At 47.3% G+C, this 139,552-nt stretch overlaps 1 protein-coding gene across 1 annotated transcript; it reads left to right on the forward strand.

Annotated features, from left to right (window-relative positions):
- Window positions 1-25,027: 25,027 nt before the first annotated feature.
- LOC135398059 (protein APCDD1-like) lies at window positions 25,028-105,595 on the forward strand. The gene is made up of 6 exons (XM_064629499.1): window positions 25,028-25,336; window positions 44,545-44,683; window positions 65,963-66,226; window positions 66,288-66,438; window positions 67,540-67,689; window positions 103,724-105,595. The coding sequence occupies exons 1-6, from the start codon at window positions 25,270-25,272 to the stop codon at window positions 104,546-104,548; spliced, it is 1,596 nt and encodes a 531-aa protein (XP_064485569.1). The 5' UTR covers window positions 25,028-25,269; the 3' UTR covers window positions 104,549-105,595.
- Window positions 105,596-139,552: the final 33,957 nt, after the last annotated feature.

Genomic DNA, 139,552 nt, shown 5'->3' on the forward strand with positions numbered 1-139,552 from the left:
CTCATCCACAGCTGCGGAACTCTATGCCATACTTTTCTTTCTGCAACACATCGTTCACTTTACCCCACGGAATTGGGTGGTCTTCACTGACTCAACCTCTGCGCTGCAAGCAATTGAAAATTCTGGCATACGAGGCTCCTCCGCACCGTTGGTTATGGATGTGTTAATGGCTTACAAATTTGTCTACGAAGCAGGGTACAGGCTCGTTCTCCAATGGGTTCCAGCCCATTGCGGTGTCAAGGCAATGAACAGGCTGATAGCGCCGCCGAAGCAGCTCTCTCGTCTCGTAGACGGACGCGTATTGCACTGCTGAGAGGAGATCGTCGGTCCGTACTTCGACGCCTCGTGGCTCCTCTGGCTACCCGCCAACGGACCACTGACATTCTACCCCCCGCCATGCTGAGCAGAGTTGATCCAGCGCTCGCTTTCCGCATGCCTGCACATATCTCTCGTCAAGATGCCGCATTAGTTCATCGAATGCGCCTCGACGTGGCCTTCACAGCACAGTGGCGCTACTGCTTGAGACAAGTTGCCTCTCCCCATTGCAGCCACTGCGGTGCTGTTGAAGATCTAGAGCACATTCTTCTCCATTGCCCACACTACCAACCTTCCCGAACCGTACTCTCCGCATCCCTCAAAGAGCTATAGACTCCCGCCTCCTCTCTCACAAAATTGCTTGATGCCTGGCCACATCCAGCACACCAACGCTCTGCCCTCAAGGCTCTCTCCACCTTTCAGGACACCACAGGACTTCGATCCTTATTGTGAAGGGGCTCATTATTTCATTCCCCGCATCATCACCAGCAATGGGGTAGAGTACCGCCCCCGGCGATGAAACCCCCCAGCCATCATCCCGTAATAAAGTTGTTGTTGTCTACAGATCCAGGTCTACAGGTTCCATGTTAGCTGCAACCATTTACGAGTTCTTGAAATCGCGGAACGTCTAATCGCAATAGCAGACGGATTCTGACTCCACGAATTATGATGTCCACGTAGCGAATGAGAAAGAGGAGGCAATAAGCAGGCCTTCTGTATCTAGGTGGCGTTAGAAAGGTGCGCGCGGAGGTGGTGAAAGGGAAATCGGCGCGAGAGAGGCAGCTGCCTATGGGGCAGGGGCATCAAAGTAACACATTAGGGAGTTTTAGCACATCGGAAACGTTCCAGGGAAACAAACCAAACACAAAAAGGAAGCTTTCAAGCTTAAGCTAATCAACGCGATGCCAGCCATTTCAAAAGAATCAGGTGCTTGGCGTACCATATTCTTGGAACAGTTGTCGTTTTTAGTCCTTCCAATCTGCTAAATCTCTTCTAATCATTCCAATCCTTCTAAGCGTCCCTGCTAAACTGGTGCTGCGATAAGTAAACAAACGAGGGTGAGCAGTGTGACGCCACAGGCACACCGATGCCCCAGAAGTGCGTTTTTCGCATTACCTTGATTTCCTGACGCTTGTACCATTACGGTAATTCAAAGTTGAACGTGATAAGATGGAGAAGTGTCGAAATGAGGGGAAACTACACGCAGTAATGACGGAACACACTAAAGGGACAACAGACTGAGGGAATATTACAGAAGAGTCGTCAACTGCGAGACATAGCGGCAAGCTCTCCGAAATGAGAACACGGAAAACGGGCTCTCTGCCAAAGTCCCTCGAAGTCACCATTCCCGCCGTGACTTCACGCCGGGCGTCACGAAGTGGGAACTAGGTATTAGCTCCTACCCGTCGCCGACCTGACCACGTTTCGCGTTTGCTCGACGTGTGTACGTTCACTCTGCGCCGGCAAGGTTCCGGCACTCGCAACGTGCCAAGGATATGTCAATCCGCCCATGCCGACCGATTTGCCGGAGCTCGACGTGGTGAGTGAACGACTGGTCTCTCCGCGAATGCCGTTTATGCAGATCCGGCGCCTCGATCATGCCCTCATGCACATAACCTTGAAAGAGGGTTAAAATGCGGGTTAGCTGGTTGTACACGATGGAAAGGAACTCCAACAAAAGGAAAAGACATACGAATAGAGGATGCTATCTGTGTATACGTCTCCTCTCCTTCCTTGTCTCTGAGTTCCCTCCGAGCAATTAATAACATTTCTGTGAATATATAACACATTTGACAAAGAAATGTTTTAGTTTCATTCTTGCTACATGTGTGGACAATGGCAAATCTAGTGCGAAATGGCACAGGAAGTCTTTCGCTGCAGTAACGTATCAGAATACTATTTCGGTAGGGGTTCTACGAGAACCTTACATGGAGTGGGAGGATTTCACCCTCGTTTTCACTCTCCCAAATGTACTACCAAAGGTATGATTTCGGGTGGGGGGTTGAACCCCCGAAGCCGCCCCTTCTGGCTACGCCACTATATGCATCTTTGGCCAGACCGGGCACACCAACAGATAAAACGGCCCTTCGTATCAGGTTTGAAGACACTGTTAGCACATGGGGTGTGTTTTCTTATTCAACCCATGGTGACTCACGCTGGGCAAAAAATCGAGGGAAGTGGTAATAGACGATTTCAGAAAATCCCAGTGCTCCTTGCACACATATTGCATCCTGGGCGCCTACTGAGTGGGGGAACGAAGAATAATCCTTCACGTTTCGCTTTCGCTGACCTTGACACGTCGTGGACAATGGACCAGTAGGGGAGAAATCGAAACAGTTTGGAGGCCCCAGTTCTTTGGTATTAATAAGCTCCCACAGGTCAAAGCGGCGCTAAGCACTCTGGGATTTTCTGAAGTCGTCTAATCAGCTCGAAAACTGAGCAGGCGAGGGTCCTCACGTCACGCATATAAACTGTTCGTTGGCTTATTTACTTAGAATTCGTGCGTGCGTTCGTTCGTTCGTTCCTTCCTTCACTCACTCACTCATTCACTCATTCATTCATGTCCCAGCGGGCAGATGTACGTGTAGTACGTGGCCTCACGCTAGGACAGTGCCGGTAGAACTGGCTGGCAGTCGCAGAGGCGCGCGCCAGCAGAGGCACATCTTCATCGTCGTCCACGGGCTGCCATATTCATCCATTCATTCATTTTGTTTCCTCCAAGCTATTGATAGTTTCTTCACGCGCAGGTTCACAGCCGACTTAGTCGTTTACAAAACTGAACCTTCAAAATTCGCGTTTCGCCCCATCCAATTCAACCATTGCATTTATTGCGTTTCGCTCCCTTCTGCACGGACAGGATGACAGCTGTATTTAGTCTTTTTGAAAAAGGAACATTCTATATTCGCGTTTTTCCCCATCCCATTCAACCATTTCATTTATCGCATTTCGCTCTCCCAAGCTACTGGTGGTTTCTTCACGCGCAGGTTCACAGCTGGACTTGGTCCTTTTCAAAACGAATCTTCTGAATTCGCGTTTCGCCCCATCCAATTTGACAATTTCATTTATTGCTTTTAGCTCCTTCAAGCTACGGATGGTTTCTTCACGCGCACGTTCACAGCTGGACTTGGTCTTTTTCAAAACGAATTTTTTTAATTCGCGTTTCGCCGCATCGAATTCGACCATTGTATTTATTGAATTTCGCTCCCACAAGCTACTGATGGTTTCTTCACGCGCAGGTTCACAGCTGGACTTGGTCCTTTTCAAAATGGGACCTTCTGAATTACCGTTTGACCCCATCCAATTCGACCATTGCATTTAGCTCCCTCAAGCTACCGATGGTTTCGTCCCGCGCAGGTTCACAGCTGGACTTGGTCCTTTTCAAAACGGGACCTTCTGAATTACCGTTTGTCCCAATCCAATTCGACCATTGCATTTAGCTCCCTCAAGCTACCGATGGTTTCTTCCCGCGCACGTTCACAGCTGGACTTGGTCCTTTTCAAAACGCATCCTTCTGAATTTGCGTTTGTCCCTATCCAATTCGACCATTGCATTTAGCTCCCTCAAGCTACCGATGGTTTCTTCCCGCGCACGTTCACAGCTGGACTTGGTCCTTTTCAAAACGCATCCTTCTGAATTTGCGTTTGTCCCTATCCAATTCGACCATTGCATTTAGCTCCCTCAAGCTACCGATGGTTTCTTCCCGCGCACGTTCACAGCTGGACTTAGTCCTTTTCAAAACGCATTCTTCTGAATTTGCGTTTGTCCCTATCCAATTCGACCATTGCATTTAGCTCCCCCAAGCTACCGATGGTTTCTTCCCGCGCACGTTCACAGCTGGACTTGATCCTTTTCAAAACGCATCCTTCTGAATTTGCGTTTGTCCCAATCCAATTCGACCATTGCATTTAGCTCCCTCAAGCTACCGATGGTTTCTTCGCGCGCACGTTCACAGCTGGACTCAGTCCTTTTCAAAACGCATCCTTCTGAATTTGCGTTTGTCCCAATCCAATTCGACCGTTGCATTTAGCTCCCTCAAGCTACCGATGGTTTCTTCCCGCGCACGTTCACAGCTGGACTTGGTCCTTTTCAAAACGCATCCTTCTGAATTTGCGTTTGTCCCTATCCAATTCGACCATTGCATTTAGCTCCCTCAAGCTACCGATGGTTTCTTCCCGCGCACGTTCACAGCTGGACTTAGTCCTTTTCAAAACGCATTCTTCTGAATTTGCGTTTGTCCCTATCCAATTCGACCATTGCATTTAGCTCCCTCAAGCTACCGATGGTTTCTTCCCGCGCACGTTCACAGCTGGACTTGATCCTTTTCAAAACGCATCCTTCTGAATTTGCGTTTGTCCCAATCCAATTCGACCATTGCATTTAGCTCCCTCAAGCTACTGATGGTTTCTTCGCGCGCACGTTCACAGCTGGACTTGGTCCTTTTCAAAACGCATCCTTCTGAATTTGCGTTTGTCCCAATCCAATTCGACCATTGCATTTAGCTCCCTCAAGCTACCGATGGTTTCTTCCCGCGCACGTTCACAGCTGGACTTGGTCCTTTTCAAAACGCATGCTTCTGTATTTGCGTTTGTCCCAATCCAATTCGACCATTGCATTTAGCTCCCTCAAGCTACCGATGGTTTCTTCCCGCGCACGTTCACAGCTGGACTTGACTCCTTTTCAAAACGCATCCTTCTGAATTTGCGTTTGTCCCAATCCAATTCGACCATTGCATTTAGCTCCCTCAAGCTACCGATGGTTTCTTCGCGCGCACGTTCACAGCTGGACTCAGTCCTTTTCAAAACGCATCCTTCTGAATTTGCGTTTGTCCCAATCCAATTCGACCGTTGCATTTAGCTCCCTCAAGCTACCGATGGTTTCTTCCCGCGCACGTTCACAGCTGGACTTAGTCCTTTTCAAAACGCATTCTTCTGAATTCGCGTTTGTCCCTATCCAATTCGACCATTGCATTTAGCTCCCTCAAGCTACCGATGGTTTCTTCCCGCGCACGTTCACAGCTGGACTTGATCCTTTTCAAAACGCATCCTTCTGAATTTGCGTTTGTCCCAATCCAATTCGACCATTGCATTTAGCTCCCTCAAGCTACTGATGGTTTCTTCGCGCGCACGTTCACAGCTGGACTTGGTCCTTTTCAAAACGCATCCTTCTGAATTTGCGTTTGTCCCAATCCAATTCGACCATTGCATTTAGCTCCCTCAAGCTACCGATGGTTTCTTCCCGCGCACGTTCACAGCTGGACTTGGTCCTTTTCAAAACGCATGCTTCTGTATTTGCGTTTGTCCCAATCCAATTCGACCATTGCATTTAGCTCCCTCAAGCTACCGATGGTTTCTTCCCGCGCACGTTCACAGCTGGACTTGACTCCTTTTCAAAACGCATCCTTCTGAATTTGCGTTTGACCCAATCCAATTCGACCATTGCATTTAGCTCCCTCAAGCTACCGATGGTTTCTTCCCGCGCACGTTCACAGCTGGACTTGGTCCTTTTCAAAACGCATCCTTCTGAATTTGCGTTTGTCCCAATCCAATTCGACCATTGCATTTAGCTCCCTCAAGCTATCGATGGTTTCTTCCCGTGCAAGTGCACACATGGACTTGGTCCTTTTCAAAACGCATCCTTCTGAATTTGCGTTTGTCCCTATCCAATTCGACCATTGCATTTAGCTCCCTCAAGCTACCGATGGTTTCTTCCCGCGCACGTTCACAGCTGGACTTGGTCCTTTTCAAAACGCATCCTTCTGAATTTGCGTTTGTCCCAATCCAATTCGACCATTGCATTTAGCTTCCTCAAGCTATCGATGATTTCTTCCCGTGCAAGTGCACAGATGGACTTGGTCCTTTTCAAAACGCATCCTTCTGAATTTGCGTTTGTCCCTATCCCATTCGACCATTGCATTTAGCTCCCTCAAGCTACCGATGGTTTCTTCCCGCGCACGTTCACAGCTGGACTTGGTCCTTTTCAAAACGCATGCTTCTGAATTTGCGTTTGTCCCTATCCAATTCGACCATTGCATTTAGCTCCCTCAAGCTACCGATGGTTTCTTCCCGCGCACGTTCACAGCTGGACTTGGTCTTTTCAAAACGCATGCTTCTGAATTTGCGTTTGTCCCAATCCAATTCGACCATTGCATTTAGCTCCCTCAAGCTACCGATGGTTTCTTCCCGCGCACGTTCACAGCTGGACTTGGTCCTTTTCAGAACGCATCCTTCCGAATTTGCGTTTGTCCCTATCCAATTCGACCATTGCGTTTAGCTCCCTCAAGCTACCGATGGTTTCTTCCCGCGCACGTTCACAGCTGGACTTGGTCCTTTTCAAAACGCATCCTTCTGAATTTGCGTTTGTCCCTATCCAATTCGACCATTGCATTTAGCTCCCTCAAGCTACCGATGGTTTCTTCCCGCGCACGTTCACAGCTGGACTTGGTCCTTTTCAAAACGCATTCTTCTGTATTTGCGTTTGTCCCAATCCAATTCGACCATTGCATTTAGCTCCCTCAAGCTACCGATGGTTTCTTCCCGCGCACGTTCACAACTGGACTTGGTCCTTTTCAAAACGCATCCTTCTGAATTTGCGTTTGTCCCAATCCAATTCGACCATTGCATTTAGCTCCCTCAAGCTACCGATGGTTTCTTCCCGCGCACGTTCACAGCTGGACTTGGTCCTTTTCAAAACGCATCCTTCTGAATTTGCGTTTGTCCCAATCCAATTCGACCATTGCATTTAGCTCCCTCAACCTACCGATGGTTTCTTCCCGCGTACGTTCACAGCTGGACTTGGTCCTTTTCAAAACGCATCCTTCTGAATTTGCGCTTGTCCCTATCCAATTCGACCATTGCATTTAGCTCCCTCAAGCTACCGATGGTTTCTTCCCGCGCACGTTCACAGCTGGACTTGGTCCTTTTCAAAACGCATCCTTCTGAATTTGCGTTTGTCCCAATCCAATTCGACCGTTGCATTTAGCTCCCTCAAGCTACCGATGGTTTCTTCCCGCGCACGTTCACAGCTGGACTTAGTCCTTTTCAAAACGCATTCTTCTGAATTTGCGTTTGTCCCTATCCAATTCGACCATTGCATTTAGCTCCCTCAAGCTACCGATGGTTTCTTCCCGCGCACGTTCACAGCTGGACTTGATCCTTTTCAAAACGCATCCTTCTGAATTTGCGTTTGTCCCAATCCAATTCGACCATTGCATTTAGCTCCCTCAAGCTACTGATGGTTTCTTCGCGCGCACGTTCACAGCTGGACTTGGTCCTTTTCAAAACGCATCCTTCTGAATTTGCGTTTGTCCCAATCCAATTCGACCATTGCATTTAGCTCCCTCAAGCTACCGATGGTTTCTTCCCGCGCACGTTCACAGCTGGACTTGGTCCTTTTCAAAACGCATGCTTCTGTATTTGCGTTTGTCCCAATCCAATTCGACCATTGCATTTAGCTCCCTCAAGCTACCGATGGTTTCTTCCCGCGCACGTTCACAGCTGGACTTGACTCCTTTTCAAAACGCATCCTTCTGAATTTGCGTTTGTCCCAATCCAATTCGACCATTGCATTTAGCTCCCTCAAGCTACCGATGGTTTCTTCCCGCGCACGCTCACAGCTGGACTTGGTCCTTTTCAAAACGCATCCTTCTGAATTTGCGTTTGTCCCAATCCAATTCGACCATTGCATTTAGCTCCCTCAAGCTATCGATGGTTTCTTCCCGTGCAAGTGCACACATGGACTTGGTCCTTTTCAAAACGCATCCTTCTGAATTTGCGTTTGTCCCTATCCAATTCGACCATTGCATTTAGCTCCCTCAAGCTACCGATGGTTTCTTCCCGCGCACGTTCACAGCTGGACTTGGTCCTTTTCAAAACGCATCCTTCTGAATTTGCGTTTGTCCCAATCCAATTCGACCATTGCATTTAGCTTCCTCAAGCTATCGATGATTTCTTCCCGTGCAAGTGCACAGATGGACTTGGTCCTTTTCAAAACGCATCCTTCTGAATTTGCGTTTGTCCCTATCCCATTCGACCATTGCATTTAGCTCCCTCAAGCTACCGATGGTTTCTTCCCGCGCACGTTCACAGCTGGACTTGGTCCTTTTCAAAACGCATCCTTCTGAATTTGCGTTTGTCCCTATCCAATTCGACCATTGCATTCAGCTCCCTCAAGCTACCGATGGTTTCTTCCCGCGCACGTTCACAGCTGGACTTGGTCCTTTTCAAAACGCATCCTTCTGAATTTACGTTTGTCCCTATCCAATTCGACCATTGCATTTAGCTCCCTCAAGCTACCGATGGTTTCTTCCCGCGCACGTTCACAGCTGGACTTGGTCCTTTTCAAAACGCATCCTTCTGAATTTGCGTTTGTCCCTATCCAATTCGACCATTGCATTTAGCTCCCTCAAGCTACCGATGGTTTCTTCCCGCGCACGTTCACAGCTGGACTTGGTCCTTTTCAAAACGCATCATTCTGAATTTGCGTTTGTCCCAATCCAATTCGACCGTTGCATTTAGCTCACTCAAGCTACCGATGGTTTCTTCCCGCGCACGTTCACAGCTGGACTTGGTCCTTTTCAAAACGCATCCTTCTGAATTTGCGTTTGTCCCTATCCAATTCGACCATTGCATTTAGCTCCCTCAAGCTACCGATGGTTTCTTCCCGCGCACGTTCACAGCTGGACTTGGTCCTTTTCAAAACGCATCCTTCTGAATTTGCGTTTGTCCCAATCCAATTCGACCATTGCATTTAGCTCCCTCATGCTATCGATGGTTTCTTCCCGTGCAAGTGCACAGATGGACTTGGTCCTTTTCAAAACGCATCCTTCTGAATTTGCGTTTGTCCCTATCCCATTCGACCATTGCATTTAGCTCCCTCAAGCTACCGATGGTTTCTTCCCGCGCACGTTCACAGCTGGACTTGGTCCTTTTCAAAACGCATGCTTCTGAATTTGCGTTTGTCCCTATCCAATTCGACCATTGCATTTAGCTCCCTCAAGCTACTGATGGTTTCTTCGCGCGCACGTTCACAGCTGGACTTGGTCCTTTTCAAAACGCATCCTTCTGAATTTGCGTTTGTCCCAATCCAATTCGACCATTGCATTTAGCTCCCTCAAGCTACCGATGGTTTCTTCCCGCGCACGTTCACAGCTGGACTTGGTCCTTTTCAAAACGCATGCTTCTGTATTTGCGTTTGTCCCAATCCAATTCGACCATTGCATTTAGCTCCCTCAAGCTACCGATGGTTTCTTCCCGCGCACGTTCACAGCTGGACTTGACTCCTTTTCAAAACGCATCCTTCTGAATTTGCGTTTGTCCCAATCCAATTCGACCATTGCATTTAGCTCCCTCAAGCTACCGATGGTTTCTTCCCGCGCACGTTCACAGCTGGACTTGGTCCTTTTCAAAACGCATCCTTCTGAATTTGCGTTTGTCCCAATCCAATTCGACCATTGCATTTAGCTCCCTCAAGCTATCGATGGTTTCTTCCCGTGCAAGTGCACACATGGACTTGGTCCTTTTCAAAACGCATCCTTCTGAATTTGCGTTTGTCCCTATCCAATTCGACCATTGCATTTAGCTCCCTCAAGCTACCGATGGTTTCTTCCCGCGCACGTTCACAGCTGGACTTGGTCCTTTTCAAAACGCATCCTTCTGAATTTGCGTTTGTCCCAATCCAATTCGACCATTGCATTTAGCTTCCTCAAGCTATCGATGATTTCTTCCCGTGCAAGTGCACAGATGGACTTGGTCCTTTTCAAAACGCATCCTTCTGAATTTGCGTTTGTCCCTATCCCATTCGACCATTGCATTTAGCTCCCTCAAGCTACCGATGGTTTCTTCCCGCGCACGTTCACAGCTGGACTTGGTCCTTTTCAAAACGCATCCTTCTGAATTTGCGTTTGTCCCTATCCAATTCGACCATTGCATTCAGCTCCCTCAAGCTACCGATGGTTTCTTCCCGCGCACGTTCACAGCTGGACTTGGTCCTTTTCAAAACGCATCCTTCTGAATTTACGTTTGTCCCTATCCAATTCGACCATTGCATTTAGCTCCCTCAAGCTACCGATGGTTTCTTCCCGCGCACGTTCACAGCTGGACTTGGTCCTTTTCAAAACGCATCCTTCTGAATTTGCGTTTGTCCCTATCCAATTCGACCATTGCATTTAGCTCCCTCAAGCTACCGATGGTTTCTTCCCGCGCACGTTCACAGCTGGACTTGGTCCTTTTCAAAACGCATCCTTCTGAATTTGCGTTTGTCCCTATCCAATTCGACCATTGCATTTAGCTCCCTCAAGCTACCGATGGTTTCTTCCCGCGCACGTTCACAGCTGGACTTGGTCCTTTTCAAAACGCATCCTTCTGAATTTGCGTTTGTCCCAATCCAATTCGACCATTGCATTTAGCTCCCTCATGCTATCGATGGTTTCTTCCCGTGCAAGTGCACAGATGGACTTGGTCCTTTTCAAAACGCATCCTTCTGAATTTGCGTTTGTCCCTATCCCATTCGACCATTGCATTTAGCTCCCTCAAGCTACCGATGGTTTCTTCCCGCGCACGTTCACAGCTGGACTTGGTCCTTTTCAAAACGCATGCTTCTGAATTTGCGTTTGTCCCTATCCAATTCGACCATTGCATTTAGCTCCCTCAAGCTACTGATGGTTTCTTCGCGCGCACGTTCACAGCTGGACTTGGTCCTTTTCAAAACGCATCCTTCTGAATTTGCGTTTGTCCCAATCCAATTCGACCATTGCATTTAGCTCCCTCAAGCTACCGATGGTTTCTTCCCGCGCACGTTCACAGCTGGACTTGGTCCTTTTCAAAACGCATCCTTCTGAATTTACGTTTGTCCCTATCCAATTCGACCATTGCATTTAGCTCCCTCAAGCTACCGATGGTTTCTTCCCGCGCACGTTCACAGCTGGACTTGGTCCTTTTCAAAACGCATCCTTCTGAATTTGCGTTTGTCCCTATCCAATTCGACCATTGCATTTAGCTCCCTCAAGCTACCGATGGTTTCTTCCCGCGCACGTTCACAGCTGGACTTGGTCCTTTTCAAAACGCATCATTCTGAATTTGCGTTTGTCCCAATCCAATTCGACCGTTGCATTTAGCTCACTCAAGCTACCGATGGTTTCTTCCCGCGCACGTTCACAGCTGGACTTGGTCCTTTTCAAAACGCATCCTTCTGAATTTGCGTTTGTCCCTATCCAATTCGACCATTGCATTTAGCTCCCTCAAGCTACCGATGGTTTCTTCCCGCGCACGTTCACAGCTGGACTTGGTCCTTTTCAAAACGCATCCTTCTGAATTTGCGTTTGTCCCAATCCAATTCGACCATTGCATTTAGCTCCCTCATGCTATCGATGGTTTCTTCCCGTGCAAGTGCACAGATGGACTTGGTCCTTTTCAAAACGCATCCTTCTGAATTTGCGTTTGTCCCTATCCCATTCGACCATTGCATTTAGCTCCCTCAAGCTACCGATGGTTTCTTCCCGCGCACGTTCACAGCTGGACTTGGTCCTTTTCAAAACGCATGCTTCTGAATTTGCGTTTGTCCCTATCCAATTCGACCATTGCATTTAGCTCCCTCAAGCTACTGATGGTTTCTTCGCGCGCACGTTCACAGCTGGACTTGGTCCTTTTCAAAACGCATCCTTCTGAATTTGCGTTTGTCCCAATCCAATTCGACCATTGCATTTAGCTCCCTCAAGCTACCGATGGTTTCTTCCCGCGCACGTTCACAGCTGGACTTGGTCCTTTTCAAAACGCATGCTTCTGTATTTGCGTTTGTCCCAATCCAATTCGACCATTGCATTTAGCTCCCTCAAGCTACCGATGGTTTCTTCCCGCGCACGTTCACAGCTGGACTTGACTCCTTTTCAAAACGCATCCTTCTGAATTTGCGTTTGTCCCAATCCAATTCGACCATTGCATTTAGCTCCCTCAAGCTACCGATGGTTTCTTCCCGCGCACGTTCACAGCTGGACTTGGTCCTTTTCAAAACGCATCCTTCTGAATTTGCGTTTGTCCCAATCCAATTCGACCATTGCATTTAGCTCCCTCAAGCTATCGATGGTTTCTTCCCGTGCAAGTGCACACATGGACTTGGTCCTTTTCAAAACGCATCCTTCTGAATTTGCGTTTGTCCCTATCCAATTCGACCATTGCATTTAGCTCCCTCAAGCTACCGATGGTTTCTTCCCGCGCACGTTCACAGCTGGACTTGGTCCTTTTCAAAACGCATCCTTCTGAATTTGCGTTTGTCCCAATCCAATTCGACCATTGCATTTAGCTTCCTCAAGCTATCGATGATTTCTTCCCGTGCAAGTGCACAGATGGACTTGGTCCTTTTCAAAACGCATCCTTCTGAATTTGCGTTTGTCCCTATCCCATTCGACCATTGCATTTAGCTCCCTCAAGCTACCGATGGTTTCTTCCCGCGCACGTTCACAGCTGGACTTGGTCCTTTTCAAAACGCATCCTTCTGAATTTGCGTTTGTCCCTATCCAATTCGACCATTGCATTCAGCTCCCTCAAGCTACCGATGGTTTCTTCCCGCGCACGTTCACAGCTGGACTTGGTCCTTTTCAAAACGCATCCTTCTGAATTTACGTTTGTCCCTATCCAATTCGACCATTGCATTTAGCTCCCTCAAGCTACCGATGGTTTCTTCCCGCGCACGTTCACAGCTGGACTTGGTCCTTTTCAAAACGCATCCTTCTGAATTTGCGTTTGTCCCTATCCAATTCGACCATTGCATTTAGCTCCCTCAAGCTACCGATGGTTTCTTCCCGCGCACGTTCACAGCTGGACTTGGTCCTTTTCAAAACGCATCATTCTGAATTTGCGTTTGTCCCAATCCAATTCGACCGTTGCATTTAGCTCCCTCAAGCTACCGATGGTTTCTTCCCGCGCACGTTCACAGCTGGACTTGGTCCTTTTCAAAACGCATCCTTCTGAATTTGCGTTTGTCCCTATCCAATTCGACCATTGCATTTAGCTCCCTCAAGCTACCGATGGTTTCTTCCCGCGCACGTTCACAGCTGGACTTGGTCCTTTTCAAAACGCATCCTTCTGAATTTGCGTTTGTCCCAATCCAATTCGACCATTGCATTTAGCTCCCTCATGCTATCGATGGTTTCTTCCCGTGCAAGTGCACAGATGGACTTGGTCCTTTTCAAAACGCATCCTTCTGAATTTGCGTTTGTCCCTATCCCATTCGACCATTGCATTTAGCTCCCTCAAGCTACCGATGGTTTCTTCCCGCGCACGTTCACAGCTGGACTTGGTCCTTTTCAAAACGCATGCTTCTGAATTTGCGTTTGTCCCTATCCAATTCGACCATTGCATTTAGCTCCCTCAAGCTACCGATGGTTTCTTCCCGCGCACGTTCACAGCTGGACTTGGTCTTTTCAAAACGCATGCTTCTGAATTTGCGTTTGTCCCAATCCAATTCGACCATTGCATTTAGCTCCCTCAAGCTACCGATGGTTTCTTCCCGCGCACGTTCACAGCTGGACTTGGTCCTTTTCAAAACGCATCCTTCTGAATTTGCGTTTGTCCCAATCCAATTCGACCATTGCATTTAGCTCCCTCATGCTATCGATGGTTTCTTCCCGTGCAAGTGCACAGATGGACTTGGTCCTTTTCAAAACGCATCCTTCTGAATTTGCGTTTGTCCCTATCCCATTCGACCATTGCATTTAGCTCCCTCAAGCTACCGATGGTTTCTTCCCGCGCACGTTCACAGCTGGACTTGGTCCTTTTCAAAACGCATGCTTCTGAATTTGCGTTTGTCCCTATCCAATTCGACCATTGCATTTAGCTCCCTCAAGCTACCGATGGTTTCTTCCCGCGCACGTTCACAGCTGGACTTGGTCTTTTCAAAACGCATGCTTCTGAATTTGCGTTTGTCCCAATCCAATTCGACCATTGCATTTAGCTCCCTCAAGCTACCGATGGTTTCTTCCCGCGCACGTTCACAGCTGGACTTGGTCCTTTTCAGAACGCATCCTTCCGAATTTGCGTTTGTCCCTATCCAATTCGACCATTGCGTTTAGCTCCCTCAAGCTACCGATGGTTTCTTCCCGCGCACGTTCACAGCTGGACTTGGTCCTTTTCAAAACGCATCCTTCTGAATTTGCGTTTGTCCCTATCCAATTCGACCATTGCATTTAGCTCCCTCAAGCTACCGATGGTTTCTTCCCGCGCACGTTCACAGCTGGACTTGGTCCTTTTCAAAACGCATTCTTCTGTATTTGCGTTTGTCCCAATCCAATTCGACCATTGCATTTAGCTCCCTCAAGCTACCGATGGTTTCTTCCCGCGCACGTTCACAACTGGACTTGGTCCTTTTCAAAACGCATCCTTCTGAATTTGCGTTTGTCCCAATCCAATTCGACCATTGCATTTAGCTCCCTCAAGCTACCGATGGTTTCTTCCCGCGCACGTTCACAGCTGGACTTGGTCCTTTTCAAAACGCATCCTTCTGAATTTGCGTTTGTCCCAATCCAATTCGACCATTGCATTTAGCTCCCTCAACCTACCGATGGTTTCTTCCCGCGTACGTTCACAGCTGGACTTGGTCCTTTTCAAAACGCATCCTTCTGAATTTGCGCTTGTCCCTATCCAATTCGACCATTGCATTTAGCTCCCTCAAGCTACCGATGGTTTCTTCCCGCGCACGTTCACAGCTGGACTTGGTCCTTTTCAAAACGCATCCTTCTGAATTTGTGTTTGTCCCTATCCAATTCGACCATTGCATTTAGCTCCCTCAAGCTACCGATGGTTTCTTCCCGTGCAAGTGCACAGCTGGACTTGGTCCTTTTTAAAACGCATCCTTCTGAATTTGCGTTTGTCCCTATCCAATTCGACCATTGCATTTAGCTCCCTCAAGCTACCGGTGGTTTCTTCCCGCGCACGTTCACAGCTGAACTTGGTCCTTTTCAAAACGTATCCTTCTGAATTTGCGTTTGTCCCTATCCAATTCGACCATTGCATTTAGCTCCCTCAAGCTACCGATAGTTTCTTCCCGCGCACGTTCACAGCTGGACTTTCTCCTTTTCAAAACGCATCCTTCTGAATTTGCGTTTGTCCCAATCCAATTCGACCGTTGCATTTAGCTCCCTCAAGCTACCGATGGTTTCTTCCCGCGCACGTTCACAGCTGGACTTGGTCCTTTTCAAAACGCATCCTTCTGAATTTGCGTTTGTCCCTATCCAATTCGACCATTGCATTTAGCTCCCTCAAGCTACCGATGGTTTCTTCCCGCGCACGTTCACAGCTAGACTTGGTCCTTTTCAAAACGCATCCTTCTGAATTTGCGTTTGTCCCTATCCAATTCGACCATTGCATTTAGCTCCCTCAAGCTACCGATGGTTTCTTCCCGCGCACGTTCACAGCTGGACTTGGTCCTTTTCAAAACGCATCCTTCTGAATTTGCGTTTGTCCCTATCCAATTCGAGCATTGCATTTAGCTCCCTCAAGCTACCGATGGTTTCTTCCCGCGCACGTTCACAGCTGGACTTGGTCCTTTTCAAAACGCATCCTTCTGAATTTGCGTTTGTCCCTATCCAATTTGACCATTGCATTTAGCTCCCTCAAGCTACCGATGGTTTCTTCCCGCGCACGTTCACAGCTCGACTTGGTCTTTTCAAAACGCATGCTTCTGAATTTGCGTTTGTCCCAATCCAATTCGACCATTGCATTTAGCTCCCTCAAGCTACCGATGGTTTCTTCCCGCGCACGTTCACAGCTGGACTTGGTCCTTTTCAAAACGCATCCTTCTGAATTTGCGTTTGTCCCAATCCAATTCGACCATTGCATTTAGCTCCCTCATGCTATCGATGGTTTCTTCCCGTGCAAGTGCACAGATGGACTTGGTCCTTTTCAAAACGCATCCTTCTGAATTTGCGCTTGTCCCTATCCAATTCGACCATTGCATTTAGCTCCCTCAAGCTACCGATAGTTTCTTCCCGCGCACGTTCACAGCTGGACTTTCTCCTTTTCAAAACGCATCCTTCTGAATTTGCGTTTGTCCCAATCCAATTCGAGCGTTGCATTTAGCTCCCTCAAGCTACCGATGGTTTCTTCCCGCGCACGTTCACAGCTGGACTTGGTCCTTTTCAAAACGCATCCTTCTGAATTTGCGTTTGTCCCTATCCAATTCGACCATTGCATTTAGCTCCCTCAAGCTACCGATGGTTTCTTCCCGCGCACGTTCACAGCTAGACTTGGTCCTTTTCAAAACGCATCCTTCTGAATTTGCGTTTGTCCCTATCCAATTCGACCATTGCATTTAGCTCCCTCAAGCTACCGATGGTTTCTTCCCGCGCACGTTCACAGCTGGACTTGGTCCTTTTCAAAACGCATCCTTCTGAATTTGCGTTTGTCCCTATCCAATTCGAGCATTGCATTTAGCTCCCTCAAGCTACCGATGGTTTCTTCCCGCGCACGTTCACAGCTGGACTTGGTCCTTTTCAAAACGCATCCTTCTGAATTTGCGTTTGTCCCTATCCAATTTGACCATTGCATTTAGCTCCCTCAAGCTACCGATGGTTTCTTCCCGCGCACGTTCACAGCTCGACTTGGTCTTTTCAAAACGCATGCTTCTGAATTTGCGTTTGTCCCAATCCAATTCGACCATTGCATTTAGCTCCCTCAAGCTACCGATGGTTTCTTCCCGCGCACGTTCACAGCTGGACTTGGTCCTTTTCAAAACGCATCCTTCTGAATTTGCGTTTGTCCCAATCCAATTCGACCATTGCATTTAGCTCCCTCATGCTATCGATGGTTTCTTCCCGTGCAAGTGCACAGATGGACTTGGTCCTTTTCAAAACGCATCCTTCTGAATTTGCGCTTGTCCCTATCCAATTCGACCATTGCATTTAGCTCCCTCAAGCTACCGATAGTTTCTTCCCGCGCACGTTCACAGCTGGACTTTCTCCTTTTCAAAACGCATCCTTCTGAATTTGCGTTTGTCCCAATCCAATTCGAGCGTTGCATTTAGTTCCCTCAAGCTACCGATGGTTTCTTCCCGCGCACGTTCACAGCTGGACTTGGTCCTTTTCAAAACGCATCCTTCTGAATTTGCGTTTGTCCCTATTCAATTCGACCATTGCATTTAGCTCCCTCAAGCTACCGATGGTTTCTTCCCGCGCACGTTCACAGCTGGACTTTCTCCTTTTCAAAACGCATCCTTCTGAATTTGCGTTTGTCCCAATCCAATTCGACCGTTGCATTTAGCTCCCTCAAGCTACCGATGGTTTCTTCCCGCGCACGTTCACAGCTGGACTTGGTCCTTTTCAAAACGCATCCTTCTGAATTTGCGTTTGTCCCTATCCAATTCGACCATTGCATTTAGCTCCCTCAAGCTACCATGTGGTTTCTTCCCGCGCACGTTCACAGCTGGACTTGGTCCTTTTCAAAACGCATCCTTCTGAATTTGCGTTTGTCCCTATCCAATTCGACCATTGCATTTAGCTCCCTCAAGCTACCGATGGTTTCTTCCCGCGCACGTTCACAGCTGGACTTGGTCCTTTTCAAAACGCATCCTTCTGAATTTGCGTTTGTCCCTATCCAATTCGAGCATTGCATTTAGCTCCCTCAAGCTACCGATGGTTTCTTCCCGCGCACGTTCACAGCTGGACTTGGTCCTTTTCAAAACGCATCCTTCTGAATTTGCGTTTGTCCCTATCCAATTTGACCATTGCATTTAGCTCCCTCAAGCTACCGATGGTTTCTTCCCGCGCACGTTCACAGCTCGACTTGGTCTTTTCAAAACGCATGCTTCTGAATTTGCGTTTGTCCCAATCCAATTCGACCATTGCATTTAGCTCCCTCAAGCTACCGATGGTTTCTTCCCGCGCACGTTCACAGCTGGACTTGGTCCTTTTCAAAACGCATCCTTCTGAATTTGCGTTTGTCCCAATCCAATTCGACCATTGCATTTAGCTCCCTCATGCTATCGATGGTTTCTTCCCGTGCAAGTGCACAGATGGACTTGGTCCTTTTCAAAACGCATCCTTCTGAATTTGCGCTTGTCCCTATCCAATTCGACCATTGCATTTAGCTCCCTCAAGCTACCGATAGTTTCTTCCCGCGCACGTTCACAGCTGGACTTTCTCCTTTTCAAAACGCATCCTTCTGAATTTGCGTTTGTCCCAATCCAATTCGAGCGTTGCATTTAGCTCCCTCAAGCTACCGATGGTTTCTTCCCGCGCACGTTCACAGCTGGACTTGGTCCTTTTCAAAACGCATCCTTCTGAATTTGCGTTTGTCCCTATCCAATTCGACCATTGCATTTAGCTCCCTCAAGCTACCGATGGTTTCTTCCCGCGCACGTTCACAGCTAGACTTGGTCCTTTTCAAAACGCATCCTTCTGAATTTGCGTTTGTCCCTATCCAATTCGACCATTGCATTTAGCTCCCTCAAGCTACCGATGGTTTCTTCCCGCGCACGTTCACAGCTGGACTTGGTCCTTTTCAAAACGCATCATTCTGAATTTGCGTTTGTCCCTATCCAATTCGAGCATTGCATTTAGCTCCCTCAAGCTACCGATGGTTTCTTCCCGCGCACGTTCACAGCTGGACTTGGTCCTTTTCAAAACGCATCCTTCTGAATTTGCGTTTGTCCCTATCCAATTTGACCATTGCATTTAGCTCCCTCAAGCTACCGATGGTTTCTTCCCGCGCACGTTCACAGCTGGACTTGGTCCTTTTTAAAACGCATCCTTCTGAATTTGCGCTTGTCCCTATCCAATTCGACCATTGCATTTAGCTCCCTCAAGCTACCGATGGTTTCTTCCCGCGCACGTTCACAGCTGGACTTGGTCTTTTCAAAACGCATGCTTCTGAATTTGCGTTTGTCCCAATCCAATTCGACCATTGCATTTAGCTCCCCCAAGCTACCGATGGTTTCTTCCCGCGCACGTTCATAGCTGGACTTGGTCCTTTTCAAAACGCATCCTTCTGAATTTGCGTTTGTCCCAATCCAATTCGACCATTGCATTTAGCTCCCTCATGCTATCGATGGTTTCTTCCCGTGCAAGTGCACAGATGGACTTGGTCCTTTTCAAAACGCATGCTTCTGAATTTGCGTTTGTCCCTATCCAATTCGACCATTGCATTTAGCTCCCTCATGCTATCGATGGTTTCTTCCCGTGCAAGTGCACAGATGGACTTGGTCCTTTTCAAAACGCATCCTTCTGAATTTGCGTTTGTCCCTATCCCATTCGACCATTGCATTTAGCTCCCTCAAGCTACCGATGGTTTCTTCCCGCGCACGTTCACAGCTGGACTTGGTCCTTTTCAAAACGCATGCTTCTGAATTTGCGTTTGTCCCTATCCAATTCGACCATTGCATTTAGCTCCCTCAAGCTACCGATGGTTTCTTCCCGCGCACGTTCACAGCTGGACTTGGTCTTTTCAAAACGCATGCTTCTGAATTTGCGTTTGTCCCAATCCAATTCGACCATTGCATTTAGCTCCCTCAAGCTACCGATGGTTTCTTCCCGCGCACGTTCACAGCTGGACTTGGTCCTTTTCAGAACGCATCCTTCTGAATTTGCGTTTGTCCCTATCCAATTCGACCATTGCGTTTAGCTCCCTCAAGCTACCGATGGTTTCTTCCCGCGCACGTTCACAGCTGGACTTGGTCCTTTTCAAAACGCATCCTTCTGAATTTGCGTTTGTCCCTATCCAATTCGACCATTGCATTTAGCTCCCTCAAGCTACCGATGGTTTCTTCCCGCGCACGTTCACAGCTGGACTTGGTCCTTTTCAAAACGCATTCTTCTGTATTTGCGTTTGTCCCAATCCAATTCGACCATTGCATTTAGCTCCCTCAAGCTACCGATGGTTTCTTCCCGCGCACGTTCACAGCTGGACTTGGTCCTTTTCAAAACGCATCCTTCTGAATTTGCGTTTGTCCCAATCCAATTCGACCATTGCATTTAGCTCCCTCAAGCTACCGATGGTTTCTTCCCGCGCACGTTCACAGCTGGACTTGGTCCTTTTCAAAACGCATTCTTCTGAATTTGCGTTTGTCCCTATCCAATTCGACCATTGCATTTAGCTCCCTCAAGCTACCGATGGTTTCTTCCGGCGCACGTTCCCAGCTGGACTCAGTCCTTTTCAAAACGCATCCTTCTGAATTTGCGTTTGTCCCAATCCAATTCGACCGTTGCATTTAGCTCCCTCAAGCTACAAATGGTTTCTTCCCGCGCACGTTCACAGCTGGACTTGGTCCTTTTCAAAACGCATCCTTCTGAATTTGCGTTTGTCCCTATCCAATTCGACCATTGCATTTAGCTCCCTCAAGCTACCGATGGTTTCTTCCCGCGCACGTTCACAGCTGGACTTGGTCCTTTTCAAAACGCATCCTTCTGAATTTGCGTTTGTCCCTATCCAATTCGACCATTGCATTTAGCTCCCTCAAGCCACCGGTGGTTTCTTCCCGCGCACGTTCACAGCTGAACTTGGTCCTTTTCAAAACGTATCCTTCTGAATTTGCGTTTGTCCCTATCCAATTCGACCATTGCATTTAGCTCCCTCAAGCTACCGATAGTTTCTTCCCGCGCACGTTCACAGCTGGACTTTCTCCTTTTCAAAACGCATCCTTCTGAATTTGCGTTTGTCCCAATCCAATTCGACCGTTGCATTTAGCTCCCTCAAGCTACCGATGGTTTCTTCCCGCGCACGTTCACAGCTGGACTTGGTCCTTTTCAAAACGCATCCTTCTGAATTTGCGTTTGTCCCTATCCAATTCGACCATTGCATTTAGCTCCCTCAAGCTACCGATGGTTTCTTCCCGCGCACGTTCACAGCTAGACTTGGTCCTTTTCAAAACGCATCCTTCTGAATTTGCGTTTGTCTCTATCCAATTCGACCATTGCATTTAGCTCCCTCAAGCTACCGATGGTTTCTTCCCGCGCACGTTCACAGCTGGACTTGGTCCTTTTCAAAACGCATCCTTCTGAATTTGCGTTTGTCCCTATCCAATTCGAGCATTGCATTTAGCTCCCTCAAGCTACCGGTGGTTTCTTCCCGCGCACGTTCACAGCTGAACTTGGTCCTTTTCAAAACGTATCCTTCTGAATTTGCGTTTGTCCCTATCCAATTCGACCATTGCATTTAGCTCCCTCAAGCTACCGATGGTTTCTTCCCGTGCAAGTGCACAGCTGGACTCGGTCCTTTTCAAAACGCATCCTTCTGAATTTGCGTTTGTCCCTATCCAATTCGACCATTGCATTTAGCTCCCTCAAGCTACCGGTGGTTTCTTCCCGCGCACGTTCACAGCTGAACTTGGTCCTTTTCAAAACGTATCCTTCTGAATTTGCGTTTGTCCCTATCCAATTCGACCATTGCATTTAGCTCCCTCAAGCTACCGATAGTTTCTTCCCTCGCACGTTCACAGCTGGACTTTGTCCTTTTCAAAACGCATCCTTCTGAATTTGCGTTTGTCCCTATCCAATTCGACCATTGCATTTAGCTCCCTCAAGCTACCGATAGTTTCTTCCCGCGCACGTTCACAGCTGGACTTGGTCCTTTTCAAAACGCATCCTTCTGAATTTGCGTTTGTCCCTATCCCATTCGACCATTGCATTTAGCTCCCTCAAGCTACCGATGGTTTCTTCCCGCGCACGTTCACAGCTGGACTTGGGCCTTTTCAAAACGCATCCTTCTGAATTTGCGTTTGTCCCTATCCAATTCGACCATTGCATTTAGCTCCCTCAAGCTACCGATGGTTTCTTCCCGCGCACGTTCACAGCTAGACTTGGGCCTTTTCAAAACGCATCCTTCTGAATTTGCGTTTGTCCCTATCCAATTCGACCATTGCATTTAGCTCCCTCAAGCTACCGATAGTTTCTTCCCGCGCAGGTTCACAGCTGGACTTGGTCCTTTTCAAAACGAATCCTTCTGAATGTGCGTTTGTCCCAATCCAATTCGACCATTGCATTTAGCTTCCTCAAGCTACTGATGGTTTCTTCCTGCGCAGGTTCACAGCTGGACTTGGTCCTTTTCAAAACGCATCCTTCTGAATTTGCGTTTGTCCCTATCCAATTCGACCATTGCATTTAGCTCCCTCAAGCTACCGATGGTTTCTTCCCGCGCACGTTCACAGCTAGACTTGGGCCTTTTCAAAACGCATCCTTCTGAATTTGCGTTTGTCCCTATCCAATTCGACCATTGCATTTAGCTCCCTCAAGCTACCGATAGTTTCTTCCCGCGCAGGTTCACAGCTGGACTTGGTCCTTTTCAAAACGAATCCTTCTGAATGTGCGTTTGTCCCAATCCAATTCGACCATTGCATTTAGCTTCCTCAAGCTACTGATGGTTTCTTCCTGCGCAGGTTCACAGCTGGACTTGGTCCTTTTCAAAACGCATCCTTCTGAATTTGCGTTTGTCCCTATCCAATTCGACCATTGCATTTAGCTCCCTCAAGCTACCGATGGTTTCTTCCCGCGCACGTTCACAGCTAGACTTGGGCCTTTTCAAAACGCATCCTTCTGAATTTGCGTTTGTCCCTATCCAATTCGACCATTGCATTTAGCTCCCTCAAGCTACCGATAGTTTCTTCCCGCGCAGGTTCACAGCTGGACTTGGTCCTTTTCAAAACGAATCCTTCTGAATGTGCGTTTGTCCCAATCCAATTCGACCATTGCATTTAGCTTCCTCAAGCTACTGATGGTTTCTTCCTGCGCAGGTTCACAGCTGGACTTGGTCCTTTTCAAAACGCATCCTTCTGAATTTGCGTTTGTCCCTATCCAATTCGACCATTGCATTTAGCTCCCTCAAGCTACCGATAGTTTCTTCCCGCGCAGGTTCACAGCTGGACTTGGTCCTTTTCAAAACGAATCCTTCTGAATGTGCGTTTGTCCCAATCCAATTCGACCATTGCATTTAGCTTCCTCAAGCTACTGATGGTTTCTTCCTGCGCAGGTTCACAGCTGGACTTGGTCCTTTTCAAAACGAATCCTTCTGAATGTGCGTTTGTCCCAATCCAATTCGACCATTGCATTTAGCTTCCTCAAGCTACTGATGGTTTCTTCCTGCGCAGGTTCACAGCTGGACTTGGTGCTTTTCGAAACGAATCCTTACAATACATAGCTATGAAGTGGGCATATGTGGAGAAAAATAGTGCACCAACAGCTTGCACATAAAAATAATTGCGTATCCTTCAGTGTCAAACTTCGACTCTATAAGCTCTGCGGCACTAATGTAAGATCCTGATAATTTGGTAGCGTATACGACTTCTTTGAATAATGTTAAAATTAAAAGTTAACGTGAAACTTAAAATAAAGCTGTTGTTGTTGTTTGAATAATGTTAACCACATACAAAGTGCGTTACAATAAACAAAATCCCTTTATGTGTTGAACTGCTTCAAGCACGATGGAAGTTTTTGGTGGTTAACATTCTCATCTTGCTTGAATGAATGTTTCAATCCGTTTATCGCAATACAGCTACGCTGTCCTTTGTAACCGATTTTTGTGTCCTGAAGTTACACAAAATTCGAACTTTTCACACGCAACTAATTAAAGGTATTTGGTTGATAATAAAATCAGAAGTATTGACTTTTTCTAAATAGTTGATGACTTTGTGCAACTTACACTGCGATACGTGGAACTATCGATTGTTTTGAGGATAGTCAAACGATAGGTCGTCTGAACCCTCGTAAGCAATATGGACAACGTTTTTTATAACTGTCGCATCTTTATCGCACACAGCGGCTTGCGATCAGGGACTGAAACCGAAACGAATATCGGTTCGGTTACGGTTCAGTGCCAGAACTGTGAAAGCGGTTTTGGTTACGGTTACTGGATTCGCCGTTTTAATATTCTCGGTTACCGGTAATCAAACAGTTGAACCGGTAGTGTTTTCGTTTTTTTTTTGTAGGATGTATCTGCAGGCTGCTTGGATGTCGCAAAATGAGCTACAAAGTGCAAACGGGTAAAAATTAACATATTTGTCTGTTGCGCTCCGAAAGGAAGGAACAGTGCGATCTGTTAGGTCGAAGAAAGAGTTCACTGTTTGTTCTACGTACTTTGGCCGTTTGCGACATTCCCCGTAAAATGATTTGTTGCGGTCTCTATTATCTCGTGCACATTCATTTCGCTCATTCGGTAACAAGCTACAATGGAAGAAAAACTGTGTGCGTTCAGCGGTTAAGCAAACGGGTGTGGAAAGAAACAACGTGCAACGCTCGGTATCTTAAATGATCACAATAATACAGTTCATAACTCATAAGAGAGGTACGCAATACATGTCATACGATGCGTATGTCAACCGATTATGAGTCCAAGCACATAAGATGGCATGTCGTCTACACAACTCAAAAACACATGACGAAGAGATCTACCTTAACAGAAGCACGTACTACACCACTAACCAGAGTTGTAAAGCGATGCAAATATCGCATCCAAAGTTGTTCGCATTCACGCTTGAACCGATTCATATGAACCGGTAACCGAAATCACATTTTTCGGTTCAGGTTAGGGTTTCGGTTAATTGCCGATGGTGAATTGTGGTTACGTTCAGGTTATGATTCTTGAAAAAAATTTGGGTTCCAAGCGGTTTTCAGTTTCCTTCCGGTTTCAGTACCTGCTTGCGACTCCTCCAAGTCAGTGCCCTTTCTCCCACGATTCCCTTTCCTCCGAGGGCAGCGAGCGCCCTCTACGGTGTTCCCGTCTTGACCGTCGACGGGTATCGACAACCCGCGGCCCCCGCGGCACTCAGTCGAGTACAGCAGCGGGAAGGAGTCGTCGTGTCGCGTTGTCCTTACTTGTCTGGTACCACGTGGTTCGAATCCGTTCCAGCAGCGCTCCAATTACAGCGGTGCATCTGAAGTTACACGAATGTGGGAAAAGTGTTGGTTCCGACCGTTTCCAAGCGCCGCAATGACTTGACATTCTCGTCTCGCTCGTGATATCGCCTGCAAAGCCATTTGTACTAGAAATGACGCTGTTTCTGCAGATTTTGGTGGTGGAAGCATCTCTGATAACAATCAGTTTATGTACATATGGTGAGTAAGTTGTCCACGTTGTATACCATACCTATTTTCGCTATTCGTCTCCCATTACTGCGGTGTCTTTCCCACAAACTCCCTTTCGTAAGTCCCGGTCACACGTGCTTTACGAATGGGTGTATTCGATTGAATCGTCATATTTGGCACAATATCGACGCATATGACATTTTTCTTGCGCCAGTTACAATGATGACTATGGTGCACCCGTTGTAAAGACATGCCAGAGAGAGCTAGTGCAACGAGTGAATTTCTTGCAGTGTGTAGTCATATGCACGCACAGAGGCACATCGAGACGCGCATCAATCACCATAGCTGACGTGGGGACTTTGACGCGTAACCGGTGCTACTTTCGGACTTGGGGTTATTTTACGCGCATACCACGCGTTTTTTCCGCAAAATGAGCGCGCAAACGCTTGGAATAAACAAACAAATGGAGGCGGTGAAAGTGTACTTTTGTGGAAGGCAACTGCACCGCAGACGGCTGCGGTGAAGTTTTCAAGGGGCAGCACGTTGCTTGGAGCGATCATCCACATCACCACTCCCATAGATTATGGGGGTGAGGTCCAGCTTGCCCCAAAACAGCGCATGGCTTTCTAAATGGTGCAACAAACAGGTAGTGCAAGAAACAAGAAAGTTAACTGATGAAAGGCAAAATAACAATGATTTCTTTTTCCACAGTGTTAGCTAAGATAGGTGTAAAAGTGTTGGGAGAAATGAAAATATTTAGATCTGTATAAGGGGGGGGGGGGGCATCTGATTATATAAACTTTGCATACGCTTCAGCCTGGCGTTCCACAAAACTAGTCTGTGGATTAGATGGCACGCAGTAATCTCCCAGCTCTGCAGATGTAACATACAGTAATGAATAAGTCGACGTTGCGGATGAAGCAGAATGGAAAATGAAGGAGCACAATGGATGATGCGCCCCATTTTTTGCAAAATTTTCAAAACAGAACTTCGGGTACAAGTTGCTTAGGCACGCCGTCTTCCGCGAGGGACGTTAAATACGGGGTGCCGTGTGATGAGCTTTCATCGCACGTTAAAGAACCCTCAGGTGGGCAAAAGCAATCCACAGACCGACCGCTGTGGCGTCGCTCATGATCTCAGTTGTCTCGCGACGTAAACACCCAATTATTATTATTAATATTATCAAAACAGAACTTCACCATACAGCACGCCGAAGGCCAACCGTTATCACTCCTGGTTTGTGGAAAGCGCGGCGCGTAAGCCTTTTTGTGACAATTGACGCAACTGCATAAGTGTCACAAAAGGGCGCACGCCTCACGCTTTCCACAGTGATAACGGTATCACTCTGTGTAATGGTTGACCCTCAGCGTGTTACGTGGTGAAGTTCTGTTTTAAGAGTGCTGGCGGGTCGGGGATAGCACGGCACGTATTGCTGAGTTGCGCAGCTCAAAGTAAGTACGACTAACTTCCATAAATTGCGCAACGAGATTAGTGGCAAAAGATAAAGAAAGCGCAATGGGAGCGGCACGTTCTCAGTGCTGCTGGTATTTCCTGTAGCATGTTTTTGCCGCCGCAATCGCGTGCAGGCTTGCAGTGCAATGGTATTCACTGTGAACCGCAGGAAGATGGTGTGAATCTGCTTATTCGCAGTGCTTTGTATATACGAACATTCTCAGCTCTATGCATTAAAGGAGAAACGTAAGCCCACTTCAGAAATGTCGTTCATGATCGTAGTTCTCATGAAGCCACGAATTATTATCATCCCCTTCATCATTTTTTTGTTTTTGTTTGGGCGGGTTGTACAGCACGCGTCCTTACGGGAGAACATTGAGCGTACGAAGCTCTCTACACGCGCTCCCTTGCACTCCTTTGAAGAACACCATCTGAGAATGAGAGGGATTGACGTCAATCTGTGACGACGAAACGAGCGCTAATCAGGTGGCTCCTGGCATGACATCAACAGGCTCAGCCGGAGCGTATTCGATAATATCACGCACACGCCATACCCCGTGGCAAATAATCTCATCACCTCATCTTGTTATTACGTCACGGAAGCAATTAGCAGCTTATTTTTAACGACTCGTTTCATTGTTTTGAATTGGGCAGTGGTAAGACACCATTCAGCGAAAATACTCTGCCTGGCAGCATTTCGAGAAATCATTTCACTACTCCTTTAAGTCGAGGGATGACAAAAAGTTGCACTAGGGCCTTTAGGTGAGGTAATTGTACATGTGAGACCATGCTCGCTAAGGCAAATGGTCGAATCAGAGAATCTAGGAGTAGGCCCCCAGTTGAGGCCTGTAACCATTCCCTACATCCATCAAATCAGGCGCAATTTAGAAAGGTGTTGCCCGAAGATATGAGGTTTCTCTGCTTATCACAGCCCCGTTCAAACAAGCATCCTTGTGCCGTCGTGTTGATCTTCCTGGCAATCAAGAAAAGAGGTGCCAGAATCAGCACAAGGAAAAGTATACCGAATGCCGTAAAGGAGTTGTTTGCATTTTCCCCCTCAGCTGTGGCCTTTTTTACGTTGGCCAAACGTGCCGGTGCCTCAATATCGGGCTTCGGAAGCACGCCCAATCCATTCGTTCAGCCACCCCGTCTGTACACCTGCCAGTTCGTATCAGGGACTGTGGATATACAGCTAGATTACAATATACTGTAATGAAAGCGTCTTTTCAAGACCAGGCCATCAGGGAAATTTTGGAAGCATTCCTCATTGGCGAATATGGCTCGGACACATGTGTTAGCACCGCTTCTATCGGGTCGATATAATCTGAGATAGAGTATCTACCGGCTAGGTCACCTGTTTATGTACCAGCAGCTAGTCTATGAAAACACTTGTCTGCCCCATTTCCGACATAGCCGGTTTTAAGTATACCGTATTTTGTATACCGGTGTATAACGCGCACTCGTGTATAACACGCACCCTTAAAAACGGGCCGAATTTGGAAAATGTTCGATGTATAACGCGCACCGCAGTGATGCTACAAGCTTCTGTACTGCCACAAATATACACAACAAACCAAAGCGGTGTATCATATATGCATATGCTATAATTGAAACACATTTAGTCAAATCCGTTAAACTCCGATGCAACATCGTCGGTGTCATTGTATACTTTAGTCTCCTCTCTGCTTTCCGTTTCGCGTCCCTTCTCAGTCACGCCATCCTTCTGAAATTAATTCAAGACTAAGAGATATGGGAGAAAGCCACAGCACACTCTGGAAGAGGCTAGAATTTGTACGTCACCGACCTGAAAAGGAACTCTGCAGGAAAGTATTTCCGTGTATAACGCGCACCGTTATAACGCGCAGGACATCTTCAGAACGCCTTTTTACTGTATAACGCGCGCGTTTTACACCGGAAAATACGGTAAGTTATCTAGCTTCAATGAAATTCCTGTTAGTTGTGAGCAGCAGAATGTTGTGCCTCTCTCTCCTTCGTCCGTGTTTGCGTTCTACTACGCTATATGGACAAAAAGTTGGCCCCTCAACGAGGCGAAATTCAACGACAATCGCTAACACCCCAACATGACAACAAAGTCACGGAGTCACGTAGAAAGTCCGTCCGTTCGGTTCGGTGGTTGAAAAAAAAAAAAAAAAAAAGAAATGACAAACAGAAAAACATGGAGCTGCAGGCTACACCAAAATTAATGCCAGCTACTCCATAGCTCTTGGAGCTGCATGCTAAGGGAAAGTACTATACTTTTCTGTTGCTTATTTTTACTGCGGCAGTAAAATAATTGAAGAACGATACATATTACGGGGACTCTGATCAGTCGCGGGCATTGAAAACTAACGAACAAAAAAAAAAAAGAAAGAAAGAAAAGGCTTAAGGAAAAAGAATCGAAACGCAAAGCGTCAAAATGCGTTGTACCCCGATATATGTAAGAAATTACATGAGAGCATCCAGTGCACAGTGCCTAAGGACAGCTCCTCACTTTTCATTCGAAAGCTCGGACTATCAGCCTGTTGATCTCAGTATCGCGATAAGTGATGCGGATTCCTATTCCTAAAGAACGCACTCAGACACACTGATTTAGCTCCGAACACTACGCGCAACGAAGCGATGGGGAATCTGTCGAGAGACTCGACCTGGACACTTCATTCAAACTTCCGCATCATAGTGCCAAATGCGAGGTTGAATGGGTACAGCATTCGCTCGTTGAGTAACAACGCAAGCGAAGGAACCGAAGCCTCAACCAACCCTTGCTCCCGAACCTTACCGTCGATCCCCTCCCTGAGTCACAGGCCAAAGTACACTCCTAAAACACAACTTCCCCGCATAACATGATCCTAGCCCACCGTCATCCCGAATGACATGATTCGCTTCCCCGATTTGTTGAAAACTGGAGGCGTACGCCTTTTTGTGACACTTATGCAGTTATGTTATTGTCAGAAGTGGGTGCTGGTGAAAGAGCTCGCCGTTGTCGGCCTCACAGAGGTGGCCAACGTCACGACTAACGCCCGGGGGGTGCGTCCTGGGCAGACTTCAAAGGAACTGTGCGACATATCTCTGACAGTGTCTGAGGAAAACCCAGGAAAAACCCCAGACAGCACAGCCGGCACCAGGATTCGAACCTGGGTACCTCCCAGTACCAAAAACACACACAAAAGACAAAAAGACACACGACCCGCGCTTTCCACAAATCGGGAGTGATAGCAGTATCATTCTGTACACTGGTTGGCCTTCAGCGTGTTATGTGGTGGAGTTATGTTTTAAGAGTATAGGAGAAGAAAGAGAGAGAGAGAGAGAGAGAAAAGCTGAATGGAGGTTCACGAATCGATGTTGTCGTAAGAAAGCATGAAATATGTTCGAACGGCCCAAAAGAAGAGGAGTCGAAAAAAGTGATCGAGACTCGAAACACAAGCAAACTACGTAGTATCAAACAACAATGTGCATAAGAAAGTCCGTGGCTCGAAAAGTCGAGCTCAGTTAAAGTGTGCACACACACACACGCGAAAAAAGAGAGTCTGCCTGAAAGCGCGCTGTTTCTTTTTTGTGCCTTTGTCGTGTTTCTGGCTTCTTCTCCTTCGGGTCCACTTTGGTGCTGTTCCTTTCCATGTGAGTGCGTTTCTGTCTTTGCGCGCAGGTCGTCCAAGCTACTCGGAATTTTTCGAAAGTCCACTCTCGTTCGTCTCCAGGAACTGCGAGTATCTGACGTGAACGAGGCTGGCACGGATCGCGACTTGACTGACCGATCAATACGCGTGCTCTCGCCTAATGTATTCCTCGAAGACACAAAGCTTCGATCTTTCGCAGCCACTTACCACTTTCGGAGGATTTCTACCAAACGACAGAAAAAGAAAACCTCAGTTGTACTACAGAAGTGAAAGATAGTCGGCTATAACTCGCAAACAGAACTTCACCGAACAACAGGATCATAGCCACACTCTTAAAACAGAACTTCACCGCATAACACGCTCCTGGCCAACCATCATTCCAAATGACATCGTGCTCACCCCTAATTTGTTCAAAACGGGAGGCGGACGCCTTTTTTGTGACACTTATGCTGTTACGTTTATTGTCGCAGAAAGGCGTACGCCCCGCGCTTGCCTCAAATCAGAAGCCATAAATGTACCATTCGGTGCAATGGTTTGAGCTGACCGTGTTATGGCGGTTTTACAGTGTTTGTAGAGTGCAGCCATAATCCCGAATGACACCGTTTTCTCCCCTGATTTGTTGGAAACGGGAGGCGAACGCCCTTTTGTGACGCTTAAGCCGCGGTTACATGAACCCAGCACGGGTCGAGTTGACTTATCGCACTTCCTCACATCAATCCTCCGTAGAAGATTGGTTGACACGGTCTGATGGGAGAGGATTGATGTGAGGAGGTGCGATAAGTCAACTCTACCCGTTTCTGTCGGGTTCATGTAAAGGCGGCTTTATGCAGTTGCGTTAATTGTCACAAAAAGGCGTCTCCACAAATCAGAAGTGATAACGGTATCATTGTGTGCAATGGTTCGCCTTCAGCGTGCTATGTGGTAAGGTTGTGCTTTAGAGGGACTATCGCATTGACTTTATTTCCAATTGACACGGTCGGGGCTGACGAACTGCTGATTTGAACGGGGCTCTCATCGAAGAAACGCCCTTATTTTTTGGGAAGCTACTTTGTCAGAATAGATGGTGATACCGGATGAAATAAAATTAATTGACAGACAGACCAAAAAAATTTACGAAGAAAAATGCTACCTTAGCTTAGCTAATTTTCAGGTTCAATTAACGAGAGTTAGCTTAATAAATGCGTGGCTCGAAGTAAACTTATCATAGGTAGCGGCAACAACATTTACGAGTATCACCAAGGAGGCTTTGAAGTTTTGTGTCATGCAGCATATTTTTAAGAATTAAATGGCATTTTCTGGCCGGACACCCTGTATTTACGAAGAGGTGCTGAAACGTTCTTCGGCCCGACAAGGAACAACGCGACCCGGAGTCATAAATCTTTATTGCAATTCGATATATTCACCTCCAAGTTCAATGCACTTGTCACATCGTTCCTGAAGCTTCTTTAACCCTCGAAAAAAGAAATCCGGCGTCTTCTCTCCGAAATATGGCTTTGGCTTCTATCACCTCCGAGCCCTTCCAGAAGTTCAGGTTTAGAAACAAAAAATAGTCCGATGGGGCAAGATCTGCCGTGTACGGCATTCAAATCGCAGGCCCTTCAGAACCTGCATTGTCTTGCCTGCTTTGTGAGCCGGTGCATTGAACGTCTTTCCGTAGCTTCCCGCGCCATTTTTATTTCAAAGCCTCCTTTAACCGACAGAGCAAACTACAGTAGCATGCTGCATTAACTGTTTCACCCTTCAGGAGATAGTCAGCTATTAAAACACCTGTCGCAGAAAAGCCATGGCCATGACCTTTCACGCTGATCGCTGAGTCTTGAATTCCTGCGACCTCGGAGAACCCGAGCGCCACCGTTCCATGGACTGTTGTTTTGTTTCAGGATTATAGTGAGGCACCCACGTTTCATCAACTGCAACAAGTAGCCCAAGAAAAGTGTCACGGAACGCTCGAAATGCTGCAAAATCATCTTGGAGGCATCTATTCGGCGTTGTTTCTCATCGGCATTCAGACATATCGACACCCACTTGGCTGACAGCTTCCGCATATCAAATTCTTCATGAATTACAAACCCAATGCATTCTCTGGGTAAGCCTAAGGTCTCCGCAGTTGTTCTTCGTCTCGCTCTGTGTGTCTGCGATGACGGGATCGCGTTGGTAGGGCCGATAACTTTACAGCACTCCCTCGTACTTTAGAACGACGGTGCTATTAAACCGATGCATTGGCCTACACAGACAGAGCAACGGATGTTATGCTGCACCCCTTCAAGCGTTTGGAACAAAGTTCTTCTACAGTCAAACTAGGATAGAGAAACAAAGTCTTAGCTCGTGACGTGTAGGTCTGGAGCTCGATGGAGTCGCGTCCCTGTTGTAATTGGCGTCCCGCTGCACTGTAAGGTGATGTGCACGCACACAGTTCCTGTGACACTTGTTGTGTAGTGCGACGACCTCGCTTCCATGACCCCCGTCTGTGTCACTCATGGATACAAACACCAGCCATTAAAGGTCGCTACTAAGCACTTCCACCCCGACCGAAAACCTCCAAAGTATCGGCTTACGCAAGATGCGTCAGACCGGTTCGAGAAGGCGACATGTCCCCACCAAATCTCTTGTAGGACTGCACCGCTCTTGGCATTGTTTCTTAACCCCCAACACACCCTTTGATGTTTGATGTTTTTGGGCGCAATGACATCAGAGGTCCAACACACCCCTTACAACGAACATAGGAGGAGCAGGCAAGCTAGCTGGTGTTGACTTGATGTTAACATTGCCTTGAGCTTGAGGGAAAACACAGGACGAGAACGAACGCATAGACTGACGAACCAGCAATGAGGCTTTAATACACAAAGCACTCTGTGTATTAAAACGTCAGTGCTGGTTCGTGAGTCTATGCGTTTGTTCTCGTCCTGTGTTTTCCCTCAAACTCAAGGCAATGTTAACATCAACATCAACCCTTTACAAGGTTTACATTTCACCTCGGACGAGACCAGACAAAAGGTACACAACCATTCGGCTTATCACAATGTCTTCGAAATCATCAGATTTATTGATACCAGCTGATTTCCTCACATGCATGCGGAGAACAGCCCGAGTTGGGAAACCTTACACAACGGGGGAAACCTTCGACGGGGCTCCGTTTACATCCTGCAGGTGGTTCTCGACCAACCGCAGCAGGGACGGGCTTGCCATTTTCCGGTCATTCCCACCGTTCACGGTAACACGATATCTCGTGTTTGGCCCAGAATCTCGGAATCGTTTCCGGGCCCCTGACATTTAGAGAAGCGAGAGTAAATTTTGCCGGTTATACAGGTTGGGACAAAAGTTTACGGAACACGCGAGCGACGTACTTTTTCTTCGGTGCGACACCCCAGCGGCTGCCGGGAGCGGGTGAGCTCACGGTTTCGGAGGGGTGGAAGGGTGCGCTGTTAGCGACACACAGTGGTAGTTCCGGTGTCGCTTGGGTAACAAATACGGTATCGAGCTAAGATCCCTACTTGGTTGTGGGCAGGGTGGACCGGTCACGAGTTTCGGACTGAACGCCTTCTACACGGAAGACGAAAACCACGCTTTGCTTGGATTCCAAATCTATGTACGTTGAAATCTCCGGTGACCAGAGGTCGATACTTGTGACTCCAGCTCCCACCTGCGCACTCATCTCCCGCGTGAAGATCCAAAACACAGCGCGAGAAGACACGACGGAAGAAGAGAGGACAGGACAGGCGCTGACTCCAACGAACAGTTTAATAACACAAAACCAGTACGCAGGCGCACAGCCGCCAACCCAGTCACCCCACCTTGGTCCAAAAGCGCAGACGCTCAGACAGACACAATCACTACCGCCTCGACAACATCCTCCTCTCCCCCGATAACAAAGACACAGAAGTTTGGCTCACACACCTACCGCCTCTATCCCCGATAAAAAACGCTTCAGATAACTCCCGCGCACCCTTATCTCTGCTCCTAGATAGCAGGACAATCTGACTAAATAGCGGAGTACACTTACATTTGGTAACATGCATAGGCAAATGACGCGTGTCCGCACTAGACAAAGACCTTTCATGCTCTCGGGCCCTGTCGTTAACACACCGGCCAGTCTGGCCAATGTACACCCTATCGCATGTGAGTGGGATCTCATAAACTACCCCCACCGCACAGCTAACGTACTGGTGCTGATGGCTCTTGCCACAAGAGACTTTAGGCTTACTACGATCAACTTTCGAACAAAGGCCCGAGAGCTTGCAAGGTGCCGAAAATACCATAGGTACACCGTACCTATTAGCCACTCTTTTCAAATTGTGCGATACTCTGTGCACGTACGGAACAACCATACATCTAGTAGAACCCCTCGCCACTTCCCCCCTAGGTTTCCGCACCTTTCCTTTAACCTTTTGGAGAAGGCCTTCGGCTACACTCGCCAACAGCCTTGTGGGGAACCCAGCAGCACCCAACCTGTCAACATGGGCCGTGAAACTCTCCAACAAAACGTGCTCACAAGACTTCTTTAAAGCGGATTCCAAGCAGAGCAAAGCAATAGCGCGCTTCACAGTCTTAGATTGGGCTGAGTCAAAAGGCATCAGGTCCTTCTTTGCCCTCGGGTGGAAGGCCCAACACAAGCGCTTCTCCCCAACACGGATATTAAGGTCCAGGAACTGTATACGCCCATTCGCCTGTAGCTCTGACGTGAACGACAACCCTTTCCCTCCACAGTGAAATTGCTGTAACACACCACTAACAATATTCTCATAGCAATCATCAGCGCGCCGCCCCACAACAACCAGGAAATCGTCAACGTACCGACAAATTCTAAGCACAGACCCATCATCCAGAACAGATCTTACCCCTCTATCCACCACGGAAAGAAAAATGTCGCACAAAACCGGCGCAACACACGACCCGATGCAAATACCCCGACGCTGCAAAAACAGCCTATCCTCATGCTGCACTACCGTCGCCCCCAACTAGAACTCCAAAAGAGTCATGAAATTATCCACGGCAAGCCCAGAAGCATTCTGAAAGGCGATCACACCATTCACCTCAATGCAGTCCCTGACAGCACAAAACAGTTCCTGGTGAGGCACAGAATAGAATAAATCCACCACGTCCACGGAGAACAGATATCCCACTGATGTCAATCCCTCCAGCAAGCCGATGACCTCACCAGAACTCCTCACCACGAAGGGGTCCCCCAAGTCGAGCTCCCGCAAATGCTTAAGCAGAAATCGACTCACATGGAGCTGCCAAGTGCCCTTTTCGCTGACAATTGTCCGGAACGGTACCTCAGGCTTGTGCGTCTTGGCTGTGAAAAACATCGCCAACGTCCCTCTTTTGCTGCCCTTCACTGCCTTAGCAAGGCGTTGCAATTCAAAAGACTCACACAACGCTGCCGCCATCTTCCTGGCCCTCGATTCACAGACTTGGACTTGACGGAAGTTCTTCTCCACGGCCCTCCCGGCCTTCTCTGCAAATACACCCCCCGGGAGCACAACAAACCCGCCTTCCTTGTCAGACTGCAGAAGGCGCAACCCATTGCTCCGGCAAAACTCCACCACCTTGCCTACGCGGCATATGCCTCTTTGCGGAGGGCGGCGTACGGTCCTTTCCAACACCTCAACACCCTCTGCGGTGCACCTACCCTTGTCCTCCTGTTGGGCCCTCTCAGCCACACGACGGTTGAGGGCCAGCAACTCATGCGTCGAAATGACGGGTTCAAGGCTATACTTGGGACCTTTCCTGAGCACGGAAGAAACTTCCTCTGGAAGACTGACATCACCCAAAACCACCGGGTCCTTACGCCGTACCGGTGTAGGCATCTGGGCCGTGGTCGCCCTAAGGAGCGCTGCCAGCTGAACGCCCCACAAGGCCTCGGTCGTGCGTGCAACCTGTGCTCTCAGCGCCTCATACCTTCTGACTGCCACCCACGCCGGAAGCTGCTCAAAACAGTTCACCCGCAACCAATCAGCAAAGGTTCTGACTTGCCTCCAAAACTCGGACCTCAACACCTTACAGACGCGCATGGCATGACCATGCGCATGGGTTGGCGGCTGTGCGCCTGCGTACTGGTTTTGTGTTATTAAACTGTTCGTTGGAGTCAGCGCCTGTCCTGTCCTCTCTTCTTCCGTCGTGTCTTCTCGCGCTGTGTTTTGGATCTTCATTTATAGTCACCAACGTGCCCAACAGCGAGTCCTCATCTCCCGCGTTTGCCCACTCATGCTCACTCACTCCCTTTGCTCACTTATGCTCTCTCTCTCTCTCACTCCTTGCTCACCTCTCCATTTTGTCAGTCATGCTCTCTGACTCCCTCTCACCTCTCCATTTTCTCACTCATGCTGTCTCACCCCCTCTTAGCTCTCAATTTTCTCACTCATGCTCTCTCACTCCCTCTCAGTTCTCTATTTTCTCACTCGTGCTCTTTCACTCCCTCTTAGCTCTTCATTTTCTAACTCAAGCATTTTCACTCCCTCTCAGTTCTCCATTTTCTCACTCACGCTCTCTCACTGCCTGCTTAGCTCTCCATTTTTTCACTGATGCTCTCTCACTCCCTGCTCAGCTCTTCATTTTCTCACTCATGGTACCTCACTCCCCGCTCAGCACTACATTTTCTCACTCATGCTCTCTCACTCCCCGCTCAGCTCTCCATTTTCTCAGTCACGCTCTCTCACTCCCCGCTCAGCTCTCCATTTTCTCACTCATGCTCTCTTGCTCCCCGTTCAGCTCTCCATTTTCTCACTCATGCTCTCTCACTCCCCGTTGAGCTCTCCATTTTCTCACTCACACTCTCTCACTCCCCACTCAGCTCTCCATTTACTCACTCATGCTCTCTCACTCCGTGCTCAGCTCCCCATTTTCGCACTCATGCTCTCTCATTCCCCGCTCAGCTCTCCATTTTCTAACTCATGCATTCCCCCTCACTCTCAGTTCTCCATGTTCTCACTCATACTCTCTCACTCCCCGCTCAGCTCTCCATTTTCTCAGTCACGCTCTCTCACTCCCCGCTCAGCTCTCCATTTTCTCAGTCATGCTCTCTTACTCCCCGTTCAGCTCTCCATCTTCTCACTCATGCTCTCTCACTCCCCGTTCAGCTCTCCATTTTCTCACTCACACTCTCTCACTCCCCGCTCAGCTCTCCATTTACTCACTCATGCTGTCTCACTCCGTGCTCAGCTCCCCATTTTCTTACTCATGCTCTCTCACTCCACTCTCAGCTCTCCATTTCCTTACTCATGCTCTCACTCACTGCTCAGCTCTCCATTTTCTTACTCATGCTCTCTCACTCTCTCTCAGCTCTCAATTTTCTCACTCATGCTCTCTCACTCCACGCTCAGATCTCCAATTTCTCACTCGTGCTCTCTCACTCGCCGCTCAGCTCTCCATTTTCTTACTTATGCTCTCTCACACCCTGCTCAGCTCTGCGTTTTCGAAAAAAAAAAAAAAACTTTATCACTCTCTGCTCAACTTTCCGTTTGCTTATTCATGCTCAGCTCATTCGCCACAATGAGCACGGATGAGTTTTGCCGAGGTATGCCAGTGACCAGCTTAGGGATGGTGGAGTATTCACGCTCGTCAAACGACTGCCAACAGGCCAGCAATTTTGGGCGTGTACAGAGGAGGTTACTTAATCCTAAGGAAGTGAACACTCTTAATACAAAGAGAGAGTGTGTGTGTTTCGTGTCCGACGGGGACGGGTTTGACGTCGTATAGCACCGTAGTCAACTATGAGACCCTTCGTTAATAGCTCTGCAGTAACGCGTTTGACATCAACACCAAAGGATTCTGCTTCAATCCATCCTCGTATAACAGATTTTTTTTTCAATTGTATTTAAATCTAAGCGAGTGGAGATGAAGGCGCTATTATTCGCGAGTATCCAACAGTAATTTTGTTAAAATGCCGTTAGAAACTAATATAAGTAAAGAAAAAGAATTATGTGTATGGGGGATATGTTTGTTCAAAAATAAAGTGAGGAAAGGTTAGTTAGGCGTAGGCCGACTTGCTATTGCTCGAAACAAACAAACAAAAAACTGACACACACACAAAAAGGGGGTCTTAGAGGCTGGTCGAGAGGCCGGAGTCATGAAGAAAGCGCAAGAGGGTAGCCGCAACCGCCCCTTGGTTGTGCAGGACTGCGGGCAAAGCAGAGTTGCCAAAGAGACGTTGGGGTAACCAAGTTGTTGCAAGTGGCGTTGGAGGACGAGTCGTTGGGAGAGATACCGGTTGCAGGATAATAGATAATGCTCATTTTCTTACCGAATCAGAAGCGGTGTGCCTGTCGGCTTCCACGCAATAAGTTGTACAATTGAGGGAGTTCGTCTGGTGCATTTTATACAAGCGTGAAGGTGTTCGTGCAACATTCATTCGAAGACGATGGATGAGTGACTTTTCGGGGGGGGGGGGGATATGTTTAATAGAGTGAAAGAAAAAAGGAAGAAAGAAAAAATGAAATGTCAGCCAGGCTATTGCCAGCTTGCTATTCCGAAAAAGCGAAATAAAGAAAAAGAAAGGTAAAGATAGAAACTGAAAATAAACAAAAAGAAGGAAGGAAAAGGCAAAAATGAAAGAAAAACAGGCACGCAGTGCAGTGCAGTACAGGCACGAATGTCCAGTCAGAGGGCAGACGCAATGCCCGGGTCTTTCAAGAAGAGGAGCAGGGCTGTAGTTACGGCCCACTGAGTAGGCCGAGGGACGGGACTAAGGAGGGTGGCCATGGACAATGTGCTGCAGCCCAGCTGTATTAGACGGCGATGGAGGGCTTGCCGTTGGGCAGCCAGCAGCCTGCCAGACTGCCAGCAGCCGTGCTGCTGGCAGTGCAGAAGACAATGAGGAATGTCGGCCACCTCGCCACAGCTGGAACACAAGGGGGAGCTGGATTGGCCCATTTTGTAAAGAAGCAATGAACTTTTCAGTTCTATTGCAACGACAGGCAATAGTAAAGCATTGCAGGGGGTCAATGAGACGTAAGAAATGGTCATATGAGGTAGCGTCCGCTCGGAACTGTCCGGTATAAAGACACAGCGCCAACGGCGAATGTGTAGGGAACAGGCAGAGGTTGTTAGGGGTAGCAGGGAGAGCTCCGGTACACTCTAAGAAAAAAGGGTGTGAAAAGGTGGTAACTTCTATAGTTACCACCTAGGTCAACATAGCGTCTGATAAAGGGTGTAAAAGGGTGGTAAACAATTATTATATATCCAAATTGTTGCAAAAAGGCGTGCGCCCCCCTGACTCACCGAATCAGAAGCGGTAACCCCATCATTCGTAGGTAGCAGGTAGAACTTTGCAACCTCTTAGGCACAACATATGCGACAACTATTATCTCCTAAAAGGTTTAACACTCCACCCTTTTTTTCTAAGAGTGTAGATGTTGCGCGTCTCGCCATTGTGCCTGCGCGGGTGTTATCAAGAAGGCCTACGTGTCCCGGGATCCACTGAAGCGTCACAGAATGGCCAGTGGCCGCGAGTTGGGTGAGAGCTTGAAGTATGAGCGCGTGGAGCTATGGTGCTGGGGCGAAAAAAGAGCAGCAGATCTAAAGAGGCCTTGCTGTCTGTCAGAAAAACCCACTGTGCAGCCCGCAGGTCGAGCAAGTGCTTTAGAGCCGACAAGATGCCGAGGAGTTCTGCTTCCATAGAGGACAGGGTAATGGAGGGCAAAAGCTTGCTGAAGGTCACTGCCAGGGATATAAAATGCAGCGCCCGAGCTGTCTGCCGTGACTGAGCCGTCCGTGCAGACGTGGCAATGGTTCTGATACGTGGAGTGCAGAAAGTCGAGAGCGAGTTGGAGGGCTACAGGTGCGGGAGTGTCACGCTTGCGCTGAAGACCAGGGATGGAGGGGCAGATATCAGGGCGGGCAATGGTCCACATTGCTGGCACATAGGAGGGAGCGTACGATGAGGAAGGAAGATGATCCTTCAGGCGGGCGATGGCCTTGACGAAAGCCGAGTCTGGGCAGTCGTCGTCGGTATGGCACAGAGGTGGGGAAACTACTTTTATTTTGTAATGCATTACCATTACTCATTACTTGTTTTAGAAGTAAAGGATTACGTTAGTCATTACCTTTTTGTGGTTAGTAATGCATTACTAATGCCATTACTTTCATCAAGAAATGTCATTACTCCTGCGTTACATTCTCCCAAAAGTGTCTAATAAGACCCTGCATCATATAGGTAAGGCCCTGCATAATAAGATCCTGCATCATTGGCATCACCTGCATCATCGGTGCAAGTGAATTTGAGTATATATAAGACTTATTGCTGCGCAGACTACCCCTATAATAAAATGTATTGCAGTGCAGAGGTAGTTAGTGCTCAGTACAAGCGAAAAACCGTAAATGACTTGTGAAAAATTTGTTTGTCACTTGTTACATGTATACATTCTATTCTCTTTGTGTTCATTCATTCTCTTTTGACCGAAAAGCGTTAGCTGCTGCTGCTGCTGATGATGATAATGATGATGATGATAATCGGACTTTTAACGGGACACGGGAAACTAAGGTCAGAAAAGCTTTTGATGAGAAAAAAGGGTGATGACACAATCTGGACACCGAAAAATACCACCGGTGTTGGCGTACCGAAAAATACCCTGCGCTTGGTTCTCCTCCTGGTCATTGTTAAAGACGGGTTGGAAAAACCAGGGGTTTTTAGCAGAGTTCGAGGTAACTCGTTACTGTAACTAAGTTCCTTTTTTTGGTAACTTGTAACTTAACTCGGTACTTTTGTGGCGTGGTCACTTTCAGAGGAACTCGTTCCTTTTTCAGGTAACTTTGCGAAAGTAAGTTAAGTTAAGTTCCAAGTTACTTTTAACTCTCTTTTCACTCACGTCCACATATTTTCTTGCTTTCTCTCTTGTTCCTTCATGCTATTTTTTGCCATAAAACGTGATAGTCAATCAATGACAGTATTTTATTGAGGAAGTAAGAACCGCTGTCATTGAAATGAAGCTGAACCATTGTGCGCCCACAGGGAGTAAGATGCAAAGCGTTCGAATAGACCTCTACCAGAGAAACGTCATCATGACATTGGTAGACAGACTGAAACCGAAACAGATCGGAAGGAGAGGGCTGGGTTCCACAAACGGGCACTTGTTCGTACCTCCCATTGAAAGAAAAGTAGGACCGAGTGTCTCGTCCCTTTAAGGGACCATATCGTAATCCCCTCAAGACCGTGGCTTTCGGGCGCGACCTTGTTCACCTCTAGCTTCGAGCGTAGTTCAATTCTACCAAATTGTGGCGCTGTCGAACACTATGACGTCATTTGTTTACAAACAGGGAGAGGTCTATTGTTGGACATAAACGAAAACGATCTAAGCGTGTGGCACTCCTCCGCAGGCAACTCAAGGTCTAACTCAACTGCTCACGCGTGCTGCACCTGCGTAATGCTGTTTTGTGGCCGAAGTAACTTGGAAGTAACTCGTTCTTTTTTTTAAGTAACTCAGTAACTGCGAGTTACATTTCAGGCTGAAGAACTTCGTTAGTTACATTTTGCACACGGTAACTGAACTTGTAACGAGTTCTTTTTGACGAGTAACTTCACAATCTACGGTTTTTAGTGCCTCGACACGGCAGAATTTTTAACTGTTCGGTTCAGACAGTGCCAGAACATTCAATCCAAGTAATGAGTAATGCCATGACGCATTACTTGGTCAAAATGTAATGCATTACCATTACTCATTACTCAAATGTAATGCATTACCGGTGATGCATTACTTTGTAATGCATTACTCCCCACCTCTGATATGGCAGAGATAGTGGTGAGGCTGACGGGGGAGATAGCGAGTATATGTACTCGAAGGGTATCAGCATCCCGCAGAAGGGGAACAGGCGTCTCGCGCGCTTCACAAGCAAGAGTACAATAAGCCTCCGATGTTCGTACTGCCAGACAAATGCGAGGGCTGCGGGCCTGGGTGTTAAGTAGCTCGCGCTCCTGGACTTGGCTGAGGGCTTGCAAGACTGGGTGACTGTAACGCAGTGTCCCCAACACGACGGCCTGCTGGTGGACGCGATGAGGATCAGAGCAGGACGGGCCCCATGATGCACCAGCGATACGTCTGAGGATGTGAACTGAGGCAGTCGCCTTTGGAGTAATCATCTTCACATGACGGATCCACGTCAAGTCGCGATCAAGTATGAGACCTATAGGCATCGGCACGACACAGCAAAAGTCAAGGGGGAGCCGTCAAGGAAGAGCGGATACCTGAGGAAGGATTTACGCGAGAACGCCGTTGTATGGCATCTACGATTCCTCACCACAAACAGACACATACGCGCTCAGCCACTACGCACAATGATCAGGAGGTATTTCGCAAAAAGGTAAAGGGAAGCCCAGAAACCCTTACGTAGTAGGCGCCCCTTGCAGTCAAAATCGAAGGGCCGCGGGAACGTAATACGTAACAACACACCGCAGGTACGTAGTTGAGCCTGGCATTGAACGTCTGTGATAATTAATCCATCACTTCATATCATAGGGGTAGTAGGAAACCCGAGAAATGGTTTGTCGCAGATGATAAAGTGGCTGCAAATGAAGGACGTGTGCGTCCCTGGACCAGAAATTTTCCTAAATGTGTCTCCTCTCTCTCAGAAAGCCGCCCTCGGTGGGTCAGTCGGTAGCGTGTCCACCTGCTGATCTCAAGATCGCGGGTTCAAACTCTGCCGAGGACGGTGGCAACTTGGTGGAAGGGTACAAGTTGCTCAGACACGCAGTCTTCGGCGAGGGGCGTTAAATGTGGTGTGCCGTGTGTCGAGATTTCGGTGCACGTTAAAGAAGCCTCAGGTGGGCAAAATTAATCCATGCACAGATCCGACCACTGTGGCGTCGCTCATGATCTCAGTTGCCTCGCGACGCAAAGCCCTGAATTATTATTATCTCCCTCAGAAAAACAAAGAAAGGAGAGAACTGCCAATTTTCAACCTTTTAGGGCACAAGCAAAATGTCACAGATTTTCGACTCCTCTAGGGCAGAAAGTAAGGGGTAGAAGCCCACTTGAACTCCCCTCCATTTCTATCACCAGTGTTTGAACAGTTCAACTCCATAGTCGGAAGGGCAGTTTGTTGGCAACTGTGACTCAAGTGCTGATACTGCGTGTTGTTCAACACTCTAGTACGCCTGATTTGGTTGAGCTGTTTTTGTCTTTTTATTGCGATACTGTGATAAATACTAGACTCCTGTGTTTGAGCAGGTAGCTTACCTGGTTCTCGCGAAAATAAGTTGTGAAGGTGTTATGGAAGTGCGATGAAACATAGCTTGCATCACAGCGCTCACTCATCATATTCGTCAGAAGCATAGCAGTGCTCTCGTCTCTTTAGGTTTTTTTTTTCTCTACTAGATCTGGAGTACAAGGGTAGAGAGGTGGAGTAGATAGTATACTGACATAACGGAACCAAGGATCAGGGACGGAAAGACCAGACAAACACAGGTACTCCATACTACACTTCATACTATATACCTTGTAGCTGGAGTGAAGACGACGACGACAACTGGTACTAGGTGCTCGCGCTGAATAAATTGTGCAGTAGACCAGTTGTCCATTTACTGCAATGCAACCAGAACGGACACCAGCCTTTCTCTCTCTCTCTCTTCAAAGTGGTGACCCGGACGTCTCAACAATAACGAATGGACGGGACGCCCAGCACCCCCACAGTGGGCCATCCGTCTGCCGCCTTTCATTCGTTCACGGCCAGATATATGGTTCCGGCAGGCGGAATCGCAATTCACTCTGGGCAACATCACTTCCCAGTCCACGAAATATCACCACGTTTTATCCGTCCTTCCCGAGGACACTCTTCTAGAGGTCACGGATATTATCAGCTCGCCACCATCTGAGAATCCATACAATGCCCTTAAGTTCGCCGTTCTCGGAAGAGTTCTACCGACGACTACACCTGGTACTAGGTGCTCGCGCTGAATAAATCGTGCAGTAAGCCAGTTGACCATCTACTGCAACCAGAACGGACACCAGCCTCTCTGCCTCTCTCTCTCTCTCTTCAACCTCATACTATATAGTATGAGGTTGAAGTGCTTGAAGTACTTCAATTGCTAGTAGGCAGTACCCGTGTTCGTCTGGTCTTTCCGTCCCTGGTCCTTGGCTGCTGAATTCCCTTATGTCAGATCTGGAGTAGCTTGTCTCGCGGTAAGCGGGCTCACATCTTCATTTTTTTTCCTACCATCATCATAGCTTGTTTTATGTGTTTCAGGCGCCTGGGCCGTGTCTTTCGTGCAGGCTGAAAGTGGTGAAGCCTTGTGCTATCGCTGGCGCAAGGAGTTCGACAAAGGACGTCACTCGGAAACATCGCCTTCTGAGACCAAACTGCGGGGAACCTGGGTGTCGCACAGGCAAGTGTGGTGTCAATGTCACCCTTTCCTTAGACAGGAATAACTGTGAGACAGGTTGCCTCCTTATTGCTGCGCATGTTAGCGTGAACAGCATTTACGTTGGACTGAAAATTCAAAGGTAGCAGCGAAGCGGAGAAAAAATATGCGGCCTCATCAAAAACATACCTGAAGGTATCCCACGTATTCGGAGGTACCTGAAGTTAATCTTTTTGGACCACGAACATAAAATGGTTAGTTAGTTTGGTGGTTGAAACAAAAAAAGAATATTGTTCCAGAAACAACGTGTTTATTAGTTCTAATATCACCACGCGCGAGATATTGAGCGAAAGAACGGGAGTGTTGCAATTCTAGTACGTACAAGAAAACTATTTACCTCGGAAATACCTGATATTTTAATTTACTTTGTTTATTTATTGTGGACCCCAAAGTGCATAGTCGCGTTGAATGGTGGGTGGTACACTTAAAAAAAGAGAGAAGAGAACACTAATAACATGAACTAACTAACGCATAATAAAATAACATATATATTATAAAAAGAACGCGTACGTGAGTAGGAAACAAACAATCCATACCATAACTGATTAAGAAACACCACATTCGTCAAATCCATCACGTACGTATTTATTTATTTATACATACCCAAAAGGCCCTATGGGCATTACATGGGGGGGGGGGGAGGTGGCACTAGAAACAACAATTGCAACGTAACATAGCATGAGCAAAACGTGATACAATGGGATAAGCAAATACAAAACAAAGAAACCAGAATAACCAACACAAAAATCAATGTACCACCGCACACAATATGCGAACCATAATCACGCGTCATATAACATAATCAACCTAAAAATAAACGTACGACGTTTACTATTCATTACATGAACACGAATGAGAAAAATAACTAATATGTTAGGAGATAATCATAGAGTGCACAGTGAAATTGCTGCGGATTAGAATTCTGAACAACTGAGGAAGGGAGAGTATTCTATACGATGGAAGTGTGGGGAAAAAACAATGCATGAATGCAGAGCAACAGAGTTGCCTTTCAACCTTATTCGCATGATCAGTTCCTGGAAATATTTACATATCGTACGTACAAACGTACGTATCTCAAGCATTTGTGTGGAAAGTCGAAAGTGGGCGTGCGATGAATACAGTTATAGTGACGTGTTTGCGAAATGGTCCAAATTAGAGTCAAATTAGGAGGCGCGCACCTCTTTTGTCGTAGGGCCGTAAGAAGGCCACGCCGAACGCAATTATATCTACGGCCTGCCTGCTCAAGCCGATGTCGTCTCCGTGTCCAAAGTGCTGCGGAGAATCTTTCCTTGATCACCCCACCATTAGGCTTGCAATTAGCGGCAGGACTTCGCTAAATTTGTTCCAGAAAGTTGTCGACAGAGCTGAGTCGAGTTAGACACCTCCAACAATAGTACGGACGAGGCTGAATGTGGACAGGCGGAGAATGAGCAACGGAGAGATTAAGGACAATGAATTCTTATAGCGGTCGACTCGATCGGCTTGTTGGAGTCATGCTAAAGACTGGGAGATAGCATAATCTTATCTTACCACCGACTCTGCTATCTCAGGTTTACCAGCAGACACAGTTTTCCTTGAAGTTGGCTGAACCAGCATCACCTATAACAAAGCTTATGGCTGAAACGACATGATGTAGTCATTAATGGCGAATTCGGGTGGTCATTTCGTGGCAACTTTTTTTTGCCAGATCCCGCATCTTCTCGCCAGTTTTGCCAGATTTCGCGGGTTCCCGTGGCGCATTCCGAGCGTCAGGAATTTGGCAGCTAGCACTTTTTCCGCCGGGCTCGAAGCAACCGGGCAGCAGATTGCCCAACTATATCCGGTGTCGTCACATCCGCATCGCAAGGGTGGCGACGCACTGATTGGCCCGCACGTCGACCTTCACATAAGTTAGCAGACGACGGAACCCGAAGACTAGCGACCGCGCTGATCCAAGCGACTAAAACCGCTAGATTCCTGGCACTCATGTTCGGGTGGCAACGGTCACGTGATCCAACGCGGGCGCCCACCTGGCAGTTACCGAGCGCTAGGCCGTATTGCCACGAAATGACCACCCGATTTCTCCATAAGAGTCCGTCAAACACGACGTGCTTTCGGCGGCCGTAGCTATGGAGACGAGCCACCATCAGCCGCATTGGCAGCCACTGGTAGCCACAAAAAAGCTAGTGTGTGAAATTTTGAAATAGTCTGCGGCGACATCGCGACTCTATTCCTCGACCTTGCCCTAATCGGCAACTCCTATGCAGACGCCCGTCTGTATGATCAGCCAGGGACACACACCAGGGACACACGACAGCAACGCAAGAGCGTACAGCTCCCATCAAAACGAATAGAGTTATGATGATAATCAACTTACAATTTTATCAAGAAGGCATCTCCCGTGGGACATGCAGCGCTCGCACAAAAATCCCAAGGTGAGCTGAAGTACAAGGTATTACAGCGAATGATGAACAATAAAGCCGATGAGTAGCGCCACAGCTGGCTTCCAAATTGCAGCGCTGAGGAGGGGTGCAAATGGCATGGTCGCTATAATCTAGTAGGTCGTGCTCTATCCATGCATTCACACGAACGACATTCCGCAAAACGTCATAGCGTTCTGTTGCCACGTGAGCGCTCAGTGTCACATCTTTCCATGCTCTTCTTACCATGGAGTGTATCTTGCGGCTCAGACACAAAGTATTTCGTAGCAGGTGACAGGGCTAATGGTGTCCGCAATGTTGGCTATGTACGCAGTGCGACACATCTGATATTCCGGCGCCGTGCGAACATGAGATGTGGCGGAATTCCCGCCCCGTGAGCAGTTTTTTGCTGTTTCTTCCACCAGAATATTCCGTGTCGGTCATGTGAATACATAGTATATGTCCCCATGGCGAAGGAGTAAGAGGAGGCATTGCGCAGATATCTAGGTGGCGTTGGCCCATCGCACATACTAAACCCTCTCGGCTCTCTTCTGCATCCATCTGGACATCGCTCATCCCAACAGTTGTTCCGTAGAACAAATACGGAATCAACGCACAACAGAAACTGGAGTGCTAACACTTTGACCGCCCTCTTGAGAAGTCTAAACAACCCTCTTTCCCTGAGGTGTGTCTGTCGTCAAGTCCACAGCTTCGTCAGCCTCCCCCTCGTGTTTGCCCTGCTTTGAAATCGCCGCGTCACCTTCCTTCCAATCGGCAAACGAACGGCGTCGAGTTGATCGCATAATGCATCCCAGGCGAGGCGATGACACCCAGCGGTTTCCTCTGAAGCGCACCGGGGACGCGTCCGAGTGACGCTATTTGCACTGCCACTTACCCTGACTGGTGCGCTTCGCAGGGCGCAAACATAGGAACCCCCCCGATATGCCTGAACAACCGAGATGGGTATTGGATGGCTGAGACCACCCAGAGAGGGTCCATTGTGATTTTTCTGCACCGTATTTGTATTTCACTCTCCGGAAGGTGAGGTATTCCCGCGGGCACAAAAATGCGTTGACTCAACCTCCCCCTGCATATATATTTATAGACCGGGGTTGTCGAAGGATAGAGTTACGTTCTTCCATGCTTCGGGGCAGTCTGTGATTAAACAAACAAAAGCCTCGGATTGTAGCAGCGCTTCGTGACGAAAGATGGAGCCGAAATTAATGGTCAAACAACTATCTGCACTTATTTACAGTCGTGATGACGAGTTGCCAACCAACCACGTACAGATAAACATATTCTTTTCAAGGAACGGCTCCCGAAAGGGTCTCAAAACGGACATCACTGTTGCACGTCAGACGAGCATCACGTGTATACGTCAGTTAACTGTGCCTCTTGGACACGCGGTTGCTTGGCGCTCTGGTGCTCTTGGACACGCGACTTGTTCGTGGCAGTGGTTGGCGCACAGCGTGCTATGCGCTAAAGTTCCGTTTTTAGAGCGTCGAGACTGGGAGGTACCCGGATTCGAATCCCGGTGCCGGCTGTGCTGGGGTTTTTCCTGGGTTTTCCTGTGACGCTTTCGGACATATGTCGGCACAGTTCCCTTAGAAGTCGGCCCAGGACGCACATTCTCCCAGGGCGTTAGTCGTGACGTTGCCCACCTCTGTGAGCCCGACAACGGCGAGACCTTTCACCGCCACCACCACCACCACCACCTCCGTTTTTAGAGTGTAGAACAGAGCACGATCCTAGCCAATCGTCATCCCAAACGGCATCGTTATCTCCCCCGATTTGTTGAAAATGGAATCCGTACGCCTTTTTGTGACACTTATGCAGTTACGTTAAATGTCACATGGCGGCGTACATCCTGCCATTTCCACAAATCAGGAGTGACATCAACATCATTCTCTGCAATGGTGAACTTTCAGCGTGCTGTGTTTGGAAGTTCGGTTTTGATTGATCAACTTGCTGTTTAATGACGCAACAACAACGGAGGCAAGCCCTGTTTTAAGAGTACAGAGATTTCAGCGCACGTTAAGGAAAGCGTGAAACAACAGCTTCTGTCTGGCAGCTCACATCCCGCCTCTTCTAACAAAATATTCCCTCGTAAGCCAACGTCGTAGCGCCATACAGTCTCGTAATAAAGCCTTTGAAGTCGCGCGGGCTTTGTGACGGGTTCGAGCCAATCATAACTCGTGACCCCAAAACACCAGTACCGCAATACCGCAAGCACAGTCAAAGGTAAGCAGCGAACACACATCCATACCCATTCTAAATCTAGTGGCATTCATCAACCCCGAGAAAACTAACCTTCAAACTCAGAAAGGAGTTTACGCACAAGAGAGAGCACTGGACAAAAGACGACCCGACACAACTCCATAATGAGTGTGTCGGGTACAACAACTCCATAAATCCTGGCCGTGACAGGTAAATTAGACATAGTGTACACGTGAATGCAGGGATGGATGGATATGTGAAGAATGACGTCGTTCTCTCCCTTAATTGGTTGAGAACGGGAGGCGTACGCCTTTTTACAGTTACGTTAATTGTCACAAAATGGCGTACGTCTAGCGCTTTCTACAAATCCGGTATTCCCGGATATATATCTGGTATATCCGGCCTTCAGCGTGGTATGTGATGAAGTTCTGCTTCGGATTCGAACCTGGGAGGTACCTGGGTTCGAACCCCGGTGCCGGCTGTGCTGAATGGGGTTTTTCCTGGGTTTTCCTTAGACGCTTTCAGACATATGCCGGCACAGTTCCCTTAGAAGTCGGCCCAGGACGCACATTCAGAGTAATGCAGAGTGTAATGCAGAGTACAATGGGCTCCTAAGCACCATGCCGGCAGGCCTTGCGCACCTAAGCCTGTAGGTGGCGTGATTTTACGTGGTTTTACACATGCACTCCCATATGTGCTCCTACGTAGTCCTTCCTCGTTGAACTGCATATGTGTAGAGTCGTAGATTCCTGTTATGTGTGGATGCTTGGAGATGCACACAGGCTCTTGTATATATTTTGTACATAATTGTCTACGTTGAAATGTAGATGGCTTATATCATGGAGAACAATATCAAGTCGATTGATAACCTCTTCTCCGACCTATAAAGTGATTAATTACAAGTAACACAAGTACTGTAATTACGTTCTCATTCTCAGTCATTAATTACTCCCATGATTACTTTTGGTCTTCTGTAATTGTAACTTCCCGCGGGAAACATTTCGTCCTTTTTCCTTTTTTTTTTTTTGAAGACTTTTTTTCGTACATCACTGATAACAATTTTACTTCGTTCTTTGGTGGTGACATAAATATTGACATGTCTGGTCGCTCAGCCCCACAGGCCACACTGAAACAACTTCTTGAGGCCAATGGCTTTTTTAATTTTATTGAGGCTCCGACCCGTATCACGCCAACTAGCTGCACTTCAATCGATGTTATTATATCAAATTACTCCTCTTCAGACGCGACTAGTGGTACACTTAGCACTGAGCTCAGTGATCATTTGCCAATCTTTTTTAGCTGTCATTCCCGTGGAAGTAGATCTAATTTGACCTTCAAACAACAAGTTATAAATGAAGCCAATCTGCGGAAGTTTGGGGAAAGAGTACTTACCACAGATTGAAACCATGTTTTGCAGTGCCAAAACGCAGATGCAGCCTATGATATTTTCTTTAACACGATACATGACATCTATAGGGAATGTTTCCCTTTTGTACACAAGGTGAGCCCTAGGTCAGCCAGGAAACCATGGATAACGCGGGACATCCTAAAATCTATGCGAAAGCGTGATAGGTTATTTAGGAAATTTCTGAAGCATAGAAATCCTGATTGTTTTAAGGCTTTCAAGGAATTGCGTAATCGTGTCAATGTGATGCTAAAAAGAGCCTGCGTGAACAATTTCTTATCGTGTAAAGGGAATGCGTCAGCTATCTGGCGTACCATAAACAAGCTTGTTAATTACAGAAAACCCAACCAACAACTTAACCATATAATCGCAGACGGTGTTAGCTATCAAGGAACGGACATGGCAAACGCTTTTAATGAATACTTAGTCCATTCATCTGATCAGGATAGCTGTGCACACGACATTCATTTGGCTTGTGAGAATCTAACTGAGGTCAGGGTCAACTCATTGTTCCTCTCCCCAACTGATGTGGTTGAAGTTTACCATAGTTTTATGCGGCTTAAGAACAGTAAAGTGTTGGATGTCTACGACATGCAAATTGGACCCTTTAAAACGATAATGGACGTTATCACACCTTGTCTAGTGCATATCTTCAATTTGTTTGCTAACAGGATCCTTTCCTGAGGGCATGCAGTGCGCCAACCAGTGCATGCAGACCTGCCGTTCTAATTACCGACCAATATCAATATTACCTGTCTTTTCAAAGGGTTTTGAAATATAATACACAAGAGGCTCGTGGCTTACTTTGAAAAATATAGCTTGCTCTCTGAACGCCAATTCGGCTTTCGGAAGAATAGCTCCACTGAACTCACTCTCTTAACGCAGAAAGAAATCATCCTGAAAAACATTGAGAATAAGCTACTAACCTTAGGCGTGTTAATTGACTTTAGCAAGGCCTTTGACTCGATTTCCCACGCTGTACTTCTGCAAAAACTAGCTGGCTACGGTGTTCGTGGTATCGCACTCTCGTTGTTCGCTTCCTATCTGTCTTGTCGTCATCAGAAGGTCGTTGTCAATGGGTATTCCTCCAGCCTTAGCAAAATTAAAAGTGGTGTGCCGCAAGGAAGTCTTCTGGGGCCACTCCTTTTTTCGATTTACATAAATGATATTGTCTCTATAACTAAGGAGGCTGACTTTATCATTTATGCTGATGGCACCAGTCTTTTCTCCGGCTCCCATCCTGACACACTAATTGCAGTCGCTAACCATGTACTTAAAAAAATCAAGTCATGGGCCGATGTAAATCGCTTGAGAATTAATGTCAATAAGACCAAAGCCATTTTCTTTTCTGCTAAAAATAAACCTTGTGACATCCACAATAGACGATTTCAGAAATTGCATGGATGGCCCACCAGAGAGCGCCGTGTTGCGAAAGCCCCGGTGCACCTTGGGATTTAGTTTTCATGAGTCAGAGAGAAGAACAAGAGCGCAAACGGTTTCGGTTTTCTCTCTCCTTCACCTCCCGCACCTTCAAGCAACAGGCAGACGAGCATGAATGCAAACCATTTCCCACAACGCATTGCGCGATGCGCGTGACTTGGGCGACGAAGGGCCCCCGTGCGGTGCACAAGGGCAATATCTGAAATCGCCTATTAATCTATTGCTCAGTAACTCAGTCATCAGCATTGTTGATAGCGTTAGAATTCTTGGAGTGACCTTTACCTCGAACCTTTCTTGGTCGTTGCACATAGGTCATGTACACACCAATGCATCTCGTGCTATTTTACTTTTTATTCAAATATCGCAGTTATATGTCAAGGGCAACTGTCATGATGCTTTACTATGCACTCATATATGCACACTTCAATTATTGCTTTTTGGTATGGGTACCACAACAAGTACGAATCTGGATAGGTTATTTAGTCTGCAAAAAAGATTCATACGAATTCTGGACCGCCTCCCTTATTGCCACACAACAACTGGTCGTTTCGAAAGAAACGGTTTGGTTTCCATACACAACCTGTATAAGTACAGACTTCTCTGTTATTATAAATTGGCTGTAAAGAAATCACTGGTTGGTGTCTTGTCAATGTTCGATCTCACAGAGGTTTCACGTCACTATGCTTCCCGCGCTCATCAGCAGTGGAACATTTCCCGTTGTAGGATGAATTACGGGGAACAGCGGGTCAGTCATCGCTTGCCGCAGTTATTAAATGAATGCCCTTTCAATCCTTTAAATGTGTCCCGTACATGCATTCGTGCTTTCTGTAGTTAATTCTTTTGTCCAGTAGTTATCAATGATCAATAGCAGGGGTAAAGGTGTCAAGAATACAGTTTTTTTTTATGTGTACTTTTGTGTGGTGTAGAACTAACTTTATTTTTGGTTTCTGTAGCTATGTTGATGTTTTATACTGACTTACATTTGTCTTTTTTTTTTTTTGACCGGCTTATATGTTATGCAGTGATGCGCGTTTCCTTCGAATGTTGCAGTGTATCACCATTGCCAATTGTATGTCGCTGGGAGCTGTGAGTCCCTCAAGCCACTATAGTGACTTTTTTTCACAGCTTCCACCACAATTTTTCTTTGTGGAAATAAATTCACATCACATTACATTACATTAAATTACCTTTACAATGTAGCCAGCCATACGTTAACAGAACAGACACATTGTACAGGCATTACACTGCTCATAAAAAGAGCAACTGGCCGACTTTCAATAACACGCCATCATGTTCGAGGTGTGATTCTGAGACACTTTAGATCTCTATTAAACGTCGCAATAGACATCCATATAAATATAACGCCAATATCTAGGCGGTACGGTGTGTGTATGGTCCAAATAGATTTTTTTTTCGTAACAGAATTGGTTACTGCAAAAAGCTGCTCAGCGATGTTGACATAGTGGAGTTGGCAAGCACATAAGTCCACCCATAGTTGGTGTTCTACGATTGGGGGCTGTAGACAGAGCCGTGCACTCTAAGAAGTAAGGGAATTAGTTTTAGTCATTTTGAGGACTATAGTAGAGACTCATTGGTACAACCACTTGTCCCTTTTAGGACTAAATGTACGAAAGTTTATGCGGACTTCAGGGACTATTTACTGCGGTGGGGAGTAAATTTCAAGGTCACCGGAGGAAGTAATAGCAATGTAGGGGACTAGTAGCTGTAACTGCTCTACAGTTTACACTTTTTCCTTTCTTTCCTTAGAGTGTGGCATAATGGTTGTGTTTTTGCCTCTCCCGTTGAACGTATTAAATGCTCTAAGAGTCGTGTCGCGCTCTGTTATTTGCAGATTTATAAATTTCGTCTTTTTGCGGACAACGTGCAAGCAGTGTTCAAAAACTGTAAAGCAAGACAGAGATCACATAACTGTAGTGGTCTTTCTTTGCGTCTCGCTGTAACGCCTCCTCCACCTGCTGAACAATGCGAAGGAATTTTCCTGTTCGTCCAAATTCTATTCCAATGCACCCGACGCACAGTAACTGCATTTTCATTTGACCTAGAGTCCCTGAAACACCGAAAACATAATAAAAATAAAACTACAAAACGCACAAATAATAGTCAACAGACAGACGTTACACTGCAGAAAATTGGGCCCGCCATTACATGAGCGAGCGTTGCTATAACAACCGCTGGCGTTGGGGGCGCAGCTGGGGGGACGTGCTTCGAAGTCAGGATACCAAAGGCACAAGAATGCAAAAGAATAGGAAAGGGTGGTTACTGTAACGCATAATGCATTCTACAAATAGGGAGTGTTGTAAGACAAAGCGTGTTCCGTCCGTCCGTGCCGCTCTCCTGTGAAGCGTGCTTTCACTGCATTGGCAAGGTGTACGCAGGAGAAGCAACCAAACATGTCCCTCCCTGGTTCTCTTGGCGAGCAGAAGTAACGTTTCCGCGCTGTTTGTGACGGAGTTTGGCGATACCGAACCGGGCCCTTCGAATTTGTTTAAACACACACCAGGGGAAGACTGTAGTCGAAGCAGAGCAAGCGAGATGGCAGCGACTAAATGAAAAGGACGAGACTACGAATAATCAGTTCAAGCATCCCCTGAAACGTAGTAACACAGCACAAATCCGGCATCTTTCGAAGGGGGGGGGGGGGGGGGGGGGGGCGTCCGGTCCATAACAGCATGCTCTGCCTAAGGTCAATTGAAACATTAGGTGACGACAGGAACTGAGGGGAGCTTAGTACGTCCGGTCGCCTCCTTAGATTCGTCCCTGTTTCGAAGAAGTGTAAGTGTACTTTGCTATTTCAACAGAGCAGAGAAAAGTTACCATGAGCGTGAACAAAAGAAAAAAGAAAAAAAACTAATTTAGCGTGAAAGTATTACGCAAGCGAGCTGGTGTAAACATGGCAGCCTATCCCAGAGCTTGGGACTAAGACAAGGGGACGAAACAACTAAACGTACCCCTTGTGATAACCCTTAAACGGAGGAATATGCCGCCTTCGTCAAACCAGTTTAGCTGCGTGGATAACCGCCTTTTTAGCACCGTAAAAGTTTTCTTGGCGTTGGCCTGTGGGTGACCAAGTGCCGCCGATGCACGCAGTTGCGCAGTTTTTTAAATCGTGTCACCATGATTCAGGGGCCATTGCTGTATCTGGCTTACGGCCTGTGGAACGATTGTCTCATTAACTGGTTTGACTTTATAGTTGACTAGAAGGTTTTTTTTTTCATCGTCATCCCACTCATATAGTAGCCCACATGCACTGAGGTATGATACCGCAATTGTTGCGGTGAATCACCTCATCCCCATCGTCATTCATGTAGTTGTTGTTGTTTTGTTATGTCATGTCTCATAGCCACCTTGGAGTTGCATTTGTTTCCTACTTCCTCTTCCGTTTACGTGTACGGGAGTAGCAAGTCCTTACTTTGTCGGTCTTACATCTCCATATTTTCCCTTTTTCCAATCAATCGAGCAAACCAATGTAATTTCATGCACATTGGCTCTGTCGTTATGGCCATATCGCGTATGAAGTATACGGTAGAATGCGCTTAGCACTCACAGATTTGGTCAGGATGACCAAGTAGACCAAGGGGCTTCCACGTTATTTTTCTTTTTTCGTAGAATGCAAGTCGTGCAAAGAACGTGCTCGCTTGCTCTTTTTCGTTTTTAGATAAGAGCCTACTTCAAGAAAGACTCGCGTGGATACGATACGTGTGCAGCTGTACAAAATTGTCACGGTTCGTCAAGCACCTCCGGTGGAGCAGCGTATCATGTCGTCATTTCTTTTTCTGTCTTTACAAGCCAAGGAGGGGACGATGCCTTTTCATACGGGAAGCATATAACGGTGCGACAAATTGAACTGCCAGGACGGGAAGGATTTGTGGCAAATCTAGTGCAAGTCGCTTCTTCAATGTGCCCCAGGGTGGACATTTTATCCAAAGCCGCCTCCAAGTCCTGATATTGGCTCCGTATCGATTGAGTCTGTTTCATCCACGCGGCTACACTCACTTTTTGTGGCCACAGATAACAACACGCTTTGGCTCATTTATTAACCTTACGTCACTCTTGCGTGCTGTCCTAGGGGCACCGCTGCCTTTGATGACACGTTACCGTCGCCTCAGGTTTTAACGCCAGCCACCGAGGTTTCAGCTTGTACTTTCGATGGCCTCTTTTCTCGGTGTTACATCGAGATGAACACACGTTGGAACTGGGCTTCGCTTAAACTTTGCATGTGCTGTCCAACCAATTTCAAAGAAGATTGGCCACGACCTTTTATCTTTCATTATAATATCCTAGAACGGGAGGCGTACGCTTTTTTTGTGCCACTTAGATATACAGGGTGTTCATTTTTATTCGTTACAGAATTTTTATTAAAAAAAACTAGCAGAGCAAAATAGATGCCCTTTTTGCAGTTGAGTTCTACGGCCACGCTGACATCCTCTCGAAGAAAGTATGCAACTACAAGATGACTAATTACCTAAAATTCATTAATGAACCTTTTAATTGGGGGATTTTGTGCAAAAGCGGGAGATCAGAATGAGAGACCATCCTACACTCTTAAAAATGAACTTCATCGCACAGCACGCTCCTAGCCAACCATAATCTCGAATGATATCGTTATCTGCCCTGATTTGTTGAAAACGGGAGGCGTACGCCTTTTCTGTGACAATTATGAACAGCATAAGTGTCACAAAAAGGCGCACGCCTCCCGTTTTCAACAAATCAGGGCAGATAACGATATCATTCGAGATGATGGTTGGCTAGGAGCGTGCTATGGGGTGAAGTTCATTTTTAAGAGTGTAGTTGAAAGCCATTCCACGTTTTAAAAAATCCCGAAACACGCACGTGCATAAAGATATCCACCCCACGAATTTTGAAATGCAAATGAGCCGAAACTGAAAAAGTGCGCCTGAGAAGCGCATCACCTTGGCTGACAGAGGCTTATCTGTGCGGGAAAGCGGTTTTTCTGGCGCGCAGGTTGGCACCTACTCCAATCGTCTCCATCGCTCCAAATCATGGCCCTGTGACGTGAAATGAGGGCTGTACCCCCTGCGTTCCAGGTCGCCGCGGTTTCGGTTTCGGTTCATTTGCATATCAAAATTCGGGAGTGGATATCTTCACGCACTTGCGTATTTCAGGATTTTTTAAACGTGGAATGGCTTTCAACTAGGATGGTCTCTCATTCTGTTCTCCCACTTTTGCCCGAAGTACCCTAATTAAAGAGTTCATTAATGAATTCTAGGTAAGTAGTCATCTTGTATAGTTGCATACTTTCTTCGAGAGGATGTCAGCCTGGCCGTAGAACTCAACTGCAAAAGCGGCATCTATTTTGCTCTGCTAGTTTTTTAAATAAAAATTCTGTAACGAATAAAAATAAACACCCTGTATGTTAATGGTGACGGTAATGCGTACGTTCCGCTTTCTCCTCAAATTATGGGTGATGAAAGAAGGAAGTCACTGAAAAGGGTAGCCAGGCTGTAGGACTCGAACCCACTTCAGTGACTTCCTTCTTTCATCATTAATTTGTTAGGCACTTGAGGCTTTGTATGTATTTGTCCTTTCTATGTGTTCCAGCCTCAGAACATCAATTGCTATCATAGGGGTGATAACTTTATGGTACCCTCTTAAAGCAGAAGGCCAGCCATTGCACCGAATGATGCCGTTATCACTCCTAATTTGTTGAAAGCACGAGACGTACGTAACTGCATAAATGTCACGGAATGTCCGGTATTCAACAGACCATCACACACATCAGACCACATAGCAAAGTGAAGGTCAATCATTGCACAGAATGGTACCTTTATCACTCCTGATTTGTGAAAAGCGCGGGGGTACGCCTTTTTGTGACAATTAACTTAACTGCTTACACAGTTAAGGTAATTGTCACCTTGTTACCTTGTCACCTTTTGTTACATTGTCACCCTGGCGTACGCTTCCCGTTTTTAACCAATCAGGGGGCAGAACGTTGGGATGGTGGTTGGCTAAGAGCGTGCTACGTGGTGAAGTTCTGTTTTCGGAGTGCAGAGGAGAGAACGATGCCGTTCTGTATGATGGTTGACTAAAGGAATGTGTTATGCGTTCCTGTTTTAAGAATGTACCTATTATGGGAAAATTTATTCAAGACGCAGGGAACTTATCAAAGAACCAAGAAAATCAACAGTTTTATCCTACACTGTATGCGTACAACATTCTCTCTACAGATTCTTTATGCAAACATAGAGACATACACTCAAGACAAATGCGCGCAAAAAAACCCAGCTATCTATCTATCTATCTATATCTACAACTAGTATGTGCAATACAATATGCATGCAATATTTACATATATTTACAGTCACCTAAGCATTCACATACGGAAATGAGAGGGAGTACATTCACGGAGGCGCACCCTCTAGGGTTATACACCCATCGCGCACAAGGAGGGAAGTGTGAGTGCGGAGGAACTCCTGGTAACCAAGGGCGAGTAGCTCACGTTGTAATACATTCGTGAGCAGAACACGCGTGTATCTTGCTACATAACTATCACCTTTAATGTATCTGGAACACCTCAAAGTGTTTCTAAAACTACGTTGATAAATGCTGTATAGTCAGTCAACAAATTCACAATAATATGTAACGCACACATGCCCAACATAACGCACAGTCAAGTGGCCTCCTACACTCTAAAAACGGACTTTCACCGCATAACACGCTCCTAACCAACCACTATCCCGAATGACGTCTTCTCTCCCCTAATTTGTTGACAACGGGAGGCGTACGCCTTTTTTTGTGACACTTATACAGTTACGTTTATTGTCACAAAATGGCGTACACCCTGCGCTTTCTACAAATGAAGAGTGGTGACGTTCAGTGGAATGGTTGGCCTACAGTGTGTTATGGGATGAAATTGTGGAGTAAAGGCTCCTAAGCACACTGCGGGCAGGCCTTGCTCACCTAAGCCTATACGTGGCGCCAGTGATTTTGTCGATTAGGGGCCCCCGCAGTTTGATCTGAGAGAAACCACGCCTAATGTTGGTAGGTGGACAAAGGCTCTTTGGCGTGACGTCCGCTCATCTTTGTGGTCGACTGAGAATCCGGACGACTGTGGTCACTTATGACGACCCCCATAATGGACGCAATCTGTTTACGCACAGCACGGGTTATAAACGACAACCCCTCGTGAAAGCTACTATTTTGGGCATCGATGGCTTTCTGACTTCGATTAACGTGCAAATGAGAAGCCGCGAGGAACTTTTATGACCCCTATGCTCCAGCGATTGTTTGCCGCACTGCATTTTATCTCGACGCATCCTGGCGCTAACTTGTGCATTTCAGATGAATTCTGAAATGGCCGCGCGGGGTTTTTCACCGTATAGCTTCTTTCGACCCAAATGAGGAAGGTAACAACTTGGGTGCCTGCTCATGCGCCGAATATAAGGCCAGAACAGTCATCTTTCCAAAAATCTCGGAGGCCTCTCGCTCTTCCCTTAACACGCAAGTATGTAGGGAGGCTGATGTAGATACAAAATCACCCCCGTGTCTTATGGACGTGTGTGATTCGTTCAGTAGTTTGTCTTGTCATATGTGAGTAGCGTCCCGTAGAGAAATTCCTTATTCTGGAACTATATCAGGTCGGTAGATTCAGGGGCGATTCCGGTCTGAATCCAAAACTGAGTGGGAATGTCATTGAGGAAATATTCAGGAATATTCACGGGTGCTGAATGTGAAATACTATAAATATGCAGGCTGCTAGTGGAACGACGGGAACATATGCAGTCAAAGCCTGTATACTAGACTGCCGAAATTTGGATTTATCGCTAGAAGCCTATCTCTAACCCACAAGAACGTCGATCACGTCAGGTTTTTGTGAATGAATGGCCGTATAATTAATTGGTGAATACGTTAATTAAATAATGTAATTGCATGTAATGACATTCATCACCGCGAACTTTTTCCTAAATCTTGCCTAGCAAGCGAGCCATACGTTCTGCCCACATGCTTCCAATGCATGCCTGTAGAGCGCTCTGAGTAGGCATCGAAAAGAGTTGATACATCCTGCCGCATTCCCAAAAAATCTACAGAGAGATCCGTTAAGATATAATGCTCGTTGAGCAGTCTTTTTCTGCAGCTTCTGTAATTAAAAAGAAAGGCTCTTCTGAATTCCTTACTTAATGAGACGCGACACCCTTCAGCCCCTATTCCTTGTACATTCTTATAATCGTATAGCGCCGCAAAGAATTGTTCAATTTGCGTGAAATATGTCTTGGCTGGTAGATTTCAGTGATTTCTAGAGCTTAATGAGGCTAGACTTACGGTGTAGCTCTTAGAAACGTTCTTACAACGCTATAAGATGATGAAAAAAAAAAAAAAAATCACGTTTCGTGCTTCCTTCACATTTGTGAACACTGACGACATAAAGATTCCTCAAACGAAGCATCTTTATTCTGGAAATCTATCTTTATTTAATTTAATCTATCTTTATTCTGAAAATTCTGGTTTCATTAAATTGCCACTACGGACGAAGTCTCGTATAGAATCTTACAGAATTTTTGTCATTGGAATCCACGTGTCTCAACACACTCTATTCTCCCAAAGTATTATTTCTCTGTGCGAAGAGGAAGTATCATAAATTTAATTTTCAGTTTGGAGAAGTATGGCGTCAGAGGGAGCACAATCTGCAATGCGTCTGGCAACATTGCTCCCCGAAGCTCTGTTTCAGTCTCCTCGCCACAGCTCCTGGCTTTCAACGTTGAATGGAGAGCGGAGAAGCTGACGCTGTTGCTATAGGAGAGAGATGCAAACTCTCGATGGACGTCGATCACATACTCTTGGAGAATGCAGAGAGTTAATGGTGATGTGACAAAGAAAAAAAAGGGGGGGATGTGAGGATGGGGAGTGGAGAATTATTGGAGGCTTCTTTGGAAAATTCGTGGAATCGCGTAATGTTTACTGACGGTATGCATGTAAAATAACTATTTTTTTAAAGTCCGTAATGAACTGCCGGTACGGCTAGAAGGGCTTTAAGGGCCATTAAGTGAAAAAAGAAAAGATCGATACATCCAACAATATTTTGTCTACATCGTGCCATGTACCTCCTACAAGATTTTTTGCCACCTATGGTTAGCCGAGAAGCATCGCTAATATTTCAGGATCAAGCAACGTGCAAGGTGTAACATAGTCACATAACGGGGGTCGTCTCGTCACAGAATACCCCTTTCGTGTTTGAAGAAACAATGGTGGAAGGTGTACCCCACCACCTTAACTATACCACAGCATAATATACGGTCCTAATTAATTGGTTTCGGTTTACATATTTTGTCGCGGCTGGTCGCGGTGAAGCGCAAAAGGACGTAATTCATTGGTGTAAGGACATAATTCATTGGTGGATAAGGGAGTGGAAGAGCGTCCTTTTGCGCTTCACCGCGACCAGCCGCGACAAAAATATGTAAACCGAAACCAATTAATTACTGCAACAAATGACCTGCTTCGATGGCAGATTTTTCTCCAAAAGGTGTCCGCTGAAGGTCCCAAAAGGGGTAGTACCCATTTTAATGCCGACAGCGCCCTGCTTTAGAAGTTATGTTTTTTACGAAACTCATTTGTATTTTTATTTAAATAATGAGCGCCTCCCGCTCATTCACACGGTGCGCAGCCTGTAGGTGGTATCGGACAGATACTTATAAAAAAGAAAGTTCGTCGATTGGTGCACCCGTTCGCGAATTATTTAGCACGGGGATTTAACTGAAACACCCGGTATAGTCAGCCATCATCCCGAATGCCATCATTATTTCCTCCGATTCGTTGAAAACGGGTGGAATACGCCTTTTTGTAACAATTAGCATAACTGCACAAGCGTCACAAAAAGGCGTACGCTCCGCGCTTAGTTTTAACTAGCGAGCGGATTTTTAGGCACTAACAGAGGGCGCTCTTGACCGCATATCACGTACACTCTGAAAAATGAACTTCACCGCATAGCACGCTCCTAGCCAACCATCATCTCTAATGATATCGTTATCTGCCCTGATTTGTTGAAAACGGGAGGCGTACTCCTTTTTTGTGACACTTATGCTGTTCATGGTTGTCACAAAAAAGGCGTACCCTCCCGTTTTCAACAAATCAGGGTAGATAACAGGTATCATTCGAGATGATGGTTGACTAGGAGCGTGCTATGCGGTGAAGTTCATTTTTTTAAAGAGTGTAGTGCGCCAATCATCATCGCGGATGGCGCTCTGTCTCCCGATAAGCTAAAAAAGGGGGCGCTCGCCTTTTTATGTATCAACTTTCCTTCCAATCGGAAGATAAAACGATACAATCCTGAAAGTTGATTGGCGTGGAACGATTTACGCGACGAAGAGCGCTACCTGCTAGTGCCTAAAAATCTGCTCTCTATATGCGGTGAAGTTCATTTCTAAGAGTATAGGATAGCGGTGTCATTTTATGCAATAGTTGGCCTTCGGCATGTTGCGCGGGGAAGTGTTGTCCTGAATTATATTACTGCCAAATTTTACTAGCTCGCGTTTCGTGTGGCTTCAAAGGACACTCTTAAGACAGAACACCGCCACATGACACGCTGAATGCCAACCATTACATACAATGACACCGTTGCCACTCAGATTTGTGGAAAAGCGCCGTATGACGGTTAGGTAGGAAGGTGTGTGTTATGCGGTGAAATTCTGTTTTAACATTAACATTGCACGTTAACAGAGAAAACAACGACTGTCCAGTCCAGCGCGGTGTGTACTCAGACGGCGGGTAGAGTAAGAAAAAGGAAAGGTGTACTTTGTACGCGAACAACGCACTTTCCAGAAACATTCAGTCTCGGATGATCTTTGCCGCTTTCTTTAGTGTTTCCTTAAATAGCGTTTACGGATCGCGAGACAGGGCCTCGAGATGAGAGTGATCGAAGCAGGAGTGCTAGGACATGAACTACCCGGATGCACTGTCACACAACAATGCTACAGACGAACGAAATAAAGGTATTGGGGATAAAGGCGTCTTCTATAACGAAGGTTCACGAAATAGAATTTGTAAGTGTGAAAATTCACATGAAGCAGTTGCACACTCCGCTGCGCAAATCCAGAGCGCCCAAATAATTCTGTGGCGGAGCTACAGAGGGGCTTGGATGTTTTGATGGCGCAACGCCTTCTATAGAAAAAAGGGCCTTTTACTTTAGCGCTTTAGACGCTGCATGGCTTCGTTGACGCCTCTACGGTTTAGTTTGAAAGGAGAATATTTGCGGTATACGCAGCAATGTCGTTATAGGTACATTCCTTGACAAGCCATCATCCCCTGTCGAAAAATGTCATTATCTCATGTGCCCGTGCGTTCGTGAGCGATCGTAGAGCGGACGACAAAAGTAAACAGACGGGGTCAGACATGCAAATTTACTCTACGACAACGCGTCAGAAAGACTTTTGTGGCATGTTTGTTCCGGACGGAGTGGCGGTTTACTCGTATATTGGTGGACGAGGCTCAAGTATTTTTCATTCCTGCACGAAGCCTCAAAACAAGGAGATATTTCCACTGACAAGATGGCGTATATGCAGGCCACCTGGTGGATGAACTCCAGAATGTAAAAGCCTGAGTCTGAGTCACAGGCTTTTACATTATGGAGATATTTACACGTTCCGTTAGTATGACCCGCTGTATTGAGCTCTGTGAGGGACTCTCGGTTTAAAAGCCTGCTCTATGCACATAGAGGCGCTTTGTGAGGGTTCTTTAGAACATGTCGTCCTTCTGCTCCGCGAGCCTGAATGTGATTCGTACAACCGAATTTAAGGTCCATAATCGTAAGGACCAACAAAAGTAACAAGTGACAGCGCACACGAGAATGATGCACAGCAAGGTGGACAGATACGATCATACGAACGGGCAACGTAGACTTGAGAAAACATAATAGCAGGCACTGGAGGCACAGGAACGCAATGGACGACATGACATAGGGGTATGGGTATAACGGGCGAAAAAGGAAAGTAGCTGGGGACGGGCACGAGGGCCGTTGTAACGGGTAGCCTATAGCTAGAGTATAAGAAAACGAATGTAACGTGTAACCAGGGTCACCCATGAAAAATGAAGGCGAAGCAACCTATAGAGGCATGATCAGGTGCATGCTGTTCTCCATTCCTCGCGTTTGTGAAAGTATAACGATGAAAATTTCACGGTGAGGATTGGAGTCTCGCAGTGTCCAAATAGGTGAGCAGTGCTGTGAGAGGGAGGGCCTTGGTAAGGCTGAACATGACCATATGGCGCAGTCAATTTCGTCTTGCTAAGAGGGCGAGAGTCTGACTGATTTTGAGGGCATTGTGTGAGAATACAACGGCGCGCACTTACTAATTTTGCTGCCATATGCACTATATAGAGCGCAAAACTTGTACTATTCTGCAGTGTCGTTCGTCTGCCGATGGTGGAACGCTCAAGTCAGCATCCGGGGTACGGTCGCTTTCTCAGTATGTCCAGTAACATCGACACATCCCCAATGCAACATGCAGCAAAGTTTTTTTAACAGTTCACAATCCATTAGACTACTCAACTTCTTTCTTTCTTTTTAGTCGGAGAATTTTGAAGGAAATATTACGCGCTACCCAAAGCAACATCCATTAATTTTAGCAAACGACATTACTCGCTTAGGTGAAAAAAAAAAAAAGAAAAGAAAAGAAGCCAAGCTCTGGATTGAATGCGAAGTTGATTTCATTCTAATAGCGTCCCTCCTCGGTCGTGCACGATGGCTTGATAACCTTCTTGATAGCTCTTTGCATATGGAAGAACTCCTTCCCAATTGCACAATGAGGCAATCGAGATGACCCTTTAGTGCACGAGATGTCATCAGCGAAGATTTCTCGAATTTCTCTCAATTGAATCGCGTGGTTATTTATAACTTGATAAAAACCAGCAAATAAGATGCAGCTACGCAGTTTGCTCTTCCATTTTATAGTATACCTCGGGCAGCGCGGTATCTCGAGCAAACTCAATAAGGCAGTTGGTCTTTTTTCCGACGTAAAAGCACGGACGTAAAAAAGTGCAGCATCAAAGAAAGGGAACGTTGGCCAACGCGCACTTTGGATTTGTCGTGTAAAGGTATAGCGAAAAGTGAGGCAGGATAGACAATGAAAAGAACAGCACTGAATGTTTATGCAAATTCCATAAAAGGTGTTCGGAATACAGGAAAGGGCTCTTGCAGCGAAACGTGCATTCCGGGAGCTGTGTTTCACACAAAAAGAAAGGAGGACAAGGGAAAGTAAGTAAGGAGGCGACATTTGTATGCCGTTGTTGACAACGGTCGTTTCAGTCCGGAACGGTGCAGAATGAAGAAACTTTGGAAGCTCTCGATGGCACTGAGCAATGAAATTCTAAGGCCCATTTGTAAAATGTGCATGCGCATACACGACGGACTCGAGTGACTTTGAACTCGTTCAGCTGAACGCATTTGAAGACATTCGTTCGTTCAAGCAAATGTGATTAGAATGATTGTCAATAAGTGATAAAAGTAACAAGGTATGGGTCCACACTCTTAAAAATGACGGTGGTGGTGGTGATGGTGAAAGGGCTCTGGAAAAGTTCTGTTTTTAGAGTGTGGTGGAAGAACTGACGGCTTATACCCCGCGATGGCGTCCTCTTCCCCCAACATGGCACGTGGGAAAGGAACCTCGTGGCATGGCGAGACGCAAAAGCCTTTGCGATTTGAATGGCGCAAAATAGTGAACGTAACTGTATGAAATATTTCCTTTGAAAATTGCCATGTGGGCAGTTTTCTTACTTCTGAGGCATCGTGTGTGTTTACTTTCAACATAACATTCGCAGGTGCGAAGTGCGACCAGGTCCAGAGTTTCTGCTACGCAAGTACCACTTTTACGACGATGGAAGCTTTCGTCTGGAACAGTTTTTGTACCTGGACGATTCCTGCATTGTTCCTACTTACGGACTTGAGGCCTGGGGAAGGTTACGACTCACCCGGCCCTCATGGGTAGTGCCTGGTGGCACTGAAGCGGAGCCGTCGCTTCACAGACTTCACGTAGTGCCATACAGCACCGACGTAGCCCAGCGCATCGCCCACAGAGTCAACAGGTGACGCGATTTATTTAACGAAAAAGCTCCCGTTAAGGACGTTGCTAAATCTCTACTGCAGAACTTGCCCAGGCCAAGTGACGGGTGCCTGGAGGCCTTACCGCAAGTACCGAATTTTCAGCTACGTCGAAGGCAAGGCTAAGGACAATGTGGTCCTGGAAGACATATCCTGCGCATCAAGGCTTCATTTTTCCGTAAATGAACTGCAACTGGTGAGCGTCAGGGAGCCAGTCATTTATTCGGCCGATTAATCGTATAGTTTCTGAGCGCATTGTATGAAACATCTCGTGATAATGCGCATTGCAGGAGTAAGTCAGAAAAACATGTACTATATGTGCAGTTTATGTTTATATTTTGTTTGTCTTTATTCTTGGTGTGTGTGGAAAGGGGGGTCTAATCGGAATGCCTAGCAAGTTCGAAAATTGTCCAAAGAGGTATCTCCGCGTCTGATACCCGGACCGAATTTTTTCTACCATGTTTCTAGAGCACCAGTCTTTGTCTGATACCCGTCTAAGCACATGCTCCAGACATTGAAGGAAAAGGGCTACGGTATGAGGTTTTGTACATGGCGGCGTCGCTAGTAAGGGCAGAAAGGCACGCGATTCTGAATGCTCACACAGCGACGCCACTGATAGCTGATCGCTTTCTAGCTGACCAAGTACGATTGAACCCATGGATGCAATAAGGGGATAAGTCGAAAAATCCCAAACCGAGAAAACTTCAAGTGAATAGTATTTGGTAAAGTAACTGCAGCTGGGTTTCCTCGAATAACGCAAATGCAAAGTGTGTAACATGTATGTATGTGTCTACTCTACATGCATCTCCTGTTAGCATCGTTTTGGGGTGTGTGATTTAGCAGAAACTGAACAAAATCTAGGAACATAACTTATTCCTTTTTCCAGTATAACACCGCATAACATGCACAGGGTTTTGGTGCGATTTTTTTTTTTTTTTTCACGAGTCAGAACTTGGTGGTTGAACAATGATGATGCCAAGTAGGGTGGAATCACCTGTGTGTAGTGGAGCAGCCATGATCGGGATTATTGTGGTGCGATATATACGTGGTGTGGATACGTGTTTGGGATACGTCTGGATAGCAAAGTTTAAGCTACACAATTTGTATGCATGTATAGAAGAGGGGCCTGATCTGACTGTCTATCCCATTGCCACACATTGTGACTTATCCCCTTATTGCATACAGATGTTCAATCAATCAATCAATCAATCAATTATAGCAGGGTAATATTTGCTCCAGCAGTGGAAAGAACATTTCCTAACGCATTCCCTTTGAAACTTTGCTGTTCCTTGTGCAGATCCGTGTAGTGCACCGACGAACTACCCAATTTCATCGTGAGTCTCGCACGCCGACTGTGGAACTCTATTTGGGCGATATTCACACAAATCACCAGCGGAGGCTCACCTACCAGCCCACTTCCTATCAGCTGCCTTTGCTGGAACCTAATGTGAGTATGCGTTGTGGTGTTCCACTTACTGTTTTTGGCACAACTAGTCATTCTTCACTCGTTAAATATTTGTACCGGGTGAGTGACCGAAATGAGTGGAACAGACAACAAATTATCCGCGTGGGTTCATGGTGCACAACTCGTTCGTGCAATATCGCGATTAACCCACCCAGGCAGAAATTTGAGTTGGAATCCAAGTGGATACGCTTAAAAAACAAAATGGTTCCATTTTGTTTCCCAAGTGGGTCCACTTGTTTTTTCAAGTGGATCCACTTAGGATTCCAGATCAGATTTTTGCCTGAGAAGAAAGGTCGGAACCACAGGGGGGCGAAGCTTTCAAAGTTCAGGCGATTTCGTAGGAGGCAACAAACACAGGGAACGGTAGCCTAGAGCGTTGCCTAACTTCCTAAGCGTTCCTAACCAAGGACAATTTTTTGTAATGCAACCTAGGGGGTTCACTATAAGACGTCGTTTATATATATATATATATATATATATTCAAACTCAAACTCCCAAACTCGTCAGTTGCAGCAATATTGCTGGGGTACGGGAGTTCTCTATTAACCAGTAAACAATAGCCTGGCTAATTGCCTTAATTTTTACTTGGAATAATTAACGTGGGAACGAACGACAACCAAAGGGTTAGCGTGAGAACAATGCTTACTCATTCTGGCCATCTCTTTGTTGCCCAAATTGCCGCCATAACAATACAGAAGGGGCGGTGCCGACATAAAGGAGACGGTAACTGATAGAGCCAGGGGGCATCCCTCTACTATATTGAGGAGGTTCTAGCACTGGTGCGAAAGGGAATAAAACGGGCAGGGGGAAACATGCATAGCTAATCGCCATAGGAAATGCTAGCACCATTGACTCGCAGCTCGTTCATCTTTACCACTCCTCACTGATGCCCGCTTTCTCTGGTGTAGCACTCACCTATTGTCATTGTCAGCAGTTCGTTCTGGGCCGGAAAGGTTCACTGAACACGAACTGCCACGTGCCCCCGGGATATCTGAGTGCAGCTATAGGTGCAGCTGTGAAAAGCAACACGCAGCGTCTATGCCTATACACTCTTAAAAATAAACTTCACCGCATAGCACGCTCCTAGCGAACCATCATCTTTAATGATATCGTTATCTTCCCTGATTTGTTGAAAACGGGAGGCGTACGCCTCTTTTGTGATACTTATGCTGTTCATAATTGTCACAGAAAAGGCGTTCGCCTCCCGTTTTCAAGCAACCAGGGGCTTAATCACTTGCACGCGTTAGGAGCTAACGAGAGGCGGGGCACTCGTCGAGAAGGGCACGTGATAAAACACGTGCACAGCGCTCTTCGCGCAATACGTGTAGGGCGTGGGATACGTGACGCGCAATGTATCACGTGCCCATCTTTTTGAATTTCCCGCCACTCGTTAGCTCATAACGACCGTAACGACGATGAAGCGATTAAGCCCCGGCAGATAACGATATCATTAAAGGTGATGGTTCGCTAGGAGCGTGCTATGCGGTGAAGTTCATTTTAAGAGTGTACCTTTCATTCACTTCGGTAGAAAAAAGAAATTTGCTAAATAACGCAGAAGGCTATCGCACAGAGAGCAGTCGACTCCGATACGTTTCTTCGGTGTAGCGCAGCGTCATTTCACCGGTGAAGTGAGATTACAAAGAATGTGGTGTCTGATTCTCGTGCGCCTCATGCTGACAATCGGGAAGTCTCCTGAGACGATCAGTGGAATTGTCCGGAGTAACTGAAGCCAGACATCGAGATATCTGATAAGTACAGGTTGTGCTGTAAACAGAGTGTACTGAAATGACCCAGCTACCTGTAATCTACAGCGCGTATGCCGTAATTAGTTGCAATGGATTACTCGCCTCATGGGTTGCCTCATAATTATCGTACTCGTAAGTTGGACTGTGACGACCGTTCATTTGGGACAGCCGTGTCGACACTCCTGGTGGTGCTGGGGAAACGGGGTTAATTTCGTGCGAACCGTTCCAAAGCTCAGCACTTTTCCTACGGACTCCAGAGGAAAGCGCACGATGAAGGCGCCGCTTAATATTCCTACCTAGTTCGCAAAAAGTCATTACATGCAGATATTGGGTGACGCCACACCCGGCGCTACATACATATTGAACCATTGCGAGCTATAGCAGCATCGCGCTTCAGATCAAAACTACCAATGTTAACGACGTTGGCGAGGAGGGACATATAACATGCTGGGCTTTAAATTCCTTCAAAATTAACCGCTAATGGAACGAGGACAGAGACAGTTGGCAGGACAGATAGAAACGCTAGATCTGTCCTTGATAGAAACAAAAACTCGAGACAGAGGAGCACACGGGGATGACACCAACATATTCTCGGGAATTCTGTTGTGTCGTCCCCGTGTGTTCCGTTTCTGGTTTTCGTTTCTATCAAGGTTCACCAGCCTGCATTTTATGTCCTTTCCACACTCTTCAAAATGAACTTCACCACATAGCACGCTCCTAGCCAGCCATCACCCCGAATGACAACGTTCTCGCCTTAGATTTGTTGAAAACGGGAGGAGGAGCCTATTTTGTGCCGTGCATAATGGCACGCATATGGCACGCATATTGGCACGCACAAATAATGGCGCGCATAATGCCGTGCACAAAATAGGCTCCTCCTCCCGTTCTCAGCAAATCAGGGGCGAGAACGTTGTCATTCGGGATGATGGTTGGCTAGGAGCGTGCAATGTGGTGAAGTTCATTTTTAAGAGTGTAGTTCCTTTAGCGCTCATTTTTTGAGGTATGAACCATTGCCAACTAGCCCAATTTCTTGTTCTTTAAATTACTTTTTCTGGGTGCTATAGATGCTTGACAGTCCAGAAGAAGTTTTCTTCTTAATGAATCTTCTGGACACATCTGAGGAAGAGCAAAGTGAAAATCACATTCGGAGAAACCGTGCAACGTGAGGCACACGTGATGCCGGAGGTGCTCTCCGTCAGCTGGAAGCATTTCTATGGCTTCTGGCGCAGCTGGCTTCTGGCTACATAATTGAATAACGAGAGGAGCTTCCGATTGCTGATAACGACGATACTCTCCTGCAATGCCCAGCTAATCAGAATGGTTCGTCAAAGGGTTCATTTCTCCGCACGTGTGCGGTTTTCCAATTTATGCTGCGGTGAAAAGAGCAACCAGCGATTTTTCGTGCTCTGAGTACGGACAAAAGTGTTTTCTGTTTTCCATTAGCACACAGAGATTCTTTAACGACCAGCAAATAACTTACAATGGCCCGTGATTAAAACCCTCAGGTGGTGCGCAGTTTCCTTGGTTAGAATATCGTAACCACATAATGCCATCACAGCTTCTTCAATGATTGTGGAATTTACTCTTCACGGGAGTTTGTTTGGGCATTCTTGAATATACGCAAGTCTTGTACCTATGTGTTATTTTGTGTGTGTATATAATATGTATATACGTTTGCTCTGTTTTCTCTTTCTTTCTCTCTCTACCTTTTACTCTAGTTTGGCGTCATTAAAACTCTTCCAAGAAGTGGAGCAGCTGACCCCTGATAGAGGTTGTCACCCAGGTCCATTTTTTGTAAATGATCACATATTTCCTCCTTATCTTCCTCCTCTTTAAAATTCATGACTGCAATACGTTATGTTCATGAAAATGTAAAAAATGGCCTTAAGTGCTTACTCTACCGCTCGCAATGCATTCTGCCATCCATATTCAAAAACGCAGTCTGCATTCGCATTCGATTATTCAAAAAGCACCAAAGAAGATAAACGTCAAGTGGCAATGGAGAAAGCAGACTGTGAATATGGACATCTGTTGTGGGTGAAAGCATGGAAGCAAATGGCAGGGACTGTTTTTCTCTGTTTTTCTTCATCAACATCAACATCAACATCTCGTAAGGAACACGCAGGGAACGAAGTATTATGCGGGCCGGATAAAATAGCATGCACGCGGACTAGCTGGTGAATGAGATTCGTGACTGACTGACTAACTGACTTTCGCTTTATTATCTCAGTATGCAGTACAGTTGAGAAGGGACAACAGTATACACAGTACAGAGTGAACAATCGCATAAATGTTCACCATAGGTAACAATAGGAATTATATGGTAAATGACAGCTGTATGTAAATAAGTACAAAAAAGCTGCAAAGCAAATAATAAAGCGGTACTTAACAAATCGACAAAGGTAGAATAAGTTGGGTTACATGGAATTGCAGTAGTGTTAAGGCGAGCGATATTTATATCGAGGCAGCCTTGGAATCCACTTCTTGAGACATAACATAAGATCGATTTTCAGGATGCGGCGAAAGTGAGGGAATGTCCTTGCTGGTTCTATGTGTGAGGGTAAAGTGTTCCACAGGGCTACTGCAATGAAAACGAATGTCTGCTTTCCATAATTAGTATTAACAACAGCTAAAAGGAAGTTTCCAGAGTTCGAAAATCTAGTCGAGGCTGTTAAAGGACGCACGAGAGTTATACCGTGTAAGTTGTTATAGTTATAGAGTAGCAATAATACATGAAACCTATGTAGTTGACTTAATGGCAAGATGTTGAGAGTGGAATATAAATGACGACAGCTACTGGAGGCGCGTGTGAGGGTGGCGACGCGAATAGCCCTTTTCTGTAATCGGGTTAGCAACGAGGAAAGCCTGAAGCCTGGGCATCTTGGTACACAGGACGCAGAAGCGAGCCGTTCAGGTTCTTGCTTTGAGCTCCTCCACCATGAAGTATAGCTGCCGTTATTCTTTAGGACATTCCGGACCACTTAATTATTCAGTTGGCTGTATCCACCGTTTTTCTGCTGCCGTGTTCTCGTAGTCTAGCGTTCACACAATGGGAGGTCAGGGCAACCTGCACTTTACAGCAGCGACATATTCTTTCTGCGTTCGACACCTTTTTTTTTTTTTTTTGGTGTGTGTATGTTTTGCACCCTGCATTTCCCCAAACGTTAAATCTTAATTTTTACGGAAAACGAACCTAAGGGGACGTTCACACGGGCCGATTTTCAGCACCAACTCAGACCAACTCGAAGCAACGTCTTTGGACCAACTTCAAGACGGTACCGTCTCCACGTTCACACGTACCAACTCGTTAGCTCCGCCCACAACCAACCTTACGGCAATCGGGGTGTATGGGTTCAAGTCCCACCGCTGGTGACATTTTTTTAACTGTCATTAATCGAAACGAAGTCATTTTATTTCGCCAGAAGGTCACCAGTATCTCAAAAAATGCCTATTGATATGTTTATATGGCGCTAGCAACAAAAAATAAATAAATAAAAATTATCATGTACCCCTGTAGGATTTGAACCCGTGCCAGGCAGTACGACAGGAACGAAATCGCTTGACGCCCTCGAGGGTCACGTGGCAATTCTCGTCACGTTGATTGGTTAGACCACCACCAACTCTCCGAAGTTATCGCTCGGCGACCGATTCCCACCAACTCGAGTTGGTCATGGTCGGTGATGTCGGCCGACTGCCACCAACTCCAAAGTTGGTCCGAGTTGGTGCAGAAAGTTGGCCCGTGTGAACGCCCGCTAACACTTACGTAAAAAAAACCACTCGACTCGTTAATCGATGAGAAGCAGTATTTACTGTCGTCGTGACTTCTAACCAATCTCGTGTTTCCATGACCTGATTCCGATAAGCGCTCGACTGCCGGGCAACGAGGAAAAGAGTATCGGACTCGCCGAGGGGTGCCGGTAAGGTATTGCGTGTCACATACACGAGCGCGGACGCGAAAAAAAAAAAAAAAAACGAAAGAAAAGAAAAGGGAATGGCAAGGGAGATTAGACTGTTTATCTGTGGCATTTATCCGGCTCGCTTTACGCTCATCCTAGGGCTTTGGGGTTTTACACAGTCACAGTGCTATGCAGGCGCTGTAACCAACCGTTTGTTCCTATTTGTTCTGTCTAGTGTAGCGGCGTGCTCGTATGCGATTGTCGACTGGACCCGAGCGGCACAATGTACTGAGTGTGCGAGTGCATAGGGGTGGACGGGTCGATCAAGGTTGTTTTCTTCGTGGACGTCTCGGCGAAATGAAGCGCCGCACTGATAAGACGCCTGCCAGCCACCCCCATCTATACTTGAACTTTCAGTACATCGGTGCTGGCTGGGGAGGTTGGGCGGAACGTGCTATCAGCAAACGTTACGCACGAAAATATAAACGCACGAAAAATCGCTTCCACGCCTTGTGTTGATCGGGAAGTTTTGCAAGCCAGGCATTTGTAATCACTAACACGTACGAACTGGCGAAGTGCGGGGCACGTATCACGTACGTACCCCCCCCCCCCCGTTTTTATCAAATCAAAGGAGACAACGTTGTCATTCGGGACTACCGTCTAAAAACAGAAATTCACCGCATAGGACGCTCTGCGCCAACCATTGCACAGAATGATAGGGTTATCGCTTCCAATTCAGGGAGAGTGTGTGGGCGTACGCCTGAAAATTGACACAAAAAGGCGTACGCCCTTCTCTCTCTTCGAACCAGAAGCGACAACCTTATCATTCGTGGCAAGGGTTGGTGCACAGTGTGCTATGCGGTGAAGTTCTGTTTTTAGAGTGTATGGTTGGCAAGGAGCGTGCTACGCTGTGAAGCTCTGTTTTTAGAGTGCATGTGGTGAAATCCTGCTTCAAAAGTGTTGGGTTACGGGTCACTGGTCACGATACACTCTTAAAACAGAATTCACCACATAGCACGCTCTTAGTGAACCATCATCCCGAATGACATGATTCTCCCCCTGATTCGTTAAAAACGGGAGGCGTGCGTGCGCTTTTTCCGCTCACGTATGCAGTTACGTTAATTTAACAAAAAGGCGTGCGCCCTGTGCTTTCCACAGTTCAGGAGTGATAACGGTATCATTCTGTGCAATGGCTGGCCTTCACCGTGCTATGTGGCGAAGTTCTGTGTAGCGCTCAACGACCGCTGGGAAATCGCTGACCTATCCACATCATCTGCAGCAGGTCACCAACAGGCATTTCGTGCTACACTCAACAGAACTTCACCGCATAGCACGCTGTGCGCCAATTATTGCCACGAACGATAGGATTATCGTTTGTGATTGGAAGACAGAGGGGGTGTACGCCTTTTTGTGGCAATTTTCCTATATCAAAATTGCCACAAAGAGGCGTACGCCCCCTTCTCCTGGTTGGCGCACAGCGTGCTATGCGGTGAAGTTCTGTATTTAGAGTGCATAATGTCTTAGGAACACTCGCACCATAACGAAGGCATATCGATTATGTTTGGCAAATGCCGAATCGAGATGGGCCGTCTCAGCCTGAAACAGGCTGCATGAATACGTGACGACAATCAGACGGCACACAATCACCCCATCTGCGGCGTTGACTCTTGACAATGAAACGGCATGAACAAACTTCGTTATTGAATGCCGCATATTGTGTGGCACATGCTCCGAAGGATTTTGCATGCACCATGCTTTACAATGACCGCAGAATTACAGCGCCATTACGCCAGCCGTGGTCGGTTTGTTAATGCATCCACGGATATGCCTTTGCATACTATGCTCCAGTTTGATAGTTCATTTTTGTTTCAGTTCATCAGTTAATTTTAGTTCGCTACATTCATCTTTATTTCATAGATTTATCTAAATGATACAGTAAAGGACTGTAATAATTCGGGTACTGGTGTACCCGAATTATTACTGCAAATTGTTTTCGTTTCCGTTTCTGTTGCAGATATTCCGAGTGTGCGATATCCGTTTCTGTTACCTTTCCCTGGTTTTGGAAGCAAAATAGTTAACATTAATACCGAAATTTTTATAAGTTGTAGAGCTTCGCAAGTCAAGCTAAGCAATCCAATCCAATTCAACTGTTGTGCGCATTCCAAAACCGGTATCGGAAATAACGAAAGCAGAAACGAAATACAGTTGACCCGCGTTTATCCGGACGGCTCCGTTTCCTGTGAAAATGTCCGGATAGCGGGGGAACCGGTGAAACACGATAATCCAGAGTGATCCTAAAATTACATCTTTACTGACTATTACACAGAAAACTATCCCTTGTCATCTGTTTCATTTTAATACGCACATTCACTTCTTGCAAAACTTTGCTAATGGTATTAACTTGCGAAATATTGTTGTGTTGTTCGAAAGATACTAGATCTCAGTGCCGCCCGCGCATTTTCTACCGTCACAGCTGGTGCCATCTCCGCTTTCATCATCAGAATCTTCTTGAACACTATCGGAAGCGACGACACTGACGATGTCATCATCAGTGATTGCAGCGCAGGGGTTCTTGTTGCGGACCTTCTCAGTCTGAAATAACCAGACTGCTCAGTGGATTACTTTTGTGTAACGTGCAAAGTCGGAAAGGGAGAAAATTCTTCCTAGCAACACCCTCCTTGTGTCAGTAAAAAGGAGTCCACGAACAGGGTTCTCGACCTCGCTTGACTATAGGTGTAGGGCCTGGGCCAAGTGTCCTTCCTGGACAATGACCGGATAACTGAAGCCGATTGTTGGGTATTAGTCACTTCTGTTCCCTGGAATTCCCGTTCGAGTCCTGAAGCTGAAGTCCGTATAAACGAGGGCGAAATACATGGGGAGAAATCCGTCCTCATGCTTTTTTGTCCGGATAGCGTAGGATCCGGATAAATGAAGTCCGGATAAACGCGTGTTGACTGTACTTCTATTATCTCGGAGAAGGAAACTGTTACTGAAGGTAGCGTGGAAACGAAATCGGGGAGTAGCCGGCTCTCGTAATGAATGCCTATTTCTATTTTTTTTTTTTCTTATCAACTCAACTCAAACGAAATCGGAAACAAGAGTGGAGTTTTTCAGATACCGGAAACAGAAACTGAAACATTATTATTTTCGGTGACAAACACCGCTTTGCCTCAACAAACACCGCTTTTACGTGACGTTGCAGGCAGTTGAACATGAACATTTAGACACGCACAAAAAGTTCTTACGCACACAAACAAAACGAATCTAGTAACTTCTTAATGACACGAAATCAAAGAGAAAATAAGGCTAAAAGCATACCTTGTTGTACCAGGGCTTCCCGCAATTGCCGCCATATCCACTTTTGCCTATAGAGCCTGCATTTCACCATCACTTCTTCATTTATCTCGATTTCACTGCCTCGTGAGGTTAAGAATTAATATTTCATGCGCTAATTATTACGAGAAATACTCACGCCTCTTCGCGAGAAAGAACACCACGTGACTGTGAACCTTCCACCGGCGCCATTTTCTCACTCAGCTGTACACTCTTAAAAATGAACTTCACTGCAAAGCACGCTCCTAGCCAACCATCATCTCGAATGATATCGCTATGTGCCCTGACTTGTTCAAAACGGTAGGCGTACGCCTTTTTTGTGACACTTATGCTGTTCATAATTGTCACAAAAAACGCGTACGCCTCCCGTTTTCAGCAAATCAGGGCACATAGCGATATCATTCGAGATGATGGTTGACTAGGAGCGTGCTATGCGGTGAAGTTCATTTCTAAGAGTGTATACCGAAAGCTGGGTATACACTCTTAAAAATGAACTTCACCGCATAGCACGCTCCTAGCCAACTATCATCTCGAATGATATCGTTTTCTGCCCTGATTTGTTGAAAACGGGAGGCATACGCCTTTTTTGTGACACTTATGCTGTTCATAATTGTCACAAAAAAGGCGTACGCCTCCCGTTTTCAACAGGTCAGGGCAGATAACGATATCATTCGAGATGATGGTTGGTTAGGAGCGTGCTATGCGGTGAAGTTCATTTCTAAGAGTGTACGTGCCGTTCTCACAATTCCGGTTTGGTGCGGTTTCACAGCAAACACGCTCTGCGCCAACCACTGTGCCGATTGATAGTTATCGCTTCTGATATGAGGAGAGAGAGGGTCGTATACGCCTTTTTGTGGCAATTCAAATTGCCACAAAAAGGCGTACGCCACCCGTTTTCAACAAATCAGGAAAGCGAAAGAATTAATTCTGCATGGCAGCTGGCTCCGAGCGTCCTTATAGTCGCGGAAGGACCGGAAGTCTTTGTGGCACCGGAACTTGTGGCGGGGGCTTGTTTATGTTTACCCGAGAATGTCATGTATACCAACAAACACCTTCCTATAATCCTCCACCAAGTGCGCATCCTCTGTTTGCATGCCCTGCATGAATACGCACCCATTATCACGCTCCATACGATGCATACGATGCAGCGAATTGGTGTGTCGGGGGCGTTCGATTCGCACAAGTGGATTTTATTCGATACACTTTTGTCGCATTCATGTAGACCCGACTATTGACACTTCGACATGAGGGACTTTCCCTTACAGCGTTAGAATGGGAGATACGGTGGGGGTGGAACATACGGGGGAAATGAGACGGGTGATTTGAGAGCCGAGGGTGGTTCACGCACAACCTCTAGGGGCATTAAGAAAAGCATAGCAAAAACTCATCACGATGGCTTTACTTCTGAGGGTGTTCACGAACAGAAATATGGCACGCAGTCACCGCTCCGATTCCCGCTCATCGTTCACCGCTCTCGTCCCCTGGAGATTTGTGCAGTTGTTCCTTTCTGATCTCTCGGGTAAGAGCGAGGCTGTATCGCACATTTCTGGCGAATCTTTCGAGGGAGACAACAGATGTGTGGGTGCTTTTGTGGCGAAGACAAAGGCTTTCCGACCCTGCCATTCGGAATCTTTACGTTGAACACAGCATTGGGCTGTTATCGCGACGCATGCAGTGCTGAATTCGATTACTTCAGAGCCAGGATAAAGAAACTTCGATCGAGAGGTATATGTAGAAACACAGTAATGCTATTGCGTTTCGTTTTACTCAGCGGCCCCGATTCACGCAAGCTCTCCATCAAAAGGCGTTCACCGATACTGCATTTCGGCGCCGAGTTCCGTCGCTTTCATACGCTTGTGATGGAGCACTGATGACAGCAGCGATCTCCCGCGTTTCGCTGGTCGTCCTATACACGATGTTAAATTGCGCGATAAACTCGCGTGTGCATACGCAAGATTGGCTCGGCGTTTTCCGTGTGTGGTGAACTGCGCTAAAGACTCCATTGTAGACGCCAATTAAAATCTCCATTACTGGGGCGCGCGTGGAATAACTTCACCGAAGAGTGTATCGGATCTGCTATAGTTTAGCAGCTCTTTCTTACTTAGCCCGGCAGAAATATGATCTAGAAAACCACCGAAATATGCATGCACTTATACTTTCTCGAGGATATAAGTACACAGCAACAACTTTATTTTTAAGATGATAAATGGATAGTATATAGGTATACCGTTCGAGTGTATATGCCTTGTTCGGGGTAGGTAACACGAAAAGGCAAGAAGGACGTGGTGGTAACCCCCGGTGGAAAAAAAAAAGTATTCTGCGTCAAAAACATCGGAGTACATTACCAGATCTCTGCATTTCTGTCGACTGTAGAGTTATAGACGGATATAATGCAGAACTGCGTCAAGTGCTGGTGGAATAATCGCGCATCTTCTAAAACAAGCTGCATAATGGCAAGCACTGGCCCGGGTGGCTCAGTTGATAGCGTGTTCGTCTACTGATTCCAAGGTCGCGGGTTCGAGCCCGGTCGAGGGCGCCAGCAACTTGGTGTCAGGGTAGCTTTAGACGCCGTCTTCCGCGAGGGACGTTAAACACGGTGTGCCGAAAAGAACCCACAGACTGTGGCGTCGCTTATGATCATAGTTGTCTCGCGAAGTAAAGCCACGAATTATCATGATCAATCATTGTGTAGCTGACGTTGTTTTGAATGAGGATTTCCGTTCGGACGTTGAGTAAAAAGAAATAGTGCAGCAGACTTTCTCAGTTACTATGCATTCAACGCTCTACTTACATGAAGGTACTTTCGCATGCAGGATGTACTGTGTTCATTACGCGCCGAAAGGTCGACAGCAGTTAGGGGTAAGTTACTACAAACAAGTAACTACGTTACAGTTACAGTTAGCCTGCAAAAATAATAACTGAGAGACAGTTACTCTTTTTGAAATGTAACTAGCTACAGCTACAGTTGCCACATTAAACTTAGTTACTAGTTACTTTACAGTTACCTTCAAAGGAAAAAAAGTCGAATTAATGTGACCCTCAAAAACTTTGTTTTTGCATTTGTATTGGCTTATATAACATACTTCTACCGTGTTATAAGCGGAGGATTTCCCATGGACCCTAACAGCACGGTGTGAGTTAGTCTAAGGCCATCCTGGATGCGTATGAGGTGACAAAATTCCTGGAATTCCTGGTTGGGAAAAACGGCAGCGTACACTTCAAGCCTCGGCAAAACGACGCCAGGGAACTGACGCGTGGTAAATATTGCCATATCTGAGTAACTTAGTTACAGTTGCATTTTGCAGCTACTTTAACCAAAAGCGGTAACTATAGAAGTTACTTGTAGCTTAGTTACTACCCAAGACTGGTTGACAGGCATCACGTGGTGGATCGCCGAAATATGAACCCCTTTTCATCATCGCGCCCGAATGCAATGAACCTGCAGTCATCTTCAAACATTTTCGGAAGCGATATCTATTCGAGCGACACTGGCGAGTTTATTTTTGCCTTCCGTCTTTTCTCATGCGCGACACCTATCAAAAACAAAGAAGTATATTTTTCGCACCGTCTTCTAGCTCGAAAGAATACCTTCGGATGGCACGAGCTCCATCCTGAGCGACCTCCCGTAAATTTGCTGGAACCCAAAAATCAGTTTCCACTGTCGTTTACTTTTCCGCGTCGTGGGTTTCCTTCTAATTTTGTGCACGTTTCCAGTGTGGAGCTCTATTTACGAATTCCATGTTTCGTCGTTTCCACATGATGAATGTTCATTGTCCTCATCCCCCCTACCTCCCCCGTTAGCCTTTTTTTTCTTTTCTAAAACTGGCGAGGTGCTTGTGTCCGTCCTTATGGTTATATAAGTCGAGAGCGAAAGGCCAGCTATTTATTAATGGCTTCTCAAATGAAGGCCCGACGGCTGCGTGTGTCTCTCATTGCTCGCAATGCGAAGGCACGCTATCTTTCCGCTACACTTGTAACGGTTGAGCGCGGGCAACGCTCCGCTAGTGACTATAGTGTGGCTGGCGCATTTTCCACCGCATTGCCACGCAAAATCGCCAAGTCTTCCGTCTGTGCGAGTGACAAACGTCCTTTTACTTTCGCTCGTCGAAACGTCGCGGCTCGCATGCGAGAACAGTTCTCCGTTTATTCAACCTTGAGTGCATTGCTGTATTGTATTGGGAAAATGGAAAACATGGAGGTGTGCGAAACGACTGTGCATGGTTGTGATTCTTCCGGCTTGCCGTTGCCGGCCTCGCTCACAGAACTTCAACTCATAGCACAGAATGATTTGTGAAAAGCGCGCGCGCGGGGGGGGGGGGGGTACGCCCTTTCGTGGAAATTAACTTCAGTGGACAACTTTCACAAAATAAAATGGCGTACGCTTCCCGTTTTTTTAACCAGGAGCGTGCTATGCGGTGAAGCTCTCTTTTCGGAGTGTCGGCTCTATCAACATGTATGCCAGCTATAGTCCATAACTGTTACAGCTGCGTGCTACTTAAAGGTATTGAAGCAACTGAGGTAATGTATAAAACGTGTTGTCGCCGAAGCCTATAGAAGCCGATTAAACTGCTGTTTCGATCCATTAAACGTCCCAAATTGCGGAGCGCGTGCATTTTGCATATAGCTCTGGCAGCTACGCTTAAATATGCCATAGAAAAGTCCTACAAAACGCTAAACCTTCCATTAAAACGCCAGGCGTAAATTGGGCCAATGAAGCCGAAGAAGGTTTCTTCGAGGCATTTGCTCCCCTGGAATGTGACCATTACAATCGCGTTCTGACAGTGATGGAGGAATTTCTGAAAAAGTCCTTGTCCTTGGAGTGTACATGGTTGAGTTAACATTTTTTGCAAATTCTTACCAGCTCTCATGGCCGAGTGGTTAGAGGGGGGGGGGGATATGTTTATTAAGAAAAAGAAAGGAAAGGTCAGCCAGACGGAGGTCGGCTTGCTATTCCAAACAGTGGTTAGGATGATGACTGCTGGCAAGGGACAGAATTCGAAACTTGGAATCTCGGCACCCGTGCGTTATAGCGCGCGGCTTTCCGCGGATATTTTCAAAAGAAAAAAAAAATGCGGTCACTGTTCGCCATGAGGTCGGTCTAGGAAAAATAACGTCGACGTTGCGTTGGAGGAGATGATGGTGATATAAGACTCCCGTCGGGCGGCCGTCGAGGCTAACCTGTGCCATTGCCTTCTGGAGATCCTAAATTACAGTTCTAAGTGAGTTACTGAGTTACATTTCGGGTGCGACCGCGATCTTCGTGAGCAGCTTCAAAGAACGTAACAGCTGAAATTTATTGAGGCGAGTGGTCAGAGACTGTCTGTAGGCAAGTGAATCTATTCGTCTAACTTAAACGATTTCAGTTGCGTTGCCGTTGTTGGTCTCACCCGGCGTCACGACTGTATAGCCAGGACGAGATTAGGTCCGAAGAAAGAATGAAAGTCGAAAGTCAATGAGTACACCGGTCAGTTATGTGAAGAAGAACGTCTCACCACTCATTTGCCAACCACCAGACAGCTATCTTTCAGCGCGTAACGCCTAATAAATTTTCGAAATTCTGTCGTAACTTGCGCATCTTCGGACACAGTTTGCCATCCGTTACTTTACATTATACTATATTCACGGTTCTCAAGGTTCTTTCATAACATCGTCATCATGTATCTCGCTCTCTTTCTAAGCACCACTGTTTACGAAGCGTCGTGTCGCACTTCCCAGAAATTCTCGCGCACAAGGTCTTCTCCATACCTCGTACGAGTGCGTACAGCCGTAAGCATGAACCAGACCGCAGCAGGAGACGTGCGCATGCATTAGAGATATTCCGAATAAAAGCGTTCCCTTCATTACAGTCCGTAAGGAGGAGCACAACAAAAGGGGCTATTCTGTCCATTCCTCGGCGCAAGACTGTTCGCGGTAAATTGACGTAAGCGGACATCTGTGTTCCCGGTCAATAGCTGCATTCTTGTCGCGTCAAGAGACCCTGCGAGTCGTTGCCATGCATGCATCCACCGGACCATTGTGAACCCTGGGCTCAGGTTCCACATAAAATTAATCAGGGTTGCATGGAGTGCACGCTTGTGGAGGTAGGTGGAAACTTGCTCTTAAGGGGGTCTCTGTGTTGCTCGACGAAGCGCACGCAGTTCTCCCGCATTCTTCTCGTACATCTATATTTAACGTAATGTTGCGGGATATTCAACCCGCCTCCTTGTGAATACGGCGGGATCTGCATCCGAAACGCTCCACTGCTTCCCTTGTGGCATTCTTCAAAAGGAGCGTGTGCCATCCGTAACCACCCACGAATATGATGCCGGATGATTTATTGTTTCCACTTATTTCTTGTTTATAACTTTTAGTAGAGGTGTGCGAGTATTGAAATTCTCGAATGCGAATCGAATACAAATATCTGAAAAATAGTCCTTCGAATATCGAATGGAATATCGAATGTCACGTCATAGTATAAAGGCCTCTAAGAGTTCATTAATGGTTAATTAAGCGAAGAGTTGATTAAGTTAATTAAGCCCCGAAAACGAGCATCGTCGCAGTTGTGTTCTGCCGATCCTGAGAAAAATGTCCCAAGGGCTAATAAGGAATATGTATTATGTGTGTTATGTATTATGTGTGGAATATGTAATGTGTTAGCATGGCGGAATGCTTATGGGCACATGTACAGTAAAATGATTTTTACAATGAAACAATGTGCTGTTCTCATGAGGCAAAATGAAAACCGTAAAAAAAATAAAAGCACTCCAAATTATTTCATGAACTGTGAACACCTGTGTTAGCATTGTAAGTGCTTGTGAAACAGACAGAGTAAAGGGAAATGGCATGTTTAGAATGCGGGATGGTTTAGTCATAAGCACATCTCAGAAAGAAAATGAAGGCCGCAAGTACTCTCTTCTTGCACTGACAATGCCTTCCGCATATGTCGTGTAGGCGTGAAATATTGCACGGTTTCACTGTGCTCACTGCACTGGTTTCACTGGCTTCACGCGTGACGTCACGTGTGAGACCATCGTTCCTGACGGTAATGCATGGTTTGGAACAGCCTCATTAATTAGAGCAGTAAAAGCGCGATCCTCGACGCTATTGTATGGCTGTGCTCATCACGCGTGATTGCTCGAAACTTTGTCACGCCGACGCCGGCCAGTCGCGTGCAAGATCGCTCCGTGCAGGTCGCTTTTTGGCGACTTGCTATCATCTGTAATAACAGTTAGTGCAGTTTCAAATGAATTTGCAGCGTTATTGTCATCTTAGTTGTCATTTTTTATCATTCGCGGTCTCACAGCTTTGTGCGACCGCGAATATAAAATAATATTATATAAGCGATATTATAAATAATAATAATAATAAATGAATATTCGAACTTTTACGAATATTCGAAAACTTCGAATATCAAATTTTTGAATACGAATACGAGTCGAATATCGCAAATATTCGATTCATATTCGAAATTTCGAATATTCGCACACCTCTAGTTTTTAGCGAAGGTTGAAAACATAGTGTCACGCACAGATAAGCGAGATACATCCAGGCCGTCGAGATTATTACCGAAACATTGTACCAGTTATTGGAGGAAATGTTCATGAACGTAAAGACAGAAAGGCGTATGCGAGGCTTTTCTACAAATTGAACTCCCCGTACCATCGGCATCGCACATTTGTTGTTGTTCTCTATAAATGGAACAGCATCATACAGGAAACAACCAGTATGTTCTTTTCGATGGAAGCTAAAGCTGTCGTGAGTGGCGCGCAGTAACTTCCCTGTCGCCGATTGTATACTGCGTTTCACTCTTTTGTACGATGTTCATGTGCGACGATGGTAGGTTTCAAGCACGCCAGTCCTTATCATATCGCAATCCTCTATCCCTGATGCTTCTCTCTCCCTTTTGTATTCTTTGAAGACCGTTAAAAATATCGTATAGAGCGTATTCGGTAGAGACTCGGCCAGGATGAGCTATATTTCTCCTCTTTTGTGCCCCTTGGCGTCGTGTTGGGTTCACCAGACTTTCGTAATAGATGCGTTTCGATACTCGCTGCTTTCGGGCTCCTGAAAAATGAACGGATACCTTTCTTCTCAGTTGCTCGCGGAAATAGGACCCAGAATTTGATATATAACACTACCGTCGGCTGCCTCGTCTATCACGATAGTCGACTGGCCGCTTTCTCTGCATGGCGGGAGCGACGTGCTTCAATCATTGTCTCTCTGTCGGGAGGTGCCGTTTGTCCTGGAGAACGAAATCTTCTATTTCTTTGTGATTTCGGAGCGATACAATCTGCGCGCATTGTTCTTGCGCAGACTCCAGCACATGCATAACGATAACGGAGGATTCCTCTCCTTTACGGCTGTGTCGCCAAACACATCAGAGAGGTTTACCCACCCAGCCATTAGTTCACCCACTTACACACGCAGAACAAAGCTCGGTATCGTCTAATATCGCTGCCCATCATGCCTGCGGTAAACAAACCGCGTTCCTTGGCATACAACCAGTGAGGTAAGTGCAAGATGTGTAGAGTTCTAACGTCTCCTTAGTAAAATAGGCATTTATGCGCAACTCCGTCTGGTGTCACCACAAGGATGGCAATGGAGTTCTTGAATGAGCAAGCTTGGATATAATAGGACTCTAGAGATGCGGAGCCCCGGAAAAAAACCGGAAATTTTGGTAGTTTCGGTTTTCTTTTTCGGTTTTTTCCTCGTCTCCGGAAAAATTGCCCAAAATTTCCAGGAGAAAAAATTCAAAAATAAAGTCTCGTGCCTTTGATGCGTTGCAACCCGCCAACAGTGCCTTAGATGCCTCTAGTCCGCCAATAACCACCAACTTAGAGGCTCCGTCTGGCCGCTCCAAGAGGTCGCCATCGCGTTCACATAATGTCGGAGTTCTGGTTGGAGTGGACGGGTTGTTCTAATTACCTATCGCTGAGTAGACAGCAGTCTCATGGGATGCTCTGCTTTGCATTTACGCCTAGAGGATGGACACTACTAAAGCTTCTAGCTCATTATATGCTGTTGTTTTGCGGGCAATGCTACGACTCCACTTTAAATGGAAAAGAGACACTGTAACCACGTTTGTTTCCATTTTTTCCAATTTTTTGAAAAAAAAAACTGTTTTTCTTGAGCGATTCAGAATTTCCGGATATTTTGCATCTCTAGGACTGCCTACGTCCTCGACAGCTCCCTCATTAGCTAGTTAGTGGAATATCATGTGGCAGTATACCATCCGGCCTGAGCTCTGCGAACGAGGCATATTATTAAGAGGACACTTACTAAAAAAAATGAGTCTGGGTGCCCGTAGAGCTACTTCAAACACAGTTGTACTGACTAAGCTTAAAGAGCATCCTCTAAGTGTTCTGAGCGCACTGTGCGCCACTATGTGCTAGCGGTCACCGCCACGCATTGCTATGCCCACAAAACATGGTGTCTCCGGCAACTTCCACCGTGTGGCCGTCCTCCTCCCCCCCTCAACCCACGGCGCTCTGGCTCGTTGTGCACGCTAACCTGGGCTTTAAAACAATCCGAGCCTCGTGTCAAACTGCCAGGACTTCCCGTCCAGACGGACGCATCCGCACTGCTAGAGAGATCCGTAAGCGTACGACAAATCGGCTACGGAACAAGTGCCGTAACAGACGATTTGTTCCAACTCCACCGGTACGACTGGCAGTGGCGACAGTTTGTGCAATGTGCCCGTTTTCGCGCTTATTTAGATAAGATACTGCATTGCTTTGTACTACACCGGAATGGAACACTTTTACGCATAACTGTTAAAACAGTAGAACTGCCGTTCGTTCTGGGCAGCAACTCATTCCAGGAAGAATTGTTCCGGAAGCAATATCTAACGGATGAAAAGTGTCGATAACAGTTTCTCTACCGACCTTCGATTCTATAAGAAAGTAAACTTCTTATGCATAAGCAAATAACGTCAGGATTTACGCCATAGATGGTCTCAGTGTCCAACCGCGCAAGGAAGGGAAGAAAAATCTCTCTACTATGTACGTTAACAAACCATATATAAAGCTCCCATCGATCCTGTCGTCGAGCCGTATCCATTTATTAGGTGAACCTAACACGGGAGATTATTTTGAGAAGCTTTTGTCGTCCGTAATTGATTGTCGTCACACCCTAATGTGATTACTTGGTAGGAAGAAATTTCACCTAGCGTGCTTCCAGGCAGTTGTTACTCTCACGGCGACAGGAAAGTAGTAACATAAAACCTCAAGAAAACTCGTTTCTATTGACTCTGCTGTCCAGCGCTGAGAAGGGAAAAAACGCTTCCGGTAATGCACCGGGACGGTCGGGAATTCCAGTAAAGTGACATTCTGCCCGGAATGCAATGCATAATACAGGAAGTGTTTTCCGCCTGTATATTTCCTCCGGCATCTTTATCGCATTCTTAATCGCGGGGGATACGAGGAGCTTCTGTAGCTGGCAGGACGAGATGTCGGACACGCAGCAATAGAAAAGGGATTGAGTCCAATTTTACAAATTCTTCTTACACTTTGTTGCGTATGCTAGAATACAATTTCGTTTCAGGTACCTCCACGAAACTGGAAAAGCCCAATGTTTGCACTTTCGCGGAGTTGGGTGGTATACGCCATTGTTGCCCGACGAACACTTACTGACAACATCACGTCGAGACACACTGTACTTCCTATGGCGAGAACGAGTAAAATAAAGCGACGCATTTTGCCTAACACAACAACAACAACAACAACAATTATATTACACAGCTATATATGTTCATCTTCAATATTAGCTCAAATTGTTGAGCGTTACTTATACAGTTCAGAGCCTTTAATTTCGACGTAGTTAAACGAGACGCACGCGATTTTGCTAAAGTGAGTGCAGAATTGAGTAAAGTGTCTTTATTCATCGAATTTCATCAGCCACGGTTTTGTGATGTATGCGCATATTCTTTTTTTTTTTTCTTTTTCCTCTCATCTCCTCCTTTAGGCAAAGGACAGCGAGAACAGCGTCTCGAACCCTGCCTGCGTAATCTGTGCGGTTGAATGATGATCTTTTATTAGTGTCGCGGCGGTCCCAGATAATTTAAGTCGGCAGGAAGACGGCATTGCCCTTCACGAAAGTGGTAATTAAAAGTGATGGAACGAGTGGCTGCCATTCTGGTGCCTTGGAGAAGCTCTGTCCTGCCGTGCTCTTTCACGGAAATTATCCACGACATGGAACAATTCCGCCGCATGTGGGCAATTGTTGTATATATAGCCCGCGTTCCCCATCCAATCGTGCTTTCTTTGAGACTCATTGTCGCGGTCCTTTAATTTGCTCCTCGTTCAACACCGTGACTCTTGTGCTATGGTGAGAGTTGTTCTTTCCGCACGTTACGCATGTGTGGTGGGGTGAGTAGTATCTTAGATCTAAATGGTTGTTGGGTATACGCTGATGGTGATGGCTATACGTGTAGGTAGTATGTGGAGAATGGGTTTTAAATATATATTATAGCGTTACAGTATAGCGATATATTATAGCGTATATTATAGCGTTATTTTTTTCTGGTAATATGTTCGTGGGACTTGTCTCCGGCTGCAACTTACCTTTGCCCGAAGGCAGATGATGTTGGCGTGGAATCCCCCCTTTTTTTGTTGTTGATTGAATGAACAAGGGTTCATACGACGTACCGCATACATTATTGGCTGTGGTTCTCAGGATTAAGGGAAATATGAATATGTATAGTAAAGAATCGATTGTGTGGCGTGTTTTCCAGGGCGTTATTTCATTCTTTGTGAAATAGAAGTATGGGTAACGAGAGTGCTGTCCGCGGCCATTCCAGGAATGTAACATAGCAGTTCAGAAGGTAGCGAGATACTCGTATCCTCCTCACTACCGCACTCTCCACTCAAAAGAGTGGAAGGTAGCATTTCAAGCACGATATGTCATCATTTCTGTGTATTGCAATGAAGGTTGTTCTGCAGTCAGGGTGGAATGTCTTAATTCATTTCGATTTAAATCGCCGATTTTAATCGTGTTTAAAATCATCGATATTCGGAGTGATTTAAATCAACATCGAAATAATTTCATCTTGTGGGCGCCTATTCCCACCCTCGGGGGCAAAGCCCGTCCATTCCGTTCCCGCGGAAGGCGAAACACAGACACAACGTCAATATATGAAAGGAACCTAGTTATTTAATTACTCTCATGTTGTGAACAGACAACCTGTCTCTTCCGAGGCTACACACACAAGGTTCCACAAGCTCCACAGCGCGCGCCCCACCTCACGGGCGTCCTGCACGAGAGGTAGTTGGCGCTCCACCGCTATCTTACACTAAATTCAGTGGAATCCCTACACTTCCCCCATCCCAAAACGTGACACACAGTTTCGAAACCCAAAACAAGCGGAAGTCCTCTAGAGGTCGTCGTCGTCGAGCTCCACGACTACGTCGTCTCCCGGGTTCGGTGGAGAGGAGGGCCTCAAGAAGTCGGGCCTATGCCTTCTCAATGTGTCCAGGGCTGCAGGTACGTCGCCGCTGGTGGAATGTTGTTTGGCCCGGTGAAGTTGCCCTTGTCGATGCGTTCGACAGTGTATTTCAGGGACATGACATAAAGGACATAGAAGTCGCCTTTCGTCCTCAGTAAGCGGAATAGGGGGGTCGTTAAGGTGTCTGTCCGTCAGCAACTGTCCTCTGAAGGCTGAGGCACGCTCGTCGGGTCGTCGGTGCGGAGCGGGCGGGGTTGGGAGGCCCAACGAGAGCGGAAGGCCCACGATACAGGTCTGCTGTCTCCCGCTACGACGGTCCAGGTAGCCACTGACCGGTGGGTTGGTAGCGCGGGTCGGCTCGGAACCTGAGGCCGGGCGGTGGACGAACTAGCCCCTGAAGAGCGTCCAGGGGCGCGAGTACACCTATGCTTTCCTTGGGGAGGCATCTCTGCAAAAGAAATGAGCAAACAAGGAATGCGGTGAGAAGAGTACTCCAAACCGTGAGTGCCTGAAACGGCTCTCCCCCAACAATTATAGCGGAAGACTGCGAAACAGAAATCACACTGTGGCCAACTAAGCCGCGACCACTAGGTCTTAGTAAGACCGAAATAGTGGCTGCTACGTGCGCCTCCTGCGATGACGCAAGTTGTAGCGTCTGGAAGTTGGTCCGAAAGCGGAATCCTGGTCCAGGTCTTGGGGAGAAGAAGGCTGATGATCGGTCTCCTCTCCGTCGGGGTCTCGAAGGTTGTAAGCTTTCAGACCCGAGACGTGTAGTGGCCGGGTTTCTTCGCCCGTGTCACACCGGCGAAGCCTGTAAGTGAGGCCGGAGGAGCACGTACTTACCTCGAAGGGGCCGTCCAAGCTATCTGCGAGCGAAGCTGCAAAGCCACGTGACGCATCACTAAGCGGGTGAGTTCGTCGAAAGACAAGGTCAACAACGATGTAGGTGAGGTTCCGTCGTCCAAGGTTGTACTGGCGAGCCTGGTCCAACCTTGCGACGTCCAAGTTCTCCCGAGCCGTCCGAGCTGCAACGTCCAGTCGACTCCGGAGGTCCTCAGCAAACCTTGAGTAAGGAAGCCGGGTGCTGCCATTCCGAAGGCCCAGGGCATTCTCTACTGGAAAAGGAGCTTCTCGTCCCAAGTTCAGGAACGCCGGGGTGAAGCCTGTAGTTCTGTTGACCGCCGTCCGTGTAGCCAACGCCAGCGCAGTCACACGAAGATCCCAATCACAGTGGTGCTGGCTAGTGAAAGCAACCAATATCATTTTCAGGTTCCGATCACACGTTCGGTAATGTTAGCCTGAGGGTGATATGGGGAAGTCTTCTTGTGCTGAATGCCTAAGACAGCGCAAGAATCTGAGAACCCCTTACTTGTAAAGTAGGTTGCATTATCGGTGATGAGCTGCGCGGGAAATTCGAACCGGCGAAAGGTGTCGAGTAATCTTTCCCCCCTCTCTGGTAAGTCAGCGTCCTGAGAGGAAATAGCTCAACCCATTTTGTGAAATGATCAGTAACCACAAACAAGTACTGGTTACCTCTAGGACTACGGGGAAAAGGTCCCATCACATCACAAGCAACTACAGTCAACCCTCGTTAATATGACCAAGGCCGTTCCCCCAGATTTTGGTCATAAAGCGAATTGTCATATTAACGAGCAACATGGATGATGATTCACGTAAGTCTTTCATAAAAGAATTCTGTTTGGCTCTGTCTAGTTTATTGAAGACGCAGACATTGCAGGCACGGTATTTCATTTCTTTTATTTTACCGGTACAGTTTATTAAGTATTTACAAACTTGCACTTCATTTACAAGTTATTGACGAAAGAAATCCGTCAAAAGCGTCTGCTTAGAAAAACTGTCAATGTGCAGCTTTTCCGCCGACTCAATTGCACGGGCAATGACAAATACAGTCTGGGCGTCCTTGTGTTGCTCGAAGAACCGAAGAGCCACTCTGAGCGCTTCACCTGCGTCGTTCGCATTAACGGGTAGCGGCTCAGATACCTCTTCGGAGCCCGACTGTGAGCTCCGTACGCTTATGCTTTACTCCCGACATCCGAACGTCCTTTCCATACTGATACGAGTCACAGTACTGGCCAAGTGACCGAGGCTGACCGTCTTTTAACTCTCCTTGCTTGCACTAAAGATAGCAGTGAGTCACCTCAGAACTTGGGTCGTGACTTCGGCATTCACCGCGCGTGCGTTTTCCCGGGACCATTGAACTTTTGGGTCAGCCGGATGACCCAGTCAGTGGTGGACGGTCACAATAACGAGAGAAGAATACACGTGTTCTCCCCAGTTTGTCCCCGGAATGTTGGTTACTGTCGGATTATCGAGTTGTCATAATAACGAGGGGCCTTTACACAGGACCTCCATTGAGAGCAAACCGTCCCCCAGAAAAATGGTCACAAAGTGAGGATGTCATACTAACGAGTGTCATATTAACGAGGGTTGACTGTATTTGCCAGGGCCCATTGCTCTGAGCTGGCTGTAAGCGCCCACGGGGTAAACCACCACGAGGTTTTGCTCTCTGGCATATCGGACAAGTACGAACATACTTAGTTACATCCTGCCTCATTCCTTTTCATAAGTTTTCCTGCCACTGCTGTGACCTGCCAAGGCCGAGTGATGAAGGACTTGCGCAACTTCCCTGGCACCACCCCTCTGAATAGGGATGAGTCATCGTCGTCATCCGCCTGGAGTATATATCTGAACAGGATGCCATCCTCGCCCAACAGATAGGAGTCGTGCGGTCCATCAACCGTTCCGGTGTCTGCCGGGACCTGCTCAGCTAACCATTGAGACACCCGCTGACAAATGCGGTCCGCTCTCTGAGCGTCTAGGAGCTGCTCACGACCGTGCCCCAGGACGAAGATCCGTCCCGTGCCACTTGTGCTGCTGCCAGGAGTTGAGAAGGCGCCTCGGTGCCTTCCTCTCCCCCCCCCCCTCCGGTAGAGGCGCACGCGATAGTGCGTCCGCTACCACGTTCGTGGAGCTCCGCCTGTACTCCACGTTGAAGGAGTAGCCTTGTAGCTTCAGGGCCCACCTGGCGAGACGTCCAGCTGAGTTGTGGAGCCGCTGCAGCCAGGAAAGTGCCTGGTGGTCAGTTTGGACGGTGAAAGTCCTGCCATCCAGGTATAGAGATCAAACTTCCTGAGAGCGAAGATGATCGCCAGGCACTCCTTTTCCGTGACGGAATAGTTCCGTTCTGCTAGATTGAGGGTGTGACTTGCAAAGGCCGGACAAAGAGTAGCGTCATGCTCCTGCAAGAGACCTGCGCCAACACCATAATCGCTTGCATCTGTTTGCACGATCAAGTGTTTATTTAGGTCGGGCAGATATAGCCTGATCGTATTAGCGACTGCATGAGAGCTCGGAAGGATTGTTCGTGCTCTACTCCACAATGCCAGCGTGTGTCTTTGCGCTAACTGAGCACAATTAGGAATGAATTGCCTGTAGAAATCAACTATTCCTAGAAAACGCTGCAAGGCTTTTACGTTACCGGGAACCGGCAACTCCATGAACGCCTTTAGCGTGTCATCGCAAGGACCGATGGTACCTCCGTCCACCACGAAGCCGAGAAGGCTGATCCTAGGCGATGCCAGCTGCACCTTGCGGGGGTTGATGGTTAGCCCCGCCTGCTTCATCATTGCAAGGACGATTGACAGATGTTCCAAGTGTTCCTGAAAATTTCTGAAAAACACTACGACATCATCCATGTACACCATCGCGAAATTGTACTTCACATCTCCCAATACGGTGTCCATCAACCGCTGGAAACAGGCTGGTGAGTTGGACAGGCCGAAAGGCATCCGTACGAACTGGAACAGACCCCTATGACAGGTAAAGGCTGTCTTCGGGACATCCTCCGGGCCAACTTGGATCTGCAAGAACCCTCTGCTACAATCAAGTGTTGAAAACACAGCAGCGTTGCCCAGGAAATACATGATTGATTCGATGGACGGGAAGGGATAATCCCTTACAGTTCGTTAAGTCAACGATAGTCGACGTATAAACTTGCCGTACCATCACGTTTCGGAGCCAGGACGACAGGAACCGCCCAAGGACTCTGGGATGTCTGAACTGCACGGGTTTGGAGCATTTCTTCTAGAGCAGCGTCTAACAAAGCACGCTTATGTACGCTCGAAGGTCTTGGATTACAACGCCAGGGCTACCCGTGTCTATGCTATGCTTTAACACAGACGACTTACCGGGTTTCTCCGTGAAGATACCGTCGTACTGCCGCAGTACTTCTTCTAGCTGACGGCGCCCCTCCTCAGGAACATGGAATGACCCCAAGACAGTCGGGAGTGCAGACTGTTCGGCGGACACTGCTGCAGCTTGCTGTGGCGTGCAGCCGTCGCAGCAGACGCTGCCGTTCCCGCTGCCTGTGGGTAGTTTCGCCAGCTGAGTTGCTGGGTTGACCATGATAATTACGCAGGATGGATCTGTCATGGCTCGTTCCTGCGAGGATCGCCCTCTGTCTATGACGGAAGGGATCAATTGCTCGGCGGGATGGCTCCGCGTAAGGATGGCGGTGGTGCTCACCCTGTCCCACTGAAGGTAAGCGTTCGACTGAGGCTGCTCCCGCTGACCACGCACAGCGTGGTTCTAACGCCAATTCAGGCGGCAGTGGGGGCCAATATTCGACTTCGACCAGGGGGTCACCTGTATGGTACGAGCCTCCTGCGCCAACGCTTCAAAGGCTATCAAAGCGATGGGCTCGAAGATAGGGCCGGAAGCGTGGATGGCACTGACGGATAGCCCGTGCCACTCGCTGCTGCTCTGCAGCAGTTGGTTCTTCTGTACTGTACAGTTCTTGCAGGGCTTGTACGAATTCTGCCAAGACCTCATCTGGATGCTGTGTACGCTTGTGCAGCTCCTCCAGGATACGATATTCGTAATCCGGGGGAACAAATTCGTCTTTAAACAGCTGCTTGAAGTCCTGCAAGGACGTGAACCTCGACTGCAGTCGAAGCCAGAGGGCGGCGTCTCCTACCAAAGCAACCTGCAGGATGCGTTGGATGAAGACCTCGTCAGAGATTCCCATACCGGCCTGATAGGCAGTAAGGTCGTCCAAGACGTCTGCACTGACTTTCTGTCGGTGTACCCTGAGAACGTAGGGACCGGGATCGTCAGTCGGACGAGCACAAATTGTGCCTGCGGCGGCGAACCCAACCCTGCATCAAGGCGTTGCGTCATCAACAAGTATAGCTCTGCCATGCGTGACAGAAGCTCTGCTGTTGCGGTGGAACTACTGCACTACTGCGGCGGTTGCACTACTGCAGATACCGTAGTCGACGTACCTTGCGATGACGGTCCTCTCGGCTCCGTACGCGCCGGGGCGACGTGCACCGGTCGCTCCTCCGAGTGGGACCGCTGGAGTACAAGGGCCTTCGCTCCGCTCTGGAGGTTGTACCCGCGTGGCGGCGTAAGGTCCATCAGCTTTAAGGGCTCGGACACACGACGGCAACTCACCGAACTCATACAAAAGATGAACCGCAAAAGTGCTGCCCTAACGAAACCAGATACCCCGGAAAAATGAAAGAACACAAAATGATCAAAGCAGCACAACCAGGCGCTATCACACTAAACAAATATTTCAAACATCAAAATGGAACAAAAATAAATAAATAAAACGTGCTGCGTCTTCCACGTCATCGAACGAACGAGCTCGTGCCCCACGTTGGGCGCCAGTTGTGGGAGCTATTCCCCCTCTCGGGGGCAAAGCCCGTCCATTCCGTACCCGTGGAAGGCGAAACACAGAGACACGTTAAGATATGAAAAGAAACTAGTTATTTAATTACTCACATGTTGTGAACAGATAACCTGTCTCTTCCGAGGCTACACACAGAACGTTCCACAAGCTCCACATCACGCGCCCCACCTCACGGGCGCCCCGCACGAAAGAAACAGCTGGCGCTCCGCCGCCATCCTACGCTAAATTCAGTGGAATCCCCACAACCTGAAAAAGAAACTGGTTCAAAATTCAGGAAGATGGCATATTTTCGCTGCAGAGAAGGGTTTGCAAAGCTGTTGTAGCCGTATGTCGTCAGGTTCCAACGACGTCGATGATGCGAGGCTGATTGGCGATCTGCTATCATTGGGAATAGCCGGAGGTGACGGAAGGGAACACCATCGCGTCCGCGTTAGAATGTTGTCGTCCATATTTACATTTAAAGGTGATGCCATACTTTTGGAGACGCAGAATCCAGAGATCGAGACGACCTGGTGGTTCTTGCAGGCAGCAGAATGCATGAAGTCCAGTGAGGACATCGTAGTGTCGTCCATAAAGTTATACTGTCGAAATTTTGCAGTTACCTAGGTGAGGGCAAGACATTCCTCCGAAGCGGCTGGATCAAAGCTCCAGAACGGATGTACGTGGTTTATGAGAAACTGCGCGCTTTCACTACCATGTTGGGGTGACTCGGCGTTTTTGGATGGGCGGGCAATGTCAGGACGGTTGTCTGGGTCTCCGGGATTCTTGTCTTCTTCGCAGCAGAAAAATAACGTAAACATTTAAATAAAAAATGGCAGGACCGGTCAGGACAGCTGCGCCTCTCCTCTATAGAAGCCGCTGAACGCTACTTGACGTGCACCTGCGGAAGCTCTTCACTAAAGCTGGCACTTGCTGCATTTGTCGTCAGTCGCACAATGTGAGGCTATCAGGCAGGAAGCCTGAAGAACTGCGTGTTTTATAACGTCAAAAAGAACCCCATGTGGTCGAAATTATCCGCCATCCTACTCTGCTGCGTGCAGCATGTCGCCACACAAATAGGTGACTCACCTTACGTGTAAATCTACTCCCAATGATTATTATTTATTGTCTTCCTTGTCTTTTTCACTGCGAAGATTGTGAGTTACGTCTCTGGTTTTCGAGTACGTATTTCTGATGTCGCGGCTTAAAATGGGATTGTTAACACAAGATATTTTTTTCATGTCCTCGATAGCGAGGAAATCCACTTGAATTAGGAGCATTCTCTTGTGTTCTCGTCCTTTGTCAACAAATGTTTCATTGGCCTAGAAAATAAACTATAAAGTTCATACTGCTGTACGAGGTTAGTATGCCCGGTTTCGAGCACGAAAATAATGCGTTTGTTTTCCTAATTACTGTACTTGATTTAAAAACAACGAATCATACACACTCTTAACGCGCTCTTAGCGAGTCATCATCATCCCAAATCATATTGTTCTCTTCCCTGATTTGTTGAAAACGGGGAGCGTACGCCTTTTTGTGACACTTGCGTAATTATGTTAATTATCACAAAGAGGCGTATACACCTGCGCTTTCCACAAATCAAGTGTGTATTATTCTTTACGCTCTTAAAACAGAGCTTCGCCACATAACACGCTCAAGTCCAACCACCGTTATTACCTTGATTTGTGGAAAGTGCCAGGCGCACGTTTCTTTTTCTTTTTCTTTTTTTTGTGGCAATTAACATAACTGCATAAGCGTCACAAAAAGACTCACGCTTCTCGTTTTCAACAAATCAGTGGAGAGAACGACGTCATGCCAGTGATGGTTGGCTAGGAGCGCGTTACGTTAAGTTCTGTTTTAAGGGTGCACGTATATAGGTGATTTCCGAGTCAGTTATGGTCACGCAGCAATGCAGTGTAACAAGCTGATGTTCCGCAGCTGGACTTTTCTCGTATAGTGCAGAGAAACAACCGTCATCAGCTGCCTCGATTCCCTTTCATTAGCAACAAAGCTATACCTCGTATTAGGCGCCGACAGTAGTCTTAATTGGTCGTCTTGGAAATGTATTACTCCTCCAGCACGACGAAACGGTTGCTTGTCCTGAGAAACCAATTTTCGAATTTCATTAAAGCAATCTGGACTCCCCGGGTAAACTCCGATTGCTTTAATCAGAGCCCCTCTGGAGGAGCCGTAAGCAGATTACCGTCGGCGGGCCGGAATAACGACTAATCGGTTGCCGCTTGGCTATACGGGTGGCTCCAATTCAGTGTCGTCCTTCAAACGAGATTTCAAAGAGAAATGGTGGGGGCAGCTTGCGCCGCGCCGTGACAATTACGCAACGCATCGGCACGCCCGCGCTAAGCGCACCCGTATTAGCTGTGAAAGACATGCTACCAGGAAGACGACGAGAATGCGCGAGTCCATGAGTCCGCTACACGAGGAATATGTTCAGGGGGAAGTTCACTGAGCGGTGCAGAGAGAAAAAAAAAAAAACTGATTTCGTTCCGTGTAATGACGTCTGCTTAGAATAAATGCACTCTAACTTCACCACATAACACGCTAGGATCGTGTTATGCAGTGATGTGTGCTTTTGCCAGCCGTGACTGCATTGCTTTCTGCACTGTAGTCGTAAACTTTGAATGGGCTGCTGTGTGTATGATACCTCCGACATAATCGAGTTTATTGATTGAAACCATTGTGTTGTTGCGTTCCAATTACGCATCATCATTTTGAGGTACTCGAATGATGGCGAGAATTGACGACTGATTATTCTAAGCGACAAGCACACTGGGGGGTGAGGAAGCAAATGCATTCTTATTGAGAGATGCTAATAGTACGACCCCGGCTTGGTGGTGCTGACAAATCCCAGTTCTAGAAATTAACGAATGACTTCGCGATGACCATTTTATAGTTGCATCAGTCTACGAAGGAAGAAAGTGTAATCGTCATTACACTTAATTGCGAGTATGCGAAATGCAGTCTATTTTAAATGGTCGAACCAGGGGAGTCGATATATCCCGTACGCGTCACGATTATACTGATACTCCGTTTACACGACGATTTGTAAAGGAACTTACACGCGGCAAAGCGGAAGACAGATATGCCGGGACTGGGGTAGCCATTCGACTTCGTCGAAACTCACATCCACATTTTTTTCTTTATCACATCACTATCGTCATCACCAAGAATTCGTGACAAAACGTACAGCAAGCTTCGCCTGCTCATGTGCCCATAGATCTCATGTATTAGGAATCTAAAAGCGCGTGCAACAGATTCCGCTGACAGCATTTTGCATTCGTAGGCTAGTGGCACGTTGCCTGTGTCACGGCGAAGCTTTGAGGGAGGTACCCGGGTTGAAAGTACCGGCTGTGCTGTCTGTTTTTTTTTTTTTTTCTTGCTTTTCCTCAGACGCTGTCAGACACATGTCGGCACAGTTCCATTAGAGCCAGCTCTCACTTGGCGACGCCCGACGAACTGCCCGAGAACTGGCCCTTAGAAGTCGGCCCAGGACGCACATTCTGCCAGAGCGTTAGTCGTGACGTTGTCCACCCCTGTGAGGCCGACAACGGCGAGCTCTTTCATTAGCACCACACTCTTAAAAATGAACTTCACCACATAGCACGCTCCTAGCCAACCATCACCCCATATGACAACGTTCTCGCCCCTGATTTGTTGAAAACGGGAGGAGGAGCCTATTTTGTGCCGTGCATAATGGCACAAAATAGGCTCCTCCTCCCGTTTTCAACAAATCAGGGGCAAGAACGTTGTCATTCGGGATGATGGTTGGCTAGGAGCGTGCTATGTGGGGAAGTTCATTTCTAAGAGTGCACCACTACCACCATCACAACCACGGCGAAGCTTTTAATGCACTTTCTTAAGGGGGAATATTGGCATCTTCGACGTTCCACTTTTTTTTTTTTTTTTTTTTCAAATTTCCAACATGTAAAAAGGCTTCGTTTCCTGCACTGAAACGTTTTCTGGCATTATGCGAGTGTCAGAAGGGATATACCTGTTTCATAATTCAACATCAACCCATGTGGACGCATGATAGCGCAAGTTTATTGCTTCTACTAGCATATCTCCCCGTACCGCCCCGCTTTCAAAAATTTTATTCTAAGCGACGGTATTTGCAACCCTATAACTCACATATTGCACTGCCGCGTCAACATTCACGCTACGTGTAGATGTATTGTAACGTAGATTTACTTGTTTCTACGCGCTAATTCAAAGAGTATGTTCGCACGTTGTATGCGCATTTTGCACCTTTTACGAGACCGCACACCCAGTAAGACAATAGCCAGTTACTTGATTACGCTTTAATTTTGTTAACTTTTCCATTTTATACACTATTTCCCGAATACACAACATTCCGATTGCTCGTAGGGGTCTCAAACTCTTCACGAAGGAGGTGTTCAGAGTACATGGTCCATATGATAATGGTGGGATTCACCCCAAGGCTGCAGTGCAGCAATGAAGCCTTCTTTACACGTTGAAAATTTGGAACCGAAATGGAACCTCGAAGATACAAATATTCATCCAAAGAAATTCAATTGAAAGCTTCGCCGTGACACAGGCAACGTGCCACTAGCGTACCAATTCAAAGCGCTACCTTACACGCGCTTTTAGATTCCTAATACATGAGTGCTTTGGGCACGTGAATAGGTGAAGCGTGCTTTACGTTTATACCTAATTCTTGGGTATGTGAAAACATTCCAAAGCCGTTTCGCTAAGGTTATCGCCCCTACAGTGCTTCACAATAAGACTGAAGCGTCTGTCGAAAGTACCTCGTAGGAAAGTTGTAGCGAACTCCGTAGTCTTCATTGACATCGGTCAGCCGACTCTCCACCCCATTGCAAGGTCCTCACCATATTGAGATCGATAGAATTGCGGCGATATCCACAAAGGCGCCATAAATTCGATCAGGCTCCGTTACGGTGCTACATTCTTACGTATCCGGCGAAGCCCGGTACAAGATATCTGTTTATGATTTAGTGATCCCCGGGGCTTGGGACCAATCGCCAGCGACGCCGCTTTTCTTCTTATAGCACCGGCCCCTGAGCAATACAACACATGACGTTGAAAAACGTGCGCGCTTAGATTTGGCTGTACAGTCGATTTTGAATGTTCCGGGTTATTCCAGGGGCGGAGGAAAGACGCACTGCTCTACCAACGCGACCCAGACTAAAATGGCTTTCCTTTTTCGTCACGTGAACATACAGAGGCATTCTCTCAGACAATTAAAAACTCGGAAGGCTCGTGGATGCTTGTGAGACTCAATGTGGCCCGTTTATTGGGTGGCTACGACCGCTAAAATTGGTGCTGTGATTGCAGGAACCACTAATGATTACGTCACTTTCGCGTAGCGTTCCAGCTGTTGGCTCTACCAAAGCCACCTAGATACAGAAGGCCTGATTAATACCTCCTCTCACTCCCTCGCCACGTGGACATATAATGGTGGTGATGGTAACAGCTTGCCGTTGTTGGCCTCATATATTAAGTCTGTTTCAGCCAGTCGCCGCAGACGACTTCAAACACAGTAGCAACTCCGCGCGAAATGATCCAGTGGCCCTGCCCGACCCCTGGCAGTTCCGTTCCCAAAAAAATTTCGTTCCCAAAATTATCATGGATACCCTGTGCTATCGATAGGCATTTCCCGAAGCCCAATTAACAAATACTGAACCGCTCTCGATGAACGCGTGGTCAACGTTTACGAGGAACACGAAAAGAGTACTACGAGGGAAGGAGCCCAGGCGGACTTTTCCAGCTGGGGAGAGGTTTATGCCATAGAGTGAGGTAACGAGACCTAATTAAAATTTTTGAAAATACTTTGCGGAGGAAAGCTAGAAAAAAAAAGAGCGTTGACGACAACCAATACAGCTAAAAAATCATGTTTTGAAGGGCGTCCGCCCATGGAGCATGTACGTTCAACAAACAATAACAAACCAATGTAACGTTGATGCGTGATGTAAAACCCCGAGATTAGGGAACACGAAGGGACAGACACAACACGAAGTGTTCCTACCACACCCTTCGTTGTTCCCTATAGTCTCGGGGTTTTACATCATGCATCAACTTCACCAGCTCGCTTGCTTCTTAACCATCTTTTCATTGCCATGTAAAGTTGTTAACTTATCTTCAATTGAAGATGACAAATCCGTTGACTAGTACGTGAATTTTATCCACTGAGTGCAGTGGACCGGAATCCTAGATCGGAATTTTATCTACTGATTGCAGTTGATACGGTTCTACGCAAACCACGCTATCAACCGCTAAAACTCTGTATATTAGATTGGTTAGTGCATCGTACGCTATCACCATTGCGTACGAAAGGAATAGCGTTGCTAGTTCTGCGTACACGCAAAACTTAGAGAGCTTCGCGTAGTGCGCAGTTACCACTAACGCTATCCTTTACTTACGCAAAGGCGATAGCTTACATAAGGCATAGTGTTGGTGGTTCTGTGCACGCGTAAAACATAAAGAGCTTCGCGTAGTGTGCGGAACCACCAACGCTATCCCTTACGCACGCAAAGGCGATAGCGTACGATGCACAAAAACGCTCTAATATAGCGAGTTTTAGTAAATAGGGCGGTGTTCATGATAACGGTACGCGTTGCCACCACGAACAAGACAAACACAGTTGGAAGTAGCCCATCGAATGGGCCTGAGGAACTCACTGGGTCTCCCTCAACAGTCAACAAGCGTTATTGTCTACGGTGAAGCTGGATCAATGCCCCTTCGCCTTCTCGCTACCGAACGTCTCCTAAGGCAATACGACACGCTACACAGGTCCCCTACAGGACAGCAAATCATCCGCCGTGGCCACCGTGGATCACGGTTCAGAGAAGTGGGAAAAAATACCTACAGGATGCTAGTCTGCAAAAGGCCAATCATCCGCCCGGAAGACCCTCCCTTTCTGCTTCAGCGTCCTGGCTGCGCTTGCAATATACGAGGACTACGACAGAAATCTCAAGTGCCAAACATAGTGGCCAAGGCACTCGCCGAAGAAGCCATTGTCGAGAAGCATAGAAAAGCATTGCAGATATACACCGATGAGCCCACCAACCCACGACGATCTGTCGCACGTCGTTATGGACTGCCCTGAGCACCAGGTGCACGAGAAGTAATCACGGCGCAGTTGGAAGACACCCTGTACCGACACCCGTCGGTATGCACGGGATAATGGCCTTCGTGTCGTCCGTAGGACAGTCTTAATTTCTTCTCCTTTTCTTTTTTTTTTTTTTCAGGAGTGAAACTTGCCGCCTTGGCTGAGCAGGCAGACCTCACTTCTGTTTTTAATTATTATTATTATTGAACGTTATCCACGCCCCCCCCCCCCCCCCTCATCCCAGACGGAACACTATCTCCCGCGGACGCCCGAAATAGATCCCAACGTCCATGTCCTGAAGATGTCAGGTGGACATCTCTGAGAGCTACGTGGATGGACGTCCCTGCGGATGTACGGTAACGACCGTTTGAAGTATTGTCCGGATAGGGTTCCTGACGGGATGTTACATGGAGCATTATTGCAGGAGAGAGAGAAACATGGCAATGTGTGTCGCGGCGTGAGTTAGACTTTCGATGAACCAACTGAATGCCTCACACCAAAAGCGGTAAGAAACACAGACGTTATCGTCATAGAGAGTTAATACGCCAAGCAGTTATTCAGTACAGTGTTATTGGTATACGCAATAGCATTAAACACCTCACCCCTTAGTTTGGCTCGCAGGCAAACAGGACTCTCGAATTTGTGGAAGCTCGTGAAACAAGGAATATATAGTATCTGTTTTCACTTTGGACCTGGGCCTGTGGACACTTTGGCCTGGAAATGTATGCCACTGTCTTTCTAACCCTTTCATGGTTCTAAGACCTTATATATGTACGTCTTTATTTTTGCTTATTTTATAACTTAGTGCTCATTGTCCGTAACAGAAATACGAGAAACAAACAGAGAAAAAAGATGCAGTGGCCGAATCTTGAAACAAAGTAGAAAAAAAAAAAACCTACAGGCCTAGTCAGAATCTCTCCACTTACGCAACAACTCAATAAAACAGTGTCAATAAAAATGAGAAAATATAGGGCCCTGTCACGTACCCCAGTAAGTCCGTGCAACGTCCAGACATCTCCGTGTAACTTCCTGTGAGGACAAACGACGGATATTTGTGGGAAGTCCAAACCGTGGCCAGCCGGAGATGTGGGGGAGGTCCGCCAGAAAAAAAAAAATGTCTGTCTCCCAGGGACATCCGAATTTTCGGGAAAGGATATCCACAGGAACACCACGGGAAGTTTTGTTCCGTTTGGGATGTGGTTCGCTCTGCGTATTCGGGCTACCCGTATCACACGCTCTTTTTTCACGGAGCGCTTCACGGAGCGTTTCACAGAGTGAAATACGCGCCATGTGGATCGCCCTTTACTGACCTAAGTTGAAGTTCGGAGCTGGTGCTGACACTACTTCACCAAAGAACACGTCATAGCTGACTTCCTCGCTGGCAGCTTCGTATGATGGGGTCCCTTTCAACCCCTTGGACCCAGGTTTACATATCAACATCTCCTCCAGTGGCAATTGACCTTGCCATTGGGCCGCCACGGTTTGACACGCGTGGACCGCCCCGCACCGTAAAAGCCGTGCATGTTTTGTAAAGTGTTTCCAAGAATTGTGACTCCTCTGTTTAGGGCCACTATATTACCGCGCTGCGGTTGTTGTCTCTTGCTGAAGGGAACATTCCTTGAGTCTGAGGCACAAACACGGAAGTAACAAAACACAAGACACCGACTCAGAGTCAGCAAAAATGAGCTAATCTCTTGGTGGTCCAGTTATGGCCCGCCGGTTTTCCAAAAAACAAAGCTTGGTATATCAAGACTAAACGTTCTTCGCAAAACAATTGTTGTGTTAAATGTTTTGACACGAATATTTCTTCTTTTTTTTCAGACCCCGGGCTGTCACACCTGTCACCTGGTTGCCAAATCAGCGGACCAGTCACCCCCGCAACTACCTCCAAAGCCCAAACTTCCAGTATACCTCTCAGGCGAGTGGCTAAGCACCCGGTGTGAGGTCCGCCCTCTGGGCCTATTTCTTACAAGACTCCTGCGCTACTATACTGCCAACAACTCTTGGCAGGGAGAATACCAATACTTCCGCGATCCCAACTGCATACGACCGTGGTTTCTACTTCGAGCTCAAGGACTTTACAGCCACGTTGGACCTTCCATGAAACTTCATGGAGCAACCAACTATAACTTCAAGCTACTAAGAGCCCAAGTCGTGCCACAGGACCCAGGAATCTCCAATAATCTCAATGCGGCTGCTGAAGATGGTCGTTGTGCAGGACCGTGGCACGTGAACCAATCGCGGGATGTTTCCGCAACGGGTGGCTGTTCCCTTTTGGGCCTCGCTGTGCCAAGCATCAAGTATGATGTAGTCAAAATGGAGGTGGACATCTACGGGAACGCGCTGCTCTTCTTGGGCGATGTGGACACCGATGGCGAAGCGACGCTTCAGAACCACAGGCCAACGTCGTACCAGGTACCATTGATCCAGTGCAAGACCTTTTCGGATTTGGTCAGTGACAAGGTGACCTACAATCTGCCACGTGCCCAGTTAATGGCTATAACAACTGACAGTTGTAGCCGGATGGAGGTTTCTTGGCTGTCCCTGGTTGCTCTTCTGGGCTGCGTCATCTACGTGTGGACCATCTGGCTCGTTCGGAAGATAATCCCTGGAGGCATGTCCGTTCCTGATCCGTTGAGCCACTGAGCACTCAACCAGTACAACGTCACCAGGTGCATTCCTGTGTAGTGTGCTGTTTTGATACCACTTGGAGACCTGTGTGCACAACGGTGTCTGCTTGTCTGTGTCGAACCTTCCGGCGTCCAGTTGTGATAGATTTCATTTTGTGAAGGTCAATGTTGTGTTGTATATGATGCACTTAGTCTCTCTAAGACGCACAGGTATCCTGTTGACACGAAACAACAGTGGACAGAGAGGTGATGCAGTACAATGGATGTGGACAATACGGTTCATAGCACTACGTCTTCCCGTTTTCGAGACGCATTCAGGCTATCAGAGCCACCAATTCACGTCACGATTTCTATTCATTTGAATCACAATAGTCACGAAAATGAATGTTCTTCGGGGTATTTTAATATACATCGCGTTGAGTATCCATCGTCATACGACAAGGAATTCATAAAGTTATGGAAGGAAAATTGATATCCTACTGTATGCCATACAAGGGAGCATACTAGACAGACACACCCTCCGCTACTGATTCTGGAAATTATGTCTTCCTTTTTACTAAACACACGGAATGCGATTGACAAAGCTTCCGTGGTAACGTAAACGACTAATTACGATTCTTTTAAACTGTATCAAAGCCTGCAAGAACCCCCCCCCCCTCCCCCCTCACATTATTCAACCTACCGCCATGACCTCCGCGTTGCACAATGTATTTTTGTGTACTGTGTTGTTTCGTTGTACCCCCACATCATGAGGTAATGTATTCTTTTTCGTAACAAAACTACGGTGTCGTCTTCTTCTTGGTCCAGAACCTGTTACCATGCAAACTCGTGGGGGGCAGACAAGCAGCGTCACAAAACATGTACCGAACTACCGATTTCTTCGCAGCAGTAAAAGAAGAGAGGCGGTTAGGACAAGTTACCGAAATTCTATGGCCTCTGTATGCGTTTGTGAAAGTAGCAATCGGAATACCTTGATAGCTGCTTATGAAATAGTTGTTAAAACCAACGAAACATACACGCATGGTGGAACTATGCGCATTAAACTATTACACATTTGGTCGAAGGAAGTTTACTAATCTTGTAGCATGAAAAGGTATACTGAAATACGGTTAAAATCCGGGCGGGTTGGTAGAACATTCTAAAATCAGCAGTGCGTGTGTCGTCTCGTTTTTGCCCCCCGGTTTGTCTTCCCCTCGCACTGGGGTTTTTAACGATTTTAGAATGAAAGGGTACACTTTGATGAGAAATTGCTGCACGTGTGGACACATAGTATCGAGAGTCAACAGAAATATGAACTGCGAGATTGACACAACATTGATAGCACTAAATAATGACGAGTTAGAGCCAAATAACCCAACCGCACATTCAGAAAAGCAAGAGCGTCGTGTGCGGAGCGGCGTGACCCGCGTTGAGGCGTAGCCCAATTTGCTACTGTGACGTAGGGAGCATATCGTGACATAGCAGCATCGTAGCGAGCAGCTATGAGGTCACATTTCCCACTGAAAGCTGGGCTGCCACAGCCACGGTGCAGGACAACGACGCCTAGATCGTTCTGCGCGACGCACTCCTATCAGGTTCTGCCGCTTCACAGAGCGACCTGGTGGTTGCTGGCATCGCCTGAAGGTCGCAGCATCGTAACGCCGCCCGTGCTCGTGCAATGAGCGGCGTTACGATGCTGCGATCTTCAGGCGATGCCAGCAACGCGAAAGCACGTTGTTCCTCCTACAAACCGCCGCAGACAAAAACGACAAAACAAATATGGATGGTGTCTTTGGTTGCTCCCTTAATGCTACTTTTGGCTTCTCCACATTCTTCTTTTTCAAAGTTCTTCCTCAATGGTCAACCCATTCCACGGAAGAAATTTTTCCCAGAAATCTGTTTTCAAGAATCAGGTAATTCCTTGCACAGGGAGCCATAATAGAGTTCTTGCGAATTCTACTGACTGCTGATGCTGATGCTGAACAGGAGGAGAATCCACTCTTTATGGATCGTCTTTCAGCGCTTATAGTTGTGACCAAACTGAGAACTGCACCTTGAAAGCCTGTTGGGGGAACGTTATATTTCCTTATTACATTTTACTATGAAACTAGCTCATCGAGGTCCGCAGTATGGCCTGAAGTAATTATACTACGGTTAATCATACTACTAAGACGAGAAAGAGTTGCTCCGGCAATGCCGTTCGTAGGTTGATCACCATTTTAGTGAGCTTTCCGAGACTTTTGAAGTGTAACCAAAAGCGTTACAACAATAATACGTTTATTGCAAAAGGACGGAATGCATGTCCAACCAAACTCGAACCAAAAATAGCTTATTGTTCGAATGAACCAGAATTGAATCGACCGGTTATTGCTTCCGCAATATCGGAACTGAGCCGAACAAAAAGTACTGTATACCGGTTCAAATAAAGCTTCGGAAACATTGAACAAATTGGACAATATATATTATAAATTATATTGAACATCGGGCAAAATATATTACTCGGAATTTATACCCTTCTTAGCCAAATAATGCTTTCGTGGCTCATTTACGAATACATAGCTAGCTGTCATGGCCTCCCAGGTTTCTTTATGGTGACGTGACCAGGATAGACCTGGAACGACTCAAAAGGAAAAGAAAGCTATACAGAACAGACCAAGACTAGAAACGAGGCTGAGCAGGAAATGGAGCCGACACCGTCAAGCCATGAACGTCTCGTGAGTCTGTATCGTCAGCGGCAGGACATCTAAGCACGTCTGCGAGATCTTGATGCTCAGATGAAACCGTTGCTCGCTGACGATGAGTTCAACAGAGAGGTTGAAACAATGATCCAGTATGAAGCGGAACTCACATATGCTCTCCAGGCTCTCCCACCTGCCAACTGATCGCCTCGACTGATCTGACACCTCTGGACTGGTCGCCCTCAGCGAATGAAATTACCGAAGTTGGAGATACTCACGTTACGACGTCTCGCCTCAGAAGTGGCTTCCCTTTTGGACGGCTCATGAATTTGCAATCCACGAGAACGGCTCGCTCACAACAAATGAGAAATTTTGATATCTCTCTTCGTTGGCTGACTGGGCGCGCCGCAGCTCTGGTTAATGGTCTCAATCTTCAAGCAGACTGCTATAATGTGGGTGCTGTTCAGCAACTACGTAGCGAATTTGGATCAAGGTTACGAATGATTCAGCATCACATCAATAATTTAACGGACATGCAAGTGGTCGAGACACCTGGAGACTACGGAGGCCTAAGTTTGATATACAACGAAATTGAGATTAGCATGAGAAGTCTGACTGCAATCAGATTGCCGATCGACTCATACTGCGCATTTCTTTGCCCTATCATCCTCCGAAAGTTGCCACAAGAATTAGTAGCTCATTACCACAAGAAAATGCTCAACAGAACAGGAAAGACCGCTGTGGAAACGATTTCACAAGATCACACGGACGCTACTGGGCCTATCATCGAGGACAAAACCGAACACAAATCTCATGAACTGGCTCAAGGAACGTTAAAGGGGCACTAAAATGCAAAAACAACTTCCTCTCAAATGAAAGTCCGTGTTTCAATTAATACAGTTCAAACAAAATTAGTTCACACAGCGCACGAATGGGATCCCCAGGAGGCAAAGCTTGGCGGCATCCAATGAGACAACAGGAGAAGCGAGCGCATACCTATCGTGAGTATGTGGATTGGAACGGGTCCGATTGTAGTATTCCGTATGTGCGCGGCATGATGCGCACTGCTGCATTTTTCAATAGCAATTCACTGAATTGTAGCCCACAACAGTTTCCGCGAATGTTCCACTGACAACATTTATCTTCACCTCTTCGGACAGCAATGCAGGTCCGCTTCAGAACGCGCACTATGTTTTTCACTGGGACTGCTCCATGGCGTGGCGGCACGCATTAACGCGTGGCTCAGGACGCGTTAATTAGGGCTCACGCCATACATAAAACAACGGAAGGAAAAAGATGGTACGGGGGAAGGAAGAAAGCGGGGGAATATATATACAGGGTGTCCACGCTAAGTGTGAACAGATTTTTTAAAAATATATAAATCACTTTTTCCGAGATGAAATCAATTGCAATATAGCATATGCTGAAGGGCACTCCCTAGGGGGGCATTAACAGACTCCTAAGGCAATGTCTTAATTAACTTTCAATAATTAACTTTTTAATTATAAAAGCTACGAAGTTGCTCCAATGAGAACATCTGATCTCTTCGGTCACCAGATACCAAAGCCGTTTTCAGAACAAAAATCCGTTCCATAGATCGTCCGCAAAAAATTCATGAAGGAACGCCATTTTTTTCTTTATTTTATTCATTGCGCATCTCTAGAGACGCGTCTTTCCTTCGCCCCTAATACGAGAGGATGAAAGCGCACACTATCGCCTCTTGCGTCCTGGAAAAAGATTAAAAGAAAACAGAAAATGCAGCCCAAGATAAGGGCAGTCGCGATAGAGTCACCCGATAGATTTGTGTTTTTGTTTTGTTTCCGCAAGTTAAAGCTAATCTTCGACGCATGAGGCGGCACTGTGCTCTTTCACTCTCTCACACTGGGGGTAAAGGAAAGCCGCTTCTTTGAAGATGCGCAATACACCAAACAAAGAAAAAAAATGGCGTTCCTTCACGAATTTTTTGCGGACGATCTACCGAACGGATTTTTGTTCTGAAAACGGCTTTGGTATCTGGTGACCGAAGAGATCAGATGTTCTCATTGGAGCAACTTCGTAGCTTTTATAATTAAAAAGTTAATTATTGAAAGTTAATTAAGACATTGCCTTAGGAGTCTGTTAATGCCCCCCTAGGGAGTGCCCTTCAGCATATGCTATATTGCAATTGATTTCATCTCGGAAAAAGTGATTGATATATTTTTTAAAAATCTGTTCACACTTAGCGTGGACACCCTGTATATATATTCCCCCGCTTTCTTCCTTCCCCCGTACCATCTTTTTCCTTCCGTTGTTTTGTGTATGGCGTGAGCCCTAATTAACGCGTCCTGAGCCACGCGTTAATGCGTAGCTAGTCCCGAGTGTTTTGGGACTAACCTCCACTTGTTCTTCTCAGTTTCTTCTCAGTCTCTCTCCTCAGTTGTCTCGCGACGTAAACCCCAATTATTATTATTATGCTTTTTTTCTCTTCCAATCAATGAATCAATCTCTTCTCTTTCATTCTTTTTTTCTCCGTGTGTGTTCTTGTCTGGAGTACAACAGTCCAGTTTTCTGGAAAGGCTGTCTCGGTCTGTTTGTTTTGACGTTCAAACCAAGGTATTGACGAAAATTAAAACGACAGAAAAAGGAGAGAGAAAGATCCGCAATATTCTGCTATATTTTGTGTAGTCTCACACATCAGAAGAATCCTTTTGATTCCGTAGGAGTTTCAATGCTACTTGATGGCTGTTCCCGGTTATGGGCTGTGTAGTGAGTTGGGAAAGCAGCTAACACGTTTGTCATGTACCGTGGACGACACACTTGGTTCGTTTGCGTATTGCAACGAACAATTTTCGCGGAAAGGACAGCGGCAAACATAAATCGGTAAGATACAGTTCTTTCCTTTTTACACGTACCACGAACCATTTGTTCCCGGGAAGGCCGAAATTTGTTATCCCGAGTCCCCCGGATTTGGCCTCCCGAAATCCCGGGACCCCGGGACACGGTGGCGCAGCGGTAACGCGTGCGCTTGGAGACTGGGAGGTCCGCGGTTCGAATCCGCGGGCCGGCTGTGCCGTCTGGGGTTTTTCCTGGGTTTCCCTCAGATGTGTAATAGGCGTATGCCGGCACAGTTCCCCTGAAGTCGGCCCATGGACGCAGCTGTCCTCCCCCCGAGCGGATTCCGCTCGGTCTTCCACTTCACCCTTTCCTCTCCTCCTCTCCACCACCTTTCCCTTCCCGAGAAACATGCCGCCTAATCAGGCAGGCAGACCTCTCGGGTTCCTCCCAACGACACTCCTCCTCCTCCTCCTCGAAAATATGCCGGGACCCCGAGATTCGAACTCTAGACTCGGTTCAGTATAGCTACGCCACCCGCAATGCCGATGATGAGATAACTGAAGTACGTCTGAATACAATGTGTTTGATTTCTTTTTCTTTTTGCACGCGTTCCTTTTCACAAAGTGTGCGCGCCAGATCAGGTACACCGTACACGTGACCCCAGAAACTACATAAAAATTTCGGTTCGACATTCTGGACAATGAGAGAATTGATGTTCTGAGGCTGGAACAACATAGAAAGGACAAATACATACGGTTGACGCGAGGAAGGTGAAAGTTGATCTTCGACAGCGCGTAGGCGTAAGCTGACCCGGCGTTGTGGTTTTCTCCCCGTGCTCCTTATGCGGCCTCTCGTGTGAACGTTCACCAACGTGATGCGCCCGTGGCACGAATGCCGAACAAAAATCGGTTTCATGTCTAGCGCAATCCGTAGCGGCTTCTGCAGTTGAGGAAACGCGTGTGTGATATCATTGAAAACAACAACAATTTTATTGTGAGATGATGAATGATGAGCGGTGAGCACTGAATATGTATATGGGTGTACCAGGACTGATCGTATGAAACAGACGAATTTTACGTGACAAGGTTCTATTGAGACGGGTAGAAATCCAGCGAACCAGTAAGGAAGTATGAATGGAATTGCCTCAGGACGAGAGCCGCCGATATTCCGAACAGAGACTGTTCTTCTTTTACTTATTTTATCTTTATCTAGTTATTTTAGTTTTCAATGGAACGTCCCTTGTCTTTCCACGCATGTCTTGCACCGTTCGTACGTCTGCTGGAAAACTCCGGAAAAATCTCCTTTCCGAATTGTGTGTTGGACCGTTGTCACTATGCTCTGAGTTGCTTCTATACACTCAAAATAATTTTGCACCTTAAAGGGTGTAAAAGAACATATGCATGGCGCACACCTTTTAAGGTGTAACGGAAGAAATCAAGGGTGTAATGTAACCTGCAAACCATAGAAGAGGCAGCTGGAAATTATTACAGCTTCACTGCGAAAATATAGTGTTTCTAGTTTTTACAGAAGGCACATTTTTTTATTGGGTGTTAGCGCCGCGAAGCAACTGTGGCTATGAGCGGCGTACAGATGTGGACAGATGGAGAGAGGACAGCAGGAAGGAGTGGGGGATTAGTATGCGTCCTGGGCAGACTTCAGGAGTAACTGCGCCGACATTCGTCTGGAAAGTCTTCGGAAAACCCAGGGAAAAGCTCAGACAGCACAGCCGGCGGTAGGATTCGAACCCAGCACCTCCGAGTCTTCAGCACGACCTTGATTACCACCAACGAGCGGACGCCTTAGCCCACTCGGCCATGCCGCTGTTCACAGAAGGCACATGCTTGGTACTTTGGAGTGTCATTGAGGCTATCTTGGCATCACTCTTCGATCACAGCCATGCAAAATATTCTTAAAAAGCCAAGAACATACTTTTCTCACACTGAACTTGTAATACTTTCCAGGTATACTACTCAGCTGTACCCTGTGTGAAGCAAAAATAGGACATTGCAGACACATGTTGCACAGCACACACATGTTATAGGTGATTGATGTGGGTATATGTGGGCATCATACATATCAGACACAATCACAGGAACTGAATAGTTATGCTTTTATTAGGTTGACATTATGCCATGCAGCATACATATCCTACATTACGTACGCATGAAGGTATTCAAACGTATCACTTAATACAGCTTTATCCCATAGTAGTAATTTTATATTTTCCAGTAATCTGACCTTGAGGGGTTAGATGACAGTGTACCAAATGTTGAGTAACTGTGCATTTGGTCTTTATATCACAACTTGTATCACAAGCTTAAGTTATGAGTACCACAAGCACTCCAACACTGCACAGGAACAGGAATACATTTAGCATGTGTAATGGAGCCTGTCCCACCTCCGAATACACCCTTTGTTGCACCCTCATCACACCCTCCTGACAATGTCTCATAAAAGGGTGTAATTAATCATAGTTACACCATAGAAAATTTTCAAGCCAAGGTTCTAGGGTGTAAAATAGGTGCAATACATGAGAATACACCAATTTTACACCTTTAAAGGTGTGAAAATAGTTAGAGTGTACGTGCTCAAAACGATTTCCTCTATGAGACATTTCAGACTGGGGAATAGGAAAATGTCCGCAGGGGACAGATACGGAAAGAATATGGCGTATATGCGATTGCGGTAACACGTACACATTTTTATTTTTTTATTGTTACAGTTAAAGGAGTTTCAGAAAAAATCTAGCAATAGTGCAGCAATGCGGCGGAGCATTGTCATGCAGTAGGAACCGCTCTCCCAATCCGTACAAATCGGGTTTGACCCGGCTGATTGGCATCAAAAGACGGTCCATTACGTTGAAGTTGAACCGTCCACATTCCAGCCCGATCTTCTACTCGTCGTTATCCCATGCGCGTTAAATGCATCACTTCGGCCCGTGATTCGCCACGAGCTCTTGCGCGAGCCTACCACAGCGGCTTCGGAGCCCGCGAACTTTAAATATAACGATAACTATCGCTATGTGAAAGTTGAAGATTGGGGCCCTGGTGAGACGAATTCACGATGGTCGATGCCTTGCTAATCGAAAAATGCGCTCAGCGTCGTCTTCACTGTGGATCTGGTCGGCGTTATCTTGACTGTCAGGTCCTCAAGTCCCCTCTATCCGGAACGGCGTTTAGTGGTACCAACTTGGCACAGTTTTTCTTTTGCACAACGTGTCATGCACGATAGTGTGCATATTCCGCACATTAACCTGCAACTCGGTTGACAAACGTTTGACAGACAGAGGGGCGTCCTTTACTTGGACCTTCGTCGAACGACTGGCGGCCACATTTGAAACGTGATTACCACAGGCAAACATTACTCCAGGCCACACAGTCCCAGTGCATTTTACATCAGTTCATACGTTACCGTATAGTACTACTTCTACATCTCAAATAAAACAAACTCCGCTTCATTCCTAAAGTCCTGTCAACAACAACAACAATAAATGATGGAGAAGTGATGATGACATGGGATGTTTCATCGTGGTAGCCACAGGACCCTACCCCACTTCACAGTGGTTAATATGAGAGGATGAATTAATGGTGAGCGCGAAGCGAAGACAGGTCGGAGTTCTGTTTAGAGCTCTTCGAGGAGGCCAGTGGCTTGCACGAAAGTAAAAAGGGAGCGAAGAGCCCGCCACTGATGCGGAGGGGAGCTCCATGGGCCAAGTACTTTGGACTAGCTGAATGGTCTATGGTCAAGGAGCTCAAGTTGGTGTCGAAACGCCCGGCGTTCACACGTGTACCCGTCACAGTCCTCGATAATATGGGGAATCGTAGCTGGGGTGTGGCAACCTGAGCACAGCGCCGTGTTACTGTATTCCAGCTTAACCCGGAATACAGGGGTGAAGGCGACGTTGAGTCGTAGACGCCGCAGAAGTGACGTAAAGCTGCGGGGGAAGCCACCTGGCATCTTAAATGATAATGACGGGTACACTGCATGGAGGAGTGACCATTGAGTGATGTCATGGCACCATTGCTGGCTGGAGAGGGGTGACAGCAAAGCAGACAAGTAGAAGCGTCTATCTCCGTTGGAGAGGATAATGGGCACGGTTCTACAGATACGGTGGGCCGCAGCAACCGCCAAATCTGCCTCTTCGTTGCCCTGAAGTGGTGTGGCCGGGGACCAGTGGTGAGTCGCACACCCTGACGGGAGGAATCACATGCCACGAGACCTTCTGACGCCACCCAGTCAAACGTTGCCTGCCTGCGTACTGCTGACCATAGCCCAATAAGGCCGAAACAGCCGTCCAGTACTGGCATGGCGACGTTTGAGCACTTACAAACATACACACTACGTGCAGCCAAAGAGCTCCGGCTAACTTTTTTCATTGCATACTTCACTGACTTTGCACTGGGCTTTCAGTGGTGAGTCGTACACCCTGCCGGAAGAAATCACGTGCCACGTGACCTTCTGACGCCATTCGCTCAAACGTTGCCTGCCTGCGTACTGCTGACGATGGCCCAATAAGGCCGAAACAGCTGTCCAGTACTGGCATGGCGACGTTTGAGCACTAACAAACATGCACTCTACGTGCAGTCAAAGAGCTCCCGCTAACTTTTTTGTTTTTCATTACATACTTCGCTGGCTTTGCAATGGACTTTCAATGGCGAGTCGCACACCCTGACGGGAGGAATCACGTGCCGCGTGGCCTTCTGACGCCACCTGCTTAAATGTTGCGATGGGGTAACTTCGCCAATATAATCCTGGTGGTTACCGTGGTACAGGTAGCAGGTAGGTACTAATGAAGCTCTCCTGAGGGATGCTCGGATGTGTTCTGTGGTGGGTAGTTCTCTTGGACTACCCAATCCCAGAGCAAGACGGTTAGCACACGCCTCCCTCTCCTGTGTCACCACGCTCCCCTCTTCTCCCTCCCCTGGGTGCACCGAGCCGCCACTACAGAGCAGGCTGAATCACCTTCCCCCCTACAACACGTCTGATCGTCTTGATCGTCTGGCTCAAGCAGACGACACCGTGCACCATTCACGTGGCAAAGGAAGGAGAGAGAAATCCAGCCCAGGAATGAAGGGGTGGGCATTTTAGAGATTGTGTTGACACACGTTTTTACTTCTCCACGTAAAATCTTTCTAAAAGTAAATTATGTTTCTGGCATTAATTACAGGGTATTCTGACTTCATCAGAATGATTAAGAAACTCACCCGTCAGATAGATAAACCTCGTGGAGAGGTGAAAAAACGTTCCTGTATATCACCTTGAGTTACATGTTGAGACAGAAGAGAGCAAGAGTGGTATAAGTACATAAGACTCTACATAAGGGATAGAAGGAAGATCACGTGGTACAGACATTCTAATTAAGCGTTGTATACGAAAGGAAAGAAAAGCAAACGGAGCGAACCATAAACACACCGAAGCCACCCATCTACTGCCAGATCGCCGTAACGCAACCGTGTTAAACCCGACACCTGTTGTGGTTATGGCCCGTGGAGTCAGACAGGGGTTCTTCGAACTGTATCAACACGGAGGTCCCGCTTCGAGATGGGTGACATGTTATGGTTCCCTCTAATTTGCGTTTTTGTCTGATACGTCGACTGCTATGATTTGGTTAGAGTACAAGAAATTTACACTATAAGAACACAGAGCAAAGAAACGTAACCCATGCCTTGTGAAGGGCAGCGCACTCCCCTCGCTGGTGTCCTGTAGGATACATGCACACAAACCATGCACACAAACGAGTTCAGTCACTCTGATCCGGCGAGAACAGAAGAGCCATCTCGAAGACCGGTCGTTCAAAGGTTTTCTTCTTGCCGTCTTTAACTGTCCGCAGTTGCACCTTGCGCACCTTGCCGATCCCTCGCTGCACATCAATGATTAGTCCCATTGGCCACTCGTTGCGTCTAGCGCCCACGTCTTTCGGCAGCACGAGATCGCCAACTCGAAGATTAGGTCGATCGGTTTGCCACTTGCGACGGCTTTGGAGGGTGGGCAGGAACTGCGTTCTCCAGCGATGCCAGAAGGTGTTGGCAAGAGCTTGAACTTGTCTCCACTGCTTCACATGAAGACTTTTTAGATCTCCTGGAGGTGCTGTTGACGACGTAGATATCCGCGTCACGATCATTGCGGGGGAGAGCACGGGAGAGCGAGGGGCATTCGGGATCAGAGGAGACCAGAACCAATGGTCTGCCGTTTATTTTGGCGGTCACTTCTGCTAGGAGTGTGGTCAAAACCTCACGAGAGAAGCGAGGGGAGCCGTCGTTCAAGAGCATTGAGCCCAAGATCCGGCAATCCATGCCTACCATGCGCTCCCACACGCCATGCATGTGAGAGGAATGACGTTTTATTGAATTCAGGTGCAGCGTTGCTCGCTCAAAAACCTTTCAACTTTACGAAGCTCGAAGTCAACGGCCGACATCTTCAGCTCAGAGCGGGCACCAAGGAAGTTCGTGCCCCTGTCTGAACGGAGCTGTTTCACTAGGCCTCTGAGCGCAAGGAATTGTTGTTCTTCGCAGGCCGTTAATGAAGCTTGACGTATCCATTGATTCAAGTACCTCTATGTGCACTGTACGAATGGCCATGCATGTGAATAAGACTGCCCACCTTTTGTTGTGAGCCATACCGCCCCTTGTGCGACGTGAGACAACCATCTAAGGGCCGAAAACGTCCTGCCCCACGTACGTGAACGGAGGGTCCGAGCTTAACCATATCTTCACGCATGTCACCCATCTTCTGATACTCCAATTTTCTTCGGAGTCTGGGGCATGTGATACAGTGATGAATCATGGCGCTGATGCATCTTTTTCCGACGATGACCCAAAACTCGGCAGCTCTAACAGCTCCTTTGATGAAGTGTCACCCTTGATGGTAGTGCCGTCGAAGCAATAGGCCTACATGATGGCGACCCGGAACGATGATATGATGCTTTTCCGCTTCGTCGAGGTCGGAGTTTCGTAGGCGTCCGCCAACTCTCAACAGGCCCTGATTGTCGACGAACGGGTCGAGTTCGCACACAGGGTTGCTGGACGAAATGCGACTTTGTTGAGCTGCGTCCACGCGGAGACACGGCTTCTGGAAATTCTTCGTGTTGGACGCAACGAAGGATGACTTCCTTCGCCTCGTTCAGCTCATCCGCGCTTCGAGGTTTGCTGCAGTAATAAACATCCGTGACAATCAGCCAAAGGGCTATGAAAGGAATGAGCGATATGCACTAGGCACGCCACGACCCGCAGAAGCCCATGTCGAAAAGCGCTCGAAGCGATGAGCCCCCAGTTGTTGATGATTTCCTACGAGTGTTGCCAAGACAGTCACTTCAGGGCGGATTTTCTTGTCCTGATCTGGTTCACAAAGCGGGGAGGCTGTGCCCTCCTTCTGTGCATCCGTACATCCCCGAAGAAATTTCGGTCCCGTCAGCCAAGTCCTGCCACCAAAGCATTTGCAGCCACAGGTCTAGTGGCATGATCTGCAGGGCTCTGATCAGTGGGGACGTAATGCCATTGTTAGAGCTTCGTAGATCTTCTTATGTGGTTCACAGGGTTGCTGACATGTAGAAACGCCTCCACTGCTCGACCGATTGAAGATGTATCCGAGCACAACTTTGCTATCAGTGTAGAATTTAATGTAATCGATGTGAGCATCGATTTCGCTGATGATTAACTCCCCCAAACAACACCGAATATCCAGTGGATGTTTCTGGATATCCTAAGGATATCCAGAAACGGACATGCGCGGAGATCTATGCCCCAACAACACATGGCAGTCCAAAGGATATTCGATGTACTTCTGTAGCTGGATGTTGGAATATCCTGGGGATAACGAGTTTCGTCCGACATATATGTACGCTCACAGATCCAAGTGGAGAAAGGAGTCGTCTGGGACGTCCGACAGACATCCAGTGATCTGCGCTGCTTGTCCTGACATCGTTTTTTTTTTCTTCTGAGATTCAAGCGCTTGATATGACATATTTAGTGAAACTAGCATTTTTTGCACCGTTTATGTGGATCAACAGTTAAGAATTAAGGGACAACATGGCGTGACTCAATCTGGAATCAGGAGTTTCATCATTTTCGAAACATAGCTGACAAGAAAAAGTGACGGTAGCTGTGAGAGTAGGTGGTGGTGGTGGTGGTGGTGGTGAAAGGGCTCGCCGTTGTCGGCCTCACAGAGGTGGGAAACGTCATGTGAGAGTATAATCCCCCTCCCCTACAGTTATTGTACCCTATAAACGCGCATTTCCTTTTTTCTGAAACATCAAAGAATCAGCATAGTGGTGTTTCTTATAGAATATTCGAACTTGGCAAGTGCGCACAACACGTCAGCGAACCGACACAAAGCGAACAACGAACGATGAGAGCCGAGAAGCGATTGCTAATATGGTGGATGCTTCTTTTTTTCTTTTTGGCTGTGATGAAACATCTTCGGCCCTAATTAGACACCTTCGACCGTAATGATATTTTGGCCGTAATGAGACACTTAGGGATTAAAGGATTTTCGGCCGTAATGAGATGTTACCGTTGAGGAAGTCCGCGAGGTTCTGGGCGTAGCATTTACTATGTTAACCATTAATTTAATGTAGTCCAACAATTCCGTCTGATTAATTAATTTATTCACATTAGTATAGCATGTGTGCTTTAAAATTAAGAATATATTATGCCTGCTTTATTAGGAGCATTAGCTGGAAGAAATGTCCATAAAACGTCCTTTCCTCGTCCGCTTAACGTTCCTATGGATATCTTTTGGACGTCTCAGAGGACGCCTTTCTCTCACTTGGACATGTGAGCGTACATATATTAGACAAAACTCGTTATCTCCAGGATATCCCAACAACCAAATTCTGACGTACATCAGATATACATAGGACAGCCTTGTGTTATTGGAGTCCGCGATATCGACGGCGAGCATTGCAGCACATATAGCTGAAGTCTTGGAATGGTCTGTTCGGGGCGTGGCGCTGGCTTTGTTTTTCCGAACACAAAACCCACGTGTTGCATCCCATCAGCACCTGTGACTCTGATGTACGCCACAGCGGCGATTGCCTTTTCTGAGGCGTCGTAGAATACGCAGATTTCCTGTCGACGGGCGTTGGAGAGAGAGATTGCAATGTACTGGCGTGGTATCTTGACCTGAGTCTTGCCACGTACGCCAGTTATCATTCAGATCGAGAGAGGCATGTCGATCTGGGGTTTCTGAAGACATATAGTATCTCAGCAACAGCCTACCTTGTACTGTCACTGGTGCTGTTATTCCTAGAGGGTCGTATAGGCTCAATGGATAGTATGCCGCGTCGTGTCTTTTGTGGGCACTTTGAAGGTGAACGTATCTGCCTTTACGTCCCAGTTCAGTTCAAGGCTCCGTTGCATCAGTACGTGGCCTTCGTCGAAGTCCCTTGGCGTAGTCATCGGATGAGAAGGCGCCCATGACCTCCACAGAATTAGAGGCTATGTTGTGAAGCTGCAGGTTTGCTCCTTTCAGCATCTGCTGTGTCTTTTTGAGTAAGTCAATAGCCCTCTTCCGGGACTTGAGACCGTCGTCGACTAGAAGTCTCTTTCGATAAAGTGTCGAACGTCCGTTCCAAAGTCCTGCTTTCCCTCCTTTGCGGGGGGAGCATATGTTGCCAAACGCATGTACACAGATCCTGTATCACATGACATCCTTGCTTGCTGGTGTCGTTGTCTCGGAACCACAAGAAGCGCAGGTAGTCTCTGTCTTCTTCACGTACGAAGAAGGAAAAAAAAACATTCACTGGATGTCAGCTGTTACCAGAACAGTCTCTTGTCTAAAACGGAGCAGCACGCCGATCAGGCTATTTGTCATGTCCGGTCGCGAAAGGAGCAAGTCGTTGAGCGAAACTCCTTGGTACTTGAATCGAAAACTACCCAGATTTGGCCCGGTTTCTGCGGGTGATAAATACCGAAGTTGGGGAGGTACCAAGATTCCTTGGCTTCCTTTCTTGGTGGTGCTAGCTCAGCGTTGCCGTTTTCGAACATATCATGCATGAAGGCAGCGAAGTGCTTCTCCATTTCTGCTTTCCGTTCCCGAGTGCGACGTAACGAAGCGAACCGAGAAAACGCCTGTTCCCGGTTGTCGGGAAGTTCACGCCGGGCATGCGAAAAGGCAAAGGGGCTACCCAGTTGTATGACGTGTCTCCGTGGAATTCTCTGTCCATCAAGCTCAGTAATTCTCTGTCTTCCATGGACGGAGCAAGCTTCTCGCCATCTCTCGCGATCTGGAATAGGGTATCCGCTAGGTCGTCGCTTAGCAGCGGGGAAGAGGACTAGACGGCTTCTTTTGTAGAATGGTCAACACAGGGATTTTCCTTCACAATCATGTGGTTGGGGCAGGGCGTGAAGTAAGAAGGACGACCATTTTACAACATGGTTGTGGCGAAGGTACAGACCTGTGGAGCGCGTAATCGTTCGACACAGACGTCCCCAACTATGACCCATCCGAGGTCCAGCTTCTGGGCGAAAGGAGCATGGTTAGGGCCGTTGCGCTGCTGACACACTTTGCTTGAACGAGATCCCTTCCTAAGAGCAGTAGGATTTGTGCATTGGGGTCGAGTGGCGGAATGACATTTGCCAGTGCCTTCAGATGAGGATGTCTGCGAGCAACGTCTAGTGTTGGGATCGCATTCCTGTGTCATTAGGAATTTGGTCGGACTCCGTCAACGTTGGTAGAGGCAGACCTGTGCCACCGTTGATGCCCTCAACAACATAGCCAGTAGCTCGTCGTCCCAACGTCTCGACCACTCCGGCGCACGTCCTGAGCGTGTGCGGATACTCGCACCCTTGAATGTTGAAGCATTCGAAGAATTCGGGCCTGGCCAATGACTTGTTGCTTTGGTCGTCAATGACCGCATACATCCGAACTGCTTGATCTGACTGAGCCTCTGTGTACACTTTGACGAGACATATTTTTGAGCAGGATATTCCCGAACTGGTATCTCCGCATACTTCTGTGCAGCTTGATGTAACCTTTGCGGATGCCCTGCTCAAACCGTCTTCCTCAGCCGATGGGGTTCTGGCAGTGCGTCGAGCATGCGAGGTAACGCTCTCAGGATGAAGTGCCGTGATGATCGCTGTTGCACTCTGTACAATGTATCGTGGAGTCGCAGCTCTTCGCGTTGTTCGTCATCGCGCAGCATTTGAAGCATGCGCCGAACTCTGATAACAAGCCTTTTCGCTCGGCGAGAGGTTTCTGACAGAGTTCCCTACACATGCACAGCTTATGTGGTTTCTTGTGCAAGGGGCACATTCCTTGCAGGTTCTTCGGAGTTCCTTCTACTTAACTTGTTGAGCTGTCTTCTTGAGAGGTAATCGTGGTCCTGTGCACCGATACAGAAGATTTCTTAGAGGACTGCGTTGTCGACGAGGACATCTTGTCCTTCTTGCCTGTGTTATCGCTTGAGGGCCCGATTATGAAAAGGATCATTCTTTGTCTTCGCTATGGTTCAGACTAAGTCTGAGAAGACAGATAATGGTGGGAAAGGCACACAGTGTTCCCGCTTGTATTTCAATCCTGGAGCGACCCATTTTTCTTGCAAATGTAGAGGAAATTTCGCTGCAGTAGGGTTGACCCTACGTGCCGTGTCCTGGTAGGAGAGCGCAGGCAAGTGTGGGTCTGCCTTGGCTGACCCGAGTTCTTGGAGTAAATCTCCCAGTTCCCTCAGTTTCTCTCGGTCACTGCCTAGTATCATCGGAAACCTTTCCAGTCAGTTTATTAGCGCGTTTTCGGTTGTCTCTGGGCTACCGTTAACCTCTTCTAACCGCTCCCAAATCGCTCGAAGTCCCATGTCCGGGTTTCCGACGTGCACAGCTCTTAACCTCCTGGCGCACACGGATGATTCGCTTCCCAAACACACACACACACACACACACACACAGAAATGGGATGATGCGTGATGATTCGCTTCCCAACCACTTCATCAGGAGATCCATCTGTGTGGCTAATATTCCAAGGTCTTCAGTAGCGTTACGAAATGCAGATTTCCACGACCTATAGTCTTCCGGACGGTCGCTGAATTTCGAGACGTCCGTAGTAACCAGCTCCCGGCGAAGTAAGTTCCTGGCAATGTCACCCATAACGGGTAGGGGATTCTGGAGTGCAATTGGTTCTGATTCTCCACCCAGACCAATTGTGCGCCTTTCGGAAAGTCTTCCACTGCGAGCGGGAGAGATGTTGTCACCTTGTGACGTGTCAGGTGCTGCAGCAGCTGTATGTTCACCCCTTGTAGTGTTACGTCGATGACTGTCTCCAGTAAGCGCATGCGTGCGTGTACGCCGTGACGTAAAACGTATTCCCTAGTCCTTTCCGACGTGTCAACAAATTTGATTCTGTAAGCCGCGGGTTGTATTGTTCAACTGCCGCCTCCAGAATCTTGGCTTGCGCTTCCACCGCAACAGAAGCTTCTTCCTCTATGAAGTGCTTCTATAGGCTGGTCTCTATACGAGCTTTCTCCAATTTCATCACAATCTCTTGTTGACTGTAAGTTCGTGAGGGCGCGAGCTGCTTCGGCATCGGCTCTTGCCCTAGTTGCTGCGGAGCTTACTGACGAATCCAAACTGGAATGTGTGGAGCGTCGTGAAGACAAGGATGAATGAACAGAGCCATCGGAGCGCCGAGAGCACGTCTCTCGCTGACTGTCAAGACGGTGTTCAATTTCGGTGATTATACCTCGCACAAGATCGTCCCGATCCTTGTCGATTGCTTTCTGAACGTCTCGTTCCGTTAAGCTTTGTTCTACATGCGTCTTGGCTAGGAAGGAGGAGAACCTTTCAGCGTGAAACACCGTTTGTAGGAGGTGCTCAGTCTCCCGACTTCTTGACACGACGCTTCTGGTATACAGATCTTGATTGATTGATTGATTTGTAAAAGAAAAAAATGGTAACAGATCTTCTCCAGCTCGAGTAGCTTTATCTAGTTTCTCACGAGGCTAATCTCTTTCGAGCTCGTTGTTCTGCTGAGCCTTTTGCGAGAGGGCGGCTCTACGTTTCGGCTTAGCGCCCTGTTGATCTACGGAGGGCGCCGCAGACGTTATGTCCGAATTATCTCACTCTTGGATTGCAAAGTGCTTAACCATATCCTTCCCGGCCATGGCGATGAAGGTTGCCGTTCACGTAGTTCATCGAACGCCGTTCACGGAGTGGAAGGACAGATCGGAGCCGTCGAAGCGTCTCGATGTATCCTATATCTGCCGTTGTTGCTTGTAGACGAGATACGGTGTGTCCGATGCTGCTTCGAGACGGCCTACGATCCTCTGGCAACAGTGTCAAGCGTGAAGTCTCACCCAAGTACGATGTGGCTTGAGGCTAGTGCTGACGCATATGTCCGCATGGTAGACGTCCATCAGCAATCGTGTCCAATGATCCTTGGAAGGCGTTTTTTCACTATTCTGACCTCATCAGAATGATTAAGAAACTGACCCGTCAGATGGATAAACCTCGTGGAGAGGTGAAAAACGTTTCCGTATTTCACCTTGAGGGACATGTTCAGACAGAAGAGAGCAAGAGCCCAGCTGTGAGATTACATAACGGGAGATAAGAAATTTCACGTGGTACAGACATCCAAAGCGTCGTATACGAAAGGAAACAAAAGAAAAAACATGGATGGTCGATCCATTGGTGAATCCGACGGAAATCCGTTAGCATTAAAACTCGAAAACCCTTTGGGAACTCCCCTTCACAAACGCTACACAACCCTTCACACGATCCTACACAACGCTAACGCATGGTCCTTTTGGCCCTTTGGTCCAAGAGGACCATGATTGTGCTGCGGCGTCGCGTAAAAAGGGACTCCTTTCGTGTCTCTTACGCTTGGCCTCTGCTCCCCTGGTTAACCACACACACACATACATTGGATGATGATGGGGTGGGCGATTCACCGCCGCTGAGGCGGTACACTGCCCTATTGCGCGTTGGGAAAGGATGAGGGGATGATGATGGGGGCTTTCAGAGAGCCGTCACCAGACCGGTGGAGCACAAGTACTCCGCAAGAAGACGAAGGCCTTGCATCTGGTGGGCAGCGTTCGACCACGGTCCGAGGATCTTCGCGAGGTTGAACGGCCGCTTGTCAATGCGTTGCATAGAGACTTCCATTAGTGCACGCTCGTGGTGATATTGCCCACAAGCCAGGATGACGTGGCAGAGGTCGCCGTGCACTCCACAAGTGGGACAGAGGGAAGACGAGGTGGAGCCGAGACGGTGTCGAAAGGCAGGTGTAAAGGCAACGTTCAGCCTCATGCGGTGGAAGAGAGCAGTAAAGGGGCGCGGTAGTCGCGGAGGAAGTACGAGAGAAAGCGTGGGGTCTACATCCGAGAGAAGGGAGTGAGCTATGTCGTGTTGCCACTGAGCCTGCATCTTGGGGCCGGTGAGTGTCGAAAGGAGATGTCTTCAGTCGCCCGACGACATCGTTATCGGGGAAAAAGCTGCGTGCTGATGGGCGCTCAAGGCGGCTCTGCTGTCTGCTTCTTCATTGCCGCTGATGCCGACATGTCCGGGGATCCCCTGCAATGCGACAGTGTGCCCTGCAATGGCCGCCTTCTTATAAACTTTCAGGATGTCAAAGACAACAGGACCGAGGGACCCACGTACCCCCAAGTTGGCCACACACTGGAGCGCGGGTCTTGAGTCTGTAAAGACGACCCAGGACTCAGCTGGACTGGCTGATATTTTTTGCATAGCAAAGAGAATGGCGTAGAGCTCGGCACACGTAGACGATGTTTTGTGAGAAAGACGGTGACCACAGGAGACTGACTGAGATGGAATGACAAATGCCGAGGACGAGCCATCCCGAGTAGATGACCCGTCAGTGAAAACTGACATTGACGCCGTGTACTTGTCATTCATCACGCCCAGGGTAAGCTGCTTGGCGACACACGAAGCTGTATCCCTCTTCTTTCCACGCAGGCCAGGAACAGTTAAGCGGGTGACCGGGCTTGACAGAGACCATGGAGGGGCACTGGGAGCCACTGTCTTCACCACGAAACGCGGGACGCTAGGCTTCAGCTGAGTCATCACCGGGCGGACCTTGCAGTGCTTGCGCCTCAAGATCTTCGATACGAGCCGGTGCCGCCAATGATGCGATAAAAGGCGGAGGAAAAGTCGGCAGGTCTCACCGTAGCGAAGAACGTCCAGAGGGATGTCGTTCGCTTCAGTAATAACTGCTCGGGGGACGCCAAGGCACACACGAAGGCTTCGCGCCAGGAGGCACCGCAACCTATGATCTGAAGATGTCGGCAGGCCATTAAGTACCGGCAAACTATACGTGAGGGACACTCGAACCAAAGCCCTGTGGACGGCCAACAGAGAGCTCATGTCACTGCCCCATCTCATGCCTGTCAAGCGACGTATCACCGCAATCCAACAGTGGATCTTGATCTCCAAGCTTGCAATATGCTTCCGCCAAGAGAGCCCAGCATCAACAGTGAAACCGAGGAACCTATGGTGAGACACGTGCTTCAATGGTATGCCAGCAACCGAAAGCTGGAAGGGCCGCATGTTCCGCCTTGTAAAAGGGAGTATTACTGTCTTTTCCGTCGAGATGTCTAAGCCCGCCAGTGACGCACGATAGCACGCTGGATAGCATCGAGAGCGAGTTGGAGACGTCGCTGGAGGACAGGACGGGATTTGCCGCTGGTCCAGAGACATGTCATCAGCATAGATGGATATAGCCACTTTCCTGCCGACGCAACCTCGAAGGCCAGCCGTAACAATGTTAAATAAGATGGGGCTCAGAACGCTCCCATGAGGCACCCCATGGGTCAACGTGACAAAGTCTGTATCCCCCTGGCTTGTGTGGACGAACAGTTCCCGTGAAGAAAATCAGTAAGCCATGAGAGTGCTCTGGAAGGTAGGGCGGCATCAACAAGACCATGGAGGACAGAAGCGTGGCTGACAGTGTCGTACGCCCGCTTAACATCGAGGAAGGCTGCCAGCACCGTCTTCTTGTGCACCTTTGCCTCTTCCACAGAAGTGATTAAATAGAGAACCGAATCTATTCCTGCTCTGTGCCGTCGAAAGCCTTACATTTCTTGCGGGAAAACGCAGCGATGTTCGAGTCACCACTCCAGTCTGGCGAGTACCATGCGCTCCATCAACTTTCCAAGGCAGCTAGTCAGGCTCACTGGTCTAAAGGAGGAGAGCTGCGATGGCGATTTACCTGGCTTCAACAGCGTGCGCGCTTCCAACTGTCAAGTACTTTTCCTGACCTCCATGATCTTTTAAATACCTCCAGCAGATACTTCACACATTTCTGATTGAGGTTGCGGGGAGCTCTATAGGTGACGTTATCCGGCCCAGGAGAGGACCGAACCCGAGACAGCAGCAACGCGCTTCTGAACTCGGCCAGTGAGAAATCCATATCCATGTCCGGGTTATTGACTGTGGGCGCAGCTTGAATCCGTTCGACTAAGGTAGTCACATGGGAAGAAAACCACGTTGTACTTGCAGCCTTCGAAGGAGCGGCAATGGTGTTGCAAAAGGCCTGAGCCACCTCCGCTTCGGACTTGGAGGAAGACAACGCAAGCGCACCTAAGGGATGCTGGTTCGTGAGAGGTTCGCTTAAACTTCTTGGCACACGCCAGATCTTCGCAGGGCTGTGAAAAGGTGACAACGATCCGCAGAACTGCCTCCAGCGCTTACGATCAATCGCAGCCAGCTCCTTAGTGACTGTCTTGCACGCGCGGCGGGCTTCTTGGATGTCTTTGAGCAACCCAGTTCAACGAGCTGTGCGCTCAGCGCGTCGATGGTATGCCCGCAGCTGCTCAACCCTAGGGTTTGAGCCTAGATGTCCAGGGACGACTTTAACATCCTTGCTTGATGAACGAAGGGCCCCCTTGATGCCTCCTGCCATCTCGTCTGCCGAGAGGTCAAGTCGGGTGCTGGAGGAACACAAGGTGCGAAAGGCTGACCAATCCGTTATCGTTACAACTTTATGCCGTTGTTTCTGAGTGAATTTTTGAAAACCAATAAAGGTGAGAATATGCTCACTTCCCCGACCGTCCAGGCCAACCTCCCACGACAGGTACCTGGCTAACCGCTGTTGATGCTCTTCGTCACTATCTGTACTTCGCTTTCGGCGCTTTGCAGCAGCATCCGCAGCCAAACGAGCGTTTCGGGCTTCCTCTGATTCAGCTTGGCGGCGCCGTCTCGCAGCATCAGCCTTCTTTCGCCGCCGCTCCTCCGCACAGCTTTCATAACCCATGGCGCGCCCACGCAGACACGTCTGAACCCACAGGGGTGACACCACCCGCTATTGTTCTAACCAGGGAAGGGTGACGGTAATGGTAACGGAACCAGAAACGGTATATTACCGAAATTAGAGATGGTAACGATAGCGGAAACGGAAACGCATGCCATGGTCCTCCATAACCGGAAACGAAAACGAAAATTATCGTCCGGTATTGAATTCGGGTAATGGCTATTCCTGCTGTGCGATGACATTTGAGTGACTTTTCATTTTATTTCGGTATTTTGATGACTCCATTCCCTGTAATGCTCTAAATACTACACGACAGCATGGAAGCAAAGCGCAATATTGGATCTCGAGGGTGCATCCCTCGCTTACCTACTCGTCCCAGTCCTCATAACTCCATGACGTCAACACATGAGACTTACACAATATAGACTCCACGCACTCTACTCTACCATAGCAGTCTACATTTATTTATTTATTTATTTTTAATTCTTTTCATTTCACCGTGGTTATGGCAGTATTGTTCAAAACTGAGAGCGTCCGCCTATGAATGTGACATTGGATGAAGATTACGGCCATCTTGGGTTGCTGGACTCAGAGCGACTGAAGACAGAAGACTGACTGAAGACATGTTCCTACATTCCCTTAAAAAATGTTGCAAGACGTGCGCATCCCAACGACGTAAAATTACTTGTGTATTGTGTACGCGTGACACCGAAGCAGCACTTGGGCAAAACAGGGTGCTGACAGAGCCGGACGGGCTGTCCTCCCGCAGTTCTGTAACAGCCGTTCCACTACAGGAAACAGTAACGCAAACGTAACGGAAACGAAATTGAAAAGCTGGCATCAGAAACGGATAACGGTAACGAAAATACGTCCGTTACCCTTCCCTGGTTGTAACTACCCTCAAGCGGGTGCTTTTCGCAAAACTGCCATCTTGTCCTGGTCACACGTCATAGGAAACGTCATTTTGAGGTATGCGACTTTGTTTACATATCGTTTTAGCGCTTGTCGGCATATTCCGATCGGCATAAAGCCAAGAGATGAACATATTTTGTCAGCGCTAACTATACGGTGCTTCTTCCGCGACATGGTAGCCCATTTCCCATCAGTTTAAGTAAATCGCATCAGCTTAGTGTGTCATAATGCCTTGTCGTCATCGCATCCTTGGAAGTGGTCAACAGTACGAGGCCTCATGGACAAAACTGCGAGTTTAATGTGAGATTAACGGATGAATATAATTACCGAGGTCGAAAGATCCCGAAACGGTGCACAGAAACAGTAAACGCCTCTACAAACGATTTTGCAGCCGATCACGGGCGCGGCCATCTTTAAGGTCACGTGTGCGTTGACGTTTGCTGTGACGTGCGACCAGGACCTGTCCAGAATGCATTGCGTTCGCCCAGCAAGCTTTCGTCTATGGAGCAATACATTGGATGCCACCCCTGTGTCTGAACCTGTCGACCACCACAGCTGCACTGCCGGCGCGCCGCGTCCCGCTCTCCACACGCCCTGTCCCCTCGGAAAGCCTCTCTCCACTTCCATGGCTACGGACAGACCACGCCGCGATTCTTTCCTAGCGAGGGCTCTAATGCTAACCATAAACACACCGAAGCCACCCATCTCGTCCTGCCAGACCGCTGTAACGCAACCGTGTTAAACCCGACACTTGTTGCGGTTATGGCCCGTGGAGTCAGACAGGGGTTCTTCGAACTGTATCAACACCAGAGATCCCGCTTCGAGATATGTGGCATGTTATGGTTCCCTCCAATCTGCCTTTTTGTCTTATACTTCGACTGCTACGATTGGGTTGGAGTACACAGCAAAGAAATTCAACCCATCCCTTGTAAAGAGCAGCACACAGGGTGTGTGCAGATAAAATATACCCACGTTTGTGCATGCGCAGGTATACGTTAGCTGCACACACCTAGTATTTCACTTGCTGTACCCATAGAGCACACAGTTCCTGCAGAACAAGAACATCCTAAGACATTGTGTCATTTTGGTGAGCAAGTATGAAATAAATTCGTCGTGGGTAGACACAGATAGGAGAGAGAGTGAGATAGGAGGAGGAGATAGATAGAGAGAGAGAGAGATTGGATGTTAGGACATCTATGGGAGCTTCACAGAGAGCCCGTTTACGTAGAAAGTACATCCATACGACGGCCAGATTCCTACTGTTTTCACATCCCAGAACCGTCGCATAGACATCTATTTTAGATATTTGGATGTTCCGGGGATACTTTAAAATTTATGCTACTTTTGTGTTGAATCAATTTGATATTGATAGTGATTGATTGCTATAAAAAATTAATGTTGCACACACTAATTAAACAAAAAGGCATCTACTTTTGGCAGCACACCCCACTTGGGGTGGGGTGCATGGACGGACGGACGGACGGATGGATAGAGAGATAGGAGGGGAGAGAGTGAGAACGTGTCGTGTTGTCTTTTTCTGTTCCGTGTCTCACGTTTTATCGTCGTTTTACAATGTACCAGCTCGCCTGCACCCTTGCACTTCTACCACAGATAGGAGTGTTTGAAGACATCCCAGAAGTATGCAAACCATATACACCGATGGTGGTTCCACAACTGTGGGTGCATGCACGCCATGACGCTTAAAGCTGAGTTCACAGCAACCGCGCTTCGGGTTGTAAAAGAAACGAAGAAACGCTGACTGGAACGAGAAAAAAAAGGAACGAAGGAACGAAGAAACGCTGTCCAGCTGACTGGTGTTTTGTATGGCGCTTGTATGTCACACAACGTTTAACGTGAATGAGTGTTGTGCTGAAATATACATAATGTAGTACTATGTACATTTCAACACAACAGTACACACCTCATCTTTCTGCAATACTCTTGTACATGTCATAAACCACATTAAAATAGCATTTGAAGGGGGGGGAAACGGACTATATCTGAGGTTTTCCTTCGGTTTCCGTCAGAGATAGATGTCGGCCTAGGCTATGACGTCTGTCTCTCGCTCCCTTCTTGGAGTCCTCTCTCCATCTGTATGCCGTCATGGCCATGGTTAATTGCTCAGTGGTGCTGACATGCGGAATAAAACCAAACTAAAAATATCACGTCTTTGACGAGTTCGGACTTGGGAGTTTAAATCTGTTAACAAAATGACGAACAGCACTGATAAGGCACCTGGCAGCCACGTGCCTTATCAGCGCTGTTCTTCATTTCACAGATGCACGTGGTTGTCGCCCCCTTTCTTTTTCTCTTTCACGATGCTACCCTGTCTAGAAGAAAAGTAACTCATTTCATCCCAGTTGACGCCCCCTTACTTAGCATCTCTGGTGGCCCGACTCCGGTATTCCAAACGAGCCTCATGGTTGGTTCCAGGTGGTGACGCATGGCGGCTGACGTCCTGCTATCTGCTGGCTACTTAAGCAGCGCGTTTGTAGGCCCATTCTTTTGATGGGGTAACTTCGCCAATAATCCTGGCGGTTACCGTGGTACAGGGAGCTTCCCAATGAAGACTTCTGAGGGATGCTCGCATGTTTTCTGTGGTGGGTAGTCCTCTTGGACTACCCAAATCCCAGAGCAAGAGGGTTAGCACGCCTCTCCCTCTCCTGTGCCACCATCATCTCTCCCCTCCCTCTTTCACCCTCCCCCTTCTCCCTCCCCTGGGTGCACCGAGCCGCCACTTCCGAGCAGGCTGACCGCACCTTCCCCCTACATCACCCCCCCCCCCCCATTCTTTTCGCCTGCACCTCTTGAACTAGTTCAAGGAGTGCATCCTTCTCGCATTCTTTTCGTCATAGACCTCGCATATCCTTAAAAACTGGTGTAGCACTTTTCTTTCGAAAAGAGGACCTTGTGAGTCGCTTCCTTTTCGCAAGTCTCCTGGTAAGTGGCTGTTTCTATCTTCTTCGTTGTACGCGGCAGTTTGCGAAGTAAACTCCATTGAATTACGCAGCCCAGCTATGGAAAATGCTAGCTGGTGCTTTTTCTTCCAACTGCACTCTTTACAGTAGCCGAGACTAATTTTATTGTGAGTTTCGTGTACTAGTTTTGCTTGCTGGGAGTTCAAGTTATAGGAACTTGCGTTTACTGTTCCCTGGGTTTTCGCATGATCCAAATAGTGAGACGAACGCCTTACAATTACTCTTGCACTTCAGGATTCCATATCCGGATTACGTGCGGATTACGTGTGTGTGTGTGCGTGCGCGTGTGCAACTGAGGTGACCACCTGGATTATACTGTACGCCGAGAGTCAACATCGTTGGATCGTTCATGGTTAGACGACGCTAAGTTATTTTTAGTAAAACGGCCTGGTTCCTTGCACCCTCTCAAACTGAAGCTCATTGAAGCTGATGCGTTAATTTTGGACGCAATTCCGTCGTGGCCTGTAGAAGAATATGGGTGTGACTTTCGGCTTGGTCGATGAACTTTAAAGTGGGAAGGGTGGGAAGTTTATTGTCTCCAGCGTGCCAAGGGTAGGTAAATTTGACGCGCGCTCTCGTAAGCTACTTCGTAACGGCAACGTTCCTCTCAGTTACCCACAAGTAGAGTTGTCCGAGTATTTTGTCTAACTGGCTTCCTGTGCCGTAGTAAGTCTAGAATGTAAAGCATTTTCGACATCGTTTTGTAGTCGAGGGCTTATTTTTTATTTCGTAGGTGCGATAGCTTATTTTTACCAGAATAGGAATGGCGCATTCATAGCCCACGAGTTGAATTCGTATACCAGCGAAATTTGTTAATCGTAACTTGTCGGCATTATCAGGTGCAAGCATCCTTTAACATAATTCTCTTCGTGAATCGATGTAGTCTTGGGCAGAGACCAAGGTCAGGTCATTCATCTTGGCCTGTGGACTCTGTTTCCCGTCCGGGACACCCTTATCTGTTCAGGTATTAATACATAGTCTAACCTATAACGCTCATTCTTCTAATTTTGCATGCAGGCTAGTTAGGTTAGTGACTTGGCACATTTCATGAAACTGTCCATCTCCTTCCTCCAAGTCGTCGTCGGATTTCAATCGTTCATTAACTTGTTTGTGCCCTAGAGCCTCCCATGTCTCTGCCCAAGATCTTACTCGATAATCGAACTGTCGGAATTGCTGCCAGATTCCGTAGAATATGAACCTTTCACAGTCTGCAAGTCGTAACGAATTTAGAGCGGAGCGCAAATGCAGCGTTCGGAAAATTTATGCTGGCTGCTATGAAGCGTCGTACAACCCTTGGCACGTCTTGGATTTTCTCTGGTCTCGATAGCTACAGCCCCAGGCGCGTAAAAGTGGGTGGAGCTTAGGCGTGTTGCACACGTTGCCCCGTAGGTTTTGTCTAAATTTCCTCGGAGGCCACCATGGATATTGACGAGTTTAATATTGTCGCGAGTGTTCCAGCACACATTATTTGTTCACACTATGCTCACTTACTGCATCACCCAAGACACACCATGTCGTCATACTGACCTCTGATAGCTTAGCTTCTTCGCGTGCCTTTACCTTGTTCACTTCCGTACCACTTCACACCTTCTGTTGAAATAGTTGCTCCTTCGGAGCCTCCGTTCAGCAGAATGCGGTTGAATGCACCTACTGTCTTCACAGGGCCGGGATGGAGGGTTTACGATTGCAATGTGGGCCTCGTTCGCTGGGTTGGGATGGTAAGTACAATGTGACGCGACGGGAGAAGCGACGAGTGTCTCAGCTTTGAGGATAGATCGACTTAGGCAGTCGTACAGATAGCTTAGGCAGTCGTAGCCCGGGTGTTTGGTGCTGGATGTGCAACGGTGAAACTAGTGAGGGAGAAAAGTTTGCCTTAGGTGTTCAACTTGGCAAGGTAAGCCTTACACCCTCACACTACTCTCACTACAGATCTTTGGCATAATTCGATTAACTGACCAGTTCGAACTTTGAGACCAGAGGGTTGTAATATATGCTGACATGTCTCGCCACAATTTCTACTCCAACAGCTTGATTGCTTCTAAGGAGTTTTGGCTCCCGTCTCCTGCCCAGATTATCATTCCAACTTAATTTTAATCTACTTTAAGCTGCTGACATACTACATAATCATGACTTGTCTGCTTAAACGTGCCATCTTCGTTGGGCTCTACCTCCCTGGTTCTCGGAGCTTTCGGTCGTAGAGCCTTGCAAACTTCTATACGGGGGGACGTAATCTCTTTGTAGACAGTGTGCTTCAAAAGAATAAATCCTCCTTTAAAACGCAAATCTTTAAGGACAACCCTCGCATTTGTTTCCAACACTCCTCACTAATTCGGGTTAATTGTAAATGTTTTGAATCACCCTATCTATTAATACGTATAGCGCTATGCCATCCATGGCATATGCTTCCATGATCTGCTTTACTTCGAAGACGTCTTGCTGAACTTTTGTAACTTTGCAGCTCTTCGCTCGTACCTTATTTATACTCAACGATTCCAGATTCTGCAGCTTATACTGGAGGGAGGGGGGGAACAACTTCATGCCGTTCCTTTTGCCATTTTCTCTACCCTCTCGTACGTATCCGCTTGCCATACCAACTGTTTATGCCAACTTCATCCATGTTCGTGTCTGCAATATGCTCCCTTATGCCCTTGTGGCTTCATCGGTTCTTCTGCTTTTTTTTTTCTTTTTCACCTCGAGTTCTAACGTTTATCTCCGATGACACTCGTTATTTGTTTAAATGTATGTACATCGCACCAGTTCGGCTTCACGTAATTTTCGTTCGTGCTATGCAAAGAGAAAGTACAAAGGCAGCTTCGCATCGCTGTAAGTTCCTTGTAACTTTGACAATTCTTCGATATATCCTGGAATAATGGTTTTTCAGCTTTCAGCTTTTTTCAAGCGCGCACCGCGAAGTACTCTGGCGGGGGGGGGGGGGGAATATGTTTATTAAGAAAAAAAGAAAGGAAAGGTAAGCCAGATGGGATGTCGGCTTGTTATTTTAAAAAAAGTGAAAGGGGGAAGACAAACAAGGCAAAGAAAAGAAGAACGCAAAACTAGAGCTGAAGAATCACACACTCTGGCGGGATCCTATGATGTATGTAGAACTGGTATAGAAATAAGAGGAAGGAAGAACAGAAAAAAAAGAAAAGAAAAAACAGAGAGAACGTAAACAGTGAACATGTGCACAACTGAAGGCATTACGGCTTTGAAAACTGAGTGCAAAAGGCACAAAATGCATTGAATCCTCGGTGTTTGACACGAAATGCGCGCAATATAGTGAATATGCTCAATGAAATGGAGCAGCGGGAGTTGAACCCACTCCCAACGGATATGCGTTCCGAAGACTGGCAGCTGCTGGTGCCTTTTCGACTGCTTCGTTTCATTGATCTAATTGCTTTGGGCGAAATTCAGGCTATGTGTTGTGTCATCCTCTGTGTTTCTTCGCCTCACCTTCTACTATGATAATGAGTATGGTGGGCGGATACATATTTTACAAATTGCAAGATGCAGTTTTGGGGTTGGTGCCTCTTCGCTCTTTTGGCCCGGGCGCGCCGAGCCCCAAAGGTTGGTGTCAGTCTCTTTGCGGGACTTCCCGGGGGAGGCGGCGCCCCCCCCCCCAGTTCATGTTCCGGGGGCAAGCCCCCCCCCCCCCCCCCCCCCGCAGTCGGCGCCTATGGTCCCACGGCTGCAACGCGCCCGACGTAAAAGGCCTTCGTGAAGTCTTTCCCATCCAGACAGAACCGGGTAAGCCATATCAGTCTTCCTTCCAACTGCCCCGAGTAACACACGGCTAATTCTAGGACTTAATTCGAGCTGACACATTACACCGTGAGACAGCTGGGATCGTGAGCGGTGTCGAAGTCCGATGTTTAATCTGGCCTAAAGGAAAGTCTGTAGCGTATCCCCCTGCTAACATCAAGATAGTGTGTTAGACCACCTTAGAAGTCTAGCAGAGTTCCGTTCACGTCCTCCTTCCCAACGGATGCAAAATACGGGTGCACTGAGCTCTCTGAGCAACCACAGGTTTCCAACGAGGTTATTCAAACTCTCGTTCAAAGCGCGTTGCATTGATGCATGTCAGTCTTACGTAGTTCCAACGTGCAGTATCTCATGGAGCTTTCGATTCCCAGTTCTGAATCAATGATTGCTTTTAATAATCCCATCGAATTACTTATGCTTTATCGAACTTTTTCTTATTCCTTTAAGGTAAGCCAAAACATTGACGTTCTGCTCTGTACTCCACATCGAAGGTGTACTAGGCGCCTAAAATTGTCAAATCGTTGACTGCATTTCGTGTCACACACGACTCTTGTAATCTTCATATCATTTTAGCGCAATAACAGGCCCGTCTATATTTTCGAATTGCCGAACATTAATTACAATAATTTCTTTCTACCTAGGCTCCTGGTACCTTATGCGACAACAAGTCGGACCACTAGGATTTATCGGATCCATTAGAGCAGTTTCCGCCGCCGTATAATCCTAGCATTGTATAATTTAGGCAGGTGCTCCAAGAAAATGTCAATGCGTGGATACATCGTATTTTCAGAATTGTGTAACTGTCTGTACAGGCTTTGCTCACCTGGGCCCACTCGCTCCAAATTTTAACGGTTGTCCATATTCCAGGAATAACATGACTCCTGGGAAGTTGTTTTGCAGGCACCTCTTCTATCTTTGACCCTAGACGAAAGATGTGCGCACATAAAATCAACTCCCCAGGGGTTCTTGTAACCTTCTCTAGTTGTCCCCCCACACTCCTTTTTCCTTTGCTCTTCCGCGGTGTCTGCAAAACATTTCTCTAAATTCGTAAAATATTCTAAAAATGTTCAAAATCTTATCCAAGGACCGCATTGTCTGTGCTAATTGCCTGAAAACGGGTATAATTGTATATTGACCGCATATGCGGCTAGTGCTTGATTCATGTGCCCAGAAAATATACGATTTAATTTGTGCAAAGCATGCCTGCATTCCATTACGCGAGTAATATTGATCACTTAGCAGCTTCAGAGCAGCGAACGTTCGCGTCGCCTGTTTGTCTTCACTTCAACATTAATTTGATGGGTCAACTCGTCAATATCTTTGCATGTCAGTGCTAAGCATTAAGTACTTCAATATATTTGACCAGAACAGCTCGAATTGCACCCTAGAATGATCTCATTATTGCAACATCTGAATAAAATTGGGAAAAGGAACTTGCATACTGTATTTTTCCTTGAGGTACTAAGGTAATCTGCGTCTATTTTCGTTGTCTATGCTAGTGCTCATCCTAGCAGGTCATTGCAAGAGGCCGTTGGTCCAGAAAAGGTTCGTAATGTTGAAATAAGTGACAAATATCCCACTTTGAAATGACATGCCAACCTAAGACAACAGGGACTCAAATGGTCGAAAAAGTCATGATTTGAAAAAAAAAAAAAAAAGGACAATGAAAAAAAAAGGAACCCGAGAAAGGGACACGGGAGGGACAACACGACACGTCCCTCCCGTGTCCCTTTCTCGGGTTCCATTTTTTTTTCACTATGTACCAGCTGGCCTGCACCCTTGCCCTTTTGCCAAAAAAGACAGCGTCACGAGAAACGTGCCACTGGACTCCTTGCGAATAGTGTGCCGGAGTACGGGTTCAGGCAATTGAATGATCATAACTATCGAATGACGAGCGAATTGCATGTCGGAGGTTGAGGGAAAACGTGCTCAAGCGTCATTTGAAGGACTGGCCACGGTGGTATGGATACCTGCTGAGTGACGACTGCAAGCTAGAGAGTGACCTCTGCAGTATTGGCGTATCTTTTCAAACTGAGAAAGCACTAATTATGACGAGTTTCATACCATTATTACAGTATAACTGGATCAAGGCCTACTGAAATGAGGCTCACCTACCATGTTCCTGTTCCAGTAACTTGATGTACACTTCAAATTTTCTTTCAAAGTTCCTAAACATCTGGCTTTCAGTAATACAATGGGTACTTCGCTGCAGTGATTTATCGAGACCCCCCCCCCCCCCCCCTGCACCTCCAAGTGTTCCGAGACACTCCCCTAACTTTCCCCCTACCGGGGCGGGGTGGGGCTTGCTATTTCAGCCGCAGACACATGCTACTACTACTGTACTGATACGGTAAGCTGTTATGACGCAAATGTATGATCCACCCATTTTGCACCCCCCCCCCCCCCCCCCTCGTGCTCGGATTCTTGACAAGCCACTGTTCCGCTGTACTATTAATTCTACGCATCCAGCAAGCTCACAGAGCCAGAGGAGAGGGCAATATACCAATATACTGCTTCTTCCACTCTCTTCTCTACCTCCTCCGCCTCCTCACTCCCTCTGTACCCGGACCCGGAATGGGTGCCGGAAACTGTCTCCCGTGTTCTGGGCCCGATTGCATAAAATGGCATAAGTTGAGTTCGAGTCTCAATCTCAACAGCTTCGGCAGGGAGCGCGTGCTCAATGCACTGCCAAGGCTATTGAGATTGAGTCTGAAACTAGTGCTCCCACGGCTCGGCTCGTACTCAACTTCTATGCAATCGAACCCAGAAGTGGATTGGCTCGGCTCAAGCGACGAAGCTTGGTGAGTTGCACGTTGCGCCACCTATATATGTCACGGTACTACCGACTATCGATAGTTCGAAAGACTATCGCGATACTATCGAAATTCCGATTCACTCGATAGTTGGACGATCGATAGTGAAAAACTATCAATAGTAACGAATGTTTCGATAGTATCGCTGGTATCGCCCATCACAACTAAATAGAGTACTATCGGCAGTGCTATCGTGTGCATGTGGACTGAAATCGGCACTACAAACATACGTGAAAGGGAAAAACGAAATCAACACCGAGAAGATCTACGACAACTCCATTGGAAGCTCACTGTTATTTGAAGCACGCGCAGGAGTACTACGAACACGAGAATGGTGGATGAAGGTTCGGCGCGGTCACGGATGGGAAACCACGCAGCCAGAGCCGGATCCTGAATCAAAGCCACAGCCGGACGGAACAGATATGGACCTCAACTGCGCCGCCTGTGGAGAAATCCGAGAATCGATATCCCACATCGTAGTGGAATGTACGAAGCTGACACCTACGATAGAAGCGCCATCTCTAGAGCAGGTGGGAGTAAGTCGCCATCTTCCCATGCATTTCTCCCTATTCAGCGCGTCAAACGGCGGCGGCAGCCATCAGACGTCCCACAGTTATTAGCACATAAATATCTCTCCCCATACTTGGCGCAAAGTATAAAGTGTCTGGGCACACTGTGCCTAAAGTTGGATGAATGTTTGGATTCAAGTGGATTACAGACACAATCCAAGCCATCCAACTGGCAACTTGTCCAAGCCAAGCCTAAATGCTCCTAATGTCAACAAGAACCACTGCGAAGGCGAAGATGATGCGAAATCGTCGGTTTGTGTATTGAGGGAACGTATTTTTCGATCTACAATATGCTGCACAGTTTTGTGAAATTGGTGATTTGTGGCTTCCGGGCTTCAAGCCTTGTTTACGTCGTAGCGTTTGTGTTGGAGTAATACATGAAAGAACTGATGTTTCATCGTTGGAGTAGTGTTGTCGGTGCTGTGGCCATTTGCGTGCCATTTAGCACTTCTACCATGAACGATGACCTGCGTTCGTTTTTGTGAATTCATTTCAAGTTTAGCGAAGTGAGGTACGCAACATATGGATCATCGTGCTATCTGCATCATGCAATTGAACTATTAACAGATGCATCAAATTGTTTGCATCGAATGAACTGCGCATATTGACGGTACTCGGCACAGAGCTCTGTAGGTCGATGTACGATATCACAGTCTGCCGTGATTCAGGCAGAATAGCTATTCGAATGCACGAAGTAGAGGGAAACGTGTAGGTGAATGAGAGAGCAACACACAACTTTGTTGCAACAAAGAAAGTCTGTTTATTAATGCGAGTCACGATTTCATTAGAGAACAGTACAGTAAAATTAAGCTGTTTCACGGGGTAGTCAACAGACATGTAGCTGCTGCTGCCAAGGAGCATGTAAAAACGTAGTCGTTGATGGGATGCTGTTCTACAGCGCTATACGTCTGAGCAAACTATACTTGCGTCTGTCTTTTTTTAAAAGTATGCTCCCTAGAAAAGGGAAGAAAAATGTGGATGTACAGTCTTTCAGTTTCCCATCTGTAAATCAGGATGACATCAGGTGCTGCTGATGCATTTGGGTGTTATAAGCTTCGTAATTTTTCTCTTTTCTCTGTGCCACTGAAAGGAAGTCAAATATACAGTTGTCATAATTAATGGTCACAAATGCTGAATGTTGTGATATCAAACATGCCTTGCATAGTTTATTTTTGCACTAAAATAATTTTACACCATACACATTCATATTGCCACTAATTAGCAGATATGATACACGATTGGAGTTGAGACAGAGATCATGTTCGACCAAAATTGGGGCTCAACTGATTCGGGGTAATAATCAGTAGGAGATGAGTTTAACTTGA

The sequence above is a fragment of the Ornithodoros turicata genome, chromosome 1 (assembly GCF_037126465.1).
Source record: "Ornithodoros turicata isolate Travis chromosome 1, ASM3712646v1, whole genome shotgun sequence".
Taxonomy (NCBI): Eukaryota; Metazoa; Arthropoda; class Arachnida; order Ixodida; family Argasidae; genus Ornithodoros; species Ornithodoros turicata.

Bases quoted from the DNA above. Each gene is read 5' to 3' on its own strand.
- LOC135398059 (XM_064629499.1), top strand. From the start codon at position 25,270: ATGACGCTGTTTCTGCAGATTTTGGTGGTGGAAGCATCTCTGATAACA. The intron at 25,337-44,544 runs GTGAGTAAGTTG...TATGTGTTTCAG, and splicing joins AATCAGTTTATGTACATATG to GCGCCTGGGCCGTGTCTTTC. The intron at 44,684-65,962 runs GCAAGTGTGGTG...TAACATTCGCAG, and splicing joins GGAACCTGGGTGTCGCACAG to GTGCGAAGTGCGACCAGGTC.